The sequence below is a fragment of the Lynx canadensis genome, chromosome D2 (genome assembly GCF_007474595.2).
Source record: "Lynx canadensis isolate LIC74 chromosome D2, mLynCan4.pri.v2, whole genome shotgun sequence".
Classification (NCBI taxonomy): Eukaryota; Metazoa; Chordata; class Mammalia; order Carnivora; family Felidae; genus Lynx; species Lynx canadensis.
This window is the reverse complement of record NC_044313.2, coordinates 14,209,654-14,350,993: the sequence shown is the minus strand read 5'-3', so window position 1 is coordinate 14,350,993 and position 141,340 is coordinate 14,209,654. Positions and strand designations below refer to the sequence as shown.

The 141,340-nt window shown below is 50.3% G+C and overlaps 4 protein-coding genes and 1 long non-coding RNA gene across 6 annotated transcripts; 2 read left to right on the top strand and 3 right to left on the bottom strand.

Moving 5' to 3' along the window:
- Window positions 1–4,393: 4,393 nt before the first annotated feature.
- Window positions 4,394–19,463, top strand: PNLIPRP1 (pancreatic lipase related protein 1). The gene is made up of 13 exons (XM_030335082.1): window positions 4,394–4,479; window positions 4,601–4,649; window positions 5,261–5,415; window positions 5,936–6,061; window positions 7,656–7,790; window positions 9,202–9,310; window positions 10,822–10,941; window positions 11,045–11,164; window positions 12,626–12,744; window positions 13,484–13,613; window positions 15,767–15,875; window positions 16,504–16,671; window positions 19,343–19,463. The coding sequence occupies exons 2-13, from the start codon at window positions 4,601–4,603 to the stop codon at window positions 19,404–19,406; spliced, it is 1,404 nt and encodes a 467-aa protein (XP_030190942.1). The 5' UTR covers window positions 4,394–4,479; the 3' UTR covers window positions 19,407–19,463.
- Window positions 19,464–23,837: 4,374 nt separating this feature from the next.
- On the bottom strand, window positions 23,838–34,732 carry LOC115527531. Its single transcript, XR_003972955.1, has 3 exons — window positions 34,720–34,732; window positions 27,443–27,448; window positions 23,838–23,920 (listed from the first exon to the last, which is right to left on the bottom strand). It is a non-coding gene; the product is annotated as an uncharacterized LOC115527531 (long non-coding RNA).
- On the top strand, window positions 27,464–50,521 carry LOC115527529 (pancreatic lipase-related protein 2-like). 2 transcript variants are annotated; one of them, XM_030335232.1, is made up of 13 exons: window positions 27,464–27,698; window positions 27,944–28,028; window positions 30,439–30,593; window positions 32,278–32,403; window positions 35,112–35,246; window positions 35,922–36,033; window positions 37,501–37,620; window positions 38,841–38,960; window positions 41,651–41,769; window positions 43,696–43,825; window positions 46,224–46,335; window positions 47,223–47,390; window positions 50,405–50,521. In XM_030335232.1, exons 2-13 carry the CDS (start codon window positions 27,980–27,982, stop codon window positions 50,466–50,468), a joined length of 1,410 nt encoding a protein of 469 aa, XP_030191092.1. In that variant the 5' UTR covers window positions 27,464–27,698; window positions 27,944–27,979; the 3' UTR covers window positions 50,469–50,521. The 2 variants fall into 2 exon arrangements, with proteins under 2 accessions (XP_030191092.1, XP_030191091.1); XM_030335231.1 differs by having other exon boundaries at window positions 27,465–27,698; window positions 27,980–28,028.
- Window positions 50,522–63,252: 12,731 nt separating this feature from the next.
- Window positions 63,253–68,708, bottom strand: CD2H10orf82 (chromosome D2 C10orf82 homolog). Its single transcript, XM_030334109.1, has 5 exons — window positions 68,651–68,708; window positions 65,760–65,978; window positions 64,132–64,318; window positions 63,524–63,624; window positions 63,253–63,398 (listed from the first exon to the last, which is right to left on the bottom strand). Exons 1-5 carry the CDS (start codon window positions 68,706–68,708, stop codon window positions 63,253–63,255), a joined length of 711 nt encoding a protein of 236 aa, XP_030189969.1.
- Window positions 68,709–71,515: 2,807 nt separating this feature from the next.
- On the bottom strand, window positions 71,516–141,039 carry HSPA12A (heat shock protein family A (Hsp70) member 12A). The gene is made up of 12 exons (XM_030334123.1): window positions 140,992–141,039; window positions 107,174–107,259; window positions 105,567–105,694; window positions 101,743–101,929; window positions 99,297–99,401; window positions 94,343–94,459; window positions 85,759–85,930; window positions 81,823–81,909; window positions 81,175–81,279; window positions 79,681–79,939; window positions 76,777–76,880; window positions 71,516–75,635 (listed from the first exon to the last, which is right to left on the bottom strand). The coding sequence occupies exons 1-12, from the start codon at window positions 141,032–141,034 to the stop codon at window positions 74,998–75,000; spliced, it is 2,031 nt and encodes a 676-aa protein (XP_030189983.1). The 5' UTR covers window positions 141,035–141,039; the 3' UTR covers window positions 71,516–74,997.
- Between the last annotated feature and the right edge of the window lie 301 nt (window positions 141,040–141,340).

The window sequence follows — 141,340 nt, the reverse complement described above, 5'->3', positions numbered from 1 at the left end:
CATTGCTAATTAATCGAGAGACAGCGTCTGACCTAACCAGGCCAATTGTCTGGTAAATAAAAATTCTTGGCTGAGAAGCACACAGCCTGAAGCTCTATCAGGTCCAAAGCAGAAGGGATCTGAGAACAACCGGCTGAGGTCTCTAGGGTGGTCCCATCTGGGGGACTTCCCTAGGTCTCATGGTTTAACAACTTCATGGATTCCATGAGATGCCCCCAATATTTTTCCAATAAATCCCTCCTTTAAAAAATTTTTTAGGGGCGCCTGGGTGGCGTAGTCGGTTAAGCGTCCGACCTCAGCCAGGTCACGATCTCGCGGTCCGTGAGTTCGAGCCCCGCGTCAGGCTCTGGGCTGATGGCTCGGAGCCTGGAGCCTGTTTCGGATTCTGTGTCTCCTTCTCTCTGCCCCTCCCCGTTCATGCTCTGTCTCTGTCCCAAAAATAAATAAACGTTAAAAAAAAAATTTTTTTTAAAGAAAAAAGAAAAAAGAAAAAAAAATTTTTTTTAGCTAGCCAGAATTGATTTCTGTTGCTTGCAACCAAAAGAATAATTAGCATACCCCTAAAAGTTGCCTGTTGAAATAGCTCATGGTCTGTACTTCACTATTGTTTCAGGATTGGGGTGGGGAGTGTAGCCAACATACACAGGGATTCCGGATAACAGGGCTATCAGAGCATAGAAACCTGGGGCAGCAACCTCTAGCAACATGTGAAATGCATGTATCTTTTAACCCTTAAATTCCACCTGTAGGAATTTATCCCACAGCTACACCATCCATCCAGGTGACTAATGTATAAGAATACTCACTGAGGCATTGTGCTCAGTAAAGACTGAAAACAACCAAATGTTCATCAGAAGAGGACTGATTATGGGCGCCTGGGTGGCGCAGTCAGTTAAAGCGTCCGACTTCAGCCAGGTCACGATCTCGCGGTCCGTGAGTTCGAGCCCCGCGTCGGGCTCTGGGCTGATGGCTCAGAGCCTGGAGCCTGTTTCCCATTCTGTGTCTCCCTCTCTCTCTGCCCCTCCCCTGTTCATGCTCTGTCTCTCTCTGTCCCAAAAGTAAATTAAAAAAACGTTGAAAGAAAAAAAATTTTTTTAAAAAGAAGAGGACTGATTAAGGACATATCCAAATATTAGAATAGTGTGCAGCTGGAAAAAAGATTGGAGTACATCTAGATGCACTGATAAGGAATGATTTTTAAGACTACAGAAAATTTTTCAGAATCAGGTTGCAAAATAGTGTGTAGTATTATATTAACCATTTATATATATTTTTTAAATTTTTTAATGTTTATTTTTGAGGAAGAGAGACAGACAGACAGAGCATGAGCAGGGTAGGGGCAGAGAGAGAGAGGGAGGCACAGAATCCAAAGCAGGCTCCAGGCTCCGAGCTGTCAGCACTGAGCCCGATGCAGGGCTCGAACCCACAAACCGCGAGATCGTGACCTGAGCCAAAGTCAGACGCTTAACCGACTCAGCCACCCAGGTGCCCCATTCATTTATTTTTTTTTTTAATTTTTTTTTCAACGTTTATTTATTTTTGGGACAGAGAGAGACAGAGCATGAACGGGGGAGGGGCAGAGAGAGAGGGAGACACAGAATCGGAAACAGGCTCCAGGCTCCGAGCCATCAGCCCAGAGCCTGACGCGGGGCTCGAACTCACGGACCGCGAGATCGTGACCTGGCTGAAGTCGGACGCTTAACCGACTGCGCCACCCAGGCGCCCCTCATTTATATTTTTAAAAAATATGTAATATGTATATACATAATACATGGAATATCTCTGGATTGACACAAAGATCTGGTAAAGGAAACATTTTTAACTTTGTGCCATATCAGATGTGTAGAAGCATATATTACCTGTATACAAACAGGAGTGAAATAAAGTTTTTTTAAGAAGGAAACCCCCCTGCCCCCGAATGCCCGTGCCCCTATCGTCCAGTGCTGGAGAGCCCGCACTCACTGCCACCACCAGACTCACGTGGCTGCCGCAGACGAAACCTTCCAGTCCTGCCTGGAGGACTCCTAAGTCAACCCTGATCACCCTGAGGCGGTCTCAACCCTCGAACTCTGAAGCAGGGGCCTTTCCCTTGGGGTGAGCATGGCACCCACAGGGGAACTTCCAGTGAGGTAAGCTCAGGGGGAATGGGCTTGGGGGCCCGACCCCCAGGGAAATCGTGGCAGATCACGTGATGGCTATTGTTCCTAAATCTAAGCAGATACATCTTTTCTCCCTGCTTCTCTGAAGACCAACATGTCTGTCTTTCCGCCTCCTTTAAGCGGGGCCCTATCACCTTTCTCCAGCCCTGAAATTCACTCTCAGAATAAGGTAAAATGCCAACCAAGTCCATTCATATGTATATTGGTTCTTTCGTTAATGCATAACCACTTCAGTGGCAGGCATGGTTCTAGAGGCTAGAGGGATAGCAGTGGCCAAAACCGATGAGGTCTCTGTCCTCACAGAATTGCATTCCAAGGTGGGAAAAGTATGATTGCAAAAATAAATAAATAGATAGATAAATAAACAAACAGATAAATAAGATGATTATAACTTGTGATAAGTGATCTAAAGGAAAACACATAAGGTGCTAGGGAACTGGGGTCTGGGGTTGGGTAGGAGGCTGGCAGTGGAGGGGCTCAGGGCTGTTCAACAGTGGCCTCACTGATGAGGTGACATTTAAACTAATTGTTGGTTGACAAGAAGAAGCCAGCCCAGTGGAGGTCTAGGGAGGAGAGTTTCAGGGCATGGGAAAAGTAAGTGTGAAGACCTTACGGTAGGAGAGGCTTTGGCATGTTCAATGGAGGCCAGCGTGGCCACGTGTGGAGGTTAAAGTGAACAGCTGCAAGAGAAGAGGTCCAGGAAGCAGACAAGGTCACCTGACATCCACCAACTAATGTACCTATTCATCCACCTTTAGATTCTCACAAATCTTCTCACCGCAGTGTCAAAGAAAAGCATAAATGCCTTTGACTTCACCACAGTCTGTAAATTGCATCTTTCCAGACCATATGAGCAGACTTCCAAAGTTTAAACATCTCATCACTTAGGCCAGTCGTACAACTCAAGTCTGACATTTTGGGGGACAGTTTATTTTCTATTTCAACTTATTCTCTGTAAGTGTTTCCCTTAGTCTATGTGAATGATGCTCAACAGATTGACAGACAACTTGCTCAGATTCACCAAATATTCAACAACTCCTTATTTTGCTTTGTATGGTCTGAATCCGAATCCCATCTCGTCACTCATTTCCTGTGTGGCTTTATCAGAATGAAGCAATTCATTTATCGCTCCATGCCTCAGTTTCCACACTCATAAAGGCGGGGCGGGGGGTGGGCAAATAATGGTTCCCACTTCATGAGGTTGTTGTAAGGCTTAAATGAGGTAATACACGTAAAAGGCTCTGACTACACGTAGCAAGCCTCAGTAACTATTGGCTCCTATTCTTTATGACCCCAGAGAAAGTCTTTTACATTTCAACAGGAAGGCCCTTCAACCTGTCTTCCAGCATTTTGGCTATTCACAAAGAGCATGAATTTTGACATTGAGGCATATTCGACTCGGGAGTAGAGTAGGGCACCAGTGGTGTTTGCGCTGTGAAGGCTTATCTGCCTCTTGTGTGAACTGGCGGGGCTGTTCACAGATGCACGGGTCTGTGGGTCATTCATGATGGCCTCACAGGGGCCTAGTCTCATAGGACAGGTGTGCAAACTTCGGAGAGTCTGGGGAAACTCTGTAGACATGACACGGTCTGATGACGTGGGCTTTTAGAGGCTCCTGAACCTAGCTCTTCAAAATTTTGTAATAAACTTCTGTTGTTTGAAACCATTATATTTTGCATTGATTCATTACCTAGGACTTGATAGCTGGAACAGGCAGTTAATGCGGGACTGCGTTCATAGGCTACCGTGGAGGGTGCTGAATCCGTCTCCAAAACTCATGCACTCGGGTATTAGACTGCCAGAGACAGGGAGATCAGTAGAGAGAGACAAAGAGACAGGGAGACAGAAAGGGAGTTCTTGATCAGAATTTCCCTTTATTTCAGCTATATGAGGGCGGGAGCGGGGGGAGCATTTCCATTTATTCTAATTGACGAATACTACCCTCCATTATTAGAGTTTGCTGCTGTGTCCTTCCTGGGACTTGTAAACTACTTGGTGATAAAATAGAAAATTGGAAAGTGGGGCCCACTAGGCTCATAATTACATGCACAGGTACGCGGGTACAAAGTGAGGGGAATTTTCACCCCCTTGTAATCAAGCATTCCTTCATCTTCCCAGACTTGTAGGAAGGTTTGACTACTATAATTAATCTTGTTTTGTGTATTTGTGCAGATTAAAATATTAAGTGCACACAGCATGTTCTATTATCACCTGCCGTTTCCTTGAAGCAGGGTCCAAATGATAAGGCTCCGGTATAAAAAAAAAAAAACCAGCCTGGGTACTAGATGGAGAGGGAGGGACGCCTGGAACATCCCACAGGGTAAGTTACCTTGGCCTTCCTCCCGCCGGCTGTTGAAGCAGCCAGACCTGACTTCCTCCAAGTCTGTGCTCGTTGCTCTGGTTAGGTTTGGTGAGGCTGAGAATGTCTGGATTTATTGCAGATGGTGAACATGTGGACAGTCGCACTTTTGCTGCTGGGAGCAGTCACAGGTAGGAAACCATCACACCTGCCCCACGGGAAGGGCTTAAATGCAGCATCTCAGCACCGGCCAGAGAAAGCCTTACCCACGGCAGTGAGTGGTTCCAGACAACTCTGACGGTCCAGAGAGCCGTGGGGTCGGGGGTGGGGGCGGGGTGGGGGTGGAGGTGGTCAACACTCTGCCTGGGAGACAAGGCAGTTTGAGGGGACCCCACTTCAGAGCATCTCTCCACCGGCCTGTCTTCACGTCCAGGTACTTTAGACTAGACTCTCGTAGGTAAAGCATTAAACACCTGCCTGGGTTAACAGATTGACTTATCAGTGCGTGTTATCACGTTAGTCGAATAAGTGTATCTGAAGAGCTGGGGATGGGACACAGAACTTCTAAGTTTTGATGGTGGTTCTAAGCGGCGGCACAGCTGGTGACTCTATGGCTGACCAGAAGGTGGCACTGGGGGTAAGGAGAGAGTGGGTGGGGAGAGGCAGGTGTCTCCATTCTTCAGACTGTCTCCGGGCAGAGCAGTGAGGACCTGAGAAGCTGAAACACCACACCCCCCACCCTCCCACCCCGGAGCCCAGCCTGGGGAGCTAAGCCGTGAGCACATTCGTCCTTTCTCTACAGCAAAGGAAATTTGCTATGAACATATCGGGTGCTTCTCCGACTCGGAGCCCTGGGCCGGGACTGCAGCCAGGCCCCTGAAAGTTCTCCCCTGGAGCCCCGAGAAAATCGGCACCCGCTTCCTGCTCTACACCAATGAGAACCCAAACAGCTTTCAGGTGAGACTTTGTCGTTTCAACATCATTGCGACTGGGAGAGGGGTTGTGCCCACCCCGCAGACTAGAAGGTTCTTGTGTCTGTCCCCTCCTCCTCCACCATGCTCTGTCCCACTTTATCCCTCCAGCTGCCCCCGCCCTCCAGGCCTAGCCAGACCCACACAGAGTAGGTTTTCTGTAAAATGTTGGCTCCAATGAATGAATGGTTCACATTTGCCGGAACCTCTAACTGGTTATGTGATTCTGGTCTGGGGCAAAGCTTCCCGTCTACCAAGAACCCTGTGGAGGTAAGACTGTGGGCTACGATTCAGCCCCAGTGGAGACAGTAATTCCTGACTGGCCGGGGTCGGAGTGATCAGTGCAGGCAGGAAAATGAGAGTCAGGGTGGGCTTCCTGGAAGAGGTGACTTTTGTGCTAAGGTTTGAAAGATTAAGGCATCAGAACAAGCAGAAATGGAGAAGGAGAGGCAGGCCTGAATGGCCAGGCTACAAAAACATGCAACCCCTTTCTGCTTTTGTCACAGACTCTCCTTCCCTCTGACCCGTCAACAATTGAAGCATCAAATTTTCAAACAAACAGGAAGACCCGGTTCATCATCCACGGCTTCATAGACAAGGGAGAAGAGAACTGGCTTCTGGAGATGTGCAAGGTAGGGCCGGCTCCCAGCCCCATGGTCTGCCCTGTCCCCGGCAGCAAGCCTTCCAGAAAGCACAGTAGATAAGCTTGGAGACAGGAAATCCCTACACACAAGTTAACTTCAGGCAATTAAAATACTATCTCTTTAAGATAGTAAGAATTCACGTCCACATTTCCGGACGCCATCTGTAGCCTGGAGCAGTGGCCTTGGCTATGTGGGCAAACACCTGCACCATCTTATTTCTGGCTAAATCAAAGCCAAAGGTCTGCTTCCGTTTTGAGTGAGGGCACTTTGTGTTCCTGCGCATGAGGGATTGTGTTCTTTTTGTCCAAGTCTCTCCCACGTCCCTGCGATGATGTGTTGCTACAACCATTTATTTGGGAAATGGAGAACTAAGGTGCACCAGGAGACCGAATTACAGAATAGAAAGTGTCAAAACTATATGTAACATAGCGTCTATTGGCTAGAAGGACAGACAACAGAAGAACACGCACGTGCACACACACGCACACACACGTGCACAGGCATACACACACAAACACATAATAATACACCGTCACCCTTTCTTTTTACATAGATACTGATTCCATCCATTTTTCTGATGCCTAAGAGTTTACCCGAGCAGCCTGTCCTCCACACACACATTAATAATTCTGACTTATCTTGTCAACGGGAGAAGTTACAAACCTAGAAAATTAAAGTCATTCTGCATTTGGCCTTGATTTGCCAGGCATTTAACTCTTCTGTCCCATCAGAACAACTATAAACTGTATCTTACAGTGTAAGATACAGTTTATACTCCAAATTCCTCAGGGCTGTAAGAGATTCCTCAGGGTTGTTTTAAAAATAAAGGTCCTGAGAAAAAACTCTTGGTATCTCTGTGTGCGTGATCACACATATTAGTATCATAGATGTGACAAATTTGAAGTGGGCTTTAAATTTATAGAACCGTTTTCAACTCAAGCTGGCCTATGTACTACCTGGCAGAACGTCTAAGGCGCCATCCATTTCCTTGACCTCCTAGAAGTTTTCAGAATTCTTCAATCTCTTTTTAAGTCAGCTGCAGTTTTATTTTTCAAATATCTGCGGTGTGTGTTTCCTCCATGAAATACTGTGCTATCCTGACTGTAGACGCTTAGTAAATACCCAGCAGGCAGGGGTGAAGGCAAGTCCGGTTATTGGCAGGGATGTCAAGAGGCCAAGAGGAGGGCTGGAGGTCAAATCCACAAGGTCATTTGGACACTGGCCATCAGAGAGGGCACTGGAGACCTTTCCTCTTCAAAACAGGGCTCTTCTAAGGATGCAGTTGCTCCCCCACATACCTAATCAACTTTACCGAATTTGGTCAAAGAAAACCAGAGAGCGGCCAGCTTTGAATTAACCTGCAAGCTAGAGAGGGAATAGGTTTGCCTTGCCCATCGCCTTTACCCTGAGGGATGACTCCGACTCGACAACAAGGTTCCTAACAAAGCCCAGTTTGTCTCAGCGCCCCAGCGAGGAAAAGACAGAACGACCAGTAGTAACTGTGAGTCACCATTGCGGAGCCCTGGTTAGACGGGGTTTTGCGCGCCCCGATGATAACATCCTGGTGTCTTTCCAACACCAGAACATGTTCGCGGTGGAGGAGGTGAACTGCATCTGCGTGGACTGGAAGAAAGGCTCCCAGACCACGTACACACAGGCCGCCAACAACGTGCGGGTGGTGGGTGCCCAGGTGGCCCAGATGATCAGCGTGCTCTCGGTGAGTCCGCCGGCCGGGCTGCTGGGGAGGCAGGCGGCGCCCCCGGGTCTCTGTCGGCTAAAGATGCAGCTGAGAGTTATAGCTTTTGACAAGAAATAGAAAGAATTGTATTTGTCTCGGAATCTCACTTCTAAAACGCTGAAATTTGCCTTAATAAGGACACGGCAGTGGAAGAAAAATCAGTAATAGCTAACACTTAGGAGGCATCTTCCGTTGACAGATGTGAAAACTAAGGATGTTTATGAACATCTTCCATTGACAGATGTGAAAACTAAGGCCCAGAGAGGTCAAGGAGTTTGTCCCCCAGAATCATAGCACAGGGGAATACAAGAGCTGTCTAGTGCCAGGGGCCCCCCACTACACCGGGTGGTCTCTGTGTGGGGCAAACAAGGCATTCGCAAGGAGCACCAAATGGAACCCGAGGGCAGCAGGTGCGATTGGCAGGTACCAACGCCACGGCCCTGTCGGTGGCCCTGTTGATGGCAGAGAATTTCGTTTGCCACCGTCAATTCAGCTGTTTCTTCCTACCCGGGTCTTTCATTCTGGCTAACTTGGAGTCTTGAATTCTTTCGGTGAAGTCGCTAACTCTTCATGACCCTATATTCTATCCCAGATAAAGGCCCGAGCTGTTTCTGTCTTATAGTGAAAGGGTCCACAAAAGAACCGATCGGTTCTAACTACTTCTGCACCCCTGCAGAAATTAAAACCTGTGATGTTTGTCCTAGAGGTTCTGAAGATCAACGAGTATACATGGGCGAACGTCTCTGAGACCTACACGTGCAAACACTCATAGCTGTATGCCATTTATTCATCCAATATTTGGGGGGCACAGTGTCAGGAACTCTGCTAAGAGGTCAAGAGGACGGTGAGGTCCCAGGCCCTGGAGGAGCTCATGGTGAACACTTGAAACGAGAGTAGAGGATGGTCAGGGTTCTAATGGGGGGACTATAGGGCTTAATTGGGAGCACATGCGGGGGCACCGTTTAATCCGGGCTGGGGGACTGGGGGCGTGATGAAGGATGTCTCCCGGGGAGAGACATCTAAGTTGAGAGCTGGTGGCTAGGCTGTGTCATGTGAGCTGGACAAATGGTTGGGGAGTGGACAGCAACATCATCAGACCCACAGATGAGGGAATATGATGTATCCGAGGGCCCGGAAATCCTGCATAGGGTTTGGCTAGAGAAGAATCTAGAAAAATGGGTGTTGAGTCAGGAAAAGTCTGAAACCCTCGTAATGAATTTGGACTTGATCCTGAGGGCAGTGGGAGCCACAGAAGGTTTTCAACAGAGGGGTAATGACATTAGGTTTACGTGTTACAAAAACCACACATGTAAAACAAAACAAAACAAAACAAACAAAACAAAACACCACCGCACAAAAATGTCCTGAAAATGCACTCTTCCCTCTCCAGACAAACTATAGCTACTCTCCTTCCCAAGTCCACCTCATCGGCCACAGCCTGGGAGCCCACGCGGCGGGAGAGGCTGGGAGCAGGACTCCAGGCCTGGGCAGAATTACAGGTAAGGCCCAAGGGGCAGGGCCCCGGGTTTTGTCCCCAGTGACCCCAGAACGTGGTGCAAGCCTGCCGACCAGCCAGAAGCTGGCCCGAAGTAGTCTGTCCCCAAAATGCTCTGCACAGAACATTTTAGGAAGCCCCCAGGAAGCCCCTAGGAAGCCCCCAGGAAGCCCATCTTTCTGGAAGGGGAGGTGGTGCTTTTGTTCACCCCCCTTTGCTTCCCCTTGCTTCTCTTGTCTGTCTCCATTCCTCCTCCTTAGATCCATGTTTCTTGGCAGTGTGGGTCGTTCAGCAGGACTGGGCAGCCAGGAAAATGGAGACGAAGGCCCATGTGAGCGTGTGCAAATGTAATTAAGAATGCACACTGTTATTCCCTTCCCCCTTCTCTTTGAACTCAAAGGCAGAGTGGAACATGAAAATCATGCTTCCAGAGCCTCTATTGGTAGGAGAAACCCAGCCACCAGTGGTGCAGATCACTCTTGCAAGCCAAGCAAAGCCTTCACTTTGTAACAACAACAACGACAACAACATACATTATATAATAGAATCATAATAATGTAATGCTATGATTACTATTATAGTAAGCATAGATTAAGTGCTTGCTTAGCCCAAATACTATGTAAAGTGCCTTACATTTCTTCACTGAATCCCCAGAACTGAAGAAACAGGCTCAGGAAACTGGATAACTTGCCCTAAATCACGCAATAAATGAGTGGTGGGGCTGAGATTCTAACCCAGTTAGACTGCCGCGTGGCTCGAGAAAGCCTCTGCTGTCTAAGAGCTCTCCCTTTCATTTTCAACAGACAGTTATCCCCGGGGCTTTTCTGGCCAGCTGCTCTGCCCAAACCTTCAAAGAACTATTGACAAATTCAGGAGCCCTGCCAGGAAGGAAGTATAGTCAAGAGGAAATAATAGTAATCAATATTTTACTGATACACTCATGATGGTATGCCAGCCACTGTGCTAAAAGCTATATACATTATCTCATTTCATCTTATTGTAACCATATCATTACCCAGATTTTATAAACGGGGGAACTGAGGCACAAGAAATAGGTTGAGCAACTCGCCCAAGGTCATGCAACTTGCCCAAGAAATAGCTGAGTAGGAATTTAGAGTCAGGCTGCCTAGTTCCAGAATCTGTGTTCATAAATATGATATCATGCTACTCTATCCCTTTTTTCTTCAAACTTGAGAAGAGGAAAAAGAATGTTAAAGAAGAAAGATCTGCCAAGTACATAGGAGAAAATAATGTGAAAAAAAATCCTTGGTCAGACAAATTTAAATCTCTTAGCTTATCTACCCTTCTTTATCCACGCCACTGGAGCCCTTCTCTAATGAGCAACGTTGAAACTCTAGGTCCCCGTATTCAATATGCAGGGCCATGGCACTGCATGACTTCAGAGTATGGCACCCCTCGAGTTGAGCAATGCACAGCCTGAGCAACTGTACGCCTTGGTCCTGCTGGCACCTACAGCCAGGCCTACTATTCTGCAGCACTGATCATCTCTTTTAGGGTTGGATCCTGTAGAAGCAAGCTTCCAGGGTACTCCTGAAGAGGTTCGGCTCGATCCCTCTGATGCTGACTTTGTTGATGTGATCCATACAGATGCAGCACCCCTGATCCCATTCCTGGGTGAGCCCAATGACGCTTTAGCTGCAAGCATGCGCAGTTGTGTTGTAACCAAGATGCATAACCCTGCATTATGAAGAACTCATTGCTATTCCAAACGTTTCAGGTTTTGGAACAAAACAGCTGTTAGGTCACCTCGACTTCTTCCCCAACGGAGGGGAGGAAATGCCAGGATGCAAGAAGAATGCCCTGTCACAGATCGTGGACCTCGATGGCATCTGGGAAGGTAAAGCCAGAGCAGAGCGAGGCATCACTTCCCTGGGGGGAGCAGTATCTTCCCAGAGCAAATCTCAAAAATGAAACTGCTCTTTAAAACAATTTCTCCTTCTAGACCTTATTTCTGAAAAAATATAGCTACAGACTACTTGTCGTATCTCCGCTCTACTGGTTTTGCACTTCCTTAAAACACCGTCGTGGGTGTCCTGGACTGTGCAAGCCACAAAGAACGACAAAATTGCTCAAAGCCATTGGTCAAAACTCCACCAATCAGTTGGCAGCTACCTAACAAAGACAAGACATGCCATGAAAGTAAACATCCTAAGAGAATTTTTCTGCCAGTCCCCCCTTGGGAGTCAATGATACAGCTCCAGTTCACGTACAGTATTGCTCAATACCTTAGCCAAAATGACAACGCTCCCCGATCATTTCCACGGCAGAGCCATTTGCCCAATGAGAGTCACCACCCCTGTATGTTGGGTCAGGATGAGAAACAGTCACTGGTAGGAAAGGTAAAGCAGAGAGAGTGCTATTTGGGGTTCTTCTTCACCACTGATGGAGCACACCTGGGCTGAAGGTCATCCTTCAGCGACAGATTTTGGGTCTGATGAGGTGAAAAGGACAACATAGAAGTGAATTTTTCAGCCCAGCTCATCACTTGGAACCACACAGGTTTAAACTGTTAGTGGTCTGACCAAATCTAACGAGTAAAGATTCTTACTGAATTCGATCAAAATGGCAGGGATGTATGACATCGAAGCAAACATTAAGAATGCAGATGTATGTGTTTGTCTCTTATGAGAGTTTCCATGGAAAGGGTAGCCCAAACTCTCTCTCAGTCATAGCCAAGCAAGTTTGGGTCATATCTAGAAGGTATACTGTGACCTCTGTCACCTGGCAGGAGCTGTGGGGGCCAAGGAAAGTTATTAAGAAAGAAAAAAAAAGAGCCAACTCAAGCGACCCGAGCCTCCTTGTTATTTGCCTAAACACAGCATGAAAATGTCCGTGCTCTGGTTTCATCATGTCTAGGAGGTCACCTCACATCTGGCTGTGTCTTCAAGGACCTCTAGCCTAGTGCCTGGGACACAGGAAGGCACAATGGTTAGCAGCATAGGCTCAAGCACCAGACGGGCTTGGGTTTAATTACCAGTTCTGCCACTTACTGGCTGCAATCCGTACATCTGAGGCTGTAATCTGTGTATCGCCCGTACTTAGAAATGGTCTGGTACCTACCGCCTAGAAAGGCATTGTTCACAGGAACAACGCACGTAAAGGACTCGGAACACTGCCTCGCTCACAGAAAGCAGCCTCTCTGTGTTCACTGGCATTTATTTTGGACTTACCTTAAGTTGGCCCGATCTTACATGTCTCCAAGTATGGCCCCACTTTGGAACCTCTCCCCTTGGAGAGACAGAAGCCGTCAGCTCCCCAGACCACGTATGTAGACTCGGGACTACATTTGTTTCCCCAGGGACTCGGGATTTTGTGGCTTGCAATCACCTGAGAAGTTACAAGTATTACTCGGAGAGCATCCTCAACCCTGATGGGTTCGCTTCCTACCCCTGCGCTTCCTACAAGGCCTTTGAGTCTGTAAGCTATTATCCCTTGAGTCCCTCGGTGGGACGGTTGTCCGCTATGTTTGGGATTTGCAGCACCCTCTCACCAGTTTCTGACCATCTCTTACTTGTTTTGCATGGGCCCTCAGAGTTTATGATCCTGTGAAGCAGAGGGGGAGAAAAGGTTAGGCAGGAGGTGACTAAAATTCTAGATGAGTCATGTGGGTGAGGAAGACGCTGGGAAATCAGAATAATCCTTTCAATGATCTAGAAAACTTTCCTGCAGAAGGTGTTGTTTGAATCTGCATAGCATTTAGGAGGAAGAACAGGGCAGAGCAACGGCGGCAGAACGTAGGAGAGAAGAAGTCCTATGCCAGAGAGAAGGAAAGGCGCACGCTGGAGTTCTAGATGCCAGGCTGGGGGGTTGGGCCTCTGGAATTGGGCACAGCCAGATTTATACCACAGGCAGTGGCAAATGCTACATACAGTCAGGGCTTTTTGTCCCAGAGTTTGGCTGTTAACCACGTAGCAGCACATCACGTGATGGAAGGTGTAATTGACCTATCCTGGAGCCCAGGAATCAGTATTTTCCATCGTGATGTGCAAGAGGCTTGGGAGTCCCAGCCTTGGTGAAGGAAATTTGGAAATCCTCTTTCCCAATCTCCTTCCTGTTACAAGCGAGGAAACTCAGATGGTAGGAGAAGTGCTCCCCCAGATGTGTGGGTCATAAAAAGGCAAATTCACACCTTATGGCTTGATCTGTCTCTTCTTAGAACAAGTGCTTCCCCTGCCCGGATGAAGGCTGCCCACAGATGGGCCACTATGCTGATAAATTTGCTGGCAGGACGAGCGGCGAGCCACAGAAATTCTTCCTGAACACAGGAGACTCCAGCAATTTTGCTCGTGAGTTGTAATTTGACCCTTCTCACCCACGTCGAGAAAGTTTAGCTTCCATTATACAAGAAAGACTTATCTCTCCCCTGGAGTATTTGTGAGCACATCCTGACCATCTTAGCAGAGGGCCACATCTACCAAACTATCCCATTTAAGACTCAGCTGAGGATTTACAAAGAGCCTGCATTTCTTCCTTTCTGTGTCTATGCCATGAAATGAGTGGAATGAATGGGAGCACAATTCATGAGAAATCGTGACTTGCACATCTCTGTGGCAATTTTTACCACTGAACTCTTTCCACTCCACAGTGCACTGTTCTTTTCTTTTTTTAAGGCTGTGTCATGCACACGACTTCTTCTATTCCTTTATCAAACATTTATTTGGTACCAGCTCTTCGCTGGTCTGGGCCCTTTAAGAAGTCCAGTTCCTATCTCCCCACTTCTCCTTCTCTGTGCCTGTGTCCCCGAAGCCCCATGTAGGGGTCCGTCTCTGGTGGAGGGTGGGCGGGAATCAGGAAGGAGTGATTTCTTTCAAAAATCTGCTGACTCGTCTAGGTCATAGGGTAGAGATAGGGCACATTTGGGCCACTCTGTGCCAACCTTCCCTGTGATTGTTCCCTAAGAAGTTGCACTTTAAAAAAAGGCCCTGTGTTGGGGCGGCTGGGCGGCCCAGTCAGTTGGGCATTTGACTTCGGCTCAGGTCACAATCTCATGGTCTGTGGGTTCGAGTCCCGCATCAGGCTCTGTACTGACAGCTCAGAGCCTGGAGCCTGTTTCAGATTCTGTGTCTCCCTCTCTCTCTGGCCCTCCCCTGCTCATGTTCTGCCTCTCTCTCCCTCTCAAAAATAAGTAAACATTAAAAAAAATTTTTTTTAAAAGTCACTGCTTTTATATAAAGACATAAATACAATATATGCCTTATCTAGTTTTTAAAGTCAGGTTTATTGAGGTACAATTTATAGACAGCAAAATCCACCCTTTGTAGTATATAGTTCTATGAGTTTTGATAGATGAATTGTCATGTAACCACCTCCACAATCCAGATATAGAACACCTTCATCACCATATATATATATATCACCATATATATATATATATATACACTCACATACATATTTTAAGACAATGGTTAATCAAGCCTTCCAGTGTTGTGATGCATGAAATGCTGGCCCATATTTTAAAACGACAAATTAAACATTTGAAAGCCACATACTCCTCAACTGACACTTCTGTAGGAACCACAGACTATGTGGACACTAGGGATGCAGGGATGAGCAAGACGCTCTGTGCAGGAAATGCATCACCCAGGGGAGAAGGCGGAAACCGAGCGCGCAGCCCCAGTGTGCTGGGCGTGGCGACTTGCTGCTTGGCAACCTGGGACCGAGGACCTGGCCCTGCCCAGAGGAAGGAACAGGGACAGCATCCCCGGGGATGTGAAGGACGAGTGGGAGCTAGGCAAATGACGTGTGTGTGTTTCAGTACATGCGTGTGTACATGTGTGCGTGCGTGTGGGTGTAGATGTGGATCTGCGCATGTGTGTGTGTGAGTGAGCGTGTGGGTATAGGTGTGCAGGATGTCCTCACGGGCACTGACACGGCACTGCAGGTGTAGATCTGGGTAACAGCTGAGCCCTGCTCTATGACGGACACGGCCTGGGGCGCTGGGGATGTGCAGGTACAGCACAGTCCCTGCTCTTGAGGTTCTCACAGGACTACTTTCTTGAGCTACTTTTCCTACCATGGGAACAAGCCCTTGTCCCTTCTCTTTTCACCTTATCTCATAGTGCGGTCCCTCTCGAGCGGAGTTATACAACACAACTTTCTGCAATGATGGCAATGCTCCCTGTTGCCCAAAACGGTAGCCAGTGGCCACGTGTGGCAATTTAACACTAGAAGTGTGGCTAGTAAGACTCAGGAATTAATTTTTGATCTTCTTTAGTGTGAACTTAAAGCAGCACCTATGGGTAATGTCCCTTTACTGGGCAGTGTAGCTCTGGAGAGGGAATGCCGCTAGGTACGTACCCTCCTTATAGCCTATTTGAGTTGTAGATTAGTAGGATTTCTTATACTTTGATGCCTCGGTGTAAGGGATGACAGGATTCTGAAATTTGGGTCAACTATTTTGCGCATGAATAAATTGAAATCTTTTCTATCCCCTGTGCAGGCTGGAGATATGGAGTTTCTATAACACTGTCTGGAAAAATAGCCACTGGTCAGGTCAAAGTTGCTTTGTTTGGAAATAAGGGAAACACTCACCAATTCGATGTCATCAGGTAAGTTTCCTTTTTTAGCACCGCATCTCACTTGATGATATACACGGACTTCAAATCCACACACTGAAATGTTTATCTTCTCTTTATCAAGTAATTTTAAATTATTTGCTGTATATATTAAAGTGACTTTCAGACTTCTGCTGACAATTTTCTTTTCTCAATTATAAATCCAGGCAATAGTTTTTTTCTCTTTTGATAGGTTTGTTTTAAAAAATAGATTAAATATATATATATATTTAATATATATACATATATATATATATATATATATATATATAATATTACCCCCAGGTGTCATGTTTCCTTATTAGCATAGTAACACATGCATGTTGTGTTAAACTAAGTGGATAACTTATTACTGTACAAATAACTCTTCCAGAAAAAAATATGAAGGAATTGTATAGTTTTCTATGAGAACATTGTGAGCAGAAACTAACTTGAGTTTGAGAAAACAACATTCAAGCAATAGTTTGAGGCTGCTGGCTTCTCCATTTCTCCATCCTTTATTGGAGAACTAATTAAAAAAAAAATAATTTCATTAATCTCAAGTAGAAAAGAGTGGCATGGTCTTATCTGGTGATTAGAACTTGTTTCTATGCATGGAATGTTTCTATTTCTTTATTTCAAGGGGGATTCTCACACCAGGCTCTACCCATTCTAATCAGTTTGATGCAAAGCTTGATATTGGAACCATTGAGAAAGTCAAGTTTCTTTGGAACAACAACGTGATAAACCCAACCTTCCCCAAAGTGGGTGCAGCCAAGATCACCGTCCAAAAGGGAGAGGAGAAAACAGTGTATGTATATGTTTGCTGGCTTGTGCCTCAGGGTGTTGGTAGAGATTGGTGTTCGTAACGGAAACTCACTCCAGAAAGTCAGTCACCGTTCAGCTAGAAAAGCCAAGACAATCTACCCACCTGAGGCCTTTTCTTTGTAGGCAAACAACTGACAGACGAGGTAAAGCATTTCTGTTGGGTGTTCTCAGCCCTATCTGAGAAGAAGAACACAGATGCAGGTCACTGCCTTCGAGAAAAACTAAGGGGGCAAAATGAGAAAGAGAAGAAAGAAATAGTTTCTGAAAGTATCAGGTTATAAGTATGGGCTAGAGAGTAGCTACATTATAAAGAAGGGAAGATCATTGAATTTCAGGATAATAAACAAAAACTAAAGTAGTTTCAGCAAAAGATATAAAATCTGAGTAAGACAAGAGAGAGCTGGGCTAACAATACTTGCGGAATCTTTATCCTGACTTTCGGCGTCACTTGCTGTGGCGGCCAGAGGATGTGGGGGTAGTGACCTGAGTGGGGCAGAGCTAAGGCCAGGACCCTAATTCCGGTCAGCAGAACCCTCCTGCAGTGGTTTTGTGGAAGGGGATCCTGGGAGCTTGGTCACTGATGGTGTTGAGGCTTGGGAGGTTAAGTGAGGTTGCTAAACTCGGGCCTCAGGGAATGTGACTCCCCCAGGCCGGGAGGGCGGGTTGGCAGAGTTCACAGCTGCATCTCAGGCTGGCTGACCCCTGTGAGGTCCTCCATATCCCTGTGAGGGGCTGGCCCAGCCAGGCGGTCAGCAGAATAAGACAGATCTGTCAGCGAGAGCACAGCACTGAGGAAGCCGGGGGGGGAGAACCTTCCGCGGGCCACAGGTGCGGCCAGCACTTCCCTGCCCACCTCCTTCGGAGGACAGTGAGCCTCTAAAGTCAGTTCCCAGAGGGGCACCTGGATGGCTCAGTCGGTTAAGCGTCCCGCTTTGGCTCAGGTCATTATGTCACAGTCCGTGAGTTCGAGCCCCGCGTCAGGCTCTGTGCTGATAGCTCGGAGCCTGAAGCCTGCTTTGGATTCTGTCTCCCTCTCTCTCTGCCCCTCCCCTGCTCATGCTCTGTCTCTGTCTCAAAAATAATTAAAAACATTAAAAAAATTTTAAAGTCAGTTCCCAGGGCCCCGTCAGGAAATGGACCTGTGGCCTGGCTCCTGGGACTGTGTGGTTAAAAATGTGTCAGAAGAAGATGCTATTGCTAGAACCTTAAAAATGCGGAGTGGTCCCGGGAGATGAGACACTCACAGGTAGATTTGAAGAAGGAAAGCACACACAAGACCGAATCAGCCAGAACATTGTGCCTTCCAGGTTTTCTGAGGAAAGGCTGTGACTTTCTGCACTTTCTAGAAATGGAACAGATTGTATTCAAGGCCCCCCCTGAGGCCCTGAGGCCATTAGCTGCCTTCTGAACCCTCCAGTGGCTTGCGTGTCCCTTCTTCCCCTGCGTGTCCCTTCTTCCCCTGTCTGTTGACCCCAGAGGAAATCCACCTTAAGAGAAGCGAGATGTTGGGACATCAGATTTTTAAAAATACAAGAAGATCAAAACCAGCATGGGCGATGGGCTTGGTGTGTGAGGGGCAGACGATCCCAGACTGCAGGTGGCAGGCAGGGCTCGAGGGGCAGAGAACAGGAAATATGATTGCAGATAGAGCTAGGGCAGCAAGACAGGTGAAATACAAAAGAGACCACAGTGAAGACAACAGGTAAAACCAGGCAAAGCCTCAGAGCTCAAAGGCAGCGAGATCCAAGAAGCACTTGGTTCTTGGAACAACAGTAATGATAGTCACTTATATCTACAATTTTTTTTTTATCAATTATAAAGCTTTTTCACATTTATGGTCATAAGATGTTGCATTATTAACATGGGATTCTCAGCGATCATGGGAGGGAACTGTGCCTTCTTCAACAAATGAAGATCCCAACACTCAGAGACTCAAGTAACGAGCCCCGTGTCCCCCCCTAGAAAGGAGGGAGTGGGGAGCCCAAAGGGAAAGAGCCACTGACCGACTTCAGGCGCAGAAGGCAAGTCAAGGGAGATTTGAACTGTGACTCTGCCATGGACAACGTGGGCTATGGCATCAGAGATACCTGTATGTGCCTCTTGGTTCTTCCACTTACTGAGAGTGCTCTGTGCCTCAGTTTCCTCTCCCATAACGCAGGACTCATAGTAATACTTCCTCACACATGTGTTGTGAGGGTGAAGTTTGCACAAGCGAATCAGTCAGTGTCATTGTCTGTAGTAAGAGCTCAGTTTACTGGAGCTGTTACAAGGTTGAATCCAGTCTACAGAGTGGCTCAGTCAAGAGTGAGCCCATCTGGACACCAATGGGCTGTGCTCAAGGAGGACCCATGCTGACTTGTGGAGAAAGAGGCCAGTTAGAGTTCTAGCTGCTGCCTCAATGCCCCCACAGTCCTGTCGGACTGAGGACCCAGAGACCAGGGCCACTCTGAGCAACAGCTGACAGGGGACCTTTTCACAGACACCAGCCACCTGTCTCACGGGAAACCCAAGTTCTCCAGTAACTGGTTGAAGCTACGACCCTAGTGTTTTCCTCATTCCGTGTGAATCCTAAATCGGCAATCATCTTTTCTTAACAACTTAAAACTCCAGGTAAAGCTACCCGATGCTTACAAAGCTTTCATTTCTGTCGGCAGGCACAACTTCTGCAGCGAAAGCACTGTGAGAGAAGACGTTCTCCTCACCCTCACGCCCTGTTAAAGTCCAGGCACAGTCCGGTCACCGCGTTAACACCAATAAAAACCACTGATGCATCTATCTGCTCAGAACGTCTGTCACTGATGTCAGCTGGCTCCCCTGGGGACACTTGGGAATAGGCCATTTAAATAAGCCCTGAGCATTTCCATACATTTGGGTTTCTTGCCACTGACTTCTGACCACACCCCCCCCCCCACCGTTTCCCAGCTTCCTTGGTCCTCACATTCATTCTCTTCTCCTCACCTAAGGAGATGGCATAGAACAGCTGGAGTATGAGGTACAGGGGTCTCAGCAGAGCCTTTAGCTCTGCTCCTCGTCTTACAGATGAGAAAACTGAGGCCTAGAGAGGGGAGGTAGCTGTTTAAGCAAGGAGTGAATCCCTTTAGGGACTGGGGGTCCATTCCCCTGATTTTGGTTCCAGAGCTCATCCCTGACTCCGTCATCACCTTGAAGGAGCGTGGAAAGACCATGCTATGACGTGGCCTCTTTGTGGTAACAGGCAATAGAGCCCTGTCTCCTGGTGAGGTGCCCCAGCAGCCAGAGACGCTGGTGGCATATTTACTGAGCACTGACAGGCTCCCGGCCCCCACTCCTCCTGGACCTCAGCGGGCATCATCTCAGGGCAGAGCTCAGCACTGAGGAGGCATGGCTCCTGAGAGGAGCGCCTGGTGCAGGCCCCCGCTGAGGAAGGACTTTTTGGTCATCCAATCAGCTAGGGCCACCAGGGAGCCCTCAGCCAATCAGGCCTTGCCTCGAATCCCACCCACACAGGTGTTGGTCACCTGGAAGGACAGGGTGTCCTACCCCAATATCATTCCCTGAGGACTTTGCGGGACCAGGAAAGCCACCACCTCCCCTGAGTGGCTCTCCTCTTGGCCACCAGGTCTCACATTCCACCATGACAGTTTCTGTGCCTTGGCCTCTGTTCCTAACCATTGGCGGCACGTCAAGCTGTGACTGAGCTTCAAACTTGAATGTGACTGGACCGCAGATTGTTCCTTGAGAGTAGATGTTGGAGTGACTGTAGTCAGGGTCTCACAGGGGAGGGCACAAGGTGAGCGGTCAAGCCACGGTGGTAATGAGGGGGGTGTTAAAGATGACTCCAGTGGTAGGAGGACCCCCAGGACCTTGGGTGGGGGCACCGAGCACGAGACAACGAAGCCTGGGGCTGAGACCCCTTCGTCACAGTTCTGCCCAGCACTGGCCACAAACCCACGCCCTGAGCAAGGCAGCACCATGTTGGTGGAAGAGTTCAATCTGTGGGATGCAGACTCTACAAATACTCCCAAACGCCAGCTCTGCACCGGGTTCTAGAGCCACAGGAAGCGGAAGACTTTGATTCAGCCTTGGAGGGGTGCACAGTAGCAGGGAGCCCGGCGCCTAAATAAACACCACCATGCCACCTGATAGATTAAAAAGTCGGCACGTCCCAGGACAGGGTGGTCGAGGAGACAGAGGACCAAGACAGGGAGGGCTCCAGAGAGTTGTTGGTTCTAGGCCCAGGCTTGCAGGAAGACGACCCCCTGAGACTGCAGGCTCAACTAGGAGGAGGCAGTCCTGCAGCCATGCAACAGGAAGTGATGAGGACTTTAGGAGGGTGGCGAGTGAAACTCAGGTATAACAGAGTGGGTGGGCTTTGTGGTTGGCCACCAAAGCCCTGCTCCCAGGTCAAGGACAGCCTGCTTCACCTGCTCCCCAGACGGACAGAAATGGCCAAAGACTTGGGGCAAGTAATTTTAAAAACAAAGAGGAAACAGAGGAGTTTGCAGCACAGAGGGAGGAAGCCAGCTCGGGAGAATCCCAAGGCTGTGGGCCACATGGTGAGCTCTCAGCCCAGGCACTGCCCTGAGCCACAGGTGTCCCAGGGTGACCTGGGGTAACCTGGATCCCAACTGCAGGTGCAGTGGTGGCCACATGCTCCAGGGGCCGGGGGGCAGCTAATGGAGACCTGGGCTGGCGTGGGGCCGGGCCCCCGCTCTCTCCTCAATGTCCCTTTGTTGTCAGATACGCAGCTGGAGGAAACTCCCAGGAAGGCAGAGAACAGCGGGTCCCAAGATCACTGCTGTGTATTTTGGCCACTTAATCAGTGTGGCTATGGAGCATCCACTTCCTGACACCATGGGAGAGGCCAAGTTCAGCCCCATAGATCCACAACCCAAACGCTCCACCCTGGGAAGATGAGGAGTTTGGGGCTCTCTGTAGTTACCCGGGGGGGTACACCTGCAGGGTCCACGCGGCCTGGCCAAATCTGGTCCACTCCCCAGATGTCAGGGACTACATGGAACCAGTTTGATGGGGGTTTATTTTTGTTTTATTTTTTAAATAACAAAGGTGGCGCACTGGGGGCAATGAAAACATGCCATATTCACAGTCAGCTTATTAGCATAAAGCTCGGAGGGACAATCAGTCTGGTTGGAAGCAAGGGAAAAGGCCCCGAGCTAGCACTCAGGACCCCAGTCAAGCCAGGCGACCTTGAAAAAGCGGTTTCTGTAGAGACCCCTTTTAGGCAACAGGCTTCAGCAATGGAAATTAAATCCAGGCAAAAGGGCCCAGGGTGACAGCCAAGCTGAATGCAAACAGGCTCATTAAGGGACCCACCCGGAAACAGCCACAGGCCCTCGCTGACCAGTTACAAGCAGACATAGTTCCTGAGATCACCAGAGAAGGGAAAATTCCATAGATCCCCATCATCCCTCACTCTGCCCTATAACCATGGCCCCTCCCCACCACCTCGTGGCAGACAGTCTCTCCCTTGCAATGTATTCAATAAACTTCTCTTTTGTTCTGCCTTGGGTGAATTCTTTCACCGCCTGTGACACCCGACGGGGATGCCCCACATTTGGTGCCTCCCCCCAACCGACCAGAGCGCCCCACAGTTTCTACCTCTCTGGGTCTCAGCTTCCTCATCTGTAAAATGGAGGCCACAGCCCAGCCCTGCCTTCCTCCGATTGTTGTCTTAGGGATCTAACGAGAGAATCCACTGCACCGCGGGAATGAAGGCTCTGACCTGAAGTCAGTGTGATACGAAGTGAGCCAGGCAACCTGCGGAATGTCTGGCCCCGGACTCAGAGCTACCAGAAGGCTGCAGGCACACAGCACTGTCCATTACGCAGGCTCTGTGCCCACACACCGGGCCCTGCATGCACACGCCAAGGTGGGAAGGCTGGCTCTGTCCCCTGGAGCCTCTGAGGACTCCAGGGGTGCCAAGGCCCCCGCCCTCCTGGCTGCAAACCAGACTCACTGGCTTACTCGGGGGCTTAAAAAAAAAAGGAGGGTATGGGGCGCCTGGGTGGCTCAGTCGGTTAAGCGTCCGACTTTGGCTCAGGTCATGATCTCGCGGTGCGTGGGTTCGAGCCCCGCGTCGGGCTCTGTGCTGACAGCTCAGAGCCTGGAGCCTGTTTCAAATTCTGTGTCTCCCTCTGTCTCTGCCCCTCCCCTGCTCCTGCTCAAGCTCTGTCTCTCTCAAGAATAAACATTAAAAAAAATACAAAAAAGGAGCGGGGAGGGTGGTGATCCCAGGCCCTGCCCTAACCGAGAATAATCTCAGGTACAAACCTGTTTTTCAAGCCCTCGGGTGATCCCGGTGCAGCTCCACCCCAGGAGCCCCAGGATAAACAGGAGTCTTTGGCTCCCAAGCCTCCAGGTGTATACTCTTCCCTGAGAATTGATTAATTCTGTATTTTCATTTTGATGATATTCTAGTTTTTAAAGCAGTTACAGAAACAAAGTTGTCTCTTCGTTGTGGTATTTTGCAGCAAGACCTTGGTTTCCTGAGTTGACGTGCAGTAAAATGAGTTAAGGGACTATTCCGGGGGTGTGTGAAGATTTCTAGAGAGGATGGCACCCGTGTATTTATCAACTCCGGTCTGAGAAACGCTGCAGGGTGGTATGATTTGGGTCTGAAAATGTGGGCGAGACATCCAGCTTTGTCCTCAGGCTTCGAGGGCAGAGTTTGTTCTGGTACCTGAGGTGGAACAGCATCTGAGCCCTGAGAGGAGGAGGGAGGGATGGAGGGGGACGGCCCAGGGAGGGGTGCAGAGGGTCTCAGGGAGCCGGGGATGTAGAGCCGTCCCTGACAGGGGTATGGTGGGTGCAGAAGGTCAGAAGAGGAAACAAGCGGGTCCATTCCAGAACTGTGAGGGTGGGAAGGCTCTGGGGGAGCGGCCGAGGCCAAGCTGGGCAGAGGCCGCGTGGCGGCCATATTAGCTCAGGTTGCCCTCACGAAGTGCCGCATGGATACACGACAGAAGCGTCCTCTCTCACGGTTCTGGAGGCTACAGGTCCAACCAAGGTGTTGCAGGGTCAGTTCCTGCCAAGAGCTGTGAGGGGAGATTCTCTCTCCTATTGCTGGCCGCTGGCGGTCTTCGTGTTTCTTGGCTTGCCAAAGCTTCACCCCTATCTCTTCATGTTCACGCAGTGTGCTTCCCAGGTGTCCGTGTCTTTTTGTCCTAATTTCCCCTTTTTTGTAAGGACAGCAGTCATATTGGGTTAGGACTCACCCTAATGACCTCATTTATCTCTATAAGGATTCTGTTTCCAAATAAGATCATATTCCGAGGTCCCAGGGGTTAGGACCCTAACATATCTTTTGGTGGGAGGCACAGTTCAACCCATAACAGTGGCCAACCGTGTATACCAGGCTTTGGAGTCTGGACTCTGCTAAATTCTGACTGCTGTGCACCAAATACCCTCAAGTTATTCTCTTTACATGAAGCCCAAATTACATAACCCGCATACAAGCTCTCCTCAATGTGCTCGTTCTTCTAGGAGTGCCTTTGATCATTTGTAATTATGTATTTATTTGTAGGCGACCGTCAGTCCCATGAGGGCAGGGAAGGAGCTTGTTCTGTCCACCCTGTTGTACCCTCAAGGCTGGATGAGCATTCAGCACCTCGTAGCCACATAAACATGAGAGTGAGCGAGAGAGAGAACACATGAAGCATGCACTGCCGGCAACAAGGAGCCACCCACAGAATCAGAGCTGGGAGGCAGCTGGGGGAGGTGACCTGCAGGGGAGAGGCACTGGCCTAGAGGGAGGCAAGGTCAGGTGCGGCAGGCAGCAGGGGGAATGGAGGGCAGGGACCAGATAAAAGTGGTGTTGAAGGAGAGGAACAAATGAGTTTCAGCAGACCTCAGGGTGTAGGAGAAAGAGGACCCAAGCCATCCCCTTCCCTGGGCAGTCACTGTGCCAGCTGGAGGGCACCCCGCCCCCCACCCGACCCTGCTGCCCACAACCATGTGGCCGGTAAATGTCTTTTCCCACAGGTGCTGGCCTTCCCTTCCTTCCCAGGACACACAGCTGGCAGAACTTCAGAGCCTCAGAACCTCAGGCCCCCCAGAGAGGAGAGGGGTGGCTGAGCTGGCCCTGCCATGTGGACGCAAATGGGAGACAGCCTGGGGCTACGCGCGCCTGCCTTGGGCCACCCTCCCGAAGAGACCAGGCTCTTCAATGCTTGGGAGCACCCACTAAGTTCTGCCCTCAGCCCCTGGTGACTGTGGCAGGGCTGCCTACCCTCCTTCAGGGGCAGCCTGGTGCAGGGACAGTGTCCCTAAATTAAGAGATAAGTGCAGATATTGTCCAACAAGGAGCCTGGGAAGAAATACTCCAACCTCTGTCTCCCCTACCCTCCCATCTCCCAATGGTGCCTCCCATTGGCTCAACCCAACCAGGAGGCCATGGGCATGAGCCCAGGGGAGCAGTCCATGGAGCAGGGCACAGAGCAGGGAGGAGATGGCAGGAGAGATCTGGAAGTTATCCAGCTCAACAACCCAATGAGTCATTAGCCTTCAGTGTCCCATTCTTTCAACCAAGCAATTGTTTATTCATTACCTAGTATCTCCCAGGTAATGTGCTAGACTCTGGAGACAGAAATGACTGTTCAGAACTTGACCCTGCCATCAAGGCAAGGTCCAAACAAATAATCATGGAAAAATAATCACCAACTGAGATACGTTCTATGAAAGAAAAAGTAAGGACAGCGATAGGTATAAAGAATGGTCTGGTTCTGCTTTGGACACTGAAGAGGGCATCTTTAAGGATGTGACATTGAGGTGGAGCCCTGAGGGATAACTTTGACTTAGGCAGGGAAAGGGTGAGGGTCATGTGTTGCAGGAAGAGGAAACAGAATATGCAAAGACCCCAAGATGGGCACTTTCAAGAGACAACACACGACCGGTGTGCCTGGAGTTCAGTGAGCAGGACTCAAGATCTTGTCTTGAAGAAGGGGAGGGGAGAAACATCCACATACTCTAAGGGTAAGGAGTTTGAGTTTTGCCAAGAGCAATGGGCAGCCACTGGCCCCATATCACGGGTCTAGGGTTTCCATTCTGCCTAATGTCATTTCAGGCTCCTCAGTGGGGTCCTTTATGAGCCTTTGACCTGAACTCCTCTCTCAGCTACTGGGCACCTCCAGGGGCAACACTAGGCTTTGGGGTCACTAAGGCACAGGCAACACTTTCAGGCTTCATCACCACTTTACTTGTTCCAAAAAGTTTGACTTTTCTTAAGCCCACTCGAGACTAAGCCCGCTCGAGACAGGGAAGTTTATTCCTCGGCTCCCCTCGGCTGGGCACTGCCCACCTCCCATCTCAAGTGTCCTCAGAAGGGGGTGTCACCAAAAAAAAAGAAGCCATTTTTCTACACTCGAAACCGTCAGGAAACTGCTGGCAACATCATTGCCTCTGGGATTGGTCCAAGGGCAGGAGTAGAATGTGGAGTAATGAGAAGTCTCACCCAATGCCAGTGGGACTTTACAGGTGCAGTCACTTTGGGAGAGCATCTCCTAGAGCTAAGCATTCATGCGTGGCAGGACTTGGCAGTTCTATTCCTGGATGTAAACCTTAGAGAAATGAGTGTATGTGTCCACCTAAGAACTTGTACCAAACTAGAACGTTCCTAGCAGCATAATATTTCATAATCGTCCCAAACTAGAAAGAACCCACACGTCCACCAATGCAGAAGGGATAAACCAACGGCGATATATTCACACAGAGATAAATCAATATGACACAGTAATAAAAAGCTAATAAAAAATAATAAAGTAAGCAATTATTACATATGTAACAATTGTGGGAAAGAAGCAAGACCTTAAGGTGCCCATACTGTATTAATCTATTTATACGCAATTCTAGAACAGCCCAAACGAATCCATGGTGATAGAAATCAAAGCATTGCTTGGGCGGGATGGTAAAAGATCATGAGAGAAACTTCTGGCTGCTGGAAATGTCTTATATGTTGATCTGGGGCACACACATTTGTCAAAACTCATTACACTGTGCTTGAAACCTAAGATTTACGCACTTTGGCATATCTAAGTTATACATCAATTTCAAAATCGGCAGGGTGGCACCTGGCTGTTCACCCAGGTCCTCCTCTCAGCAGTGAAAGGGAGAAAACACCTTCGCCTTCTTATCTCCAGGACAAGGTACAGGTGATATAGTTCAGAAATGCTCTTAAAATAGACTATGTGGATTCCACCCCCCCCACACCAAACAAAGCTATAGTGGAACAGTGTTCATTTTATTCTTTTGAGCTTCTTGGTCAGCAGAATTGCCTGCATTTTTATTCTCTATCCAGGTTCTCTGGAGGGCTGCTCCCCGCCTACCCTAGCCCCGAGTAAATGAGACTGTGTCTTCATAAACAGGCATTTCCACTGAACAGCAAGGGTTCAGTCCGCCCGTCCACACCGCTCGGCAAGAACTGCAGAGCCACAAGATGGGCTTGGGGTTTGTGGTTCCAAGCTTGGTGTTTCTCTGTGGCTTGGGGAACGCAGGTGTTGGCAACTGAATCTGTCAAGTGAGATCACAGAGTCCTTTCCTGCCCCCAGTTCTGGTCTTCCTTTCCTCAAATCCCACGTCATTATTTTTTTTTTAATGTTTTCTTTTTGAGAGAGAGAGAGAGAGAGCACGCATAGCTTGGAAAGGGCAGAGAGAGCCAGGAGAACAGAGGATCTGACGTGGGCTCCAGGCTGACAGCAGAGAGCCTGATGCGGGGCTCGAACTCACAGATCATGAGATCGTGACAGGAGCTGAAGTCGGACACTTAACTGACTGAGCCACCCAGGTGCCCCCCTCCTTGAATCCCACTTTATAAACAGGCCTGCGCTCTGGGCAGGGCGGCGGTATGTGTTTACGATAACCTGAGTTCCAAGCACGCATGTGCGGAGCACTATCTCCGGCGGAGCACTATCTCGCCTCCCCTATTCTCTCCTCTAAGGAGTCCAAAGGATACAACCTGGGTATAAAAGCCACCGGCCGACCTGTTGGGCTGTAAGAGGAAGCTCTGGTTGCCACATAGTAAGTCACGGCCCCTGCGTGGGCAGGGGGCTCGGGGGGCTGGGGCTGCCAGAGGGACATGGCCCAGAAGGGGGGACAGTCGCTGCGGTGGGAACACCCTGAGACGCGGACTTAGAGCATTGCTGCCCAACGCCCTGGGTGCGGGGAGGCGTCAGCCTCAGGGTGAGAGTCATGGGCCCCGGCTGTGCCCCAGGCTTCCTCCCCTGTCCGGGCTCTGGGACTGCCAGCCTCATCCCTGGGCGCAGGGGTGTCTCTGCGTGTCTATGTTTTTGTCTACCTAGATGCTGCCTTCTTGGACCATCGGACTTCTCCTGCTGGCCACAGTCAGAGGTGAGGATGCTGTCACCGTCCCTTTGGGGAGAAAGCGACTGTGGCTGGGTTGGCCTCTGGGGTGAGGCTGCTGGAGACGTTGCCATCATTGTTACCATCGCTGTAAATAATAGCATTATCATTATTGCAAGACAAGCAACATGGCCATCATTCGGGGAGTGTTGACTCTGTGGCCATGTGCCTGACACAGATGACCCCGGGCAGTCAGGCTGCTTGGTCCTGTTCCCTGCAAAGGCTCCAGTGGCTGAGAGGCGTGCGGCAGAGGGAGCAGGTGGAGGGTGAGACGATATCGGCTGGCCTCTCACACCCTCGGTTCCTCGAGTGGACAAGTGCATGTCTGCAGACGAAAGCTACATGGATGTGTCCCCCTGAGAGCTTCTGTGCTGCCAGGCCTACCCCGATGAGCCCGTCTTCTTGCCCAGGGCCCCCACGTTCTCTCCTTACTGGGTCTCTGTCGCCCCAGCTCCGATCAGCCCCTCTCCTGTGGCCTCTGTCCAGATTCAGATACGGATTCCAGGATCCACGCCTCCTAAAACAGAAACAACCTCCCTGGCCACCAGAGCCCCGGGGACCTCCAGCCTGCTTACTGCCCATCACCCCCACCTCCTCACAGGTGTGCCTCACAGGTGCACTCCGGGGCCTCCCTCTCTGCCTCACTTCCTCCCATCAGGCAGAACCCCTCACTGCCTGGCGTGGCCCCTCGAGCATGCTTCTCGCAAGAGCCGTCTCCTGGCATCCCTGCTGAGGTTTTCTTCTGCATCCAGACTCCTCCCCCTTGCCCCCAGCCCCCCACTCTGGGACTTCCCTTCCATCCTAGCCTTGGAGTGAGACCGGGCTCCCGACAACAGAGTCTGGGGTCGGTGGGGCTGCTCCTCTGATCTCCTTTGCTGATCTGTTGCCTCCTCCTGCCCCAGACTTGGGCATCCCCCAAAAGTCACTCCCGGGCACCCCCCTTTGTTCTTGGCCTCGGAGTTTCCCCTTTGCCCAGCCTCTGGTTCCCCACCCTCCTGAGCTCCAGGGCCTCCCACCATGCCTCAAACTCACTTGTCCTAAACCAGGCTCAGACACGACCTCCTACTCCCATCTTCCCACCTTTGCCTTAATTTCCACCCCTCCCTCAGGCTCTCCCTCCTCAGAGCCGCCTACACTAGTCCCCGCCAAACACCTTCATGAAGCGTAGCCCCCAAGCCACTCACCAGCTCAGTGCCCCCCAGCACTTCCCCACCCTGCCCCTAACAGCCCCAGTGTCCTAACCTGGCCCCCACGCTCGTGCATTTACCACCTGCAGCCAGGCCAGCTTTAGTCTCCTGCCACCCTTCCTCCAGGGCTGTTTCGGCTTCCCAGAGTGAACTCCACTCCATCATTAATTACTCCTTCTCCGTTAGATTTCCTCTCTCTCAGGGCAGGGTTTGAACCTGATCTGTCTCTGTCTCCTCAGCACCTAGCTTTAATTCCCAATTAAACTTCGCAGGTTCAAACCCTGGCTCCACCGCCGGCTGTGACCTTGGGCAGCTTACTCTGTCTCTCTGTGCTCTGGTTTCCTCGTCTGTAAAACGGATGTAATAATACAAATTCCCTAACTCACAGAGCTGTCTTGAGTCTTAAATGGGATAATACTGGTAAAGTGCTAGTGTGGTCTCTGGCACCCAAGAGGGAGACCCACTGTAGTCCTCTGGGTTTCATTAGGTCACCCTCAGTGACAATTTCTTGGGCAAGTGTTTGTGTTGTAGGCTGGAGAATGGACCCTCAGATTTTGATGTGGTTATCTGGGTCATCAGTTGCATGTATTAAGCCTCTACTGTGTACACAATGATGCAAAAAGCTACCTTTCCAAGGAACAATAGGGAAAATCTGAAATGGCAGAGAATAATTTGGGGCAAAGCTGTGTGTAAAAGGATAGCATGAAGTCATGTGAATTGGACAAGTACCCACAAATGTCTACCGTATGCACGGGCTGGTGCTGGATGTAGTGGAGACGTCCAGGTGAATTAAGAAGCATTAACAGCTTCACACTTGAGAAATAGCTGATGCTTGATGCATACATGTCAAGGGCCATCTGGGAGTTTCCTGGAAGAAGTAGTTTTAAGGCAGAAGGTTCCCGGGAATTCTCAGTGATTCCCCAACTGGCCTCATGATAAGGGTTAAATAGCATTAAACATGTTGTTTCCAGCAGCCCACCCCAGACCCTCTAAATCAGAATCTCTGAGGGAGGGGCCTGGGATTGTGTATATGTGACACACGTAGTCACTCCCGGTTCCCCGGTGATTCTTATCACCACAAAAGTTTGGGCAACAATGACTGGCAAAGGTAAAGACCAACACTGGCCATAACCAGGCCTGGGTTCTCCCTGAAGAGTCCTCTTGTGTAGCTGAGATGACATTGCTACTGTTCACTGCTCTTCCTGCCCCAGGAAAAGAGATCTGTTATGGACATCTTGGCTGCTTTTCTGATGGAAAACCATGGACGGGGATCCTTCAGAGGCCTTTAAAGTTATTTCCCTGGGCTCCCAAGGACATTGACACCCGCTTTCTTCTGTACACCAATGAAAATCCGAACAACTTCCAAGTAAGAGTGGGCGTGGAAACACTGCCCGGTGGGTGGATTTGGGTGCCCACAGTGGAGCCTTCACATGGTGGTCTAAGGAAAAATGCACCGCTTTGGAACTTTCCAGATGATGTTTCCGCACCAATGTTTGACCTAGAGCCATCTCAGCTCTCAGGATCATAACCCCCTATGCATATCTAATGACATCTACGGACACCCAGTCTGGAAACTAACATATTCACAAACATTTGTGCATAGGGCTTGAGGGGCTTCCTGGCATCAGCAGCCTGTCCCTGGGAGGGAATGAGCGGCATTTGTAGAGAAGCCCAGGCCCGGTGTACCCGTGGGAGAGTCTGTCTTCCTCCTGCACCAGGCAGTGGAGGGAGAGAGGCCCCTCAATGGAGTACAAGTAGGGAAGTATAAATCCTTCCTGAGGAGCTGGAAGACCGATGGGGAAAAAGGGATACTTAACCACAAAGGACAAAAGGTGGGGACCCTCAGAGCACCCGTTAGTTCCCAGGAGGCCTGCCAGGTGGAAGCAGGACAGGCTTCCTTCGGGTGATTACCAGTGATCAGGAAGAACCTGCTGACAATCCAAGCAGCTGACAGCCCCAGTCCCTGGCAGAGTTTAAAGAGCCAGGTGTCTATCTATAGGTCCCTGAGGTCACCCACTGTGGGAGCCTAGGGGACTCAGCGCTCCCAGCTGGGAGTCTGCTTGCACGTGGCTATTGTGCTGTTTTTATTTTGGGATCCTTCTTCAGGCCTCTTGCCTATGGGGTCCGGTAGAAAGGGGCTTGAGGGCATTTGGAAATCTGTTCTTAAGTCTCAGGACCTTGAGATGCCCCCGAAGGCTCCATTTGAGCTGAATCTCCCCCTTTAAGCCTGGTATTTCTGGCCCACGAGTTTTTCATCTTTTCCAGGCCAGAGATCTCTTCCGTATCTGGGGAAGCCTAAGGGCCCCTTCTCAGGATGATGTTTTTAAATGCATAAAGTGAAATGCGTTGGATTACAAAAGACACCAACTCTATTGAAAAACAGTTACCAGAACATGCTCGATAAATATGTGCTGCTTTATTATCTCACTAAATAACAAGATCTAGCAGCTCATCTAATAACTACTGTAATTTAAAATAGTAATGAGTCTAGGGGCGCCTGGGTGGCTCAATTAAGTGTCTGACTTTGGCTCTGGTCACGATCTCACAGTTTGTGGGTTCGAGCCCCACATCAGGCTCTGGGCTGACAGCTCACAGCCTGGAGCCCGCTTCAGATTCTGTGTCCCCCTCTCTCTCCGCTCCTCCCCTGCTTGCACTCTGGCTCTCAAAGGTGAATAAATAATAAATAAAAAGTAAAAAAAATAGCAATGAGGATAAATTATTCTAAGGTACCTGTAACGATTGTAAATGTGACATGAAAATATCTATGACTTCTACTGGGGACAGAGTACGTCAATACTACTACAGTTTGTTGCCTGACTTCATAATGAACAGAAATGCTAGATGTCAATTAGGGGTTAATGAAAACAGAAAGTCCATGAACTTGGACTTTCTGAATTCTGTACTCCAACCCCAGGTCAGGAAGACCTGTTCTAGCCTGACCCAACCTCATGGGAGTGGAACCCATGACCTCAGTCTTATTGGAACTGACTCTAACAGCTCCGTGGGTTGGAAAGGCCAACATTCAAACTCCTCTTTTGTAATTAAACCAGCTGATCACTGCCACTGATCTAGACACTGTCGAGGCTTCAAACTTCCAACTGGAACGCAAGACACGCTTCATCATCCATGGCTTCATAGACAAGGGGGAAGAGAGCTGGCTGCCGGACATGTGCAAGGTAGGTGCCCACCCTCCTCACCTGGCCACTCCATAAGGAGATGAGCACCCAGCAGCTAGGTTCAAACACTGCAGCTCCAACATCCCTGAGACTGGGAAAGGAAATACTCAGGGAGAGAATTGTCCTTTCTAAAACCACCAAGGAAAATCTGGGTTCTCAGGACATCCATTGTCAAGTTCTCCCAACTCAACAACTTCTAGACAACCAGCTCCTCTTGAGGCTGAAAAGAGCCACAGTCTAATCAGAAAGTACCAGAGGTAGAGACTACAGCAAATTACCTGACATTTGTCTTTGATGGTTTATAGAAAATCCCTGTGTGACATAAAACCACTTAACTTTACCTTCTAGAGCTTTGCTATTCAATAGAACATTCTGTGCTGATGGAAATATCCAAATCAAGAGCCACTAGCTACCTGTGCTTATGGAGCATTTGAAATGTGGCTAGCAGGACCACAGAGCTGAATTTTAAAGTCATTGGATTTCAATTAATTTGGGGGGGATTTTAATGGATTTTAAATAGCCACATGTGGCTAGTGGCTATAATACTAGACAGCACAGCTCTAAAGTTATCATGAATATTAATAATGAATTATTATTCATAACATCCATTTCCTGAGCATTTACTATGAGCCTGACACTGTGCAGGTATAATCATTTCACAGTGTTTGTCCCATTTAATCCTCCCAGCAACACTGTGAGGAAGATATAATTATTGTTCCCATTTTGTAGATGAGCAAATTAAGGCACAAAGAAGTTCAATACTTGCCCAAAGTTGCATCCAGACTTGGAAAAGCAAAACCAGATCTCCTGTCCTTAAAACACCAAAATCCTGTGTATCTAGAGATTTAGCCCGCAGAAGGTGCCCGGGCCATGGTTCTCTGGGGCTTAGTCTACACTGAGACCAACTTCACCAGCTTCTGTCCAAGGGCTCTCTTCTTCTCTTGGAATTGGGGTGGTTCACACATGCCCCTGGAGTCCCAGAAGGACATTGTGTAGACCTGGAGATGCAAGAGTCAGGTAGACGCAATCTGTGGGGGATCAGCTTAGGAATCCCCAGGGTCTACACCAATGGGTTAACAAGGCACAAAGAAACACAAAGTCATAAAATGCTCACACCCGACTTTGGGTAACCAGATTGGCACTCCAAGAAAAGGGAGGCACAAAGGTGCCAAGAATAGTGAGGCACAAAGGTGCCAAGAATAGGGAGATGCAAAGGTGCCAAGAATAGGGAGGTACAAAGGCACCTCCATATAGGGAGGGGGTGCTGAAACCTCCAAAATATTTGGAGAGAGGCAAAGGCCTGAAATAGAAACGGCGCAAAGGTGCCCAATACATAGGAGTGACAAGATTAGATATTCAGGGTGAAAGCACCCCAAGTTTAGTACTACAGCAGAAAGCCGCTTTCAGAGGAGAATAGAGCCAGGGCAGGTAAATTGGTGAACTGGACTTTGGATGACTGCGCTTCAGGCAAAGCAGCCCAGAGCGGAGACGGTTAACAAAAGAAAAGGTGTCTTGTTAACCCTGAGGTTATTCCCCCCCCCACCCCCGTCTGTCTCATCCCCTAGGCTGGCAAAGATTAAACAGGCAGGGTGCCTCCTGTCTGCTGTTAACAACCATCTACCCATCTGCCCGGCGCCTGCAATTTGTTTTATATTGACCCAAACCCCAAACACTGTATATCTTCAAAATCCCCTTTTCCCCCTCACATCCTCAAATTAATGTTCACAGTTTCTTTGCCTCGTTGTGCAGGCCCATCACGTTTGTAAGCCTTCTGATCTGAATAAATAGGAGGCAAGGACCCTTATTCATGGCTCTTGTCTTTTTCCCGGACATTAGCCTTCTCTCTTTTTAATCCTGTGTCCGCTCTTTTGCTAAGACAAAAGAGAACATTAGACTTAGAGTCTACGACAGCAATCCACCATGATGCCCCAGTCTCCAGCCAACTCCTCCCCACCTCAAACCAAGTTCCAGTCCAGGGCACCCCAAAATGAACAAAGTATATGGAGTGGCCCTTTCTGACGTTTATTTTTCCCCCTCAAGGGACCAGTATCCGTGCTTGGGCAAATAGACTGTGGTCATAGCACATGATATAAAAGATGCATATATCCGAGACAGCTGTATCCTACCTCAGTCTAAATTTTCTTATTAAACTTGTCCTTCAGTACCTTAGATCTCCCATCAAAGCATTGTCGGGAACATACAAGCATCACACCCATGGCTTCAACTCTCTGGTGTAGGGGTCCACAAACTTCCTGTGGAGAACTAGGGAGCAATTACTTTTGCATTTGTGTTCAATTTGGGTTATATGGTTTTAACTCACCTCTTTTAGCTCAGAAGCAGAGATAAACAATAAGTAAACAAAGTATGTGGCTGTGTTCCAATAAAACTTTATTTATAAAAGCAGGTGAATTTGGCCCTGGGATAATAGTTCACTAATCCCTGATCTAGAAAGTGATCTTTTTGATCTGGCTGTGTCACTAAGTATCTATGAGACCTTATAAGTCATTTAATCCATTCCAGGCCTCAGTTTCCACATCTGTTAAAGTGGGGATAAGTATACCCATTTGATAGCGATGTGGTGAAAAGACAAGTGTCAGGAATATTAAGGCTCTGGCACAAGTAGGTACTTGACGGGTATGAATTCCTATCTCTGGAGTGTACAACTGGTGGCTGTTAATAAACTGGTTTCTCCTTCTTGTCTTCCCCAGAAAATGTTTCAAGTGGAGAAGGTGAACTGCATCTGCGTGGACTGGAGACGTGGGGCAAAGACACAATATACCCAAGCGGTGCACAACATTCGGGTTGTGGGAGCAGAGATAGCTTTCTTAATACAACGGCTGTCGGTAAAACCCTGCCTGGGCCACATCCCGTGGGTGGCGGGCAGAGAGGGGACAGGCTAGCACCGCCTTGACCTAAGAGGCAGCCTAAGGACCCCTGGGCCGGGGGCAGGCCTGGAAGCCCAAAAAGGGCGTTTTCTAAGGTGAAGCTACAGCTTTCCTCTCTCCTGGATTGTCCTGAAGACTCCTACTTAGGGGGCCCGAGGCAAACTAACCTCTCTGAGCCTCAGTTTCCCCTTCGGAAATAAAGCCTGTTTATTTCACGCAGGCTGTTCTGGGAATTCCCAGCGCACACTGGGTCGCCCAGCGACTCTCAGCTTAGATGTGTGTTCAAAATCACCCCAGGAGGGAAGGCCTCTTACAGCCTTTTGGAAAGTGTATTCCGGAGAATCCCAGAGCCAGGCCCACCAGCCACGCTCTCCCAGACAGGCGGATCTCCTGCAGGAGACCAGGGGAGGGCGCCCAGCGGTGGGGCCTGGGTGGGAGCAGCCCCCCGCACCTCCGGTCCCCGCCAGGGCCGCCTGCAGTTAACGCGGTGGCCACTGGTCAGCACTGTTGCACCGCTGGGGCCGAATCGCGCGGGGGTGGCTCCTCCGGAGTTTCCAGCCCGGGTCCTGCCCCCCCCCCCCCCCCGTCCCGGTGCCGGGCGCCGGCGGGACGTGACTCGGCATCCGTCCGCAGACCGAGCTGGGCTACGGCCCCGAGGACGTGCACCTGATCGGCCACAGCCTGGGCGCGCACGCGGCGGCCGAAGCGGGCAGGAGGCTCGGCGGCCGCGTGGGCAGGATCACAGGTGCGGAGCGCGCGGCCCCGACGGGGTGCGGGCGGCTGGGGCGAGACCAGAGCGCGTTCACGCACGGCCCCGCGCGCCCCGACTGGCCGAACCCGAACGGACTGTCGGTGGAGCCCCGACTTGAATCAAAAAATAACTGACCATGTTTTCACGTGTATTAGAAAACACCCGATTGTAAATAAAAATACACTTATATTTTTTTAAAAAGAAAAAGGAATTCGCATATTGAACCCATGACTTCAAGGTTATTATTGCTAGAATAATATAATAATAATAAGTGATTTTTTAAACGTTGACTCAGCAGTTCCACAAGTATGTATGCTGTGCCATGCACGGGCAAAAAATGAAAGGGACTATCTGAAACTTGCCATGTTGGAGGTGCTCAGTAAATACTGAATGAATGAATGAATGAATGAATGAATCATTTAGCAAAAGTAATGCACACAAGACAGACACAGCCGGCTATTTATTTTGTGCGAGCAAATCAGTGTGTGACTTTGGCAAACAGTTGCATTCAACATTTAATGAATGGCTCCTTAGCTCAGGACGCTGCTGGCATCGGATAAGAAATAAGGGGATTATACAGTTTGTGTTTCTGTAGAATTTTTCAGTTTGCAAAGTCCTTTCTCTTACATCATTTCAAGGGGTTTTCACAATAACCCTGTAAGAGATGTTGTTGTGATTCCTGCTTTCCAGATGAGGAAACTGAAGTTCAGAGAGGACAGGTATTTGCTCTTGAGCAGAACCAGGGCTAAAGACGGGTCACTGAGTCCTGGGTGCCCAGCAGCTTCCACCCTGCCTCTCTTCAAAGATGAACTGGGCACAGCCTACTTCAGGAAACCCACAGTCTAGTCCGAGAGGCAGACGATTCAGTAGGCAAGTAAAATTCAGAGCAGAATTAAAGAACACAAAATAATCCTACACAATGTGGATGGTGTGTGCTGAGAAACGAGGGGCTAAGTTTTCAGAGCGGAGGTGGTATTTGAGCCTGGTCTTGAAGAGAACAGATTTATCAGGGGAGAATGGGGCGGGGGGAGGGTGAGCAGTAGGCTGGGGCTAGTGTAGGCAGCCACAGAGGACTAGACAGTGTGGGGCTGGGGGATCCCGGCCTGGGTGGAGGTGGGCAAGGCCAGGAGCTTGCAGTCTTGCAGAGCAGTGACCAAACAGTAACAAGTGAGGGTAAAAAGGGTAAAGGTGATGAGGGAACAAGGGGGCCACCTAGATCCTGCTTGGAGCCGGGCACCAGAGACTTCTGGATGTTCTTTGATGGTCAGTGACCCCACTGTTAGCCTTTCTGTCTCAACTTCTCTCTCCTAAGCAGACCAAGAGCTACAGACCCAATTGCCCACATCATGGCTACTGAGGTCTGGGACTCTGCCCAGGAATCCCCATGGATTTTGTGGGTACAGGATTTAGATCTTGGTTTGTCCTAGAGTGTGGCCTCACTGCCCACCTCCCCCATTTCAGGACTGGATCCAGCAGAGCCATGCTTCCAGGGCACGCCTGAGGAGGTTCGGCTGGACGCATCGGATGCCATGTTTGTGGATGTGATTCACACGGACTCTGCTCCCATGATCCCTTTCCTAGGTGAGTTCCTCATTGAACCTCTTGGTGACCAGCCATCCCTGATGAGAGTAAGTCCAGGCGCCCCTGCATACACATACCGCAGGGGTGGCATTCAAAATGGTTAACTGCAGGAACGTCTCGGGCACGAGCTGTCGAAATGGGTGCCAGCCACGAGTAAACAGCCAGTACATTGCCAGTGGGTTCAGCTTGCCACCCCAGGTCAAACAAAAGATACTTCTGCAGCCTAGAAGGCTATCACTTAGCCTTCAAACCTTGTGTCCTTTCCGATCTGCCACTATCCAGAGTGACAGATGTATTTCCTATTGACGTTTGACCTGTACCTGCAACATGCAAAGGTTGTTTTTTTTTTTGTTTTTGTTTTTTCACTTCTTTTGTCAAAGCTTTGGTTGCAGTGTGTTTTGTTAGAGATTAAATATATCCTTTTATCTAATCCTTCACAAGTCCTTGTTCTTTTTTCATTACTTTCGTATGTAACCACTTATGAAACGTGCCAACAGAAGTATGTTTTCAAGGATAACTATATCGCTTATTGAGTACCATATACTGCATTGAACATTTTATACACATTAGCTCATTAATCATAACAACGTAAAAAGTGAGTATTACTATTTACAATTTCGTTGCTGAGGAAACTGAGGTTCGACACAGTCAGGTAATTGCCCAACCTTACAGAGTCTAGAAGTACAATCAGGCTGTGATCGCAGGTCTGCGTGCTTCAAAAACCAAAACTCCTAGCCATTGGGCTGGGCTCTCAAGATGGCAATATAATGTCATGTGGTCTCAATAGAACAATATAACATAGAAGTCAAAAGTTTTAAATGAATATAGTAATAAAAATGCACCAGTCTTGATATGTATCTGCTGGTACATAGTGGTGCCAGGGCATGTCAGTATTGTTCAGGGTCTCCCCAAGACAGACAGACAGACAGACACACGCACACACACACGCACACACACACACACACACACACGTGAGCACGCTCACCCAGAGCCTAGCTTCCCTCTCATCTCTCTTCCCATATGCTCTCCTCCCTTCTTGTCTTACCAAGTGCCCATCTCTGAGCACTTTCTGGAGAGCCACAGACAGGATGGCTACACCCAGGAGAGAATTTTCCAAGAAGGTTCTGGCTGCAGTTGGAAGGAATTGAACCCTGTCTGTGTCCACAGCCTAACGTTGGGGCCACTTACCTCCCTGGTCACCTCTGCTTCCAACATTTCAGGTTTTGGAATGAGCCAAAAGGTGGGCCATCTGGATTTCTATCCAAATGGAGGAAAGCAAATGCCTGGATGTCAGAAAAATGCCCTTTCAACCATCGTTGACATAAATGGACTATGGGAAGGTACGTGAGTGAGGAAAGCAAGACAGCAGCTGTTCCTGGTGGGGAGAAACGGTGCGTAGTCTGGGCCAGGCATTTGCACAACCATGTCATGAGGTCTTTACTCTGATTAGCCCCATTTTACAGACAAGGAAACTGAGTCAGTAAAGTTATAAAGCTTGCCCAAGACCACCCTGGATTTAAGCCCAATTTCTGGCTGCAAAGCCCGGACCTCCTGCCCCGTCCTGGACCATCTCCCCCTTGTCAGGATGCTGAGACTTGGAGGGACCCGCATGCTGCCTAATACCCAGCTCGGGCTCTGGCCTCCGTGCCTGTTCCTTGAAGAAGCTGGGTGTACGCAAAGGTCTGAAGGGCTTAGGCTTCCTTGCCATGTGCTGTGGTCAGGTTCTAGGCCCAGAAAAGAGCTAGCAGGAAGACAAAGCAGGGGCTTGTAGCGTGAGGCCCAGGGCCTGGGGGAAGAGCCTTGCGTGGGTTTCCGTTCATCTGAGAGGACAGGCTCAGGACCCTTAACATTAGGTGGCCTAAGGCATCATCTGTGTTAGCTGCCCTTGTTCTGGCCTTTGGCTATTCCTGTCACCCACCCCTGAGGCCAGGCTTTACTGGCCTCCTGAGACTGGAGGCTCTGAGTCTGTGGTCACTTCATTTTAGTATCTGTTTGTCTGAGCTGGGAGTTCCTGGGGCCAGGACGCCAGGGACTGTGTCAGGGGCATCCCTGACCCACCAGGATGTAGCCGAAAGCAAGCACCCAGCGCTATCTGTTCTGCTGAGCTCAGTGACCTTCGGTGGCGTTTTTATAATCCTCGACCTGATTGCTGAAGCCACAGCCAGCATCCACTGCCAGTAAACGGTGCTTTAACTCCCTCTCGGCTCTGCACCGGCCAACTCTAGGGACAGCCTCCCGGAGAGTCACAGTAAGGGCTGCCCCCTCCCAGAAGTGACTAAGGGCTGCTCGCTCCCAGAAGTGACCAGCAGGCCACACATAATAGGAGCTCAGGCTTAATGAAAGAGGCAATTTCGAGTGAATAAGGCCAGGAACACTGGAGCGCGTGTCTATTGTATGGAACCCTGAGTCCCCCAGGCGCAGGGCGGAGGAACAGTTAAGTCTGCTTGTTCCCCTCTGATGGGATCCCAGGGCAACAGTTTGGGGTGAAAGAAGCAATGAAGTCTGAAACAGGGTCTGTTGTCTGGTAATGAGTGTTGTGGGCCACACTGAACCAGCTTCTGCAGAAAGTTTCTGGGCATGGAGAGCCCAGAGCTGTTGGGGGGCTAACCCCGTCACTGCTTCCCAGACACAAAGGGGAGATGTGCCTTTCTCCAGGAGCGGTGGGGGAAGCCCCACCAGACCCCCCCCCAAAGTGACCCCCAGCTATGTCTGGTGTCTCTGTTCATCAAAAGTTTTGGAGAAGTGAAAAAACGATTTTCCAAACAAGAAGACTTTGGTTGAAAGGAAAAGATGATAAATAAAACGCAGTGAGGGGCGCCTGGGTGGCTCCGTCGGTTAAGCATCTGACTCTTGATTTCAGCTCAGGTCATGATCTTAGGGTCATGAGAGTGAGCCCCACGTTGGGCCTGCTTAAAATATTCTCTCTCTCTCTCTCTCTTTCTCCCTCTACTGCTTGTTCTCTCTCTAATAAATAAAGTAAAATAAAATAAAATAAAATAGGTAGAAGAGTGGCCAGAGGCCCCAATAATCTTACTGTCCACTGCTTTTACCTTGTGCCTGGAATTGTAAGAAAGAAGAATTTCTCAACCTGGGACCAAAGGCACAAATAAGCTTGCTTCACACGAGAGGCCTGCCCAGGGTGTCCAGAGTTCAAAAATTACAGCCTGGCCAGCGGGCAGAATGCAACCCACAGCAGCATGTGATTGGTCCTCACAGTGACTATTTAAAATTTTTTTTAACGTTTGTCTATTTTTGAGAGAGACAGAGTACGAGCAGGGAAGGGGCAGAGAGAGAGGGAGACACAGAATCCGAAGCAGGCTCCAGGCCCTGAGCTGTCAGCCCAGGGCCCAACGCAGGGCTCGAACTCCCCGACTATGAGATCATGACCTGAGCTGAAGTCGGACGCTTAACCCACCGCTGAGCCACCCAGGTGCCCCCACAGTGACGATTTTAAAACTGGGAATATACTGCTATCATTTAAGCATAGAAAGGTTTCCATGTAAAAGTCAGGATGCTGGCTTCTCATGAAAAATCGGAACAAGTAGTCTGGGCCTTTACCATACAACTGGCCGGGCTGTGTAGGATCCCTTTAAAGACCGTTGCTATTCTCTCTGTCTCTGTCTCTGTCTCTGTCTCTGCATATACATTTCTCACTGCCCCCCTGCATGACCCCCAGCCCTCATCATTTCTTTATGTTCCCTGCCCAGGCCCCCAGAAGATTTAACAAATGTGCTCATTAGCACCTGTCACTCCCCAACACTTGCTGGCCCTTGAGTAGGACCTTCTTGGCAAATGGACACAGGGGTGAGGAGAGGAAAGCCACTCTGGCCAACCACCATTCCTAAACAAGTCCCCAGATTTCCTACTTGCCCCTAAGTATGGCAAAGTCAGTGATAAAAACTTCACAAAGTCAGGGCGCCCTGACACCCATCTGTGAAATGTGGAAGGAGGGGTTTCTGCTCAGTCGGAACAGTTCAGGCTTCAAAAGTGAAATGTCTCCTGTGGGCTCCCATGGCCTTTGCTTCCTCAGGAACCCGAGACTTTGTGGCGTGCAATCACCTAAGAAGCTATAAGTATTACTCAAGCAGCATCACCAGCCCCGACGGCTTCCTGGGCTACCCATGTGCCTCCTACAATGACTTTCAGGAGGTAGGTCATCCCCGGGGCTGGGGGGAGGGCAGGTTTTGTCCCTGTGACTTGGAACAGAGCGGAACTGCAACCTCATGACTAATGGGAGGAGGTTCTGGAATGCTGAACCTCACAGAATCTTCCTCTCCCGGGGACAGGGTGGGCAGGAGGGGACCTGCCTGCTGGGTCTTCCCTAGATCCCAGCTTTTTATTCTGGAAAATTCCCAAACTACACAGAAGTCAAAAGAAGAGTACATGAATACCCGTACACCCATCACCTACATGCACTGATTGTTAACTCTTTCTATGTATGTATACGTATACTTTTTTTTCTAAATTATGTAAGAGCAAACTCAAGACATTAGGACTCTGCTCAGAAATACTTCAACATCCATCTCCTGAGAACAAGATCATTCTCCTACAGAACAACATTCAAGAAATTGTTAAATTGATACACTAATATTTTCTAAAATATGGCCCATATTCGAATTCCAAATATCCAAATCATGTCCTCCAGAGCTGTCTTTTTCTTTCTTTCACTCTCCCCCCTGCCCTGCCTCCCTCACTTTCTTCTCCTCCCTGCCCCCCTCCTTCCCTTCCTTTCTTCCCTTCTTTTTCTTCCATTGCATTTATTTATTTATTTTTGAGTCTCCTTTAATCCAGAAAAGCTCTACATCTTTCACTGGTCTTTCAAGACATTGACCATCATGAAGATTCCAGGCTGAGTGTTTGGCAGAATATCCCACAATCTCGACTCATCTGGTTATGTCTTCGTGCTTCACTGAGTGCTCTCGACTCCTCAGTGTGTCACAACCGGAGGCACTGGCATTTATTTAGTGGCACTTCGTCTCATTATTTGAGGACTGACAGTTTGATTACTTGTTTAAGGTTTAAAAAAAAAAAAAATCTGCCAGATTTCCCCATTATAGAAGTACCGTGTCCCCAAGTGCTCTGTGAGGTGATATTAATTCTGCAGCAGCAAGCCGGCGTGAAGGCGTGCGCTGCTTCCCTGAATCAGTTAGTATTCTGCGGTTGCAAAAGTTGGAGGTTTCAAAATGCTTTTTTCTCCCAAGTAAATGTAAAAATGTATTTACACTCACATGCGTTCCTGTCAAAGTTAATTTTGAAAAATTAACCGTCTTGGGTTGAACTAACGTCAGAAGGACTGTGTGAGGATCTACTATGCAGCTCTGGCTGTGCTGGTTCTTGTTAGGACATGGGTAATAGTATCCACCCCCTCCAGCACTTGTCTTAATGCTTTCCAAAGTGCGGGATAGCTCTGCACACCATGGACGATGGATGTGGCGAGGGCAAAGAACAAGGACCGGTGACACTGTAGCAGAAAACGTTAGTCTGGCCTGAACAGAGCAAACCACCTCCTCCAGGCCCAACTGATGAGCTACCATGTGGGGAACGTCAAACAGGGATCGGTTAACGTAACGCGCATTCGAATGAAGATGGTCACAGATCTTCTCTTCCTCTGCTCTTTTGAATAACTTATTTGTCCCGTTTACTCCTCCTGGAAGATGTCTTGCAGTTCCCGTCCATATTTTAACATTATTGCTTCATGGATATGACTTGTCTTCCCAACTCTACTCCGGGTTTTCTGGGTACTTGTTTGGGTGCACAGCAGGGCTTCACACAGTTCTGTGCGTGGCTCGGAGGATGAATGCATGGATGTATGAGTAGATGGATGCATGTGTGTTGGTGGAGGAGTGGAAGGATGGGCGGATGGGTAGGTGAATGGGTGGATAGATGAGAGGATGGAGGGGAAATGAATGGGTTGATGGATGGTTGGATGGGTAGGTGAGAGGATGGATGGGGGATGGATGTGTGCGTGTAGATAAATACAAGGATGGATTGGAAGATGGATTACTTGCTTGCTAGAGTGAGTGAGTGAGTGAGTCAAAGCCCAGCATGAACAAACAAATTATGTCTTTTCACTAGGGTAACTGTTTCCCTTGTCCACCTGAAGGATGCCCCCAAATGGGGCACTATGCTGACCAATTTCAGGGGAAAACCAGAGCTGTGGGACAGACCTTTTTCCTGAACACAGGAGACAGTGGTAACTTTACGCGTAAGTTTCCATTTTACTCTTTTAAAACTCTTGCAAATAATTTGGAAAGGTGGAGTAGCCTAATTAGTCAGGACCCCTGCTAGCAACGGCCAGAAACTCAACTCCAGCCAGCTTAGCTGTAACAGAAGGACAGTAGAATGGCATTGTCTCTCCTCATGTTTACCCCCATAGCCAATAATTCTGATCAATGGAATGAAGTGCAATGATTGGCACAGGCTGGTCATGTGCTCACCCACCCTGGTGGCAAAAAGCATGAATCAATTAACAGAAGATGATCGTATGGGGCAAAATCACCGTAAGTCAAGAGGTCACGCCAGTGATGATCTGTCATAGGAGTACCCGACACAATCATGCATGCATATGCACACACACACACACACACACACACATGCTGTGTTTGTGTTGTTATTTTGCCCAGCTTCTCACCAAAAAAAAAGTACAAGATGGTGAAATCGTCAAGATTCATTTGTTATAAGTAATAACACAAGGTGGCTGAATAGCAGTTGCTTTCCAAGGGAGTTATAAATTAAAAAATAATTATACAGCACTTTACAAAACACTTTCCACATGTAGCATCTCATGTAATCCTCACAAAACTTAGGAAAGATAACAGCTTGGCAGTACCTATAAAGTCTCATGTGCATATCCTTCAACCCAGTCATTCTCCTTCTCAGGCGTACCCTAGGAAAACACTTGCATAAGAAGGTGTGCTCAGAGATGTTCACTGCAGCATTGTATTTAATGCTAAAAGTTTAGTGATGAGAAACCTAGATGCCCACCAACTGGTAAACAACCAAGTACTATATTTAACCATGAGAAGCAAAAAGAGGGGCGCCTGAGTAGATCAGTCATTTGAGCGTCCAACTCTTGATATCCGCTCAGGTCATGTTCTCATGGTTCATGAGATGGAACCCCAAGTTGGGTTCTCTGCGCTGACCGCATGGAGCCCGCTTGAGATTCTTCTGTCTTTCTTTCTGCTCTTCCCCTGCCCATGCTCTCTCTCTCTCAAAATGAATTAAAAATAAACATTTAAAATAAATAAATAAAAGCAAGGAGAGAGCTCTATGTACCGAAGAGAGAGATCCTCTAAAGCATAGTAAGTGAAAAATGCGAGTGGCAAATGACACGTATCAATACAACAAATGCAATATAACATGAGTCAGCCAGGGTCCCAACAGGAGAGAGAACTCATCAAAGTGGTTCAGATGAAGAGACTTGTTTGAAGGACCCACTCTGAGAGGTGTGGGCAGGGTTAAAGGAACAAACAAGGGGTGCTGAGGCGCCCAGAATCTGGTGGCTGTGGGGTCCTGGAATCGGGCTATCACAGAGACAGGGAGTTACCACCGGACATCTGGTATACAGTAGGAGGCCGCAGGGGAGCATGAGAGATGGTTCCACCCTTTCCTCCTGCTTCCTGATCTCCTGAACAAGTCTCTTATTGGCTGAACTCAATAGAAAGCCAGTAGCAGAGATCCCTGGTAGGGGTGGCCTTCCAGAACACAGAGCAGGACAGAAGAGGGTGGTAAATCTGTCTGGGGTGAAGACGGGTGGAGACAATAGAGAATAACTGTGCATCCTATTTGTGGAAGGGGAAAAAAGCCTAGATATTCTTTTATAAACTTACCCATGTATGTATGAATGCTCAGGGAAAGCTCCAGATTAGGGTTTGTCTACCTCAGCAGTACTGACATTTTGGGCTGGATCATTTGTCGGTGTGGGGGTGGGGGCTGTAATGCATTACAAGATATTTAGCAGATCCTTGGCCGCTAGATGCCATCAGCAGCCCCCTCTCCCGGTGTGACAACTCATAGTGTGTCCAGACATTGCCAAACGTCCCCAGAGGTGCAAAATCACCTCTGATTGAGAACCCCTGGACTTGATTAAGTATAGACATCAACATGGTTATCTCAAGGACAAACTTGAGATGGAAGGCAGGTAGATGGGGTCCTGATGAAGATTTGGGGATTTTTGTTAAATTTTCAAAAAATTAAAATAGTTCATTGCGTGTGAAAATAGTGAATAACTAGAGGAGAGGAGCCGGTGATTTATCCCAATGGTGCAAACATCTCCCTGTCCGGATGGCCTTTCTGTGTGATGATGTGAACTTCGGGCACACACGTGCAGTAAGAGGCTGTCTCTCATCCATCAGGGCGTGTGCCTTGCTGTATTGGCAGGAGATTGTGCTGAACAATAATATTTTCTTCCCCCTGCATCGCTCACCTCCACCTAGAATCTGAGTTTCTGGGACTCCAACTTCAATGAAAGAAACCACTGTCACCTTCCCCCCCTTACCTCGCATCCTGGGGGAGATTCAGAGCTTGGAGCAAGAAGGCTTCCATGGGGTGATTTTTTTCCTAACAAGATGAATTCATTGAACTGATTGTATGTCTTTGGACAGGTTGGAGACATAGGGTATTGGTCACACTGGCTGGAAAACGGAAAACAAGCGGGTACTTCAGGATTGCTTTGTATGGAAGTAACGGGAACTCAAAACAATATGAAATTTTCAAGTAAGTTCGACAGTAAAGTGAAGTGGTCCTACTTTTCATAAAAGACTATTCCTAAGATATTGGGTATAAACTTTGTAAATCTGGCCATCTATTATACAGAACCAGTGAATCCTAGGGTGTCGTTACTGAAGGAAAATATTAGCATCTAATCCAATCATCCCATTTTACAGATGAGAAAAGTGAGGCCCAGAGAGAGGGAATTCACTCTTTAAAAGGAGATATGTGCTAACTGCTTTTGCAGTGTCAGTCATTGCTTTCTGACTTAGGTCTAATGGATATCAAATTCTTCAAAGGCCCATTTATGTGGCGACTCCTCCCAACACATACCCTCTCCACCCCCCACACATACATACATATCAAGCTTCTTGTTGCTATGGTAACCTCAGCACCTAGCTTCTGCTGGGCATAGGAGGTGCTTGGTAACTAGGTGTTGTATGAATGTGTAACTGTGCTACAAAATCACGTTCTGGTTTTTGTACTGACTTTTACATAACACTTTTCATGTGAAGTGAAAGTTCTTCGACAACTTTCTCTGCTCCATATGAAATCCTAACAGAAGACCTCTGTGGAACCACGTACATCTTTAAACATATGACGTTGGATTAGTTAGTCCTGTAGTGTAATCATAGGGTAAATGTGCTTCCCCAAATGCTTGATTTCCCCTAAGGACAAATTAAGACAGTACAAATCTCTGGTCCTGTATTTTCTGAAGATGTGTTCGTCACAAATACAGTTGTGTTTTAGCAGCCGCTGGATGTACACGAAGTCATTCAAGGTATTCGCAGAAAACCAACAACAGCAGCCATCGTTTGGAGAAATGAGAGATTGCCATCATCCTATGTATTCGTATATCCAGCTGATGCAACGTTTTATGTCTGTGCTTTCAGAGGATCCCTCCAACCACATGCAAGTCATATGCGTGACATTGACGTGGACATCAATGTTGGAAAAATCCAGAAGGTTAAGTTCCTCTGGAACAACCATGTGATCAATCTGATCCGGCCCAAGCTGGGGGCTTCGCAAATCACGGTGCAAAGCGGTGAAAATGGGACTGAGTGCGTATCTCTTATTCCACATACATTGTATTATCTATATTTACTTGTCAATCTATCCATCCGTCCATCCAGTGACCCACCTACCCATCTAAATAACCATCCACCTATCTGTTCATCCCTTTCTGTCCATCTGCTTAACCATTCACCCATCCATTTATCCAACGGCCATCTATCTAGTCATCTGTTTCTTTATCCTTCTGACAAGCCATCCAGCCATCCATCCATTATCTACCCAACTATTCATCTCAACTCCCCCATCTATCCATCTGATTCACTTTGAAAACTCAAATATCATTTTCCTCAGGCCAAATTCAACTTGGCAGGAGCAAGGCATCAGTTAGGTATAAGGCATAGATTTGAGAAACAGGCCAATATGAAACTGTTTTATCTCAAACAAGGAGAAAAACGCCTGGGCAGAACTTGTAAGAAATCACTAATTCCAGTTGGGGTGCTGTTCACAACGTGAATTGGTTTGCTTGGAGACTGTGGCATGGAAAGGATAGGGAGTGGGTTAGGATCTAGATCACAGTAGCAATCTCTCCTTATTCAAGGGAACAGAATCTTATTTGGTATGGGGTGCTGGGAGAGGACCTAACTGTGTTTAAAATATCGAAAGGGGCGCCTGAGTAGCTCAGTCGGTTAAGCGATGTACTCTTGATTTCAGCTCGGGTCATGATCTCACAATCGATCCATGCATTGGGCTCCACACGGACAGTCCACACAGAGCCTAATTTAGATTCTCTCTCTCCCGCTCTCTCTGCCCCTCCCCCACTCATGCTCACTCTCAAAACAAATAAACTTAAAAATATTTTTAAAAATTTTTTATGTTTATTTTTGAGAGAGAGAGAGACAGAGAGAGAGAGAGCGCGCGCAAGACAGAGACAGAGAATCTGAACAGGCTCCAGGCTCTGAGCTGTCAGCACAGAGCCCGACACGGGGCTCAAACTCACAAACCGTGAGATCATGACTGGAGCCAAAGTCCAATGCTCTACCGACTGAGCCACCCAGGCGCCCCTAAAAAACATTTAAATACAGAATGAAAGAAAGCCATCTTCAGAGAAAAGCATCATAAAATAGTAGGATGTTAGAGTCTGAAGGAAGCTTAGATACCACCTCTCAACTGCTCTCATTTTGAGATGAGGAGAGTAGATACAGAGATTCACAGAACTCGTTTGAGACCATATAGGGAAGCTGGAGGGAAGAATGCTGGACCACAAAATGTTTCCAAAAACACACACCAAGACCTTACTCAGCTGCACCACTTAACTGTGCTAGCCGTAAACCTTAGTATTCTAGATTCCTCCACGTGTTGTTGGAAGGACCAGCTGTCACTGTGGCTGTGCCAGTATTTTCTATGCTCCAGAGCAGAGCAAGACCATCACGCACAGCACAGACTTAGACCCAGGTCTTCTGACAGCGGGTCCCGTCCGGCTCACACAGCCAGACGTGGCACTGAGGATCTGTCAGGCCAGGTGTTAGAATGCATGGTGGAACTGTCTGGATTTCACCGTAGTGAGGTGGGGGGTGGGTAGAGTTACTGTTGTCAGGTACGCTACAGCCCACACACTATATATTGCAAGTACCAAAGTCACCACCTCACACAAGGGATCCCTTGTCGAAGAGCTACATTCTGAAGGTGAGCCCTGAGGGAAGGCTGGTGTGGTCAACCATCCTACGTTAGCCAGAGACACCTCAAGGGCCAGAGGACCCACGGAGTGCCCTGCATCTCATGGCTGCGTGGCTGCCCCAACCTGACCAGGCTTCACCCCTCAGGAGTGACAACCCTTCACAATCATTTTTTTTTAATATCTTTATTGAGATACCATTCCCATACCGTACAATTCACCCTTGAGAAGTATATAATTTAATGACTTAAAAAACATTTTTTTAATGTTTATTTATTTTTGAGACAGAGAGAGACAGAGCATGAGCAGGGAAGGGGCAGAGAGAGAGGGAGACACAGAATGTGAAGCAGGCTCCAGGCTCTGAGCTGTCAGCACAGAGCCAGACGCGGGGCTTCAACTCACCAACTGTGAGATCATGACCTGAGCCGAAGTCGGACGCTTAACCGATGGAGCCACCCAGGCGCCCCTTTAATGACTTTTTTGACATATTCACAGAGTTGTACAATCATCATGTGACCAATTTTAGAATATTTCATTACCCCAAAAGGAAACCCCATACCCATTAGCCGTCACCCGCTAATCTCCCTGTCCCTTTGCCTGGCCCTAGGCAGCCACCAGTCTCCTTTCTATCTCTATTGATTTTCCTGCTCTGGACATTTCGTAGAAATAGAATCATATAATACGTAGTCCTTTGTGACTGGCTTCTTTCACTCAGCATCATGTTTTCAAGACCCATCTATGTTGTCACATGTGTCTGTACTTCATTCCTTTTTATTTCTAAATAATATTATATCACCACATTTTGTTTATCCTTTAATCAGTTGATGGACATTTGGGTTATTTCCACCTTGGGGCTATTATGAATAATGCTGCTTGTATACAAGTTTTCATGTGGACACACACTTTCATTTCTCTTGGGTATATAGGAGCGGAATTGCTAGGTCATGTGATAACTTTAGGTTTAACTTTTAGAGAAACTGCCAGACCCTTTTTCTGGAGAGGCTGCCACATTTTATATTCCCAGAAGCCGCATATGAAGAACCTCCATGATCTTGACTTTACAGGGAAAGTCCTCTCTGGGCAGGCTAGGGTGCCCCTGGGAATGCATTGCCAGGCCCATCAGAGACTCTCTTGATTTCAACAAAAAATGAAAAAAAAAATCCTGGGTCTGATGCAGCTGATTCACTCTCAGCTCAAGAAGCCACAGGGGTGGAGGATGTTCTCTGAGTGGTTTTGCTTAGAAAGAATCCCCTGAACTCACCTTGGTAGAGCAGACCCTTCCAGTCAAGGGATCTGAATTTCAGGGGGCTGGCTAGCTGCTGTTTACTCATCTGGGGTCACGTTTCCACCAGCAAATGACCCTCATGCTGAAAATGTTTTCCTCCGCAGGTATAATTTTTGTAGCAACGACACAGTGTCAGAAGATGTTTTACAGTCTCTTTACGCTTGTTAAAAACGTGGTACTCTCTTATATCTTTGCGGAAATAAATTCTTTAACGCCCTCGGTTTGGTGTTGAGGTGTTCATTTGACACCCGCCGTATTCCAGGGTCATATTTCGGAAATGATTTGTGGGACGGGAGGGAACGCCTGAAAAGTCCCCCCTGGCCCCCCTCTGCCACCATCTCTGTCTTTCAGGGCACTTTGTGTGGCCTGTTCTAATGTATTTCCTTTGCTTCGACAATGAATTTCTGTCCCATTTGATAAGGTCATCATTGTTCCCACGTGGTGCCCACCCAGCTTTTAACATCCCACGGTAGGAAGCAGACCCCAGGCAGGAGTGGCTATAGCAGGAGTAACTCAGGGCAATTATTATCTAGATTAAAGCCTGGTGGGAAAGGGGCTTAAAATAAATACGTGCACATGGTACAAAATGCAAAAGATCTAGAAGAGTATTCTTACACAAGCTATGTCTCTGTCCACCCTCACCCGCCAAATCTCTGGTTCCCCTTCCCAGAGACAAGCACAGTCTTTTTCCAGAAATATTCTACATGTACCCACGTGTGCCTCCCCTCACATAGGCAGCCCCAGCCCCACCCCCACCCTTTGTGTTTCAAACAACTGGTTGGATACAATAGACACCATTCTAACTTTGCTTTTTGCATTATCAATAAATTAGATATTATTCTCTAATGATGCAGAAAGAACCTCTTCATTCTTACAGCTTCCTAGATTCCACTGAGGGGTGCATGTGGTGTGATTGTCTCTGCTAATGGACATAGGAGTGTTTTCCAAAAATTTCCCAGGATGGATATTCATGCAATCACTATCCTCTGTGGTTGCTTTACATTACAAAAATCTGTCCAGCAAATATTTAGGATGGATTTCTTTTGGTCAGGATTGCCAAATTGCCCAATGTTAGCAAATGTACCAGCTCACAGTCCGGTCAACACCGCAGTCGGCTGAACCATATGAAATTGCCACCCTTCTGGGCCAAGAAGGTCAAATATTGGTCGTTTCATTCGGTTCCTTCTAACGGGAGGGCGCTTCGCACCCTTACCAACATGGTGAATCGTCCAACCTTTTCTGCATTCGGTAGGTTGAAGTGCTTTTCCTTAAATTGCAATTGGTGTTTGTTTTATTATGAACCAGGGTGAACATCTTGTTCCTGTTGAATGGCCCTTTGCGTTTCTTTCTCTGTAAACTGTCCAAGGTGTTTGCCAATTCTAGGCATCTTTTTCATATCATTTTTACTTTTATTTTTTTTAATGTTTATTTTTGAGAGAGAAAGAGAGAGAGAGCATGCGCGCAAGTCGGGGAGGGGCAGAGAGAGGAAGACACAGAATCTGAAGCAGGCTCCAGGCTCTGAGCTGTCAGCCCAGACAGAGCCTGATGTGGGGCTTGAACTCATGGACCACAAGATCTTGACCTGAGCCAAAGGCAGACGCTTAACTGACTGAGCCACCCAGGCGACCCCATATCATTTTTACTTTAAAGAGCACTTTAAAATGAAGAAAATTGGAATATTCTGTGAAATGCAAATATTTCCCCCAAGTTATCCTTCTCCTTGGGAGGAAAGGGTAAGTCAGTTGAAGGGCCTGGGCGTCTCCTCACAGGGCTAGCACCCAGCCAGTCACGACGCAGCTCCTACACGGAAGGTTCTGCAGGTGCCGTAATCCAAGGGGCTGCCCATTGAGCAGGCAGAGCCTGTGCCTAGATCTTGGGGGACTCAATGCCACCCCAGGCACAGCAGTGGGGGCCTTTGTGGACTGCGGCCCTTCCAGCCTGGCCTTCTGCCCACACACGGCCTCCCACACCCCCCGGCCAGCCTGCCCACTTGTTCCTGGAACCCCGGTGAGTGGAAGGCCGGTGACACATAGTGGATGTTACTTTTGAGGCATAGGATGCGGTGGTATGGGGTGCACCAGCTGGGCCAGAGTTGGGGTATTTCCTGTTCAATTCTTAGAATCCAGAAACAGCTTCATTTAGCAATTCTGGGAAGGGCATCGTGACAGAGCATTTCAGGTGATTCATCCTGAGATTCCAAGAACAAGAGCCTAGGAGCTCCCGCGCCCCTTCACGGGGATGCCTGGGATTTGTAGCAGAGCAGAAGTGCTTGAGCTCAACACCCTGGGGTTTTTCTTTTATTAGCCTGTTCTCTTTGTATTTTCTATATTATTTTCTTGAAACCCAATAGAGCATTTAAAATCTGGGCCTGGAGCAGTGAAATCGGTCCATATCTGAGAACTATGAGACTCCCCAGATCTCAGTAAAACTACAAATGATAGAACAGAGGTTCTCAGCCCTGGCCACACATCAGAATCAACTGGGTAACTTTATTTATTTTTTTAAGTTAATTTATTTTGAGGGAGAGAGAGAGAGAGAGAACATGTGCGTGCGCGGGGGAGAGGCAAAGAGGGAAGGAGAGAGAATCTCAAGCAGGCTCCGTTCTGTCAGCACAAGCCCGACGTGGGGGTCTCGATCCCATGAACCATGCATGACCTGAGCTGAAATCAAGAGCCTGACGCCCAACCGACTGAGCCACTCAGGTGCCTCTAAATTGGGTAGCTTTAAAAGAAAATTCCATGTCCCAACCACACCCTGGCCCAGTCAGAATTTCTGGGTTGGAGCCCAGCACCAGTGTTGTTAAAGTTCCCTGCCAGGGTTGAGAACTACGTATGTTTCCTTCTAAGAGTTTGTTAGGACATTTGCTAATCTTTTACCTCTTCTCACCCTGTGAGATTTGGTTCTCCAGGAGGGCGGAGCTGGCTTTGAATCTCAGCATCCTTTCTGCCTGAACTACCTGGGCTGGTTACGTCACATCTCCAACCTCAACGCCTTCCCGGGAATGACAGTAATCCTCCCGCACACGGTGGCTCTGACAAGAAAAAAACATGCAGGGCACCTAGGTGGCTCAGTTAAGTGTCCAACTTCGGCTCAGGTCATGATCTCACAGTTTTATGAGATCCCCGTGTTGGGTTCTGTGCACTCACCATGGGGAGCTACTTAGGACTCTTTCTTTCTCTTTCTTTCTCTTTCTCTCTCTCTCTCTCTCTCTCACTCTCTCTCTCTGCCCCTTCCCTGCTCACATTCTCTTTGTCTCCCTCAAATAAATAATTTTTTAAAACGTTAAAAAAAAGGATAAAAGGTGCAAAGGACTTAGTGCAGTACCTGACACATGATAAACAGCCAATAAATGAAGCAGGAAAAGCAGGCAGGCCCGAGTTATTCTTTAAGAGTCACAGAGACACCATGACCAAGATTAAAGACAAGTGTAGCCTCAGGGAAAGTATTTGAAGTGGACACAACAGGGAATTAGTATCCAGCATACATAATGGAAAGCACAGTCCGATAGAAAAGTGGACAAAGGGACGTGAGCAGACAATGCACAAGGAGGGGTCTGAATAATAAATGTTTGAGAGTTACCTTCGCCGGAAAGGAGTGGAATATAAATGAAATTAACAACATGACATTTACAACCATCAGAATGTCCAAAATACAACGTTAGCAACAAAAAGTAATGAAGGGTCCATATATGTCCACATGGATAGATCCCCCAAATGTCCTCTTGAGGACAAAAACAAGGGTTAGTAAGATACCATTTAGATACAGAAATTACCATTTACATACATTTTTTTAATTTAAATTTTTTTAATTTATTTTTGAGACAGGGAGAAACAGAGCACAATTGGGGGAGGGGCAGACAGAGAGAGGCACAGAATCTGAAGGAGGCTCCAGAATCTGAGCTGTCAGCACATAGCCTGACGTGGGGCTCGAACCCACAAACCGTGAGATCACGACCTGAGCCTAAGTCAGACCTGAGCTTAACCGACTGAGCCACCCAGGCATCCCTTATGTACATTTTTATTCACCAAACACTGCGACCCACTGTACATGTGGTACAAAATATCAAAACATGAACAAATTAGAATCCTTCCTTATCAGTAATGTCATTTATCTTTCGTCACAATCGGACATCAAGCGAACATGACAAAAAGTTCGTCTTTGCTAATTCCACATGGTGGTTATAGTGGTGTGTTTGTCCATGTTATTTATTTTTTTTTTTTGTAGTTTTCATTTGGATCCAATTTTAAAAGAAAAAAATACAAAATCAGAGGTTTACAATATTTTGGAGTTCAGAACATGTGGCTGGTAGGAGGGGCTGCTGGGGAATGGTGACTGAGTAGTTTCTGTGACCCCAGTCCCTCGTCTGTATTTGTGTTCAGATCCTGGTTCATCTGTCACTATCCCCAAGAGACACAAGAGGCTCCCTCCTCTTTATGTTGGGAGCCTGCACCTGTCACATCAAAACCCTCCATCTTCAGGCTCTGACAGTCTTGCCACTTGTCCCCAGTGTCATGCTGTCATGCTTACGCCATATAGCACTACAGATGAGGACAAAACCCAGGACCTGGGCAGACAGAGCCAGCAGACCACGGTTGTAAAGACAGCTTTATTTCTTAGCATTTACCTGCCCAGGCACAAACCACGTAATTCCTGCAAAGATCTCACTGAATCAGGATTTAATGGTAACAGAGGGGCACCTGGGCAGTTAGTCGGTTAAGCGTCCGACTTCAGCTCAGGTCATGATCTCACGGTCTGTGAGTTCGAGCCCCGCGTCGGGCTCTGTGCTGACAGCTCGGAGCCTGGAGCTGCTTCAGATTCTGTGTCTCCCTCTTTCTCTCTGCCACTCCCCCGCTCTCACTCTGTCTCTCTCTCTCTCTCAAAAATAAATAATAAATATTAAAAAAAAATGGTCGGGGCGCCTGGGTGGCGCAGTCGGTTGGGCGTCCGACTTCAGCCAGGTCACGATCTCGCAGTCTGGGAGTTCGAGCCCCGCGTCAGGCTCTGGGCTGATGGCTCGGAGCCTGGAGCCTGTTTCCGATTCTGTGCCTCCCTCTCTCTCTGCTCCTCCCCTGTTCATGCTCTGTCTCTCTCTGTCCCAAAAATAAATAAAAAACGTTGAAGAAAAAAAAAATGGTAACAGAGGTGTGATACAAAGCCTTCCGTTAAGAACCAGGTGTCTTCATCTTGTCTCCTCAGCTTCCATAGGGGAAAAATAATGAGCACTTTACAAAGCTGTTTCGTAAAATGTTATGTTAAATGAACAACAAATTACTTTTTCTTTTACTAGCTTTTAATGCTAATAGTGCCATTTATTCCTGACCTTCAGAAATAGGAGATATTTTAAATGACAACATAAAAAGAGTTCTTGTTTGAAAACGCAAGCTGCTTTAGACTGCATATTATTACTTATGAGTACAGCAGGTGCCAGCATCATGCATTTCAGCATCCCATTTATATCTAACTGGTATATATTTCAGCTGACATTTATTGTTCTTTGGCTTATGTGTCAAATTTCTTAATGATGACTCTGACAAAAGCATAGAGCTCGGTATATATAAATTACATTCGCTACCATATAATCAGCCTTATCTATTAGGACGCTATTTGTGACAAATCATGTTCAAAATAAAAATTGATTTTTCTGTTATTTTAATATTGCGCCGCTCACAGCAAGCCTTTGATTGAATCTTAAACACTTTAATGTTCTATTTTTGTTTCAGGCAGATCAGAAATGGGGTCTGAACTATTTACAGAGCTAAAACAATTTGTGAAACCACAAAATCAAATTTCAAAAAACATCTTTATTTTCCAGCCACAGGAGTAAATTTGGTGAAGCTATCATTACAGGGCACACAAGTTAGCGACGAAAACCTCACACGCACATTTAATTTCTGTGCATCTATTTTCATCTAAATTAGATTTTAACTGTAATGCAGGGTATGAAAAGCGTCTGGCAGGCCTTTGTCTCTATCTTTTGACCAGTCGCAGGCTTTCTTCCAGCTGATCTGAGCTCCACATCACCCTGTCCTGCTCCCTTTTGGAGGTGGGTTTGGACTATGTTCTGTGTTCTGGATGCATGGAGGTTCTGTTTCCCAAAGGGGTCTCTCTTAAGAGGGCACCTGCTTCAGGGGAGCCTGGGTGGCTCAGTCGGTTAAGTGTCCGACTTCAGCTCGGGTCACGATCTTGTGGTCCGTGAGTTCGAGCCCGGCGTCGGGCTCTGGGCTGACAGCTCGGAGCCTGGAGCCTGCTTCCGATTCTGTGTCTCCCTCTCTCTCTGCCCCTCCCCCGTTCATGCTCTGTCTCTCTCTGTCTCAAAAATAAAACGTTAAAAAAAAAAATTTTAAGAGGGCACCTGCTTCAGTGCCTGGGTGGCTCAGTCAGGTAAGCATCCGACCGTTAATTTTGGCTCAGGTCATGATCTCAAGGTTGTGAGATCAAGCCCCTTGCTGAGCCTGGAGCCTGCTTAAGATTCTCTCTGCCCTTCCCTTGCTTTCTGTCTCTCTCGCACGCGCGCGTGCGCGCTCAAAATAAATAAATAAATAAAAGAGGGCACCTGCATGACCCAAATTACTTACAAAACGCATCACTTATGATTAGATCCTGGCTAGCATCATAGCATCACACCCTTGGGTTAAAGTGTTGTTGAGGGCAGGGGTCGGCAAATGAGGGTCCGCGGGCCGCCTGTGTATGAATGGCCCTCCAGCTAAGAATAGTTTTCACGTTTTTAAATAATTTTTCACAAAACTCAAAAGAAAAATACTATTTCGTGATACATGAAAATGATATGAAATTAAAATTTCAGTGTCTATAAATAAAGTTTTATGGGAACACAGCCACACTTGTTCATTTACATATTATCTAAAGCTGCTTTCCTGCTAAAACTGCAGAATTGAGTATTTGCAACAGGGACCAGATGGCCCAGGAAGCATTAAAAAAAAAAAAAAAAAAGACTATCTGGCCTTTAGAGAGAAAGTTTTCAAACCTTGCTTTAGAAGGAAAGGCCTCAGTGATTTATGGCTTATTAAAAGGATTGGCACCTTCAGGGCAGGGAGCTGAGGTAGCACTCAAATAAAATGCCACGTTCGTGACAATAAGTTTCACAGAAAGCTTTATAGACACATTGGCTAAAAGGTCCTCAAAGTGTTCATAAGTAGAAAAAATGAGGGGAAAAGACAACTAAGGGAACTAAAACCTCAACTTTCACAAAGCTGCACATGTGATTAATGTGTATGCCAATTATAAAATGAGTCAAAAATGCCATTTAGACAAATGGGTTGAAAAATAAGCGATCGCCAAAATTGTGTTGAGCTTAAGCCAACGGAAGCGGCTTTAGGTAAAATGGCATTGAGCCGGAGGTCTGTTAGCAGCTGCGGCCCCCAAACCCTGAAGCGGGGGTCTGGGACTGTGGGAGGCGGGGGGGGGGGGGTGTGCCTCAGCAGCCTGATGGAGAGGCCTGGCCACAGTTGCCCTTGGCATGACCTTCGGGAGAACACACACCAGAAATGAGGCCTAAAGGACCTTGAGGCTGGCTGTTCAGCTCCTTCGGGCCATGGAATGCCTGGTGGCCCTTCCTGACGGTACCCCAGGCTGGTCGGGAAAGGTAGGGGTACATGTTCCCCCTCAGCCTTTGGAGAATCCAAACAAATCTGGTTTGAATCCAAATATGAATGTGGATTGTTGTTGGGGACACATTAGCCTCCTTTGTGGGGCCTACTTTTGGAAGACTGATGGAGGCTGGTAGACCCGACTCTCCCCACCAAGTCCTCCCCCTCGGCTGAAAAACAGAAGCTTTCAAGGAGGGGGCAGTTGGGGACTCTCCCTGCTGGGTCGTCTCACCTGATGATGGCTCACGCTTGTGGAGCACTGGTTCTGGGCTGAGCACCAGGGGAAACTTCAGGGAATTTGTTGGGGAAGAGGCCAGGGGGCGGTGGGGTGGGGGGCAATAAGCTTGAGGAACTCAGGGGCCTTTTGGGAAATGAGCCAAGACCCCGGCTCTTGAAACTCTTGGGGTGGGAGAGGGGCTGATGAGCAAGGCCTAGGAGCAGGGCAGGGAGATCAGGGCCTCCAGTCTCTGGCCTTAAATAAACCTTTTAACTTCCGCCTTTTTGTTTTTCCTATTTTTTTTTTTTTTGGAAAGTTTATTTATTTTGAGAGAGAGAAAGAGTGGGGGAGGGGCGCAGAGAGAGAGAGAGGGTGTTAGAGAGAGAATCCCAAGCAGGCTCTGCACTGTCAGCTCAGAGCCTGAGGCGGGGCCCGATCTCACGAACCGTGAGATGAGGACCTGCGCTGAAATCGTTCGGCGCTTAACGGACTGAGCCACCCAGGGGCCCTGATTTGTCGCTTTTCTTTTCTAGAGCCTCCAGCTTGGTCAAGGTTAGCCCGTGAGTCTTGTGCCTGCAAAACGCCCTGCCATGCCCTTTGTGTGCCTGATTCCATTTCATCCTCTCAACCTCATGAAGAAGGAAGCATCACTTTATAACAGAACACTGAGGCTGGGAGTGGTCGAGTTTCTCCCTCCAGATCACCCAGTAGTCACATGGCACAAACCCACGTGAAGTCCCCCACCCCCCCCAACCCCCGCCCAGAGCCCGGCTCTCAACATCCTGAGCCCCGTTATACTGGCTCTATCACATTCTTAAACTTCCGCGTTTCTCGTTTATCCTCTCATCTCATTTCTTTCTGGATCGATTCGATGTTGAAACCACGGCTCATTTAGCAGTGGTTCACGTTACTGTGACAGTGGCCACGGAGGACATGCCAATGTGACATGAAGGTTAGGTGGGCAGACTCTGGCCTCAGACGGCCTGGGTTCAAGTTCTGGCTCTGCCGTTTACTGTCTGTGTGCTTCTGAGCAAATTGCCTCAGTTTATTCATCTCCAAGAGCAAAAGGGTTATAATAATATTCCTTAAATAAGTTATTCCCGGCAAATGACTTAGGCCAGAGCCTGACATAGGTAAGGACATTAGCAGCCGCTTCTGTTTTTATTATTGGCCAATCATGCGTGCCCTGCCTCCCTCCTGGGGTAGAGTCCCTGGAAGAAATGTACAGCAGGGAAGAGAGCATTTTATTAGTGGCCAGGAGCCCGGGTTCTGAACCGTTTTCTGTTAATAATTCTCTGGGTGGGCTCAAAGACAGAACACCCCCATCCCCAACCTATGTCCGCAATGTTCCCGGGTCCCTTTACCTTAATGGTAATTGACAATAACAATACTGAGCACGTGTGGACCAGATGTACCTGCCTAATCTCTTCATCTTCATAACCAATCGCGCTACTGACTGGCCTGTTTTGTTGTCTTCATTTTACACAGTAGGAATTTGAGGCTCAGAGAGGTTAAGGAAAGTGTTCAGAGTCACACAGCCAGGAAAAAAACACAGACTTGAGATCTACCTCCTGGCCACAGGCCTCATGGCTGGGCTGGAGCAAAGTTAAAGCTGTGACCGAGATCCTGTTTGGGGCCAGCCTGTCACTACTCTGTGGAATGGGGGAGTGAGGTCAAGAAACCTGGCCATCTCCTCCCGGTATCTGGCCTCTGGGGGCATTCTCACACAGGAAGATAAAGAAGTGACCACAAAGGAGCACTTTAATGCTAGAGAAGTCAAACTATCCCACAAAAGGCCCACCCATTGTTAAAAGCAACCATGCAAACCCTCACCCTCAGTTTCTTCAGTGTCTCCAGCCCCACGGAAATTTGTCTTATCAGGTAATGGAATTGTTTTTAGTGGCAAGAATGAGCTCATTACGGATGCAGCTTGTGCTAATAATGATAATTTGCAGCGCGGTAAAATCACCTCCCTACCTCCCCCGACAGATGACGCTCCAGAAATTATAGGCTAGAGAGAAACAGCAAGGACAAAGATTAAGGAAAAGAATTGCAGTGTGGAACTGCTTCTACAAAAGGAGTTACAGATTTGCACATTGAACTTGGTGATCTGAATCACGAAGTTGGAGAAGAATTAGATACTATGAAACAATTCTTGATTGCCTTTATCCGATTCCATTACCTCTGTCACTGGGTTGTTGTTTTTTGCTTTTGTTTCACACTTCAAGCCCATTTTTAAAGGTGGTACCAAATGGATTAGTCAGTGACTTAAATACTGATGTGCTATATGATACCGCAGATAAGATCAAGATTAGGGCTCCTTGCAAGGAATCATTTCAATCCTGGCACCCCTTAATTTCAAGGGAAAAGAGCTAAATAACTTTGAGTCCAGAGCAATCATCTGCAAATTCTGTGGGTTTGGAAGAGGTGACCAGAAAGACACCTCTTTGGCGTCGCTCTCTTCTGAGTGCCGCAGAGGCGTGGCAGGCTGGACCACCTGCCCCAGGTAGGTGAGGATCTATCTCCTGCTTTCCTTTCTGGATAGTGGGGTCCCAGGGTTTCAAGAAAGTTGGAAAAAAATCTTATCAATAGTCTCTTCCAGCCCTTTGAACAAGATGCCAGCTACCGTCTACTGAGATATGGCTTTTTGCCTCTAAACATACGATCTCAAGAAGATGAAAACAGCCGAGATCTTTAAAAATAACATTTTTGGGGCGCCTGGGTGGCGCAGTCGGTTAAGCGTCCGACTTCAGCCAGGTCACGGTCTCGCGGTCCGGGAGTTCGAGCCCCGCGTCAGGCTCTGGGCTGATGGCTCAGAGCCTGGAGCCTGTTTCCGATTCTGTGTCTCCCTCTCTCTCTGCCCCTCCCCCGTTCATGCTCTGTCTCTCTCTGTCTGAAAAATAAATAAACGTTGAAAAAAAAATTAAAAAAAAAAATAACATTTTTTCCTGATTATGAAAACAATACCTGTTGGCTGTGAAAAATTGGAAAGCACGCACACAAGACAATAAAAATAACTAGTGATATATCATCATTCAAATAACCATTTGGTAGCACCATGGGTTAGCATTCTCTCCCCTCCCACAACTGTTTTTAAAATAAAAAACAAGATCACAGTGTGTGTGTGTGTGCGTGTGCGCGCGCGTGGGCTCGCTGTTATTACACATTTTATGTCGTTTTTCATGTCCTGTATTATAAATATTTGTCCATAGCAGTACTCTTCTCTCACATTATTTTTTAATAAAGGGATATATTGTAATCCCAAGTCTTACGGGGTTTGGGTTGTTGTTTTGTTTTGTTTTTTTAATTTTTTTTTCAACGTTTATTTATTTTTTTGGGGGACAGAGAGAGACAGAGCATGAACGGGGGAGGGACAGAGAGAGAGGGAGACACAGAATCGGAAACAGGCTCCAGGCTCTGAGCCATCAGCCCAGAGCCTGACGCGGGGCTCGAACTCACGGACCGCGAGATCGTGACCTGGCTGAAGTCGGACGCTTAACCGACTGCGCCACCCAGGCGCCCCTGTTTTGTATGACAATCACCCTGTACACACATCCTCGGTTGTTTCCCTGGACAAGGAAAAATTTCGGTGCCAGGGCCCCTCTGGCTTTCTGGTGAAAGCTGTGAGCGTCTTCTCGCAACGCTTTTAGATGCAGAAAGTCAAATACGTGAGATTATGTGAAATATGGTCAAAATATTAAATAGGACAAATTTGTGAGCTCGCCGTGTGTTTCTTCATATATAGATTGAATAACAATATACTAGAGGGTAGATAAAATAGCTTGAACAACTACATAATTATAAAGTGGTGATCCGCACTGACATTATTTTAAGCTGTTTGCAACAAACGTCAGATGATAGGAACAGATCTGTGGTTTCCATTAGGACGAGGTGACGGTGATAGGTACGGCTATTAGGGTTTGTTGCATAAGAGAAGAGAACACTGAGTCCCACTAGGAGGTTCATAAAAACAAATAGGTAACTTTTTTCTCATCAAAGCTCTTTCGACTCATCAGAGGTAAAGATCTGACACCTGATTTCTGCCCAGGGAACCCTGGTGAAAATTCCCACCCTGGGCAAAACCCCCAACGGTACAGTACTGTGTCCTTTGGCTCTGCCCATTTCTGAGCCTTTTGATGCCTGCAGTGGTCTCACTGCACCAGGAGCTGCATTTGAGGCCTTCTGAGTGCCAGCGGATGCCGAGCGAGGTCAGAGAGAGTGCCTGTTAGCGGCAGAAGGAGGCAAGCCCGTGCTGTGGGTTGAACTGTGTCCCCGCCAAACGATATATCGAGGTCCTAACCCCCAGCACGCAAGACTATGACTCATTTGGAAATAGGCTCTTTGTAGGTGTCCTTCAAGAAGACTGCCACGCAAAGACAGAGAGACACAGAGGGATGCTGCGGGACGATAAAGACAGACATGATAGTTACGTACCAAGGAAGCCCAAAGATTGCCAGCAAACCACCACCAGGAGCTGGAAAGAGGCAAGGAAGGGTTCGCCCTTAAGGTTGCAGAGGTAGTGTGGTCTTATTCACTCCTTGAACTTGGATTTCTAGCTTCCAGAACTACGAGGCAATAAACTTCCGTCATCTTTTGGTGCCTCTCTGAGGCAGTGTCACAGAAGCCCGATGAAATGATTACACCTCGTGCCTGCCACCGGGTCGCCTGGGGACTGGGATTCTGAGACAGCAGGGTTGGCTGGGCATGGCATCTGTGCCACTGGTGGGAACTGCCATGTCAGGACCCAAGATGGCTGACGGGGACTGATGGTGAGAGGCTGGGCTAGGGCTTCAGGAAGAGTCTGATCCAGGTGCACACGGTCACCTCAAGGTAAGGATGAGATGGGCCTCTCCCTAGCTCGTCTGAACGTCAACGTAACCTGCAACCCCCCTCGCCATAGAAACCTCCAGCATGCTGAGAAGCATCCTCTTTATTCCCACACAATAAAAGGCCTTTATCATTAATGACTTGCTATTGCCAAACAGGATGCAGGTGGCAGTCGAAAGGATTCTTAGGTTTTGAAAGTTCCGTAGTGCCTGTTGGGTGTGGGTCAGGGCCTGGTTCTCACGTAAGAATGGTGAGCTTTTGAGGCCCGCCTTGAAGTTCACCTCTCCTTGAGAGGCCGTCTGCATCAGCCTTCTGCATACTTTGCTGAGGACAGAGGCTCTAGATAAATCTTCCCGTTGCAGGACACGGTTGATCTCTGAGCACAGCCACACGTCACTGGAGGCCTGGGGTCCTCTGTCAGGGGTCTTCCGTGGGCAGGACAGCTACCACCTGGAAGAGAAACCGTCCCCACCAGGTGCAGGCAGATGGCCCAGCTAAGCAGGGAGGCTCCGCAAACATTTCATCCCCCTTTTAAAAGGAGTAGGAAGGCAAGAAGGACTCCCCTCCCCCCTTACCTGGGATAGAAAACTCCGGATATTTTGGCAATAGCCCTTGGTGCTGCAAAACCTTTGGAGAAGGAGCAGAAGGAGGCTGTGTGGACCCGACTCCATATATTCTGAAGAACAGAAGTCATAGACTTACTCGTTTGTTTTTTTTTAATAATAGAAAAAATACCATCTCTGCACGTCTTGCGTGAGCACAGCGTGTTTCTTTCTAGTCCTTACGATTCATCCTAAAATGAAAGGATTATCGTATCTCCATTTTGCAGAAGGGAAAACTGAGGCCAAAGAGCTGCCCTATGCGGTGCCACACCATGTCCTTCCCCCGGTGTCCTTGGGCCGTAGGTGGCTGCCAGGACACGTGGCCCTGTTGGTTTTTCCTCCCGGCCTCTGCCCTGCAAACCAGCCAGGACCGCAAGCAGGGCTTCTGGAAAATGGCGGGTGGGGTGGGGAGTGGAGGGGAGCGGCCCACCTTGAAGGCCCCCGTTACAAACGAGGCCCCTTCTGTAAAACAAATCAAAGGCCCCCTAGAGCTGGGATGGGGCATCCGGGAACGCCCCAGCCCGACAACTGCTCTCGCCCCGGTTCCTGTCACCCGCGGCCACGGCCCAAGCCAGACTTACTCCTCATATGGCTTCAGGTGTGCCTTCCTGGCCTGCTCTACGAGGTCCAGGAAGTCTCTGTAGCAGTTTCTGGCCATCACAGTGTACCTCGTGGCACAGCCTAATTCCGTGACCCTGGCTCTCGGGAGGTAGCCAGCCCAGCCGGGGATTGGAGGCTCCTGGAGAGGTTTCTTTACGTGTTTGCGTTCTGTAAAGACACCGTGCTTTCTGAGGGCTTTGAGAAGCCACACAGTGAGCTGGCACCCCAACAGCTACGCTGGCGAACCCCGAGAGGCCCCCAGACGTGCTAAGGGCAGCTATCGCGGGTCGGTCGACACCGAGTAGCAGGCACCTTGGCAGGGGCCTTGCAAATACCCTCCCATTTCATTCTCTCACGAACTGTAAGAACTTGACGCCGTAATTACCTACACCTCACAGAGGAAGAACCGAGACCTTAAAGAAGTGAAGAGCGTCTTGGCCAAGGTCACGCGGCAAGGGAGTGGTAGGGCCAGGCTTCAAGCCTGCGTCTGTCTGATTCTCTAGTTCTTTCTCCCCCTTCAACGGATCCTGCTCCTCTCTCAGATTAATCAGGAAGCTTCCCACGTTGCGCTCTGACCGTGCGCGTAAAGGAATCAGGAGAAGCAACCGGGTCAGAAGGAAGCATACCAGGCTGAGCACCAGGAAAGTGCCTTCAGGTCACGAGTGACTCTGGCGCTGACCCTGAGCGACCTCACATCCGCGAGATGAAAGGTAACTGCCCGCCTGCCTCTTCCAGCTGCTGTCAGAATAGAATTAGGCCACCGAGTCCCAGAACCTCAGAGCGGGAGCGCACCGTAGGGAGCCTCTAGGCCATCCTTCCCCGCACTGGATGAAGGAGCTGTAGTCCAGAGAGGGGAAGCAATGTGCCCTACGTCACTCAGCAGACAGTCACAGAACTGGGCTAAATCCTAAACTCCGAAGGCAGATGTTACGGCTTGGAAAACTTTAAAGCACAACACGCATGTGAGTCTGCCACCCCAAGCAATTAGAGTAATAATAATAATAAAGGCAGTTCTGGAGTTTGATACTTTTCCTATAGGCCTTTAGACCTTAAAAATGGTCTATGGCAAATCATGGCTGTGATTAGCGTTACACGTGATCACGTCGTCAGTTGTTTCTGTCATCGCTTTTGTGGTTGTTGTTCAGGGCCAACCCCTTCCCACCCAGCTAGCACCTGGAAGAGCCGGGTTCGAGCCGAGGTCTGACCTCAGACAAGGGTCGCCACCACCTCTGCAGACTCACTTTCCCCGTCTCTAAAGTGGGAATCGTAGTCTCGCCGTCACAGCACTGACGTCGCGGTTCATGAAACAACGGTGCCCAGCACAAAGCAGCTAACACGTGTACGTACGTACTGAGAGGGCAGGTGAGGTCCCAACACTCCTGGTGACTTGCCCGGGGTCTCAGTTCCCAGCACCCTCTTGCCCGACCGGGACCGTGTCCCTCTGCCCCCCCAAGAAACGTTTCTTTCTCATCTTATGAGACCAAGCCTTTCCATCCCGCACCACCACCTGGGGATTTGGCTCGGGTGCTGGATTCTGTGTCCCCTGGGGCCTGCTGGACCCTGCACTTGTGTCCAGGGGGGAAGGGGGCAGGTTTCCGGGAACCAGTACCCAAACTCAGGGGGTGATACTGCCGATAATACTGATGCAGCTCCCGCAGGACCGTCTCCTCCGAGCAAACGGGCTTCAGCTTCCGGGCAGTGGCCACTGAGCAGCGAAACTCCTCCAGCTGGTGTTTATATCGCCGTGTGCTTTCCTGGAAGGTTTTCAGGCAGTGGGACATGTTGTCCTTGCTGGTGGATTCTTGGCAGCTAAGGTAGGGCACGAAGCCTGCAAGAGCCGATGCATCAGGGCCTTCAGCGAGGCAATTAGAACCTGCAGAAACTCCCCGGAACCCCAGCCCGCCACTTGGCATTTCTTCCTGGGCCAACGACACTGCGTTTTCCCAAAGGCCATTAACACAAGCGGGGCTGTTTGCGCTGCGCCGGGCCCTCCCCAGGCCACAAAAAAAAAAAAAATGACCTCGGAGCTGGGGAGGGACGGCCCGTTTCGACAAAGACGATGACAGTCATATTCTTTGATAGCAAAGCCCCTGATGTCAGTCTGAACAGCAAATGGGGAAAGCATTTAATGGGCCAAAATGATAGTCTGAGGAGTAATTGAAATTATTTCATCTTTTTAGAGAGAAAGCTTATTTTCCTTGACACGTCCCAAATGCAATTTGGGATCTTTTTTGTCGGACTGTCGAGGGAAATTGCGGGCTTATTAAAAGCTGAGACCTATTACACAAAAAGGTAAATTCATTATCTGTGAGGCCCACCCCCTGGAACAATTTTTTGCCATTTCCCACAAAATAACATGTAATCATTACTATTAGTATGGGTAAAACACAAGTGTTTATTTAAACTAGATGCTGAATCCTAGGGACTATAATATTGTCACAATAAAACTCTTTTTTTGTTTTTTTTTTTTTTTAAAGAATGGATGAGGGAAAACTGGTTAAGAATTTGGTTTTAAATGGCTAGATAAATAAATACATAAATACCCCTCACTCGTTCCCGGGGCCCGGACATTTTGCCTTTGTCCCTAAAGAAAACCTGACCACGGAGTTAAAAGCAGAAACCCTGCCTCCTACGCCCTGCGAGAAGCTGCTTCTGGAAGAATCTAATTTCTAAACTGATCTTGAAGTTCTCCACCCACCAGCCAGTGTCCCCAACCCTGCGGCAGTCAAAAGATACCCCAGTGTGGTGGGGGAGAGACCATAGAAACCAAGGGGCCCTGCCACCAGGGCTTCCCCTGCTCTGCAGAGATTTTATGTACTTGTATATGTGCACACACACGGGGGACCACAAGCTACGCTCGCCGAGTCTTACTAAGGGCCGGGACGTCTTAAATAGCCTGTGCGCTGGCTCCTTCCAACCTCACAATGATCTGATGAGAAATCTATCATTATCCTGTGTAGAGGTCTGACTTGTGTCTCCCAAATAGCTGTGCCCAAGTCCTAACCCCTGGGACCTGCGAATGGGACCTTACCTGACAGGTCTTTGCAGCCGTAATGAAAGACTGGGAAATGAGATTATCCTTGGCTGAGGATGCGCCCTAAATTCATCTGTCTCTGCCTTAGTCCACTGTCTATGTCTGGCCAACTGACTCGCCAGGACAGACACTTTAGCTTCTTAGGATACTTGTCGAAAGCACTCCATTATAAGAGAAGGGAGAGGGGGTTGAGAAAGAGACTCCGAGATGCAGGGCAGCGTGAAGATGGGGGTCGAGATTGGAGCTGTGATGCTACAAGCCAAGGAACAGCGGGGGCCACCAGAAACTGGAAGCAAAGAAGGGCCCTCCTCTAGAGCCTTCGGAGAGAACATGATCCAACCAAACCTGGATTTCAGACTGCTAGCCTCCAGAGCTGTGAGAGAATAAATATCTGTTGTTTCACACACAGCCCTAAGAGGGGCGCCTGGGTGGCTCAGTCGGTTAAGTGTCCGACTTTGGCTTGGGTCATGATCTCGTGGTCCACAAGTTCTAGCCCCACGTCGGGCTCTGTGCTGACAGCTCAGAGCCTGGAGCCTGTTTCAGATTCTGTGTCTCTCTCTCTCTGCCCCTCCCCCACTCATACTCTGTCACTCTCAAAAATAAATAAGGTATTTTTAAAAAATTAAAAAAAAATAAACAGAGCCCTAAGAAACGAATATACCCATTTAATAGACACTTATACTTACCACAGAAAGTACTCTTACAATCACACACACGGTGGCCACGCAGGGACTGAAACTTCAGTTTGTTAGAACTCAAAGCCTGTTCCCTTAACCAGCCAGTGGGATAAGGGGTGAGGCTGGGCACCTTGGAATATTCCCCGTGCATCTCCTCTCCTAAGAACACCTATCTGTGAGAGCGGAGTGCCCATGAGGACCACTGCATCTGTCACAGGGACGTGAGTTAGTAAGTCCCCCGTAGCCCAGAAGCCTGAGGAGAAGCACTATTGGGTAGAATGACCAATTATCCCCGTTTGACAAGGACTTAGGGGTTTCCTGGGACACAGGACTTTCAGTGCTGAAACCAGGGCCATTCCAGACAAACCGGGGCACTTGACCACTCTCCCTCTGGGGGACACAGGAAGGGATGGGCCCATAAGAACAACCTTCGTGCAACACTTGAGAAAGTTCGACTTGGGAAAAAGGACAGGGCCTCAGCTTATTCATTGTGTCTGTCCCCTTAGCAGTGTGTCTATCCTGGTCCAAATGCACTCAAGGGACATTCGGTGCTTCCCGCGTACGAGGCCATGTCCTGGGAGATCTGGCCTACGTTGTATCTCTCCATTCATCAGAACCCCGTTATCAGCCATCTTGGGCAAAGGAGTGCTTTCTGCAAGGGTCCTAAAGAAGCCAACGTGTCTGTACTGGCCCAACTGGCCAGAAAGACACGGACAGCGGACCAAGGCAGGGACGGTGAGCAGGACCACGGTTCTGCCAGGCACATCGGCAGGGCACGTCACCACTTACCACTGTAGCCTGGTGTGACTGGCAGGTGTCTCATGAAGGTCTTGGAGGAAGACTCCATGATTTCACTCTCTGTTAACGAAGGGCAGAGGGAATGAAATGATCTAATCGAATGTCCCGGCCTCAAGAACTCACACGTGTGCTAGAGTCCTTGGGAGGAGAATGACCCCGCCGGGGGGGTTGGGAAAGGGAGGCAGCACCACCATCTTAACACAGAACCAGCAGATAAAACCAGTGGCCTACTACCAAGGGGCGTTCACCTTTTACATGTCCCCCAGTGTCTCCCCCAGTGTCTCCCCTCCTGGGACCTCCTCCATCCACCCAACCTCCTATCCATCCATCCATCCATCCATCCATCCAGCAATCGTGAACTGTACGCTCACTGTGGCCAACAACTGTCACGAGGTTAGAAATACGAAGATGAGCAGGACCCAGAAGCCCCCACGTGCAACTCCGGAACCTCAGAAAAGGGAAGAGAAGAAGCACCCCCAGCCCCAGGGCCTTTGTGGTTCCAGGTGGAAAAGATGGCAGTGGTGACTTGGGCTGTCCCCCAACGCCACCTCAGGACACCTGGCAGTGTCTGGAGACATTTCTGGTGGTCACAACTGGGGTATGCGGTCGGTGCTACTGGCATCTAGTGAGTTAGAGGCCAAGGATGTTGCTAAACAATGAAGAATTCGAATAAGGTCTGGCTGGAAGGGCTCAGAAGTCCCCAAAGATGGGCACAGAGTCCAATATGGGTGAGCAGAGGTAGGGCGGGGGGCACCGCAGCATGTTGATGGGATGCAGTCAGAAGTCCCCAAAGATGGGCACAGAGTCCAATATGGGTGAGCAGAGGTAGGGCGGGGGGCACCGCAGCATGTTGATGGGATGCTGCCTCCCCAGCCAGACCCCCGCCCTCTTCCAGGATGGCCTGGGTCCCCTCAAAAGGGACAGCTCCTGCATCTGGGCATCCGTTGATGTTGCCCAGGGCTACAATGCCAAGCAGGTCTCTTCTCAAAAGTGAGGCCTTCACCGCCAGGACACGTGGTCTCGGGGGGAGGGCCACAGTCAGGGTTTAGTCAGCAGTGATGGGAATTTCGAACACACTCGGACATTTGCAGAACACTGGCTGTGACACAGCGCACCCGGGACGGTATTCTTGCCAAATCCTCACAGCTGCCCTAAGGGTGAGTTCCCATGGGAGTGCCCCATTTACAGATGAGAAAAATAAGGCGCGGAGAAGCTAAGTAACTTGTCTGAGGGTTGTCCCGCCCGAGGACGGACATCTAAACCCTGAGGGCCTATATAGCGTAACTGTTACCCAAAGCGTGGCCCTGGCCTGTGGGCCGCACCTGGCGCAGGTGGGTGGTGGCCTGGGCGGCTTCCTCTGAGCCGTGAAATCCGAGAGGAGGCGCGTGGGGAGGAGGTGTGCTGGGGGTGGGGGCCCGGGAAGGGGTCGGAAAGCGAGGTCACAGCCCCCCCCACTTCCTCTTTCCGGCCCACTCCACGTCCTCACCTGGGCGGGCCTGGATCGCCCACCGGCCAACAGCGCTCCTGGCCTTCGCCTTCCCTCTGGCCTTTGTGCGCTCACCGCCCCCCGCCCCGCCCCACCCCTGAAGGTGGGGGAGGAGGGGCCGGACTCCTGGATGCCCCTCCCCCTTGCTCCACCCTCCTGCCCACGACCTCACCTCGGGCCCACGGGCCAGGGGGCGCGGATGAACACGAGCGGATGCGGCGGATGCCTCCCCCGCTCCAGGTCGGCCCCCGGCATGAAATCCAGGGCTTGGCGCAGTAAATATTTCCTCTCGGAAGCTGTTCTCCTTTCTCGTTCTCGGTACGTGATCTCCCCCCAGCTGAGTCCCTCTGGGCTTTGTAACTGGGGAGAGCGCTACGTGTGGGGACCTAGGTCAAAGCTGCCTTTACTGCTGGAAACAGTGGCACCGTCTGGGTTGGGGCCGGGTGGTCCCAATGGGGACTTCCTCCAGGAGTCAGGGCTGTGTGAGGGACTGGCGGGGGGGACGGGAAGCAGCCCGGGAGGGGAGGAGAAGCCTACGTGGCTGGAGATTTCCCTTGACACCCTGCCCCCCTGGGACAGGTTGGGCTGCAGAAAGGGGCAATGCACCAAAATGAAGGGGGAATGGTGACAGGGAAGTGGGGGCCACACTCCTTTCTAATCGTCCTTATTTTATGGGAACTAAAGGGTCCTGAGCCTTCATCTCATTGGATGGAAACCAAGATGCCCACTGTGTGACCCAGACAGAGGGAATGAGGACCTTTACAGACTGCCTGAGAAAACCGAAACGTGGCCACCGAAAACACCACTTTCCGGTAAGTTGGTTTGTTGTACAGCATCCCCCAGCCTTCCCTGCCTCTGCTTCCTGGGAGGTGAACTTTAGATGAGGTACCACTTAAGAAGAATCCACGTAGACCTCCCTCAGCATCCTAGGAGTCCACCGCAGACTCTCCAGAAGCTTCTAGAGCCAACTCTAGAGGGCGACCCAGACATAGAGCCTGGAATAAACTCGAGGCTCTAGACACAGCAGCCAGCTTGGCATGCCTGCTAGGATACCAGAGGGCAAGGCACCAGTTCTAGACATTTCTGCTTCTTTTTCAACACCCTTCATTTGGGTGTGGTGGAGATGTCAGAGGCCCCCCTGGCTCATCTGCCTTCTGTCTGGCTAGACCACTTTCTCTAGGGGCCCACGAACATGGATGGAGCCAGTCTAGTTGGAATGAAAGTTAATTCAAAAAAAGCTAAAAAGCTTGCAACATTGAGGACAAGATCTGAAAACCAGTCTCCACTGGAGATGGGGTGGAGGGGGAAGTCAGCGATGATGCATCTATAATTCCATTCACAAATTCAGTGGAAAAAAAAAAACCAATTTGGGCCACACGAGATCCAGAGTTTGGCTTTATTAGACATCCGTGAAGACAGAGTTTGCAGGTACAATCTCGTCAAGTTTGAACAGCTGCAAGGTTCTGTGGAGTGTGAATTTATCCTGTAGTGAATGAATGAGACCCCGGTGGCTGATATTTTAGAATGAAATTCCATAGTCCAAGCAGATGAGAGATGTGACCTAACGGACAACGACATTTATACTAGTCATCCGCTTAAGTCATTTCCCAGCATAAATATGCAGCTTGACCACAGCGACGTCATCTCTACAACTGTGAAATTCGATCTTCAACTAATTATGCATTTTGACTCCCGTTTATATTGAGGCATGCGATTCTTTGCCACCCTGGCAATTAACCAGACCTAGACTCTAGAAGCTAAACTTGATCTAAATAACATCCTAGGGGTAGGACAGGCTCTGTAATCTGGACTCAGTCTCAGTCATCACTCTGCAAAAGTGCCTGTATGTCTCCTGTCTTGCCTATCTTCTATGTCTGTCACTGGTCTGTCATTCAGCATTTATTAATGCCTGCTGTGTACAGAAAGAGCAGTTATAAAGGAAATCTCTGACAGTTTTGCTTCCAAAACATGATCAGATACCAGGGACAGGGACATCTGAGTGACGGTCATGACAACAGGCCTTTTAGAAACTCTCTGAGATTAGAAAACGTGTCCAAGCGTATTCATCCAGTGTTCTTATTCTAGAATATGTCATTCCACGGGCAGGAGGGAGAGGGGGGATGGATTTGGGGATTCCCTTTAATCGGGTCGACTGCTGGGGCCAGAAGAAAGTCCAGTAAAGTTATCACCCCCCCCCATCACCTATTTGCCAAGAGTGCAAATTTCAACCAACTCACTAAAGAGAAATCATAGACAAGGAGACATGCCTGATGCAAAGGTGGGAAGGCCTTACAGTGGCCAAAAAGGAAGACTCAACTAAATTACTTTCACACTTAATCCAGCAGAAAGGCTGGATTTGCGCACCACTCGATTCCTTGCGTGTAACCCTGTCATCCTGACGGTGCTGCACACGGACCCCACTTTGCCCTCAGAGTGACCGCCCTGCCCCACGAGAAGCTGATAAGCCCTGCAGGGACGCAAAGAGGTTTCCTTGGTTTTTCTGCACAGTCCTGTTGCTCATAGAACCAGAATGTCCAGCTCTCAAAGACCGGACAGGAGCATCGATACATTATTATGCTCCTTTAAACATAAACTGTGAGCCTTTGGGAAGGATGTAAGTGAGGCAAGGTCTGACGAAGCTGTTGATCCAGCCGTTGTCCCTTTTTCCAGAGTATTCTGACCCTTGGCACCTCTGACTATTGCTTGGCCTTGCATACACGGTCCATAGCTTAGCATCGGTACAGATCGATAAGCGCAATTAAAAAATAAAGCCATGGAAATGAAAAGGCAGCAATGTCATCAATAAAATTCAAAGAGCATTTTCCTTTCTTTTTTTTTTTGACAAGAAAAGCACATTGTAGAAATAAAGATTCTGTACAATATTCTAATATTGTATGTACATAAAATTATATTACTTATAACTAAATCAAAAAGTCATATTTGTAGAGTATGGCTGGCAACATCAAAGAAAGACCCAGAACATGTAGCTTTTGAAGCAGAGCAGGCAGAAGAGAAGCCTAGCAAACACACCTTGATGCCTGGACACGAGATCCCGCTACTAAGTTATGTGACCACCGTTCCCCAGTTCGGTGCTTTGTTCGAGTTTCACATTCGAGCAGGGAATTCTGCAGCAGGCCACGTGAACAAGAAGACGTGTTCAAATGACATTGGAAAAGCGGCGTCAAATCTGCATATTGGCGACGGAATGGGTGGGTGAATCCAGCTTGCATTCAAAGTTAGTCCCTTAGCTCATCTTCCGTTCATTCGTTATGCATGCCTCCGGTGATTTAAGATCAGAATGAGTCCCAGCAGACAAGCCAGTGGGTCCCTCGGGCCATTCGCAGGGTGCCTTCCTTCCAACATTCTTCCCTCGCAGGCCCTTCTTGTGAGCGCCAAGAGCGCCACCCCCAAGCCAGGGGGAGCCCCCGCCTCGCTCACAAAGGGCAAAGTGTGAGACCCCAATTCTTCACTTGTCTGTCTGTCAGGGAGCCCCAGACTGGAAGACTGCAGGTGCTGGTGGTCAGGATTTCAGCTTGCAACAAAACCTAAAGTCAGGAGTTCCCGGACTCCCCTGGAACCACAGTCCCCGTGGTATCCACTGAAAACGCAGGCGCTGGTCCCCCTCCTCAAGACCCAGCTTCCATTTGTAAAAGGAATAGGCTCCAGGAACCCACTTTTAAGAAGCGGCCAGGCACGAGGGCAATCCACAGGTCAATCTGCTTTGAAAAAGACCTGACTGACTTCATCAAGGACAGATCTAGGAATTCCTTGTAGATACACTTAAAAAAAAACTGAAGATTCCAGGGAAACGTTTCATAATGCAGATTCTCTACCCATGTATCACGAGTGTATTCCTCCTGAAATGTGGGACTACGTGGCTGAAACGCTCTGGGAGATGACGGTGAGGAGGGAGTTAGTTTAAAACATGTACGCTTGTCGAGGTGTGGAGCCGTTCCAGATCCTGGGCTTGCTGATGTGAACAGCGCAGACTGCAGGCTCCTTTCCTGACACCTGAAGTCTACTAAGGTTAACTCGAATCACTTATGAACCCAGGAGTCAGGATCTGGCATGCGGGGAACGATGTCGCAGCATATGACTCAGGAGAAGTCAGCAGTGCCTTAATGTCCATTTCCCTTAAAGCAAGTCTTCACCTGCTGAAAAGTTAAGGTGTCTGTCCTCCCACTCACTCAAATCCTAGCTGATTAGCTGGCTATCGTTACTCCTCACTGAACCTATTCAGAATTCAAATTACGAGAACCTAAAATAGTGCCCCGCGTGGGCAGTCTTCTCCTACCAGCTAAAAATGCTCCAAGCTCCTGCTGAATCACCACATTCAATCACATGGTGATGACAAGAAATTAACTGCAGATGGGTGGCATTTTATATTGACTGCCATCCCCCAAGAAACGTACAAAGAAACGTCTCAAATAGATGAAGAATCTCCTCCTGACGCAGAGATCTCACGTCCAACCTAGAAAGACAGCGACAAGGCATCCTGAGTCCTGCTTACCGGAGATGCGTTCAAAGCAAGCTGAGTCGCAGCTGCAGAAGTGGACCGATTCCCTTGGCGGGTGCGGGTTTCACCACTTTGTACCTATAAAAACGAGCTGCTCTCCCAGGATCCTCGGATTTCTTATTCCCAAACCTCAGTCTCGATTTCCGACAGTTGTTCTGACTCCAGTGTGCCCTCGAAAACCCCTGATTATTTCCAGCCCTGGTGGTTCCCATCTTCCCTGCTGAAATCCAGGTGGGCGATGCTGAGGGTCAAGGACAGGGAAAGAACAGTCAGGGTTGAGGTCAGCAGATGCAGGTGAGCCGGGTCCAAGGGCGGGGCAGGCGGCGGGAGGGCCCGTTAGTAATTTAAGAAGTCAATCCCAACCTTGACACTCTTCGAGGTGGCTATATCGATGGCTGTGGCCTTGATCTCTGTGTCCCCGAACTGCATGAGGGTCTGGATCTCCCTCCGGGGGGGCACGGCTGTGCCGCTGGTCCCTGTGAGATCCAGGCGGAGGGTACCGCACTTCTTTACCCCCGGGTCGGTGATGAAGCTCACGTCGTCGTGCTCGGAGCTATAGATGTTGATGACGATGACCAGCTGGGAAGGCTTGGCCGGGGTGTAGCTACGCTTGACAAGCTCCCCCAGGGCCACCGACTGGTCGGCGGAGATGAACTTGTCGAAGACATCGGTGCACCAGCGAGTGCCGTCCTTCACCAGCAGCTTCTCGGGGGGGTGCTTGCCTTCCACGTAGCGGTTCAGCACGCCCACCCCGTAGGTGAGGGGCGACCGGCGCACCTTGATGACGGCAGGGTCCAGGCCGAAGAGAACGGCGCCCTTGAGGATGGTGAGGCCTACGTCCTGGGGGATGATGATGCGACACTTGTCCCCGAAGGCAGCCTGCACCGCCTGCTGCAGCAGGGGCGCCTCCGCAAAGCCTCCCACCAGGAAGAGGAACTTGACCGTGGACACTTCGGGCTTCTGAAACAGGTCCCCTGAAAGCAAAGAGGAAGGGGCAGCACTCTATCACCAAAAGCCAGCTGCTGAGGGGGACTGGTGGCCTAAGAATGCGGCAAATAGACAAAACCGTGTGGCCCCACTGGGGGACAGACAGGTCTGAGCTGGCTGGACAGAATTTTTCTTGAGCTGGCCTTTATTTTATTTTTTTATTATTTTTTAAATTTTAAGAATTTTTTAATGTTTATTTTTGAGAGAGAGAGAGAGAGAGAGAGAGAGAGAGAGAGAGTGGGGGCGGGGCAGAGAGGGGACAGAGGATCTGAGGCAGGCTCTGAGCTGATAGCAGAGAGCCCAACACGGGGCTCGAACCCACGAAACCTGAGATCATGACCCGAGCCAAAGTTGGATGTTTAACCAACTGGGCCACCCAGGTGTCCCTGTAGAGATGGTCTTCAGAAGGGGGTTTGCACACCTATATGCTCAGAGATAAAAACCAAAGCTATTGCTAAGTGGAAACATTTTAACAGCTAGGTGGTGATCGTTTCAAGGAATAATTTGTTAAGCATAAATAAATACTCCTGACATTCTCCAAACCTGTGGTCCTGCTAACTAAGTCAAGGCAGGCTGTTATAAAAAGTAGTCTTTGGTTTTCAAAGAGGTTCTGATTGAGTCAGTGTGGGGTGGGAAGTGAAGGGGGAGCCTGGATACTGAAAAAGGTCCCCGGGGAGTCTACTGTGTGTCCCTGAGGGAGGGCCCCTGAGGGCTAGATTCTGTTTGCTCCCTCCCAGGAGACCTTTCTTTGGTCCACGTAAGTGTGCCCCCTCCCCAGCAAAGATTTTGGTTCCCCATGCATCCTGATAAAGCAAAGACTGTGCATTCCCTAAGGCCCTGTCACTCCAGGATAATACTGCTGCAGAGTTCCCGGCTCCCTGACTTTCGAAGCCAAACTCAAGGCCCAGATGAAGACAGGCTCTGGGCTGCTGTGCGGTACCTGAGGGGAGGGATCTGGAGAGCCTATGCCCAGCAACCTCCCGCATACATGCCCAGGCCCCGGCCTGTGGCTCCCAGCCCCAGACCCCCTGCCAGTGTGACTTCACATGCTCTAGCTGGTCATGCCAGAAAAGTCAGTCCCCATTCAGCTCTGCCCCACTGAGTGGCCGAGCCCTGGCTCATACTTACGGAGATGCTCAATGATGCTGTCAATGGTTGGCTTGAAAAGGGCATTCATGGCATCCGGACTCATCCTCAGCATCCCCTGCGAGGACCACTTCACAAAATCCACGCTGTGGGGGTGTGGCACAGAGAGAAATGAGAAGTGAGAGTATAGAGGAGACCCAGGCTACTATGCGCAGAGATGGCCCCTGACAGAACAGAACAGCTGTCACATTTAAGGGAACCGAAGGGTTTGAAAGTCCTTGGAAATACCTTCGACTGCCACAACCCAGACCCTTAGATGCTCAAAAGCTAAGACATAGCCTCTTGGTTTTCTCTTTGCTTTGTGTTGTGGCCAGCCTTCCCTTGGGATAGTGGAAGCCGAAATCTAGTGCAAAAGACAGGGAAAGAAGTGAAGGGGTCTGTCTCGTTTGAAGGACCACATTTTATAGTCAAGCGATAGTCGGATTCAAGTCCATTGAAGGCTCATATGATGTGTCCACGGTGCTGCTGCATCTGGCCACAGACCTGTGTGCTCAAGTGCATTTCCTCACCTGTCCCCTGACAGTGAGAAGCCCCGTCCTACCAGGATGCCCCTTTCTCTGTCAAAGGTGCAGCACATCCAGAGCAGAAAGAACACCAGACAAGGAGCCAGGACTGCTGGGCTCCGGGACGGCCTCCACCACTCAGAGGCTGCGGGACTTTGGGACAAGCTGGCCTGCATTTTGTCTGAGCCCCAGTCTCGTGTCTGGAAATCAAGGATAACACAACTCGTCTTACCTTTCTCACAGTGGTTGTCAAGATCAAGTTCAATACCACATCTGTGAAAACACTTTGGAAATTTTCTGGCACTAAAGGAATGCCAGGGACTGCATGTGCCCCACCCATCCTCAAGTTCAAAGAAGCCAAGCAAATGGCATCTCTGTCCCTGAAGCAAAGTACACACCAGCCACTTCCTAGCCTCACATTCTAGGTGCTGCCAGGTCTCCCTGACGAGGCATCTTTCTGTGGCCTCGGCCACAGGACAATGAGGTGTGGCATGGAATGACTCCGTGGCTGGCTGTGGCCAGTCTCCCCAGGAGAGCTGACAGGCCGCAGAACTGTGGAGAAGGACTTGGGGTTAGACTCGGAACAGGTACCTGTGGGTAGGGGGCCAGTGGACAGAGAGAACATGAGCCTAGTCAGAGTCTGGCTAGGGACCTGCTCCAAGGTCAAGAAGACCTACAATCCTATCCACTTCATTTCCCACTAAATGGAACCTGGGCTTCTTAGAGAAATGGCCGATTGCAGGTCTGGGATGGGGAATATACAAGATGAGCCAGAAGTCAGATCAAAATATCACATCAACGGGACTCAGGAGCCAACTTAAAGAGGCTCCTACTGGACAAGATGGGACATTTTGACCATCACTAAGGATATAACTGCCTTGGTTTAAAATACGTCAAACATGCCTAAATCCACGAAGCCTTAATAATACCCCCTTCTGCCCCCACAAAAGAAAAAAATGCATTTGTCACTTAGGAGAATGCTAGGAAATCAACAATATTTAACAAGAAATTCATAAACGAAAAGAAAGAACCAAAAATTTGTCCTGTCTTTCCTATGTGAAATGTATTTCAGTGCAATCAAACCATTGAGAAGAGTTTCTCTCTCCAGAAATAGGCTAGCTGACAAATCAAGACAGAGTGAGAGACTAAGGGGCTATCCCTTAACATAAGGGACCTAGGCAACTCCCCTCCGTGGCTGCTGACATCACAAAAGAAGCAACAAGCAAATAGCATGTGTTCCCTGACTTGATGTGAGAGGAGGACACACTACCACCCATGAGGCAGGTTTGCCAAAAACTCAAACTTGAACCTGACCAGATCTCTAGCTCCGTCTGCCAATTTGTCAAAAATACCAGGGGACCAAACACGTTACGTGAGCGTACGATAAACAAAAAACCCGGACTGCGGGAAACTCTATGGGACGATCAGCTTTGTCATCTAATAATAACTGTAAAGAAAACGCAGGAGAGGGAACCCATATAGTAAGCGGGACTTAGGGGCCTATCAGATAACCGCTATGGAGAGCCATCTTTTGGATATCAGTGCAAACTGAAAAACATATATAAGGCAGTTGGAAAAATTGTAATGTTAGCTGGGAATTTGAGGATATTGAAGAACTCGTGTCAAGCGTGATCGTGATAACAGCATTATGGTAATGATTTTAAATTTATCTTAGCGATACCTACTGACATATTCATGGATGAGATGATGATCAGATTTGCTTTAAAATATTTGGGAGAGCGTGCACGAGGATTTAGACTGGCCAGGAGGTGACAGCTGTTGAAGTTGTGTCATGAGGTTCATTTTGCACAGTGAATGTTTGAAATCTTCTGCTATAAAAAGATTTTTAGAAGCCTGTGATTTTTGTCTATCAATTTTGTCATTCAGCTCTCACACAGCTTCCAAATGTCCATTTTGCAACAAGCTGAGCTACGAACACTTGCCTGTAGCCAAGAGACTCCGAGCCCCATGGGATTTTGCTCCACAGATATTTACTGAGCACCCCTACGTTGTACCAGGTTCTGTTGTGATGCTGGGGATACAGCAGAGGCCAAAAACACAAAATTCCCTGCTTTCACAAAGCTTATGGTTATTGGCACATAATAAAAGCTAACACAGAAACAGGAGTTTTCGGGTCCCAGGCATTGGGCTAAGTGTCTAACTTTTGAACTCACTTTATCCTCACAACCACCCTTTGAGGTAAGTGCAATGATCGCTGCCATTTTCCAGACGAAAAACTGAGGAACAGAGAAGGTGAGTCACTTGGCCAAGGTCACACAGCTTGTGTGTAGTATTGGAACTCAGAATCCACACCCCCTTCCTCCCTCCCCTCGGTAGGATCCACCCCCTAGAATGGCCTAAGCCAAAGGTGAATCCCACTCACTTGCTCTTCCTCAAGGCGTGCTCCACGCTGTGGCCACGGAACTTCTTGTAGTAGTCGATGAAGGAGAAGGGCAGGGTGATGTTCAGTGGGTTAGTTCGGTCTGGGGCAGCCGCCCTCTTACGAGACTCAAATGCAATCATTAAGTCGACCCAGGCCGCGGGACGCTTGATTTTGAATTGTTCGATAAAATCCTCTCCAAATATTTTACACAGAAGTTTTTCAAATTCATAATCTACTCCTAAGGATCCGTAGGGTCCACCTGAGTCAAGCACAAAATGAGAGCCCGCCGTGTGAAAACTGAATTCAGACTCCGAGAGACATCCTGCCCTGCGTTCTTCTCTGAAACACAAAGTCGCACGAACTTGGGCCCAGTGAGCCAAACAGACAGCAGCTACGGTTTTTACTTAAGCTTGAAAACCCTCCAGTTCTCATTCCAGGTGGAGAGACTTTCCCCTACAGAATCACTCATCAACAAGCTTGTTAAAATCAATTATATTCTTTTTTAATTTTTTTTTTCAACGTTTATTTATTTTTGGGACAGAGAGAGACAGAGCATGAACGGGGGAGGGGCAGAGAGAGAGGGAGACACAGAATCGGAAACAGGCTCCAGGCTCTGAGCTGTCAGCACAGAGCCCGACGCGGGGCTCAAACTCACATACCGCGAGATCATGACCTGAAGTCGGACGCTTAACCGACTGCGCCACCCAGGCACCCCAAAATCAATTATATTTTAAATAAAATTGATACACATAAGTAACTAGGAGCATCGCGGTACTCCTACCCAAGAAATCCAGGGACAGGGTCTGGAAAATCAGCAGGCCCAATTAGGAGACCCTGTGATCTATTACTTATTCATCATCCCACCCACATCAAGGGAGAGAGCCTGTTGCTTGCTTTGGCAACTTTGATCCAAGACCGGGTGTCCCGAGACCTCCCTAGAAAGCTTAACCGTGGCACTAAAACACAGGTGACAAATCAGATGACAATCATATCCTTCCAGAACTTCCAGCAAGAAACTCCCTTGGCCAGGATCTAAAACAGGCTCATTGTATGCCAAAACCCAAGTTACGGTGGTTTGTGTCTTAAAACTTTTTTTTTTTAATGTGTATTTACTTTTGAGACAGAGAGAGACAGAGCATGAGTGGGGGACGGGCAGAGAGAGAGGGAGACCCAGAATCGGAAGCAGACTCCAGGCTCTGAGCGGTCAGCACAGAGCCTGACGCGGGGCTCGAACCCATAGACCGTGAGATCATGACCTGAGCCGAAGTCGGATGCTCAACCGACTGAGCCCCCCAGGCGCCCCTACGGTGGTTTGTGTTTTGAAGAGCATTTAACTGCATCTTGCTCTCCGGCCCCACACGGGCATCTGGGTATCGTACCCCTCGGGGCCTGGAATCCCACGTGCAGACAGCAGTGAGAGAAGGAAATAGCAAGAGAAATCGGACAGGAGAGAAACAGCTCAGGAAGGAGAAAATTGGTCATGCGGGGGCTCACCTGTTGCTTTATACAGTTCTTTAAGGTGTCCCTCCGGTAGCCGTATCTGATGGACAGTCAGGTCGACGGTGCCACCGCCACTGTCCACAACCACGTACTTGTCACCTGGTTAAAAACATCCACCCTTTACATCGGCCGCTGGTCGGCCCCATCCTGAAACAAGCTGGGGGGTGATGACTCGGTACACCCAGCTAAACTCCCGGCAACGCTTCTCATTAATACAGCGGTGTCGCTGATTAGCCGCTCGGCAAGTTATTCCCGACGGAAGAGACCGGGGTAGTGTCTGCCCAGGAGTGCTCATCGCCGGTGAGCATGGCGATAAAGAACCCAGACGAGCGAATCTTTAAAGCTGCTGCAGACCTGGCAGGCACGAGTGGACAATGTCCTGCCATCGCATGACCTGCTGTTTAACCCAAGACTTACTCTGGAACTGGGGAGCTCCAGTTCCTGCTTTTCTTCGGAAGAGTCTGTATGGTTTTGTAACATGCAAACTTATAGGCCCCAAAAAGTTCTCCTTGGCGCAGTGGTCTTTAAAACCAACCAATTTTGAACATTTTCCAGAAATGCAAAAGGAGCAAACAGGAATGCATTTTTGCCAGCAGCACAAAACGCATCCAGCAAGGGGCAAAGGACGTTCAAGGACGCTACCTTCCTCCAGCTCGGACCAGATCTCTCCTATGACATTCTCCACCAAAAAGGTCCGACTCTGCCGGTTACGCCGTATGTGCTCCTTAGCTAGTGGCCGACAGAAAGAAAAGGACGGGTGAGAAAGCATGAAAAGGCTGGCAGTCGTCTGCAGTCAGCGGAGGCAACAGCGTGAGGTTTAGGGAGGGAACGTGTAGCGATACTTGACCAAAATGATTACATAAACACAACACTGGGAACCTCAGAGCCAGACCATTTTCACCAGCGTCTGTCTATTCACTGCATGGCAGCTGGGCCTGTACCCTGCTGGAAGGCTCACCCTGGAGAAGCCCTTCCCCCCTGGTGACACTTTTTGGGGTAAAGGGTTAATAAATCAACCAAATTCCTGGCTTTGCTGTCCCAGGGAGGAACTTGTCTGCCAAGAAGCTTGCAGTGCACTTGGTTAAATAATTTCACCTCAAGGAACTCTGTCTGCTGCAAGGAATGTCGGGTATGTTTTCCTAATCTGGATGCTGGATAAGCTGCATGGAAGCCATTTCCCCGACCTGGGTGAAGCCAACATGCTCTTCTGCCACCAGGTGGCGCTTCAGCCACAGGTGGCCCATCCAAACCTAGCAAAGCCCTGGCCACCTTTTTCCTAACACTGGGGAACAACATGGCTGTGGCCCCGGGGCGCTGAGGGGCTGTGACGCCTTGGGTGGGGCGCCCCCGACAGCTCTGTGAGGTAGACAAGGCACAAATCATCATCCTTCTGTTCAGAGGAGGAAACCAGGTCAGACAAGGTGAAGGGACTTGGCAGTTCCCACGACTCTGTCTTGCAGCTCAAAATCAACCCTTGGGCCATGGACCCTCATGCCTTTGAGATTTAACGATTTACACTGAAATCTGAAAAAGCAGAATACGAATGTTAGGAGGTGGGAAAGGTGCCGCGAGAGGGTAGCTGGGAACCAGCAGGGCACAGCCGAGGTGGGAAGTGGGGCAAATCATTTAACCCCTCTGGGCCTCACCTTCCCCATCCATAAAATGGGGATAATAACACTTGGCCTCAGTTCCTCACTAGCAGAGCAGGGACTGGTTCTCTGATTTTTCCTCAGCACCCAGTGTGACACCCAGCACACAGTAGGTGATAAGGAAGGCAAAGCACCAAGTATGAGACCTGCTACCCAAGAAATGGCCACTACAGTGAACAACTTAGAGCAACCCCCAACTTTGCAGATAAAGTCTCTGTCCACTGCTCTGCTGCCCCATCCCACAACCTCGCCCCCCACCAATTTTTCCCGTCCCTAAACTGGTGCTGCTGACTTGGAAGTGCCTTATAAATCCGTCTGTTGTTAGTTATCCAATTAAGGACCCTTGACCCTCTAGCCTCTTCTAGCAAGGAGCACTGTGTTTGCAAAACAGTGTCTTCCCTGGGGATTAGAATGGCAAGTGCCTGTCAGCTCTGAATTCCTTGGGCCTTGGAGTACAGTGGTGAGGCCCTCGGATCAAAGAGTCCCTGCAGAGCTGGGAGGGATCCCCAAACTCCTGTTCCCAGCACTGGCTCCCCCATGAACTTCTATCACGGACCCTGTTGGGGGCATTTGGTTTGCTGAAACAATCTAGACGGCTAACAAATGGCAGTCCTAAAAAATGACCAAGCAAGGGGCACCTGGGTGGCTCAGTCGGTTAAGCGTCCGATTTCGGCTCAGGTCATGATCTCACGGTTTGTGAGTTCAAGCCCTGCGTCGGGCTCTGTGCTGACAGCTCAGAGCCTGGAGCCTGTTTCAGATTCTGTGCCTCCCTCTCTCTCTGCCCCTCCCCTGCTCACATTCTGTTTCTCTCTCTCTCTCAAAAATAAACAGTAAAAAAAAAAAAAAAAAAGACCAAGCAAGACTAATAAAACATATTCTGAGCTCTCAAACAAATTATCACACTTTGGGGCAAATTAAGCCCAACATTAAGAAAAATGTATCTTTTACTGATCTCATGAAACCCTTTTGGCGCAAAATAATGCTAACAGCAACCCTGCGGTGCTGGGGGCACAGTGGCATTCCCATTCCCGTCAGTAGTGTCCACGGGGCACCCATCACGGAGGAGCATCTGAGAGCAGAGAACAGCCCAGAAGGGCTCAGGGCCTTGATGCCATCCAGGGTACTCCTGATTAAGTGCTCTGCCAGGCCTCCCCAGGCAGCACCCCTTCCTTCTGGGAGACAGATCAACTGTAAAACAAGGCTGAGAGAGAACCCCTGTGTCACTGCCCCTCTGAGGGGTGGTGGCCAACAATTTGAGGATTTCAAAAACCAAAAAGACCCTCTGAGCACAAGACAAGAGCAAATCCCACAAGGCACAGGACACAGACACAGTGTGGGGTGGACAGGCCATGTTAAAGGAAAGGGAACCAAAACCTGAGCCCTCGGGGGAGGCAAGCATTCAAACCCAGTTTCCCCTTCCATGCGAATGTTACACTTCAGAAGCATTAGGAGCCGCACTACAACTAGCTAATTCTGACATGAATTTTTGTTTATGAACCGGCAGGAAGTAGCATGTAAGATATGAAGCCCAGTCAGTCATGCGTCTCTTTTCCAATTACAACGATGAAGACGAAAGTTTAATTAAATAGGCTGTGCTGAGTATGTAACATGTTAACACATTTGACTTAGTTAGCAGTGAGGCCAGCCGCGGCATGCCTCGGTGGAGGCTGAGCATTGCCCAGAAAAAGCAAATCGAGCCCTCCGAGTCAAAGGAGAGCCTGCTTGCTTCTGTTCCGGGTGAATCAGGTCTTGAGGTGTTAGCACTTAGCCCCGGCAGCCTGAGACAGCAGCCTGGGGGCCAAGGGAATGCCTGGCCCTTGTCTCGTGGCTGAGGTTCACAGACTCCTCCATCTTGGGTTGAAAATGCAGAAAGGTGGCCTCTGGGGCAGAGTGGCCCCCATGAAGAGGAAGAGGAGAGTTCTGGAGGAGAGGACCCAGGGCCTGGGCAGGAATGCACACCTGCAAAGGCTGAGCCAGGGCCCCAGTGCCTTGGGCAGTACAGAGACAGGCTTTGGGTGTGGGGAGCAAGGAAAACTTGGAACCAGGCTGTAGGGGGACAAGGGCTGCAGTTCTAGCTAACGTTCTCCCTCTCCTCCTCCCTTCCAGGGCCTTCCAGGATGGGGTGGGCATGGGTGATGGGTGGGTTTCTGCCCTCGAGGCCCTGACCTGGAAACGGCACTCACAGCGCTCTGATTAGTGCCTAAACTCGCTCACGTCGGTGGCTCTGACCCTGACCTAGGATGTCTGAAAACTCTGTGGCCCTGGACAGACTCACAGAGCCCTGGAGACCAGGGAAAATGGTTCTTAGGACCAAGAATGTGACCAACTGGCACACAAGTAACTACTAAAGAGAAAAAGTTCCTTAATACCCATCCTGGATCTCCCTAGGTGGTACTCCTTCCCACAGCTACGTGAGCACCAGTGGGGTCAGGAAGCCTCCGCCCCTTTCATCCGTATTTTAAACTCTCACCAGGTTCACGGTCAAGACACATAATGAGCTCATCACACACGAAGCGGCCCCAGGGAGTGAGTCAGCAATAAATCAACAGCCTTAATGGGGGAATTAATAACAGGCCAAGTGGGATTAGATTAAGAATCAGTTAATAAACAAGAAAAATTAAAAGCCTAGTAAAATGTAAAACCAGGAGCTGCTCTGGGGCCATCTCTCCAGTTCTTGGAGAGAAGCACCCTTCCCACACCTGAGGCACACGTGTGGGAGGTGATGAACCCAGGTGACCACTGCGGAGTTTACAAGGGGCCCTGGAGGGGTCCCGGAGGGGGCGCTGAGAACAGACGTGATCACAGCCGACCCCTCTGGGAACATCTCGGTTCTTCATTACCGCGCTAAATGCCTTAAATAATCAGGGCCCAAAACATGCAGGGTTGGGATGGGAGAGAGCGGGGAGGGGAGAGAGAGAGCAGGAGGTACCCTGTGCAAACCCAGCTCCCACTGTGTCACTGGAGCTGTACCCGTTGACCGCGGCCTTGCTGCTCAGCTCGATCATCTGGTGCAGCCGCAGCTTCCGGCAGTAGATGGAGGCCGCCTCAGGCTCCAAGGCAATGATGAGCTGCTCCGAGTTGTCCGGGGAGGCCAGGCCTGCCTGGAAGACAGAGGCAGAGGCTGGGACCCAGGCTCCCCAGGCAGTATCGCTCTGAGGACACTCACCTTGCACCTACACCCCCAAGGAAGGGACAGCCATGCTCTGCTTGCTTAATTCCCTCCATAGATCTCTGCAGTGCTATCGATCAGGGGTGACTGGGTGCTGGGCCCCAAGCCAGGCACCCTGTAAACACTGCGGAGTGGACAAAGAAAACGTATGAGTGCTTCTGGGAAAGGCAGGGCCCTCCGGGTCATGGGGCCTCTTACATTTGGGACTTGCTTGGCCCAGAACTGAGTTGCATGAAGGGGGAAAGGCCCCAAAGCTCTGTAAACCACCAGAAGATGGAAGGCAGGTAGTCTGTTTCTGGGTACAATGGGCCAGGTGGTCTAAGAGCAAACCCCGATATTTGGTGGCCTAGGAAACAATGGACCATGGTTGGGCCTCAGCCATGCACGCATTTGATTTGGCTGTATGGGAATCAGACATGACTTCAGCACGCTAGGACTCCAGGGCTCTGGGAGAAAGCCCTCCTGAAATCCCACGTAGTCTCACGTTTTCTAGAATATGGGTCAAAAGGCAGCTGGCAGTTATTTTACTCAAAGCCTTTACCCCTTTAATAGCTGAAATGCTTTTGCTCTGTGACATCTGGCTTGTTCCAGTCACAGACCCTTACAAGAGCCAGCCAGGAGGCTCCAGGAGCACTCTTCTGAGGCCACTCAGAGAAATGAGCCTGGCGTGGCCTGTGACATGTTCCTGCCCACCTCCTGTGGCCTTGAACTGGAGCAGGAGGCCTCACTTGCTTGTTGGAGCTGTTCAGGCCCAAGGGGTCCTGGTTACCAGCAAGACGGACCAGAGAAGCGCTCTTCGGCCGTTACCACTGTTTGCTCTCTGTGTTGCCGTTTCCTAGGGAACCTCGGGATGCTGCCCTTGTGCCCTAGCCACTTTGGAGAAGACCCCAGGTCTACACCAGACCATAAGGTTTAGTGACTCAACCTGTAGATCAGGGATGGAAGGTCTAATGCCACATATGCATAGTGACCTCTCACCAGGAGGAGCCAGCCGGCCTAGACTCACAGAGGGAAGGGGCTTAGGAGGTTCAATTATTGTGCAAGGAGATGGGGGGCGGGGTCAGGTTAGAATATCAGAAATGCTAAAAGGGCCGTCTTGGCCTTTTGTCCAATGTCTTCACTTTATTTTTTTTAACTTTTTTTTTTTAACGTTTATTTATTTTTGAGAGAGAGAAGGAGAAACAGCGTGAGCAAGGAAGGGGCAGAGAGAGAGGGAGACACAGAATCCGAAGCAGGCTCCAGGCTCCGAGCTGTCAGCACAGAGCCCTACACGAGGCTCAAACTCACGAACCACACATGAAATCATGACCTGAGCTGAAGTCGGAGGCTTAACCAACTGAGCCACCCAGGCGCCCCTAACGTCTTCACTTTATGCAGAAAGAAACCAAGGCTCAGAGAAGTGGAATGATCGACTGTCCCGGGTTTCCCGGGACATGAAACCTGCCAGGCGGTCTTAGGCTCAAATGCAGCCGAGCAGGCCTAGGCCCACTCTTGGGCCTTGCAGACCGGCTCCTTTAATTGGTTCTTGGCTCTCCTGCTCTCGGTAACTCCAGGTACTGGTGTGGGATGCAGGACTTTGGCCTTGAACAAAACTTCCCAGGTGTCTCTACTGCTCCTCCTTCAACTGGTTTAAAGGCACAATCTCTTGACCCATTTACTCCGGAACAGCACTACGTGGCATGTTACCTCTACTCACGTGCAGTCGATTCTCCATAATAACCATACCCCAAATGAACCAATTAATTGTGTCCTAATGAGACACCATTGGCAGGCAGGTGACTTAAATCTCCCCCCTCCCGATAGCAAATGCCTCACGAGTGGTAGAACCCCTTCTGGCAGACCGACTCTACAAAACCTACACCATCCACAGAAAAACTGCCTCTTTACTGCCCTGTGCCCTCGGCTGTGGCCAACCACACCGGGGGCATCTGCGCCCATCAGTTTGGTCCCTTGGGTTGAAGAAGCCCAGTGTGCCCATCAGTCAACAGGCCACTGACCCGGCTGCATCACAAGGTTTCCCACTGCTCCCTACTCAAGGGACTAGAAGTCCCACCCCCCAGCCTCACTTTCCCTCAGGGTCACATTAGGCACCCTTCACACCAAGACAGCTGAAGGCTGCAGTGCCCAGTGACAGAGGACAAGGGCTACACACCTAAGTGTCACCAGGAAAATTGCAACCTCCGCACCTCAATCCCCAGGGTCCCAGAAGAAATCCAAAATAAAACCAAGAGGAGCCCCCTTCTAAAGGACCGCTCTCGAAGACTGACTTCACCACCTGGCTGGGTTTGTAAAGTCGAGGGCCTCCTAGAACAGAAGCGGACAGGTCCAGCCTCCACAAAACGGGATGAAGAAGGGAAAACTAACTACAAAGAAACAACGAGGCCTAAATGTTTAAGGCACTCTTTCAAAGTTCAGAAGGGAAAACAGCCTGGAAGAAGGGGTGGGGGGAAGGGAGCACCAGCGCCCTGCCCAAGGGTGGCGGCAAGGAGGAAAGTCTCGCTAGGGCCATGTGTCCCACTGGGATGTCAAGCCGCCAGGCGGTCTCCATGGGGCCAAGAAGAGCTGCGGGAGCCTGGGCTTGGCAGTGGGGGGACGGTGGGGAAAATAAGAAAAACGAGATGCCTTCATTCCTCTCCACACCTTCCTTGAAACTGTGAGCGGCCCCTGTGATTTACAGTGAAGTATCCATACAGAAAACCGAATCAAAAAGTCCAGGGGGGAGGGGCGCCCGGGCGGCTCAGTCGGTTAAGCGTCCGACTTCGGCTCGGGTCACGATCTCGCGGCCCGTGGGTTCGAGCCCCGCCTCGGGCTCTGTGCTGACAGCTCGGAGCCTGGAGCCTGCTTCGGATTCTGCGTCTCCCTCTCTCTCTCTTTCAAATATAAGTAAACGTTGAAGGAAAAAAAAAAAAAAAAAGAGTCATCCAGGGGAACAAAGAGCCTAGAGTCTAGTCATGCAACTTGAGGTGCCCGAGTGTAGCCGGTGTGTGACTTACACAATCCAGGTTCCCCCTGGGATGATGCTCCCACATCCTGAACACACGGAAGACACGCAGCCCGCCCCACACTTCCCAGAACAGCATAGCCCCACCCCTCAGGGGAGGCCTTTCATCTGTCCCTCCCCAGCCGGGCTGGCCTCGGCTCTACAGCAAAAGCTTTGACCCATTTCCGCAGAAGGTTCCCCCACGGCACCCAGGAGAGGACACAGGCGGGAAGCAGAAGTGCAGAGGACCCCAAAGCAGAGCGAGAGGAAAAGGTAATATTGGCAAGAGGCCCAGGACAAGTAACCACACTCCTGTGCTCAAGCTCAGTGCCCATCCTGCTCCCCAGAGAGAGTGAGAGGCCGTGTCCCCACCAGCAACCCCCACGGGGGCCACAGTGGCAAGCTGCAGGGTTGAGGCAACAGGAGGCGGCTGGCTCTGCCAGGTGCCATCTCCCCAGGAGGGGTCCCCGAGCGGCCTGTGGACTCCGAGAAAAAGAAGAGATACAAAAGGATCTTCCAGATTCTGAAAAACCTGGATGTCTTTATCTCCCGGCAGGACGCCTGGAGGGTGGGCTTCAGTTTCTGGGGTTTATATAAATCCCTGCAGTCATTCTCAGCAGCAGCCCTCAACCTGGCACCTGTCAGGAGACCTGGGCTCAGGCCCAGGTCAACCAGAGCAGGGGAAACGCTCGCTGCCTTTGCTACTTCTGCCTCTGGAGCTGGTCCCTGGCAGCTGCTGTTCCAGCAGAACTCTCTCTCCACTGGGCCCCGGCTGGCCTAGCATCTAGCATATTCGGTCTCCAACTGCAGATCATGCAGAGATAGCGAGCCTCTCCTGCAAGATGCTACGTTTTCTAAGGGCAGCAGCAAGGCCTTCTTGCCCCACCGCACACAGTAGGCGCTCAGGGGGTAGTTGCTGCTGAATGAATGAATGTATGTCCCGCCAGCCAGGCTTCATTCTGTGATCTCCTGGCCCTTGTCTCCAGATAAGTGAATGGGAGCCTTCTGCTGATGTGACCCGGGATTCTAGAAACAGAAAGTGTCTGAGCCAAGAGTGCACCCTCCCATTTGACTCCCGCACGAATCTGGGGCGGCAGGACCGCTGCTGTAGTCGTTCTTAGAGCACTGCTTCCCGGTCGTGAGCCCTACCTGGGAGGAACAGGTGTGTGAAAAAACCATGCACGAGGGGGGCCCAGGACATGGGTGTTTGCACTGACTGCTCTCCCCTTCAGCCCCGCCGTGAGCCAGGACAACCCGCCAGGGACTGACCATGTGCACGGCCGTGGAGGATGGCCAGACCAGGCGGGTGCCCTGCTGGGCTCACGTCAAGCTGCACGGGCTCCAGCCGCACCCCTTCCAGGTGTCATGGGCTGTCGCTGTTGGTTTTTTTCCCCGATGTGATTATTTTTCACCGCAGTTTGTTCAAGGAAAGGAAGCCAGCACAAGCTGTAACTCCGTGTTAGGTGAGCTCATCGTACGTAAGGGACCGCCTTTTATTTGACAGGCTGCTGGAACCCACTAGCGTCATGCATTTTTCAGGCAAAATGCCTCTAGAAATCAGCTGGACTATTTCCTATGCGTGATGACTATCCCTCAAGACTCAGTGAACTCTCTCCTATTCTAGGTCTTTTCTGAAGGCCTCAGCAGAGGAATCAGCTGTTCCTCCTGTTACCATCTGTTCACAGAATGCTCTTAGAGAGTCTAAAGGTGTCCTGAGGCTGCGAATTATAAAAGATAGAGATTTAACCCACTTTTTCGGCAAGCATTTGATACAAGAGGAGTTTTGGGCGTTTCACGGATAAAACGGTATCCATAGAGTGCTCTGCGGTCCCCCACCAACCCCAGCACTGAATCACAGACTTCTGAGCGGAGGCCCCAGAACCGTCCATCCACGATGCTGCGCAGAGCCTCATCACCTGCTCTGCATCCGGGCCTCTTACCCCTCCGCCCAGGCCAGTGGAGGGGTGAAGCACAGCCCCCACGGGACTGTGCCATGAACTTGGGCTCAGCATGAAGGAGGGACTCCGATTCCTGCATGCAAGCAGGGTAGATGTGACCAGTTGTCCAGCTGCCCTACGGAGTACCATTCTGCCTCATCCCTCCAGCCCTCCACCTGCAGCCAGGCTGGTGGGCAGCACTTTGGCTAAAAGGTTGGGTGGGCATTCTCAGATCTCAGAAGCTGGGTGGCCAAGAACTGTGGTGTTTGCTCATGTTCTGTATTAGCGTTCTCCAGAGAAACAGAACCAGTAGGATCTTTGTAAGCATAGAAAGAGATTTTTCATAAAGAATTGGCTCACACAATTATGGAGACTGACAAGCCCCAAGGTCTACAGTCAGCAAGCTGGAGAACCATGGGAGCTGATGACATAGTTCCCTTGCCAGGAGGCTGAAGACCCAGGAAGAGCTGATGTTTCAGTTTGAGTCCAAAGGCGGGGGAAAAAAAACAAAAAACAAAAAACAAAACAAAAAAACAGCGGGGGGGGGAACAAAAAACAAAAAACAAAACAAAAAAACAGTGTTCCAATCTGAAGGCAGGCAGGCAGGCAGGAGGGTTTCCTTCTTATTCTAGGGAGTTTTTGTTTTAGTCAGGTCTTCAACTGATTGGATGAGGCCCACCCATCCTACAAAGGGCAATCTACTTTATTTAGTCAGTCAATTTAAATGTTAATCTCATTCAAAAATACCCTCGCAGCAACAGTCAGAATGATGTCTGACCAAACGTGGCAGTTTACATATCTGGTCAAGTTTACACATAAAATTAACTATCATAGGTACACATTTTTCTTATTCTGTAAAATTAATGGAGGATAAGAAGAGAGAACTGGAGAGATGCCAATTTTGGCCACACTTCATTTCCATTTTGTCATGGGGACTCTTCCAGAAGACAGGCTAAAGACACCATAGACTAGTTGGCAAAGCAGTTGTGCCCCTTTAACACCCTCTGCCCCGCTTGCCAAAGTACAAAAGGCTTCACTGACCCACTCAGCTGTGAGCCGCTTGACAGCGGGGCCTTTATCCTGGTCATACAGGATATGACTCCAGTGTCGACCACGTCCCATCACACAGAAGTCCTCCAGTATGGATTTAATGAATAAATGAATGAGTTAACAAAGAATGATTGAATGGCCCCTGCCGTCTTGAAATCCATTCAGTGACTTTAAACTGTAATTCTTTAAATTTTTCTTTTAATGTTTATTTTTTGAGAGAGAGAGAGAGAGAGAGAGAGAGAGAGAGAGAGACACAGCACAGGCAGGGAAGGGGCAGAGAGAGAGGGAGACACAGAATCCAAAGCAGGCTCCAGGCTCCGAGCTGTCAGCACAGAGCCCGACGCGGGTCGAACTCATGGACCGTGAGATCATGACCTGAGCCGAAGTCGGACACATACCTGACTGAGCCACCCAGGTGCCCCTAAACTGTCATTCTTTAATCAGAATTACACAGAGCCAAAGATTAAGCTGCACACACGCTGCACCAGACAGAAGTTAGCCAGCATCCAAAGGATAGGCCTGTCTACAGTGGGTCTCTGGGCTTCAGAAAGAAGATGCCCCACGTCCATAAACCCGGTCACATTCCCCTCTGAGGAGCTGCTGATCTATCATCTACCCTCTGAGGTGCCATTTTGATTCGGCCAAACCCTGGAGGGCACCGCACCCCCCAAGTGCCTGGTTTCCTTCCCGCTGGGCATGCAAGGGGCTTCCCCGCCAGGCCTCACTGCCCAGAGAGGCAGGAGCCAGCCCAAGGCTCCAACAGCCCTGAGAAGTCTGCAGTCCTTGTACCTCTTTCTTTTTCAGGCTAAAAATAAGAACTGACCCTTTTCCGGGTCACATGTTTGTTGTTGAAGTTTTCCTGTGGGAAAACGAGAGTCAAAGTCACGAATCCTGAGTACCCTCCCTGTGAAAACTGAGAACATAGGGCTGTGCCTTTGTGCGACAGCTGTGTCCCCGCGTCCTGTCTCCGGACACGGCCTGACGGCTGACGCTGTGGAAAAGCTCCAGGGTGCCCAGGGTTTCTGTGGACAGCTAAACCTCATTTGTTTTCTTCCTTTTTAAAGAAGTTGCCTCTTTCTGCCACTTCCACCCTCTTCCTTCATCCCTATAAAAACAAATCTATTTTTGGAAGATACATAGGCTGGGCCAGATTCTCACGCTGAAGGGGAGGGCAGAGGGGAGAGCCTACAGCGAGGAGGGAAGAAAGAGAAGTGGGGAGACTGAGGAATGGGGACATTGCTCTCCCTTGATCTCTGTCCGGCACCTGGAGTAAAGCTCCAAGTGTTGAGTACAATCTATGGCCCCAGTGAAGGTGTCATGGTACCCACGACCATTCTGCTACATTCGGTGCTCAAGGTTGATCCAGTGGGTTACTTGGAAGGAAAGGTTCCTACTTATGGCCACAAACTCAACATCAGAGATCTATCCCCTGGGGAAGGTGGCTGATCCCTGGGAGGTATTGGCCGGGCCGGGGAAGGGGCATCTATTCCCTTCGTGATTTTCCCCAGCCCAGCTCCAATCGAAGGTTCTGAAATGGACTCTCACTGCACAGAGTGGGCCCAGGCCCCAGGGTGGGCTTGCATTAACCCAGGGGATTAAGTACAGCTGGAGCCAGCTCTGACCTGTGGGTCAGCACAGCGGGTCAGCACGGCCAGCCACTCCTGGCATGAAGTCAGACCCTGGTGGCAGCCCCGTCATGGCACAGGTTGCCTGCAAACAGGTCCACGGCACCAGTGATGCCCCAGCGCCCAGGAGGGACAGGCTGGCCACTGACACTGGAGTGCTCTGTCCACGGCGCCGTGGTGCTGACTGGCACCGTGCTCAGCCGTGCCGCCCCCTCATCCACGTGCCTGCCACCACGCAGGTGTGGCGACCTCACCACCCCCTGACCCCCTGTGTGTGCTCCTGTGTTGCTCCCAAGGTGAAACGTGCAGAACACAATCATGTTTCCCTTATTTCCCAGCCACGGATGTGCAGCTTTCAACCTCCACAGCAGCCCTGATGTGCCTGGTTCATGGCCATTGGCCTTGTCTTTATTCTTTTCTTCTTCAAACATTCTTGCTGCCCAAGCCTCTTCCTTGAGGTTCTCACTTCCATTCACCCACAGAGAAATGTCTCAGCACCCCACTTTGAAATCCTAGCCCTGGGGAGTCTGCAGTACAGAAGGTATAAAACGAGAAAGAAAACCGAGCCCAGACCAACCCCTGTGGATATGACCCCCGTTCCTCCCCCAGGAGAAAGGCTCTATGTCCCCTCACCAGCGGGAGACCCCTCACTACCTCCCAGGGAGGCCTACGAGTGCTGGGGACACCTGAGTGGGGTGACAGTCACCACTGTGGGCATCCTGGGCCCCCACCGGCCCCACCCCCACACTCACCTGATAGGCAGCTTGTCTCATGAACTGCTTGGCGGGCTGTTTCCAAATGGCGGGCACTGTGATGACCCATCTGACGTCAGAATTCTCAAACTCCGATCCCGCTTGGTCACTCAGCTCCTAAAACCAAGGGAAATGCAGCAGGTCAAGTGGACACAGCTGGTCCTCCTACAGCTTCACCAAGAATTCCAAGCTTCCTGGCCATGAGCTCTTGGGGTAACTACCGGGCCACCTCCTGAACTTTCCAGTGTCAGGACGAAAGGGTCTGTTTCCCGAATATTCCACAAGCAGGGAGCTCAGCTCCTTTTACTCACTGAACGTGACTGCAGGCAGGAGGTGGGGAGATCAGAAGCCTTTGGCCACTTCTGAATCATGTGACAGGGAAAGTGACAGTCTCCCAGGCCTCAGTTTCTTTATCTGCACAATGGGGATAATAATCCCTAGCTTATACTAGTATTGGAAGGGGTGATAGTTTTCTGAGAGCTCCATTTCCTGGGAACTTACTCTGTGGCAACCTTGTTAAGCACTTTGCATAACTCATCTCCATTAATCCAAGAATCCCATTAGGAAGGGATTATAACTGTGCCTTTTCTACAGATGGGAACCTTAGGCTTAGAGATGTCCAGAACCTTTTGATGACCACACAGCTAGGAAATGGCAGAACCAAAATCTGGACCCAGACCCAGGTATATCCTGACTCTTAAAGGCCAAGGTCTTAACTAAATTGTTACATGTAGTCTCGCGTCTAGAACAGGGCCTGGCCCACTTGTCGAAGGAGTGGTCACTGTCCTCTACCTTATCACAAGGCCAGCACATCGGGGGAGTTCTCCTTGCAGGAAAGGAAGGATATGAACATGACCTAAGCAAGAACCAGGCTACCCTTAACTTCTGGTCAAGGTTAAACCACACCAGCAGAAACCACGTGGATAAATGGGATGGGCAGAAGCATCAGAGGTTTGCACCAAGTCCCTGCAGACAAAATACGTCTCTAGAATACTTCTCAGACTCAGTATTCTCATCCGTAAAATGGGGACAATAAAACTAACGTACAGTGTTTCTGGCAAGAACAACTGAGAACACACGAGGAACATCTCGCCCGGAGAAGACCTCTGATAAAGCTAGTTCCTTCCTATCCCTTGGCTCCTGTTGCCACAGTCACCAGACAAATCTGAAATCAAACCTAAACACACACTACTGCCCTCCTATATCAGAGTCGGTTCTGGGGACGTGTTTCAGAAGAGTAACAGGCTGGCCATTTGTTTTTTCTTTTGGGTGTCTCATTTCCTCTACTGTTTCAGTAGTTATCTGGGGACCGACCCACCCTCTCACCGAACTAACTTCCTGTTGGATGGTCAGTTCCTTTTATTTTTTTCCTTTTAAAAAAGTTTTTTCATTTTTAATTGTGACAAGAACACATAATATAAAATCTACCCTGTGAGCCTTTTGTAAGCATACAGGTCAGCAGTGTTAAGTAGGTTTAGTAAACTCTTTCTTAAAACATGTTTTTAGAAACATCTCTGCATTACGCTCGTGTGAAACAGCAGGGTTGTTTGTTTGTTTCATTGTGTTTTATTTCCTCGCAGGTCTGCCTTGGGCTTTAGAGGCACGTGAATGATGATGGGTTAGGAAGGGTTCTAAGTATGCTGCCGATCACCATCCAGTCTGTTTTAGACTTTTCTGGGTTTTTTTGTTTGTTTGTTTTAAGGCTTCAGGCCCAGGAAAGAGTCCAATCCGCGAAGCCCGGTGTGGGGCTTGAACTCATGACCCTGAGATCAGGACCTGAGCCGAGCAAGAGTCAGACGCTTAACCGACTGAGCCATCCAGGCGCCCCTATTTTAAACTCTTCAAACAGGAAAAGGCTCAAAACATGAATGATGGGCTTTCCTGGCCGGAGGGAAGGTTGTTTAGACAAGCTGTTTGTTCACCAGTGGATGGAGTACAGCTTGGAAGCGAAAGGGCCCTGCCGTTAATTAAACTCCTCATTATGTCAGGACTTTCACTTGCTGTCCTCCATGAAAGATGAGCCTGCTTCATGCACGTGATTCCTCAGATATGCTGCTTTAGTAGATATTCTCCTGTGCTTATCCTGGGCCAGCAAGCAACAACCCCTCCTCTGACTCCATCTGTCCTTTAAATACCAGCCAGCCCTCTCGTGAAGGGCCCGGTCCTTATAAATCTCCTCAAAAAGCTGTTCTTCATGGAATTTCTTGACAGCATGTGCCCCGCTGGGAGAAGGTGCTAGCAGGTTCCAGCTGAGCTGACATATTCGAAACCACACACCCCCTCCTGCACCCCTGCTTGATCTCTGCCCCCTCCACCTCTTCCCTCCCCTTCTGAGACGGGCTGTTCACCCTTTTCCCTTTAACCGACTTGAAACACAATTCAATGTCAAGGACTTTCTCAAGTCCTAAATTTTCCCCGAGTCCCCTGGCTCCTCCTTCGAACCCAAGGGCCCCCGGAGCACTCGGCCTCCCTCTGCTCCTTCACCTGTCTCGGGGTGTCCACATCCGCTACAGGCAGACAGTCCTTCACTTGGCTGTCTGGGCTCCCAGGTGCTGCGCCCATCCCCCTGGGATCTCGGCTGTTCAGGCTGACACAGGTCCACCTCTCTGGGCCCTCCTGGTCTGCTTGGCTGTCCCCAGGAATGATGGTGCTCTCCCCTTACTACCTCCTCCCTCTTACTCCTTCTTCTGTCCTCTCCCCTCTCCCCTTCTGGTGGAAGAATTATTTCCCAGGATCCACTTCTTCCCTCGCCGCCCCCCGTCTTTCTTCTTGGTCTTCACGCTCCCTAAATGACCTGCCACTCTGTCTCAGAGTCTCAGAGCCTTCAGACACACCTGCTTTAGGATCGGAGTCAGCTGCCTCCACATGGCTTTCCTCCGCCCTGCAGGCCCTGGGATGCTGTGGTCTCCCTCCTTCTAATGCTATCTCTGTGGCCATGACATTCCCGTATTAGAAATCCTTTGATGGCTCTCCATTACCCAAGAAGTTCCTTAGCTTGGCATTCGAGGCTCTGCACAGCCTCGACCCGAGCTCACTGTTCCCATTCTATTCTACAGCTGTGCCCTTCTCCCACTCAAAACTGCTTGCTTTCCACAGCTGTTGGCTGTGTTCTTCCCCTGTGCTGTTCTTGAAACACCCACCCTTCCAGCTGCTGCCAGTGAGAGGCCCCCAGTGCCCCTCGTCCAGGGAGTCTTTCCTGATGCTGCACTTTGGGCAGAATCTCTACCTTCACCAAACACCCAGTTAGTTACCCCCTCACAACACTGACCCATTGACTACATGCTCCTTCGCACTGTGTTTATTTTGACACTCCTTCGGATCTGGCACACAGGAAGGAAGGAAGGAAGGAAGGAAGGAAGGAAGGAAGGAAGGAAGGAAGGGGGAGGGAGAAAGAGAGAGACAGGGAGGGAGGGAGGGAGGAAGGAAGAGAGAGGAAGAAAGAAAGAAAAAAGAAAGAAAGAAAGAAAGAAAGAAAAATGAAGAAGGTACTTGAATGAATGAAAGCAGTATCACGTTCTCACATCTTTGTTTCCCTTGAGCCCTATTTCTAGAACTCTATTTCCAGAATTCACTAAATTTCTACTAGTGATCACATAATACCAAATGCTTCTAAAGTTCCCAATTCTTTGTGGATAAAGCTCAGTACACACATCTGATTTACACCCACTCATCACCACGCCCATGGGAGGACACTGAGTGGACAGCTGTATTCCACTTAGAAGTTAGCCATTCTCCCACATCCAGGACCATCACTGCACAAACCTTTGCAACAGTCATCCCAGGGGTTCACTCATATACCAGCAGCTTCCGTGGGGTCTGGGAGGGACAGCAGCAACCATTTGCCAATAGTTTACTGTGCGCAGCCCGGAGGAAGGTTTAACATCAACCCACGAGGTACACAACCTGCCCCACTCTTCAGGTTAGGGAGGTGGGTGTTGGAGAAATTAAGCGCCTTGCCCGAGATCACACAGCTGCTACGTGTGTCTTCTGCCCGTCTTTCTGTTTTTTGTTTGTTTGTTTACGGAGATATAATTCACATACCATAAAATTCTCCTTTATAAAAAAAAGTTTATTTATTTTGAGGGGGGGAGTGGGAGGGGTAGAGACAGAGGGAGAGACAGAATCCCAAGCAGGCTCGGTGCTATCAGTATGGAGCCTGATGCGCAACTAGAACTCATGAACCGTGAGGTCATGATCTGAGCCAAAATCAAGAGTTGGACGCTTAACCAACCGAGCCACCCAGGTGCTCCCTAAAATTCTCCTTCTTAGACTGTACAGTTCAGTGGGTTGTAGCAGATTCACAAGGTTGTGCAACCATCACACTATCTGAGTCCATCACCCCGCAGAGAAACCCCGTTCCTATTAGCTGTCACTCCTCCCCCCTCCCCCCTCCCCCAGCCCCTGGCAACCTCGAATCTGCTTCCTGTCTCTGTGGACTTGCCTCCTCTGGCCATTGCATACAAATGGAATCCTCCAGTATCGTCTGGCTTCTACTCCTTAGCAGAACGTGTTCAGGGTTCACCCATGTTGTCCCGGGAATCAGTGCTCTATTCCTTTTTATGGCTGAATAATATCCCATTGTAGGGACAGACCCCACTTCGTAACCTGCTCGCTGACGGACGTTCGCGCTGTTTTGCTTTTCTGTTATCACAGAGAGCGCCGCTATAAACACTCACATGCGAGTTTTTGTGTGAATACATGTTTTCATTGTTCTTAGGTGTCTGAGGAGTAGAATCGCTGGGTCATGGGGTAGCTCTGTGTTCAACCTTGAGAATCTGCCAGACTTTTCCACGGCAGCTGTGCCATTTTCCATTCCCGCCAGCAGTGCACGAGGGTGCATCCTGCTTTCTGAATGCCAGTCCTACCTGTCCTCCCTCAGGGCGTTACCGCGCCGCCCCCCCCCCCGACTGGCAGGTGCATCTCCCCCGCCACAGGGCGCTGGCGCGTGCCCTACCTTCAGCGCCTGCTCCTTGAAGTACTGCAGGGCGTAAGCGAAGATTTCAAGGGCTTTGACTTTCTTGCCGTTTGCTGCCGTTAAGTCTGTATCCATGGTGAGGTCCTGGTGGAGGAGAGGAAGGAATAGTAAGGCCAGGGAGGAGAAACACACCTTGTAGCTTCGGGAACTGCTACCTGGGGATCTGGGGAGCCCGGTGAGCCATATTTCTGTTTCTTGATATTTGGGAGACCAGGATAGTGTGTCCCCCAAAATGAGACTGGCAGCATTGTCCCCTTACTCTGTCGGGGGCCCTTGCTGTCCCCTTCAGCCCCTCCCTCCACTTCTCCCTATTTTTCTCCCTCCCTCTTGTTCTCTCTCTCCTGGATCCTCACAGAGCAGAGGTCTCGGCACAGTGACAGAGCCCAGGAAGGGGGAAAAGTCAGCAGGCACCACTGCTGATGCCATTTACATACTATTTCCACACTTGGACACACATGGTCACCCTCAGGAGCCCCCCTGGCGGAGGCCTAAATAATCACACCAACTCGCTGACGTGCACGATGCTTAAACAGACATGAAGCTTTCATTTCCCAATAGGCTGCCAACCAAGTCTCCAAAATAGAAGAGCTCCTATTTTAAGGCTTGTGCTTAATCCTCTTGGGAGCACAGCATCACTGCCTCCCTCCCTCTGCCAGACGCCAAAGCAGTCCGGTCCTTGGGTAGAGGATGCTCTGGGAGACGCTGGCTGGACTGGCGTCATAAAAAAAAACGACAGGAAAAGTGCTCACAGGGTGGAGATGGGCAGAGAACGGGAGCGAACATCAGGAGGACGCTCCCAAGTCAGCCCGAAACCAACAGGCTCATTACTGCCGGGGCGAAAAATCAGTGGGGCCTCCGGATCGATCCCGGCTGGATAACTAGGCTTTGCCTTTAGAGCATGAAGGGGCACGAGGCTACTAAACCGGCCTCGTGGAGCCCGTCAGCCGTCCTGAGCCATGGACGGAAACTCACTCCTCCCAACCAGCCACCTCCCACCCCTGGTGCTCAGCAGAGACGCTCCGGATTTGGGGAGGCGACTCCCAGGCTCAGAGAGGTGGCCGAGCACCTGGAAGCCATAGGCTCAGAACTGAAAACATTCGAAACTGAAAAAATTCCTGTGCTTTCCACCTGCACAAGATTGCTGTTCAGCACTGAATCCCATCAGGTGAACCGGGAAGGATGTATTTCTAGCAGAAGTCTGTCTGCTTCACAGAGATAGAACCACACCAAGCAGCACGCAGCCTTGGAGACCGGGTGCTGGCAGCTGGGTTTCCATTAACATTTGTCTTGTCATCTGCAAGCACTTAAGAGCCCACAAGGAAAGCAATAATGGGAGCTAGCAATTAACTAGAACTTACTAAGTACCAGGCTGGCTCTAAGAGCTTTGCGTATTTTGATTCCGTTAATCCTTACAACATCCCCATGAAGAAGGCACTGTCAGTGTCTCTATTTTACAGGAGGCGCAGAGAGGTTAAGTAACTTGGATTAAGTATCTTGAAGGTGGCAGAGGCAGGATTTAAATCGAGGCCGTCTGGTCCCGGGGTCTTAAACACCATTGCCATCCTGAATCTCTAAGTACCAAGAATTAAGGAAAATTTATGGGATAAAGTGCTCAAACTGAGGAGAACCTATCCTGTGGCTCAAATGTCTCCATGAAGCTTGGGAGACGGGCCTAACTGATGGAGACAACTTCTAGAACTGGCACACTGGGAACAGAACTGCTTTGGGAGTTGAGCCTCTAACAATCGGGCACTTGATTTCCTGAGCTGCCTGCTTCCCCACACAGATAGGAATGGGCCAGTTGTTATTTTTTTTTTTTTTAATTGATTGATTGATTGAGAGAGAGAGAGAGATTGAGAGGGAGACTATCCCGGGCAGGTACCACACTCAGCTCAGAGCCCGACGTGGGGCCTGATCTCACAAACCGTGAGATCATGACCTGAGCCAAAATCAAGAGTCAGACGTTTAACTGACTGAGCCACCCAGGTGCCCTGCCAGTTGTTACTCCTAAACTAGTTAGTTAATAGCTACTGTCCTAGGTCCCCCAAATGCCCCGAGCCCCCAAGTCCCTCCTTCAGAATTCCTGATCTCCCAACAACCCAGGAACCGAAGGGGGATCTCCTGGCGTGGCATGTCCCCCACCCCTATGCCTCCAGCCAGCATCCACTCTGGTCAGTTTCCAAGGCAAACAAGTTGTTAAATATTCTGAATATCTCTCTGCCCACGTGTGTAAAAGGAAGCGCTGTCTACTCCACAAAAGTGTTGAGTGCGCCAGGTCATCTCTAAGATCAAGGTAAATGGATGTTAATTTCTGCTTGGGAGAAACTTAAGGGTTTCCTGAGTTGGAAAGACCTCCCCCACCCAGGCTGCAGGAACCCTGTCCCTCCAATGCGGAGGACCCCGGGCCAGGGAGAGTATAGCTTACCCCAGTGGTATGCAACTTCATCTTGAACTTCTCCAGGTACAGCCACTGCTTGGCCTCGTTGGGATCCAGGTCATGGTAAAAGTCCCTGGCGGCATATCCAAAGCTGTGGAATTTCCTCTCGGGAGTCAACAAGATGGTGGTCGGGGTCTTCTGGTTGGACACCCCAGGGTCGCCTCCTTCCCATCGCCTGACACCAAGGAAAGGCAGAGGTTATGGGACCTTCTTTCATAAGCCCAGTTCGGACAGCAGTGATTCGAGCACCTACACGTGCATGATTCTTATAGATGTGGGTGCTCATAATAGCTGCTACAGATGCTCTCTGGTTCAGCTGGCTGAGCAGTGATCACTGATATGACATCGCTTAGAAAGCAATACAAAAGGGGCAAGCACCAGGTTCTTGCTGAATAATAAGGTCTGCTTTGACCTTCCACTCAGTGTTTACTGAGGATCTACTCTGTGAAGGTGCCAGTGACAAGGAGACGAAACATCTCTCTGCCTTCCAACAACTCACAACCTAGTACGTTATGTCTTTTGGGGGGAGATAAGGGGTCTGTGTTTTTTAATTTGCAAGCACCCCAAGCAAATGTATAGCTGGTTTGTGTCCTCTCTAAAACAAGGTAGGGTATAAACAAACACATAAATACCAGGCTTATCGCATGGAAACAAGGGGCCCAGGGAAATGCCCTGGGGGTCAGAGAAGGCAGAGGTGCCAGGTGGTGGGGCAGGGGAAGAATGCAGGTCTCAGGAGAGACTCAAAGGACTGTCAGAGAGCTAGATCTTGAAGGATGGAAGGGCACTGCAGGCTGCTCAGAGGTGGGTGAACACAGGACATTTACCGGGACGCAAGCGACCGTGTGGGGTAGAGAAGGAGTATGTAAATGGAAAGTGTGAGAAACGAGATTGGGAAGGTGTTTGGAAGCAGGTGGAAGAGACCCCTGGGGAGAGAGAGACTTAACCAGTGAGTAACAGGGAGCCACTAAAGGTTTTAGGGCAGGGGTACGGCAGAATCCGAGTTGGGACTGAACAGAGCAAACTGAACCAGACAGGAAGCCAGGAGGCTGAGGAGGCTCAGGCCTGTTCTGGGAGCAGAGACAATGGGGCTCCAACCAGAGTAGAGGAAAGCGGTGGAGGAGGAGGGGCCATCCCAAGTGAGAGCCCGGCTAAATGGCAACGGAGGTGAGCAGGCGCTCACCTCCCAGATGTTCCAACTTCAGAGCCTAGAGGAGAAAGCGCCCTTCACAGAAACCGGGAGCCCTGACCAAGGAAAGTGGGAAACTCCAGGTGAGCCCGCTGGCGTTGAACTCCCAGGACGGGGTTGAAGATGTAAGCCTGGCGTTCACAGGAGAGACCCAGGAGGAAACAGACTTGGGTGCCTCCATACCAGCGTGACAGCCACCGTGACGAGGTGGCAGGAGAGCCCTGATGGGAGCAGTGAGGTGGGAAGGGACTATGTCCCGCAAGTCTGTGTGCTGAAGAGGCGAGAGGTGAGGACAGACAGACAGGCAGAGGCTGTGGGATTACATCCTGGAACTGATGGGAGGGGAAGGGAGTGGGGAAGGGGGTCAGTGGAGCCCCAGAGAAGCTTCCTTCCTTCCCTCAGATAGAAAGAAGGAGAACACGAAGAAGAGTAGAGAAAGCAGGCGACTCGAAGCTTCTCCCTCCTGCTCTGGGGCCACGGCAGAGAAGCCACGGCTGCCACGGTGGCCAGGAGGCTCTCTTCTGGACCAGGTCCCGGCTCTGCAGCTGGCTCCCATCCTGCCACTAGCCACATGACCACTACGAGGAGCATCTGGTGGTGACACAGGATAGGAGGGGAAGCACGCCTCTCCCCCCTCCCTCCCCCCCCACCCCCCCGCCTGCCAGGAAGGTGGCAGAGCACCTGGCTGAGCTCACACCTGCTCCTGACACGGCACCATGAGGCTTTGGTGGCACCATCACAGTCCAGGTGGAGAGTCGACCTAGATTTGCCATGCAGATGGGCCTGGAACCGTCCCTGGCAGGTGCCCCAGTCAAGCTCCATCAAGATGCAGGCTTCTACCCAGGGAGACGTCCCCGTGGTGACCCCACTGCGACACAGGGATGATCATCACCCAGGCGGACACTGGGCACCTGAGCCAGGGTGACATTCCAATGTTTCAACGAATGGACTTCCTGTTACCATCAACACTGCCATTTTCAGTAGGCAAGGAACCTCCTGAGTTTTTCCCCTTCCAATTTTTATTCCTCCCTTCCTAGTAACATACAAAAAATTAAGCTTTCTCAGTCATAATTTTGTCAGTCTGTATCATGGTTATGTTAACCTGTTCTGATTGAAGTAAAATTCAGGTAGAACCTCTCTCCAAAATCTTCTCTACAAGAACTGAGATAATGTCTCTAGAGAACCTGAACGCTGCAGCTACTGGGTGAGAATTCCTTCCAAGCAATTGCAATGTGTTTTCTGCTCTTGGTTTTTTTTTTTTTTTTTTTTTTTTTCCAATTTTCATTACAAGGCTATCCCTTTGAAAAAACATTTCTTAAAACAACTATGTAGAAGCTAATAAACACTGGTTCTAGCTTTTCCTAGCATGCTCTTGTCTCTTTGGGGTTTCCCTCTCTGGGGATGACAGAGCAGACCCCACGGCAGGTGTCTGGCTAACCAGAGGCAGAATCCTGCTGACGACTGGACACAGAGGGTTATGCTGTCATCAGGCTTCTCTACTAGAACCGGCTTTTCATTATTTCCTGATGACAGGACACCCCGGGGTCTCTGCAGCCTCTTAGGATATCTAAACCAAGATTGGGGCAGGGGTCACTTTTGCTTCATGACTTATGTTTTAAGCAGCATGCTATAAAAACGCATAAGCTCTTACTCCAGGAGCGATACCGAAATTCCACAATTACCAGCTAAAGGAGTTGTTGCAAAGCCAATCACAATGCATCTTGAGAGCCATCCTTGGGTTTGGAAAATCGGAGTGATCGACTCCTGGCTCCCAAAGCTTTGGGGGGCCACAGACTCTGCAGGAGGGCCATGCGCCAGACCGGAGGAGCCGGTGTGGATGCCGGGATCGACCAGAAACCTCGCAGACAATTGGTCACGCGTGCGGATGGGGTGGACGAGAGGGCGTGCCAGGCTGCTGTGTGCCTGGTGGGGCGGGGGTGGAGGGAGGGGCGTCCTGAGCACAGAGTGTGTCCCAAGAGACCCTGGGCAACTTCAGGGTCACCCTTCAGGTTCATGTGGCTGAAATCCACCCCTCTGTTTTTTCTTAGGCATGGTGCTTTCTGCTTCTGGTCACCGTCATGTAAGAAATAGCACCTTGCCTCCTTACATTTCAGTCCATGCTAAGCCCTTGACGGGAAATCTCATTTCATTTGTGCACACTCGGTGAGGCAGACAGTCAGTATCCCCATTTCACAGATGAGGAAATTGAGGGTTCGAAGGCCCAGCGCTTGTGTAAGCTCACACAGTATGTGGCCGAGCTGATGCCTGGACCTCCTCCATCACAGATACCCTGAGCCAGCACCTCTTGCCCGAGCTGCATGCTGGAATAACCTGGGCCAGATTTCAAACGCGCTGTCCAGGCCCTTCCTCAGACCAACTGAGTCAGAATTAAGTCAACACTTTTATAGACCAGGAACCTGGAGCCCAGAGATAAGAGTGGTTTACCCAAAGGGGCACAGGGGTTTTGGGCTGAGCTGGGCCACAATCCAGGACCCGCCTACTAAGTGCCACTCACCTGCTCCTTAAACTAACTCCCTTCCCCTCCCCCAGGTCCGCCCCCAAGTGTCCACAGGTGCACGGACAGGTGCCTGCACTTGGCCCTCCCCACCCATACCACAGCACTCACCTCATCACGTGGATACATTCTGGCTCCTTGGTGAAGCTATAGGCATAGCCACTGGACGTGGTTCCAAAGTCAACGGCCACCACCACGAGAAATGTCTGCTGCTCTGAGACATTCGGGTCAGCGTCATTCTGCAGATACACCAAGTTAAGGTGTGGGGGTTGGGAGTGGCGGTGGCCCAGCCTGGCTTTCAGGAGGATACGCCGGGGTTGGGGGGGGGGTTGTGCCCAGTTGTGCCCCCCACTACAGACAGAATTCTGGCTCAAGTGTGCCGCACGGTGAGCCCTATGGAGAAGGCAGGCCAGCCTCAGCCCCCCACCCGGGTAGGTCAGGGAGGAATGGAGCTGTCCCTGAGTGGAGGGCCAAGCTGACAGGGTGAAGTCACTCGCCTAGAGCTTGCCCCCACCCCCTTTATCGACTGCTTATGACCATGACAAATTATGGAAGTTTCGCCATCCAGTCCGGAAGCCCAGGGGTTCCTTGACTGACACAATCTTCCCCTCACTGCCCTCCCCTCATTCCTGTGCAGACCTCCAGACGCTGCCCGCCCAGAATATTCTCTGCCAGCTGTGGCCTGGGCACACCCAGGCGAGCACTCCATCTGCTCAGGTGTGTTGTGAGTGGGAATAAATTTTGCATGCCAGGGCCCCTCGCCATGTGATCCTGGCAAGTCCTGTCCCCTCGGGGACCAGAGACGTTCCTCAACATTAAGCAAGCGGGTCAGGCCACTCCAGCTTTCCAAAACATTTTTTTTTTTTTGAGCATGTAGACTTTTTTATATGTCCACAGAGCTCCACATTAGAAACCAATACATTTGGGATTTGAAGTATATTGTTTAGAGCAGGGGGTGATATCCCCACCCCTCTGCCCCTCTGGCCTCTCCCCACTGACCCCCATCCCCACATACCCCAAGGTGACCCTGAGCTCTTACAGGAGCCCTCAGGGTGCAGAGTTTGCAAACCTGCCGTACGAGGGCCCAGCCATAGGTGGCCAGCTTCCCCGGGTCCCCCAGGACCGAGGGAGTTCCAGGACGCTGAATAAGGTAACCAGGACAGGCTGGTACCCAGGAAGCTACCCCTCCCCTGGTACTTTTCTCTGGTCGGCTACGTGTGGGCCCCTTGAAGAGGTGCCTCACAATATCCATCTTTTCAGTGAGGGGTCAGGTGGGAGCAAATGCCCAGTCTCCAGCCCCCTCGCTGTTCAGGTCTTCTCTCTGGGGCCGGCTGTGCGAGAAGCAAGCCCAGCCACACGCGTGTGGACACGGCAGTGAACTGTAGCAACTGCATTTCACTGGAGCACCGGCCAGATGCGGCTGCTCCCTTCCAGAAGGACGCCTCACCACCTCTGGGCCCTCGATCTTTAAAGGGTTGCTCCCGCCCTGCCTGGTACCCACCCAGGCCAAGAGCTCCAGAAGCACCAGTCACACTATGGAAAGCCTTTCCAGGCCCAGGGTGGGGAAGGGGCTGGGTGGGCTCCCGAGGCTGGTACCAGGACAATGTAATCTCCACCCATGAATGTGAGGGGCTGCCTAGCAGCCTGTCTCATGAGGGCACATCCAGAAACCAAAGATAATCAGCACATATCCCCACACATACATACGCATTTCTTACCACAATATGGGAAGGGGACAATGGCGTTATTCCCGTGTCCCCCAGACTCCGGGCCGGAGATGAATATGCAGACGTGGGGGCTGTTTCTGAAAGGAAAGACAAATGTGCTTAGGAGTGGCACGGGCTGACCCAGGGGGCAGAAGCGAGCTGCCTGGCTTTGCTGCTACAGATGCTACTGCCCCCCAGAAAGCCAGCTAACGTCGTAGGCCAGGCTGAACCCGGCCATGAACGCAGAGTGTCTGTTCCGGCACCCCCTCGTATGTGGTATTTAAAACTTGGCCAGATGAAACGTTCTTCTTCTCCCAGTGGCCACCAGGCCTCTCGCTGCGTGCCGCCCCCAACCCCCACTTAGCAGAGATGCTGCCCAATCCCCACGTGGCCTCAGCGCCAGGCTTGTGCCCTCTGAAGAACTGGTTCTTAAGCCAGGCACCATGACAGGCCAAACCTGCAGCCACCTGTGCAAACTTCTGTGTGCCATGTTTTTTGAAAGAGTATCCACAACCCTCAGGTTCCCTACCCAACCCCACAGACCAACAAGCCCCCTTATAGGAACATAGGACAGGACTGCAGCTTCCGGAAGGAACTTCCTTGCTTGGTGGACACGTCCCCTCCTCCCGCCCTCCAGCATGAGGCCGCATCACAACATGGGGAACTCATCTCTCTTCGGCGATACTGAAGGTCTTTGACATTCAATAAGAAAAACCACAGGGGCGCCCGGGTGGCTCAGTCGGTTATGTGTCCGACTTCGGCTCAGGTCACGATCTCGCGGTCCGTGAGTTTGAGCCCCGCGTGGGGCTCTGTGCTGACAGCTCGGAGCCTGGAGCCTGTTTCGGCTTCTGTGTCTCCCTCTCTCTCTGCCCCTGGCCTGCTCACGCTCTGTCTCTCTCTGTCTCTCAAAAATGAATAAACATTAACAAATTAAAAAAGAAAAAAGAAGAACCACAGCAGAATGACAGGTGGACCAGCATACCTAGACCCTGCACGTGGGGCCCCATAAGGTCAAACCAGAGAAGAGCCCAGAGCAAAGCAGACGAACGTCGTTTTGTTGCTGGCCCTGCTCCTCTCGCAATTATGCCGGCGCTGACGTTTGTCCTGACACCTTGCGAGAGCCCAGTGGCTCTCCCCCAGGAATGAGCACCCAGGGAGAAGTCACACTGTCCCCGCTGGAAGCCCCACACTGCTCTCCCTGCCCGCCACCGAGGACCCACAGGGCCAGCAGCGGAGCAGGGACGGTAGGCTCCCACCCTGGTGACAACGGCCGACCCTGAGCGCCTTCCAATACCAGGTGTTACCTGGGGTGCTCTGCGAATACTCCCCATCTAGCAGCACACAGCCTGATACCGGCAGGAAAAAAAAAATGGGTACTTGGCTAAAACAATACTTGTGGTCAAGGAAACCCAGAGGGTGTGAGGTGTCTGACAGAGCCTAAATGCTTCTACGGGAGGACAGGCGTGGTTCCATCTGCTTCTGCTGCCAAGTCACTTGGGTTAATCCCACACACTCACTGATTTTTGGTTTTTTTCCTGCTTGGTGAGAGCTCAAATAGCATCACTACAGCAGGTGCCAAATGGGCTGAGGGAATAAAACGAATCATGCAAGAGTGAATGTGAGGCTTCAGATCTGCACAGCCACCTCCGCTCGCTGCAGGCATACGGTCCCCCTCCTCCTGAGGAGCCTCCAATTCCAACCCCTGGGAGACACGTGCAGAAGCCAGTAAGGACAGAGGCCGAAAGAGCTGGTGGGCGAAAGGGCTTCACCAGCCATTTCTCCAAAGAAGACAAATGGTCAAGAAGCGCGCGAAAAGATGCTTCGCATCACCGGTTCGTGGAGACACGCGAATCCAAACCACCATGCGCTAACTGCTTCACGCCCACCAAGATGGCTGCGATAAAAAAAAGAAAAAAAAGAAAAAAAAGAAAGGAATAACAAAGGTTGGCAAGAAACTGGGGCCCTTGTAGCTACCTGGGAGTGCAAAATGGTACAGCTGCTCCGGAAAACAGCATAGCGGATCCTCAGAAAGTCAAATATAGGAATTGCCGTATGACGCAGCAATCCTACTCCTGGGTGCCTACCCCAAAGATCTGAAAACAGGGGTTCAAGCTGGTATGTGCATGTTCACTGTGATGTTACTCACAATCGCCAGAAAGTGGAAACAAGCCAAGTACCCGTGAACAGATGAGTCAACAAAATGTGACATGGCCATGCCATGAAATATTATGCGGCTGTAAAAAGGAATGGAATTCCTGTACACGTTGTAACATGGATGGACCAAGAAAACACTGCGCCGAGTAAAATACGCTGGACGCAAGAGGACAAATATTGTGTAATTCTACTTGCATGAAATATCTAGAGCAGGCAAGTTCATAGAGACAAACAGTAGATCGGAAGTTGCCAGGGGTTGGCGGTGGGGAGGAGGAAGGAATGGGGAGTGCAGAGTTTCCATTTTGAGTGATGAGCAAGGTTTGAAAATAGTGGCGATGGTGGTTGCACAACACTGTGGATGCAATTAATTCCTTTGATGGGTACGCTTAAGAAATGTTAAAATGGCAAATTTTATGTTCTATGTACTTTATCACAATAAACATGTTCTCATTAAAAAAAAAAAAAAAAAAACAAATGCAACTTGCTCATCTTAGAAAGCAATTTCTGATTCCTGTTAGCACCCATGGGTTGGTGCTCTTGAAAAGAGAAGGGAGACATAAGCCAGGCTCCTGGCCCAGCCTGCGAAAGTCCACCTGCTCTGCTAATCTCCCGGCCAAGGGCACCCCCTTCCATAAAACAGGGGGGAACCCTGCCTCTGCGCCAGGGAGCCCAGCCAGATGGGCCTTCCCGCCTGTCGGCGAGAAGTCTGCCCTGCCCGTGGCCCCTTGGGCAGCCTACAGAGATGCCATCCAGCACTGGGAGCCACCTTCTCTCCACCTGCTACCTGCAAAGCCCGCGGCCATGTGTCCACATTTGCACAGAAGGTCTTAGAAGATACCAAATGTCTAATTGCCCAGTAAATCTGGTGTTGGCAATTAGCAAACAAGCTATTATCTACAGACAAACCATCCACCCCGCTGTCTGCTTGGTTCTAATTATCCCATCACTCAGCTCTTCCCAGCGCATGTCCCACTGACTTGCAAAAGAGCATGTGTTGGGCCACACGTTGAACACATGCCTTGGGCCCCCAGAGGACTCCAGGATACGTGAGGACAAGACACAAGGATTTTTTTGGTTCTCCCTGTCCCTCCCCCACCCAATTCCTTGCAGGTTACTCAGCCGGGCCTCAGGGCAATTGAATTTCATGGACTTTCTCCATCAGAAATGAAATCGCAGCTGTACCATGTGATGATGTAAAACTGATTTGCATAGAAGGCATGGAGAAGTAACATTTTTATAGATGCATCCATATCATGCACGCCCACGTCTATAGCTTTCAATAACCCAAACCAAAGATTATGCACCAGTTAAGGTGTACCAATCCAGCACAGGAGTACGCAAAGCCTGCAGTGACATTACTGTCTTATTTTTTAGGATGTCCAAGTGGTGCTCAAAAATTCGTGGGGAAAAGAATATGGAAAAGCCTACTGCAGGTCCTGAGGGGTATGGGGAATTTCCAGCGTGTTAATGATCTTAACCAAGCTGGAAAGCTCTTGTTCAATGGGTAAGTAATTAGGAATAAACAGAATGGGGTCAATGGAATATTATTTTTTTTTAAATTTTTTTATTACATTTCTTGATCTTTGAGAGGCAGAGAAAGGCAGAGCATGAGTGGGGGAGGGGTGGGGGGGGGACACAGAATCTGAAGCAGGCTCCAGGCTCCGAGCTGTCAGGACAGAGCCCGACGTGGGGCTTGAACTCGCGAGCCATGAGATCATGACCTGAACCGAAGTCGGATGCACAACAGACTGAGCCACCCAGGTGCCCCAATGGAATATTATTGATCAATGGGTATGTGACAGATCTGAGATAAAAGTTGATATATGGAATATCTATATGCACAAGGCACCTGCTGAGCGTCCTGGCTACTGCTTATACATAGGCCATAATCCACAGCAGGAAACGCCAACCATCACTAATTATGGACCTGTTTGTGCTTCTCCATAAAGCCACAACAATAACACCTGCCCCGTGAATATGCCCACCTACATAATAGTCCAGCACGGTACACACAGAAGGCCTTGAGCCCATTGGGAACAGAAAAGCAAGGCAGAGCTAAATGGAGATTTTCAGAGTGCAGCCTTGGGGGGACAGAAAGGAAGCTGATGGAAACAGAATTGACACCCATCTGTGGAGGCAGGGAGAAGAAACTGGCAAACCAGAGATTAAAGAAGAATACTCCACCAGGAAGTGTCATCAAGGGCAGAGCTGAGGGACCTGAGACATTAAAGACACACTCCACCGTGGCAGCTACATTAAATAGACACTCGCAGTATCTTCCACTCCAAGCACTAAGTCACCCTGAAATGCGGTAACACAGAGGGAGTTGATGACTTCACATCACAGAATCAGCGAAACACTGAATACTGCAAGAATGCAGGCAATCAGCCACAGACCTATGGTAAGCTGAGGGCGAAGAGACCCTGAAGCTTTCCAGCAGAGCAAGAGAAGTTGCCGGGTTTCCTTTGCTATTAGTTTCAAACAATTTAATGTCACTTCTGTCTTGTGTATTTGCTATGCAATTTTTTTTTTTAGTTTGTGTGAATACAAAAATAAGTTGATAAGGGTGTTTCTAGGTTCACTCAAGCTGGGACTCATCTCCCAACACATTCTTCAACCAAGTCACTTTTAAGATAATGTTTATGGCAAAGAGGTATAGATAAAGAAATGAAAATATCTTTGCAGCAAAGTAGAGGCTATAAATAAGTTAAAGTATGGCTCAACCCACAAGTCTCCCGCCACAGGATTTTCCTAGAACCCCAAACCAGACAGTGGAAGAGAAACTAATCGAATTTACTAGGTTAATACTAATCACTTGCCTTAAGGGTGTGAGAATTAAGTCACAGATTTCATCGGGGTTCCTCCTATAAGATGCCAGACATGTAAAATTCAGACACATTTTTATTTGCTCCTGGCTCTAATGGCTTTAATCAAAGCAGATGTTCTTAAAATAAAAAATAGTCTGGATAAGAAAATGTCAAAGCCAGCCATAATTCATGAACTTGCTTGTCGTTTTTCCCTGCTGGAGACATTAGTCAGCAAATGGCCGTGAGCAGAATTGTAGACTTTCTGAGATACATAAAATCAATGCTGCTCCATAAATACAACATTAAAAAAAAAAAAAAAAAAGACAGAACCCTAGGGCTGACTTTATTCTATAAGGCTGTAGGCTCGTATGTGAAATGACAGGTGGTCTCAACAATGGTGACTCCCCAGCTTTTCCAAATAGACCTTCTTTCTAGTTTTCAGATTCATATATCTATCAAATGAATGTCAGTTTCAAGAGGATTTTTAAGGTCTAGTCCTTACAATTTACAAAATGCAATAAATATTTTCATTTCTTTCCCCTCCTAGCTGTGAGATAACAGGTATTTGCTGACAATTGCCTAAAACCGGGCTATTTGTAAAAAGCTCTCCCTTTCTCTCTCTCCTTATATGCCTTCCCTGCACTGTCATCTTTGAAAATTGATCAGCTCAAGGTCATGGGTAGGTGACGGAAAAAAATCTTTTAAGAAGGAAAATAAAAAAAAATTTATTACCCTATAACAGGCTCCATGGCTAGCTGAACTAATGCATTATTACTGTAAGCTGAACTTCCATTTCAGTAAATAATTTATGGGGTTTCTTTTTTAATCACCATGGTTGATGTCCAGAGTAAATGGAAATTTTATTGGCATGAACTGGGAGACCCTCCTGGCTACAAAGAACACTGAGTGTAAAACAGCTGCTCTCCAAACACTAAATAATAATTATGGAAATGAGTATTTACAGTGGCAGAAACCACAACACTGGGCACAGCCGAGAGAAGCAGGCTACACCAGGCCCATCCTGACACTGGGCACATCCTCCAATTATCTACCCCTTGGGATGGTTTAGGAGATGAGGTGCCCCAGTGAGAGAGAACTGGAGGAACTGGATTTCCCCACAGGCAGTGAGCCCCCCAAGTCCCTGCGACCCCAGACCATGAGCAGGATGGTTCACATGCACATACGCATCTAGGTCACCACCGGGGGAGGTGAGGAAATGGTTCCTAGACCAACAGGTCTTCCTATTAACTTTCATGAATTATATCCAGCAACCTCACAGCCCTGACCCCTGGAACCTGACATTTGGAGGGGCTCCATCAGATCACCCCCTACATGGTATTAAGATATTTCTGCTCACCTGGCTTCAGTTCCACAGACCTTGGGCTCATCTGAGCAGGGCCATGTTTCAATTCATCTCTGATTCTGCAGTTCTTTACACGTCACGGGCACTCAATATGTTGAGTAGGTGGATAGATGGATGGGTAGATGGGTGGGTGGATGGATGGATGGATGGAGAAATGGGTGGGTGGATGGCTAGACAGATGAACAGTTGGGTGGATGGATGGATATATGGAGGTATAAAAGGATGGGTAGTTAGATGGACAGATGGATGGGTGGATGGAAGAGAATGTTTATACCCGTGGATGGATGTTCATATGTATGCCCATAAGTGGACTCAGTTACTATCCACAGATTTGGAGGGATACAGAGGTCTTTTCCAAATGAGGCATTGACCCCCCCTCCCCAAGTCATAATATTAATAATACATGCGTTGAGTTACTTCCAACAATGTGGAATCAGCTCTCAAAGCACCCGGACCTGCCTCTCTCCTCAGACGTTCCCTTTGGTCATTGGAACCACCATAGTTTCCAGATAGGTTTCCTAGACTCCTGCCTCTTGTCTTACTGCATTCCCAAGCTGAGTCATTCCTGTGAGAGATTCTTAGCATCTTTCACATTCCCTTCCTCCTCTGCAGCCACAACCTTGGTCCAGATCCTGCTGACACTCACCAGGGCTCCCGCCCAGCATCTCTCAGACTCCCTGCTCCAGGTCTGCCCCTTCAAAGTCATGCTCCCCTACAGGCAGAGCCATCCGGTCAAACTGAGGTCTGCCCATAGAACTCCACCACTGTCAGGTTCTTCAATTCCCAGACTCCACAAGATGGAAGTCTAGCACACTGCCGGCACCGGGCCCTTGGAAGTCTACCCCACCTCCCTCTGTGGCCTCTCCTCCTTCCATCCCCCCACCCCCTTCCCAGCCATATCAAACCTTGTCACAGAGCCTGGATTATCTGTGCTTGGTCCTGCCTCCATACTGTGCCCAGAGGACACCCTACTTCTGCAGTATCCTCCAAAAGTCAGCCCCCTCTGTTTGAGGGAGGAGAGTCTTCCTAGCGTTCTCAGCCAGGAGGAGAAAGGAACTTGTTCATCGGAACCTGGGGACCAACTGACAAAACCCGGACTGCTACGGGACAAATGTCAGGTTTCTCCAAGAAGCGAATTACAAGGCAAACATACAGGAAAAGAGGGGAAACCTACAGATCAGAGAATCTCAGACTCGTGCATCAGAATCACCAAGAATGCTTGTCAAACAGATGGCCGGCCCGACCCCCGCCCCAAAGTTTCCACTCTGACAGGTCTGGGACAGCTGAGAACTTGCACTTCTTTTTTTTTTTTTTTATTTTTTTATTTTTTTTTTAAGTTTTTTTTTTTCAACGTTTACTTATTTTTGGGACAGAGAGAGACAGAGCATGAACGGGGGAGGGGCAGAGAGAGAGGGAGACACAGAATCGGAAACAGGCTCCAGGCTCCGAGCCATCAGCCCAGAGCCTGACGCGGGGCTCGAACTCACGGACCGCGAGATCGTGACCTGGCTGAAGTCGGACGCTTAACCGACTGCGCCACCCAGGCGCCCCAGAACTTGCACTTCTAATGAGTTTCACATCAACCTGATCAGCCTCAGAGACTGACTCCCATAGCTTAAAAGATGCTTAAGAGACGTAGTAACTCCAGACACTGCAATGCGTGAACCTTTATTGGATCATGATTCAAACGAACAACAACAAAAAAGAGCAAGTAGAGGGAACAGACACATCACCAGCTCGGGCTGCGGGGCCAAGGGGCATGTCTCCTCAGAACCAAGACAGCTTAGGAACAGGAACAGCAAAGCCAGAGTTGGCTCTGTTGTTCACAGGAGAGCATTTGTAAGGGACACGAACGACTCCCGAGGGCGATACAGAATATGCGTAAGCGGGCGGCTGGAGAATGCAGAGGCACGTTGGCTCACCTCCCTCTGGACACACCTTCTCCCTCCGTGAAGTGGGGCTCCTCAGGGCCTCTATCACTACGTTTCGATAAACAAAGGACATAATTCAGGAGAAACCCTCTGAAATAACAGCCGCCACTTGCCATCTGCTGAATTCCTTAATGGGGTCATACGTGCATGTACAGTTTCGACTCTAGGCTCTTGTATGAGTTTGTTCAAACTCACATTATGCATTGGAAATTATTAGAAATGAACAGACCCAGAAACCTATCAGGAAAGCCATCACGTTACTCACGGGATGTGAATTTCATGCCAAGCTAAGAGCTTTATAGGTGTAGCTCATGAAACCCTGCTGTGCGAGTGGGGGCTGTGAGGCACTGTCATTATTCCCATTCCGAGGATGAGAAAAGTAAGGCCCAGAACGCTAAGGAGCCCACACTGTCAGGATGCCACGCAGCTCGACAGAGCTCTCCAGCTCTTACCCTGCCTGCCTGCACTACGCCCGATGTCAGGTCTCCGACAGGTGTCACTGCTCACGACAGGTGAAGCTACAAGGGAGATGTTAACATAAATCCCCATTTCACCGGTGAGCAGACAGTGAGGGGGAGGTCAGGAGGTCACGATCACAGGGCACTTCCGAGCCCTAGCTGGCGAGCTCTGCCTCCAGGCTCAGAAGACTGTGGGGCTCATGCTTCCTTGGGCTCTGAGGCCCGACAGTGCTCTCCATTTTTGAAAGCCGTTATTCTTCCAATCCAAAGATCATGGCGTGGGAGGGGCTGCTGACAATGTGGAAGTTAAACGTACAAGCTCAGGGTCAGGAAAGCTTGAGTTCAAATCCTAGTATGGCCACTCCCAAATGCACGATGTTGGGTGAGCTACTTAATTTCTCAAGAGCCTCAGTTTTCTCTCCTGGAAACTGGGGGGTGGGGGGTTCATGATGATGGCGATATATTTTATAGGGTCGCTACAAGGACGAAATGAAATAATCCCCGTAAGCCCCGGTGCATGGCAAGCATTCAATAAATTATAGATGGGGGCGCCTGGGTGGCGCAGTCGGTTAAGCGTCCGACTTCAGCCAGGTCACGATCTCGCGGTCCGTGAGTTCGAGCCCCGCGTCGGGCTCTGGGCTGATGGCTCAGAGCCTGGAGCCTGTTTCCGATTCTGTGTCTCCCTCTCTCTCTCTGCCCCTTGCCCGTTCATGCTCTGTCTCTCTCTGTCCCAAAAATAAATAAACGTTGAAAAAAAAAATTTTAAAAAAATAAAAAATAAATTATAGATGTCATTTATTATCACTACCATCATCATCATCATCATCATCATCATCAAATAGGTCCAATTGCTGTTGAGTAACGGGCCATGTGCCTCCACCAGGGGACAGGCGAGCGCCCACATACACAACGCACAAAGTCAGCGAACACTTTTGCTTCCAGTGGTGTCTCTCCAGGCTTGTTAATCAAGGATAAAAAGACCCACCGGACAGACGCTCGGCACATGGAAGCTTCAGGAAACCTCTTAGTGATGGGAAACAGTGCTGGTGCTGCCACGGGTGAGAGACTGTGTGGCCCCGGCTTCATTGCTCAGCCCATCTGCTCCCCCCAGGGGCACTTTCAGAAGGATGGGGGAGAATCTGGGAAGCCACATGCCCCACTCCCATCAGGGAATTCAATGCGAGTTTTCCTGTTCTCCACGATGAAGCACATTTCAAAACTGAACAGGTAAATGAAGAAGCTCTCCCACCCCAAGGAAAAGATTCCACGTGCCTGGGTCCCCGGAAGACCCCGGATTAGACTTCCCCAAGTTCTATCATGAACAGCCTTGGGACAGCTCAGTCTGCAGAGGCCACAGCACAGGGGTGCCGACTGCACCAAAGGGAAAGACAGAGGCAGTGCCATTCTGGCCCGTTGGTCTCACACCGAGTGGAATATCTCCCCTCCTAAGCATTCACCATCTGTGCCTGGGGAGGGGGAAGGGAGGGGGGAGACTGGGAGGTGAGGGTGGGGGGAGACAGACAGCTGGCTCTCCCCGCCCCCCCTTCAGCTGAACCTTTGTCCATCTTCAGGCAGGAAGGGCTGCCCTTAGCGCATGTGCGCCCCCAGTTGGGGAACCTGAGCACAAACTTCCCATGCTCTGCCAGTGCCCTGAGAGCTGAGGCTTATGCTCATACATTACAGACCCCTCTGAAGAGTGCCTTAATAGAAGAGACAGTTTGCACGCTGCACAAAGGCACCTGCCTTGGGGGAGGGATGTCTCCCAAGCAGGGCTGCACCCATCCGTAGGTAGGGGTGCCATGTTCTTACCACAAAGGTGCCATCCCAAGCCATGAAATGAAGGGCTTTTTCCAATTTTCACACCCAGAGCAGATCTTTTACTAATTCATCTCAAAGTACTATAAAAGTACTTAATAGTCAAACAAGAAAGGAAATACCTCATAAGGTACTGAGCTCCCCATCACGAGAGGGGTTCAAGCTAAGGTCAAGAACCACTTACTAGCAGAAGAATAACAAAGGGTCAAAAAACTGGGAGCGCGTAGGAATAGACTGTATAGATTCACGCATGCCCTCACTATCCATCAGGAGCTAAGAAGCTGTGTTGCAGTGTGGTTAAGTACGGGGGGGGGGGACTGGTCTAAATCACAGCTGGGTTACTTACTGGTCTTGGTGGAGCCAGCTGTGTCCACCCAAAATCCATTTCTCTCTTCTTAACTAACCCCCAATTCTACATGACTAGCCAGGGGGTGGAGGAATGGGGACCTTTCCCCAGCCCCAGGGTTGATCCTGAGTAATCTAAATCAATCATGGCAAACCTCTTCCCCTTGCCAATGACAGAAGTGGAAATGGGTTTGTGACCCATAGTTTTGGCTCATGGAACACGAAGGAAAGTCAGCTGGGGGGGGGGGGCCTCTGGGAAAAAAAAAATTCTTACTCTAAAGACAGCGCCCAGGAGAAGAGTCATGGGCATGTAGAAACAAAAAACCAACACCTGTGGGTACCGTCTTGCCACCACCACCAAAATAACCCCCATCCGTTCTTGAGGGGGTCCATGAGCTGCCAAATCAGCCTGCCTTGGAGCTTGCTGGACTTCCGGACTTTCCATTCTGAGTCATAATTAATTTCCTTTTTTCTGGAGACAAGATAAAGGCAGGTCTTTCATGCCTTGCAGCTAAAAACCGATGCATAGCTGTGCAACCTTAAACAAGTTACTAACCTCCTCCGTGGCTTCGTTTTCCCTCTGTATTAAATAGGATAATAATAACCCTTACCTCTCAGGATTAATGAGGATTAAATGGGAATAATGCAGGCAAAGGTTTTAACAAATGTAACTATTATTATTTATACAGTGTCTCATTTTATCACCACAAACAACCCAGTGAGGTACAAAACAGGTTGCTGTTAGCCCCATTTAACGGCCGAGGAAACCATGGCACAGAGAGGTTAAGCATCTTCCTGAAAGCACACAGCAGTAAGTGCCTGTCTCCAATGCCCGAGATCCTTCCCTCCATGACATTCCAGCCTCGATGAGGTTCCAGGACTCTGTGATCGGCCAGAGTCTGTGCCCTGGGCAGCTAGGGGCACGGCACCGCGAACACTGAGAGCCGTGGAGGGAGTAGAAATGAGGGGGGACTGCAAATGGGCATGAGTTTCTTTTCAGGGCAATGAAAACACTCCAGGATTTGACAGAGGCGACAGTTGTACAACCGTGGGGATATACTAACAGCCACTGAACTGTATACTTTAAAATGGTGAACTTTATGACAGGTTCATTTTTGTATGATGTGGATCTCAAAAAAAAAAAAAATCAAAGAGCTGGTGGAAAGCACTCTGTAAGGAAAATCATCCCCTGTCCCGCCTGTACTCAGGAGCACAGCCTTCCTCCCTGGAAGCAGACATCAGTCACTCCCACCCACCCTGGCCGCCGCTCCCTCCCGCCCTCCCTCCGACCCTGGGCAGCCGCCAACCTCTCTGCCTGGCAGTTTCTGGCAATTCTCTCGGAACTTGTCCAGTGGCAAAGCTGGCTGCCAGTCTCGGACTCTCCGAGCAGGCCGGGGCCAACAGCTGGCTCTGGCCTGTCCCCAGGCACCCTGAGCTCTGGCAACATGTGAACAGAGGCACAGAGCAGGGACGGTAGCCCAGTCACCAGCTGTATTTTCACTTTTCCCCTAGATGCTCTGTAGCCGCCGGCTGGCCAGAGCTGAATGCCAAGCTCCTTCCTGACGGAGGGCTGCAGACACAGGACCTGGCAGTGCTTCCCCCCACAGACAGGCAGTTTCAAGGCATTCTAGAATGAATGCCAGAAGACGCCCAATACTCTGCAGCCGTAACCAGCCCTCTGCAGGAGTCACTGCCCCATCTTGTCGGGAGGGCAAGCTGCATCAGCATTAGAACATTCTTCTGTGTAATGACTTGTATGTACCACTGCCACTGAGCCAGGGTCCTGGGGCTGGCAGGTGTTCAGGAGCCTGCCTGAGAAATGGCTGCTTCCAGAAGATAAAGAAAAAGAGAAGGCAAATGCCACAAGGGGCTCCAAAGAGCACCTGGGGAGGCCAAGTATGGACCATCCACTGCGGCCTGGACGGGGGCTTCCAAGGGGGTGACACATGGGAGGGAGCATCCCTGGATGCTGGACACCCTCAGGAACCAAATACCCTCTCAGCACCGGTGGCCCTGGCATCTGGACACAGAACATTCCTCACACGGTGGACAAACACTGCCATGTTAGCAGGCAGGAGAGAAAATCCTTTCAGAGACTTTTAAAGACGTTTTAAGTTTCGAATCCCTCATTCTTACTTTTTTTTTTCATACAAAACCTTCAATGACGGATTGACATTCTTACAAAGAAAGAATTAGTGAACTGAGTTAAGATATTGATTAACTTGAGACTTTGCAAAGCTAAGCATGCATGGCAAAATTTCAACAGAAATTACTCGTGCAAGGATTTAAAATAGAGTACCTACTTCCAGGGTGGTAAAGGCAGGAAAAAAACAAAGAAAGAAAACCAACGAATAATTCCCCAAGGACCAGATGTGCTCAAAATCTTTTCCCAAGGAATAGAGAGGCCACGTAAAGGTACTTTCCAGGGAATGAGGTTTACTTCCTCAGGCTACTCCACAGAGCAGGGGGGGAGCCCCGAGCCACAGGACCCAAGGTGTCTCCCAAAGCGTCTCACGGCCCACCTAACACCAAGCAGCTTTGATGAGCTGGGCGGAGCCTTAATATACTACATAAAGTACTTTATAGAATACGTGAATATACAACATGAATCCCCAGGAAACAATGCACGTTCTGTGTTTAGGGGCCACAGCGAGGCCACACAGATGGTCCTAGCTGCCCACACACCCTGGGGCATGCATGTTGTATGAGCACGAGTGGGCTTGAGGGCACTCGGCCTCCAGGACCCCTGGTCTAGCCGCTGCAGTGCCTGGGAGGCAAGAACCAAGGTCCAGGGAATGGGAATGGGACTTTGCACGCGTACACACACACACACACATACACACACACACCCCACCAACCACAGATGACCAACTGCCCAAGCTGGGGCTTAGGAAGGACTTCCAGGGCATCCATAAGCCCAGGTGGTCTGTCTGTGGCTTTTTATTACTGTTGTCCCACAGGCCTGTCCCTCCCAGGATGCGGGCCTGCCTGCTTCATTAAGCCCAACCCTGTGCATGGGCAGTCTCTCTGACTGCATTGTTATCTTTAACAGCTCCTTCTGGAACTCAATTAATCAACAGCCATCTCCTCTGCAGAGCAGAATGCTCCAGACACAGAGTGACCAGCCTGATTCCCCACAGGCACACCCCCACTGAGCCGGGAACGTCTGAGAGCAGGGCAGTGACCTGCCCTCTGGGGGGTGACCTCCAGGAGGAGCCCACAGGAATGCCTCAAACTGGGAAAAGTGGGAGCCGGTGAGAGGGACACCTGCACAGGTCTGTTCTCCTCTCCCTCATCTCCCTGCCTCTCTCTCTCCACAGACGTAGTCCAGAAGGTCTTGATGATGTGGACCCAATTCTGAGGGCATTCTGGGTTAGCGAACAAGAAGACTTCCAGAAGCTAAATACACGGTGGGGAATTTCTACCCAAGCTGAACACATCCCTGTCCTGGGACCCAGAAGTGAGTGCACATACGAGCCCACGACAAGATCTGTTCCAGAATGTTCACAGTAGTATTTTTCATCATCACCCAAAACAGGAAACAATCCAGAAGTCCATCGGTAGGAGAATGGCTGAACCAAGTGTGGGATAGACGTACGATGAAACTACTCCACAGCGCAATCACTTCAGCATTACCTGGGAAGTTCATCAACTAGGGCCCACGTGAAACAGTCCCCTTCCCCCGTCAAGGCCTGTGTGTGTGTGCCCATGCCGTCCTCTGCCCCATCCCCATCGGGCTGCCGTTGATCTTGTCTAGGGGACATCCATCATATGGGTATTTAATTCAGGAGACTCCAACTACAAGTTATCAGGCCAAAACAGGGTGAATGATTTCAATTTAAAAATTGTAATTAATAAAACTGTAAAATTCCATTTTTCACTCTTTATTAGACACCGTGCTAAAGTGCCACACGGGGATTGGGGTAAGGGAGGCAGCCCCAGGGTGGTGATGCTTGACTGGCATCTTCAAGGTCAAGTTTGCTGAGTGCACAAGATAGGGAGAGAATACCAGGCAAAGGGAACAGCGTGAGCAAAGGCAGAGAGGTGAGGAGGGCTTCCCAGAGGGCCCTACCCTCTGCCTCCAGGCTGTTCCCCTGGATCAAGTCTATCCACCAATTTCATCAGGTTTACTCCAAGCCTCAAGCACCGACTGTGGCTCTCTATTGCCCTACATATCAGATCTAGCTTGTTAACCCATCAGATGCCTCCATCAGCCCCTCCCCACCGCTGCACAATCATTACTGTCCCCATAACCCCCTGCACCAGCTGGACTGTTGTTGGACATCTGGGAAGCCATCTGCCATCCTGCAGGCCTGGCTCACGCACCCGTCTGCAGGGAGAAAAGGCCCCGCTGCCCTTGCCCCACTCTGCCCCTGCTGTCCTTGCCACAGGAAGAGCTGACTCTCGTGGCTGCTCTCCAACCAGGCACAGCCCCGGGCTACTCTTCTGGGGTTGGGGATGGGATCCAACACCTCACGTTGGCCGGGCCTGGGAACACACCTGGTTCCACCTTCACCAGCTCTGCCACAGACACAGCTGTCCGGGGCCTCAGTTTCCATGGCTGCAAAGCGGGTAATGACTATTCCCCCCTCACAGGGCTGTGTGAAGACTATAAGGGAAGACCTAGAAAAAAGTTCCAGCACTGAGCCGGAGACAGAGCAGGTGCTCAAGAAGCACAGGCTTGCCTGCTGTCTCAAGACCCAGAACACACACGTGCTGGCTGAGGTTTTCCACCTGAATCTCTACCTGAGGGCCACTAAGCCCCTTCCCTGGACCAGAGAAGGTCCACAGCATCACGTATGCGCCCCAGAAATCACTGCGGGCCAGCAGGGTGACCGTCAGCCTCCCCTCCCCGAGGCTGGCCAGGCTAACTCCTGCTGTGTGTCCAGCCCCAGAATTTCCACCCAAGCTGAACGCATCCCTGCCCTGGGACCCAGTGAATCCGTGACGAGGATTCTACTCACGAGAAGTGAGTGCGGATATGTGCCCACAAAAAGATCTGTTCCGGAATGTTCACAGCAGTTTTATTTTCCATAATCTTCAAAAACTGGAAACAATGCAAACATCCATCAACGGGAGGATGGGTGAACCAAGTGTGGGGCAGCCATACAAAGAGAGTACTCAGCAATAAAAAGGGAACAAAGTATCAATACACCCAACAATGCGAATGAACCTCAAAAGCACGATTTTGGATAAAAACCCTGGACATGAAGGAGGATTCCATTCACATGAAGTTCAAGAACAAGTACATCTAAAGTGAGGGGCGCCTGGGTGGCTCAGTCAGTTGAGCGTCTGACTTCGGCTTCGGTTGATGGGTTCAAGCCCGCATAGGGCTCTATGCTGACAGCTCAGAGCCTGGAGCCTGCTTCGGATTCTGTATCTCCCTCTCTCTCTCTCCCTCTCTCTCTCTCTCTCTACCCTTCCCCCCTCATGCTCTGTCTCTCTCTCCAAAATAAATAAACATTTAAAAAAATTTTTTTTAAGTACACCTAAAGTGAAAGATGTCAGAACAATGGTTCCTCACCGGGTGGGTAGAGACTGCCTGAGACAAGGCACAAGGGAATGTTCTAGAGGGATGAAAATATCCTGTATCCTGCCCGGTGGGGTGGTTACACAGTGTCTCACCTTCCTATGACTGCTGTGATAAATCTTTATTAACCTAGTGACCGAAAACCAGAGAGTTTTCTATGGTTTATTCACATTGTGAATGGTTCATTTTCTATGGTTCATTCACATTGTTGGGTTTATTGTTGGGTGTGTGTTTTCTATGGCTGCTGTAATACATCTTTATTAACCTAGTGACCAAAAACCAGAGAGTTCTGGAGGTCTCAAGTCTGAAACGGGTCTCACTGGGCTAAAATCAAGGTCCTGGAGGCTCCAGAAAAAAAGCCATCTCCTTGCCTTTGCCAGCCTCTCGAGGACATCTGCATTCCTTGGCTTGTGTCCCCTTCCTCCGTCTTCAAAGCCCGGAGCAAAGCATCTTCCAATCTCTGTCTCTGACCCTCCGGCCTCCCTCTTTCACTTTTAAGGACCCTTGGGATTACACTGGGCCCACCCAGATAATCCAGGATAGCCTCCTCTCCTCGGGACCCTGGATTGAATCACACCTGCCCCGCAAGGTAACATGCGGTGAGTGTTGTGGGAAAGTGGGACACGCACATCCCTGGAGGGCACCCTTCAGCCTCCACACACATGCTGCACATGCACGTAAAGCTGTGCACTTAGCAGTCCAAAGCTTCACGGTATTGCCGATTACACCACCAATCACAACACTAAGGAGCAAACAAGGACGGCTCCGGGTGTCCTGTCCCAAGAACGACTTTGCAGGTACCCCTTCCCTTAATCCCACACCACCCTGCACCGGTGCCCAGCTTTACAGGAACTGAGGCGTGGCTGAGAGCAAACCTCTCTTGCAGCTGGCAGGAGACAAAGCTAATTGGAACCCGAGTCTGAGGACTCCAGAGCCCTGCTCCTTGAGGTCACCAAAGACCCCTGCTACGGGGGTCAGGAAGGCGGCACAAAGGAGAAAGGGTTTCCTTCCAGGCCCGCTTTTACTGCGATGTGGGTACAAGAATTTCCCCTAACTCTGACCTGGGACCAGGGGGGATGAGAAAAGAAAAGTCAAAGCAGAGTCGTGGAGCGATAGACGCTGCAAACTGGGAACCCCCCACCCAGAGGGGCAAAGACCGGACTTTTATGTGGAATCTCTCATTCCTTTCAATCATAGGCCAGGCGTTGAAACGGATGAGCAAACATTTGTCCACAGGCCCCCAGCCTGCCACTGGCAGAGCGCAGACTGCCCCTCCCCTGCTCCTCCAGGCCGCCAGCAAGCAGCAGCCTCACCCCTGCAGGGCCTGTGGCACTTGTGCTGAACCTTCTGGAAGGAAGCCAAGGGGCTCCTGGGAGAAGGGACCCGTGGGCCCCTGGGGAAGACCACAGAGGCAGCTGTAATGAGGGTTCCTGACACCAGTGTGGCTTCCAGATGGGACAGGGGCCCTGCCCCCCAGTGAGCTTCTTCCCCTGCCCCCCGCCCAGGCACCTGCAAAGGAGAAGGGGCCAGGCCTATGTCCACCTGGGGGCCCCTGACCCCACACCAATATCTGGGTCCCGGGTCACCTTTATCCAGAATCTAGTCTAGCTATGTGGAGCCAGTCGCGGCTAAGAGCGCCTCGGCCAAGCGAGTCAGGACTCTAGAAGGAGAGAGTGAGGGTTACCGTCCAGCACCTCACCATGCCTGCACGGAGCCCACACGGGGGGCCGCCCGGCCCATCCTGCTGCCAGGTGTTTGCTGCATGAGGAAGCAAAGCATCTTGGGGGTGGGGGCGAGGGATGTGAGGGAGCATGACAGAAACGATCCAGAACAAACATTTTTGAAGAACCCACACTTTGGGCTCAGAAACCAGCAGGCCCACCACTCTCTCCCTCCCACTCCTTAACCAAGGACCATAAACTTTGGAGACTCTGTGTCCTTGTTCATAAAGGGAGGACACTACCCACTGCCTCACGGTACTAGGTTCCATGAAGGCCCATCGACCAGCTTTGTCTCGCTATGCCTGGCAGTTCTGGAAATCTGAGCACCAAGGGGGTTAATGGGGCTGACTCGACGTGGTTTCCTCTTTTCTTCCCTTGGATTACATTTTCCTTTTTTTTTTTTTTTTTTTAATGTTTATTTATTTTTGAGACAGAGAGAGACAGAGCATGAACAGGGAGGGGCAGAGAGAGAGGGAGACACGGAATCAGAAGCAGGCTCCAGGCTCTGAGCTGTCAGCACAGAGCCCGACGCGGGGCTCGAACTCACAGACCGTGAGATCATGACCTGAGCCGAAGTCGGACGCTTAACCCACTGAGCCACCCAGGCGCCCCCTTGGATTACATTTTCCTTGATGGACATGTGATGATCTTGTCACGAGAAACAAAGTTACCTTTCGCTCACTCAGTACCTGCCCAGGACAGCAGCTGGGGACAGAGGAGAGGGTTGGGCAGGGTGGGGTGAGCAGAGTGTGGGGCTGGCTTGCAGGCATCACTTCTTGCACCCCCGCCCCGGGGTGCCCCTGCCTGCTCCTCTCTTTCCTACACCAGAACCCCAACCTCCACCAGCTCCCCGTGATCACCGGGCTCCCACCTCCAGTGGGGGGGGGGGGCAGCTCTCCCCCTGGCAAATCTCTCCGGCAGCCCCATGGGGTAGGCTTTATTTCTCAGCTCCATCCCAGAGAGTTGGAAACAGAAGCTCAGGGACATTTCCAAGGCTGCCCAAGGCCTCCGCAGAGCTGAGACTGGAACCCGAACCTAAACTCACCCTGCAGTTCTACACGGACCCCCAGACGGAAGCGCAGGGACCTGGCCTGGAATGGGGGTCTTGAACTGCCTTGGCCTTGGCCTCCTCCAGGCCTGGGAGTGAAGCTACACTTAATGGGGGTCACCTCTGGCTTCAATACTCAACACCGCCCAATGTCCCCAAATGTGCCCTGCCTGAAGTGGGCCATCCTGGTGCTGAGGCAGGAATCCTGCAGGGTTGGGGGGGAAGAGGGGGGGGTCTCTGTTTGGCTCCCAGGCCTCACCCTGGGCTCTGATGACCTGGCTCTACCGCTGGGCTCTGACCTTTCCAACCAGCACGGCCCGAGGCTTTAATCATTTACATCTGGTCAGAGTCCCGGTGTTCAGTTGCCAAATCTGAGCACAAGCCTGGAGCTGGCAGTGTCCAGGAGATGACCACACGCCCCCCTGTGGGTTCTGAGCCCTGAGGCTTTGGGGGAAGCGGGCAGGGAGGGTCACCTTGAGTTCTAAGCACAGTCACAGATGGAAACCAATTTGCAAATTCTGAGAGGGACACTGGTTGTAAGCTGGGGCTGGGGAGCAGCGTGAGGGAGGAGCTCTTCGGGCAGAAGGAGGTGAAGGTCTGGGGACGGGAAATCCCAGACTGCTCCTCAATGAGGCACAGGATGAGCGGGGGGCCATCCCTCTGCCGCCATCATCGTATTTTGGGCTTCTGTGTTTGCTTTGGAGTTTATAGCAATCTCATTGCTATTTTTCATTAGAAACTGTCCCTGCCCCCCAACCCCCACAGTAAGATTTTCGAGGAGCAATTTTAACAGGACCCCAGCTGCATTCTTCAGCGCGTCTGTATTCTCACGAGGCCTTACTCTACAGGAAGACATGTCCATTACATAACTCAGTGAGGAAGTCTGTGTTGCCATATGAATATGCATTCAATGCACGAGGTATAGATACAAATAACAAGTGGGCCACAGTGCATTCCTACTGCTCCGCGATAAATCCCATCCTGCTGGCTTCTCTTCCTTCCAAAGTAGCCCAGGCTCCGTCCCCCAGCATGTGGTGCTTTGGAATTTCACAAGCAAACGTTCAGGAAGACCCAAGGAGTACAGCATTAGGGCAGAATCAGTGTCTCTGACCAGCCAGATTCTTGCGGGTTCATGTCTGAATGAACCATATGAACCACAAGAGACAACCTACCAGAAGCTTCTAACATCTCTTAGTCTTTATCTTCCCCTGTCTCTGTCTCCCTTCCTCTCCACCTCTGTTACTCCCTCTCTCACCATGCATACGCATACATGAATACTTATACATGCATATGTACGTACACACACACACACACACACACACACACACACACACACACCAGCCTCTCCCGAGATGAATCTAACAGGACCTGGCAAGGCTCCAGCAGTGTCAGGTCTCCGCTGGGTCTACAGCACCTCTGACTGCTATCCTCCTTATGACTGGCCCCTAGAAGCCTGGTGCCCTAGGTCAGACCACCCCCTGCTTCCCAAACCCTTCCCCGGGTATCCCTGCCACCGTCACGCACAAGCTAGGTACTGCCACCCCAGTAGCCGTATCCTCAGCCTCCCCCCGTCCCCAGTATCCCAGCCCAGACAAGCAGAGTTTTAGTTTGCTCTAAGGGACAGCATGACCCTATTCTGCCACTAGGTCGCTGTGTGCTATTGAGGTCACTGCCACTTTCTAGGAGGCTGGCTCACAGAATGCTGAAAGCCTCTACTCGCACCCATTTCTGTCTCTGATCACGAAGCCACAGTGATACTTTTTTTTAAAGTATTATTTAGTTATTTTGAGAGAGAGAGAGAGCGAGCAAGTGGACAGGGGCAGAGAGACAGGGAGAGAGAGAATCCCACGCAAGCTCCACACGGTCAGTGCAGAGCCCAATGCGGGGCTCAAACCCACAAGCCCCACGAACCACAAACCCACAAGATCATGACCTGAGCCAAAGTCAGACGTGTAACTACCTGAGCCACCCGTGCGCCCCTGAAATGCTTTTTATTAAACCTGTTATCTGCTATTATATTTGAGTCATAAAAGAAAGGAAAATAGGACCTCATCGGTTATCTGTTGCTATTAAGAATGAGAAAGTTTCCCATAGGCCGTTCATCTACTCTCTGCATGCACAGCCCTCACCTAGGAACCACCTACTGTGGATGACTTACTCGGTTACTAGCACCATAACTGTCTGTAAGAGGCAATTACTCCTTGACCACAGGACAGTGCTCTCCCCAGCTCCTCCCCTCTCCCAGCAAGTGACCCCAGCCCCTGGCCCGGGGTAACAGTTCCAGGGACAGGTCATAATCATGCCTGGACCTAGGGGCCTCCCCTGGGAATCTGGACTGGCGCGAGAAAGACTGGGGCACCCATAAACTGGGCCTGCAGGGAGGGAGGGACAGGCCACAGCAGAGTAAAGCAGAAGAGATCGGGGTGGGGAGGGGGGAGAACCCCAAGCTCCCGGTGCTTTCCCTCCTAGAGCCGGCACGGAGGGAGTTCCAGGAGCCATCCTGCGATCCTGTACAAAATCTCCTTTTGGCTTCCTCTAACTAGAAAACGTACAGTTACCTGAAACTAAAAGCCCTACTGAACACTGGCACAAAAAATAGGCAACCACCAGTGTCGGTGGAGGAACTATGCAAGCGAACAGAGAAGGCGGTGCCTGGGGCTCGACCTACCGTTCAGGACTCTCACTCAGGGCACTCTGAGGGCACACTTTAGTCCTCTACCTTAAACGTTACCTCTTCAAACACTGAAATGTAACTCCTGCAGGGAGGGACAAGTCTTTAAGTTACGGATGGCAAAGCGGTGTAGACCCCGTGCTGTCTCCGATTGGGAGGGGCTGGCTGGACTGACGGGTTAAGAAGGATTCTGAGACCACCCTGGGTTCAGTTGGGAAGTGTGCAGAGGGAGCCAGCCGACCTGGATTCTTACGCTGGCCTCGCCCAGTATCTGGGAGCAGTCTCCTCACCCCTCCCTGACCTCAGTTTCCCCATCTGTAAAGCGAGAGGGCAGGCCCAGCCCCGACATGTGGCCGACCAGCTCCCACTTGGCTGTCAATGCCACCGACGGGCTCTGTTTCCTCAACAACTTCCATCTCCGCTTTGGGAACAGGACTTCTGACGTTTGTGCTGTAAACAGTTTCTTATCCCAACCGGCAGAGATGGCCCCTCAGGGACAAGGAGAAAAGGAAAATAAGGGAAGGAAGTGACCAGAGGAATTTAGCCTTTAGCCCATGGAAACCTGGGGACAAACAAAGAGGCCGGCCTGTGGCCTCCGAGGCCGCAGACCCGCGCACTAGCACCCACATCATCCGTGTCCCACGCCGGAACCGGGAATGTGTGCCCAGTCACAGGGAAACCCACAAGACCGCAGGGCCTTTTGTTTTTATGTTTGTTTACTTTTGACAGACAAAGGGAGCATGAGCGGGAGAGGTGCGGAGAGAGTGGGAGGGAGGGGATCCAAAGCGGGCTCTGCCCTGACAGCACAGAGCCCGACGCGGGGCTCGAACCCACGAACCGTGAAATCATGACCTGGGCCGAAGTCGGCCACTCAACCGACTGAGCCCCCCAGGCGCCCCCACGGGGTCTTATTTACGAAACACGGAAGGCAACAAGGAGGATCCCTTTAGTGCCAGTTTATGGGGAACAACTGACACAGGCAAAACCCACTTCCCGCTGAGATGTCAGGGTGCTCAGTGGTTCCACCCGACAGAACTCACTACCTTCCCAGAGCCTCTGGGTCCTGACGGCAAAAATGGAACACAGTAAGCAAAACTGCTCGAAAAACATACCAAACATCTGAGAAGCAAAACAGTCACAAAAGTCCAGCTAGTATATACTCCAAAACGAGGTGCAGACACGAGAGGGACCTCTTCCAGTGGGCCGAACCATTTGAGGCCCCGCTCTGCAACAGGGCAAATATATATATTTTTACGTTTATTTATTTATTTTAAGAGAAAGAAAGCGTGAGTGGAGGAGGGGCAGAGAGAAAAAAAAAAAAGAGAAAGAATCCCAAGTAGGCCCCGTGCTTTCTGCACAGAGCCCAACACGGGGCTCGATCCCACAAGGAGATAGTGGCCTGAGCTGAAATCACGAGTCAGATGCTTAACTGACTGAGCCACCCAGGAGCCCCTGGGGCAGATAATTTTAAGCGGGCACTCATCCTGCAGCAAACAGACATACGAGCGTTTCTGCCACAATGTGGCGTGTTTTCCCGGAAATCTTCACCTTCTGCAAAATCGCACGCTAAAAATAATAGGATTCATGGGAAAGACGGGGTGGTGCAGGTCGCTCAAGACTTACAGGACCTTGTCACTTGAGGCTTTCCCAAAATAGTCATGGCTCTAGCAATACCCTAGCAGAGTAACCCGCACCAGCCCCTGGACCCAAAGCCCCAGTGGGTCAGTCGTTGACTGGTGCTTCTCCTTTGAGATGATGGGCCTCAGGGTCACTCACTTCTTTTTTTTTTTTTTTTTTAATTTTTTTTAACATTTATTTTTTGAGAGACAGAGAGAGACGAAGCGTGAGCAGGCAAGGGGCAGAGAGAGAGGGAGACACAGAATCCAAAGCAGACCCCAGGCTGCGAGCTGTCAGCACAGAGCCCGCCGTGGGGCTCGAACCCACCAACCGCGAGATCATGACTGAGTCAGAGTCAGGTGCTTAACCGACTGAGCCACCCAGGTGGCCCAGGGTCACTCACTTCCTACAGAGACCATTCTCACCCCAATCAAAAACCCTACCCAGGGTGTCACCTGTATACACTGTGTTCTCACAACGCAATGCCTTCCAGTCCCTTCCCTGGCCCTCTCAGCTTCTCCCTTCAGCCTGAGGGGGGTGGGGGCCGAAAGATACTAAAACAGCCACAACTTGCACTAAAGGAAGGTGCACCTGTAGACTTTTAGCATTTTTTTTTAATTCCTGTCCTATTTCTCTTCCTTCATGAGAAAGCCCATCCCCATCTATCGAAACACAAACACGCTGGGAAAAACTGTCAGTGAGCCAACACAACTTCCCCGCACAACATCCTTTCCCCGTTCGTCAATCATGGAGACACGAGCTGTATAGACCAACAACCAAGTAATTGCAAGTGTAAGATAACCGGGAGTTGCTTTCCAGATAATTCGACCGTGAGTCACATCTGATTTACAAACGGTCGGACTTCTGGACGCTACACATTCACAGAAAGTTGTAACAAGTGAGCGGATCCAGCCTGCGAGCTGCTTTCACACATAATGCCATTCTTTACAGTGTGTACTTTTGTCATTTTACTCAAACTGACTCGGAGGCAAAGTAGCCACCAATTCTTGGCAGCCCGTCCCACGAAGGGGTGGACCTCGTTCTCCACCCCTTGTATCTGGTGGGCCTCGAGACCTGCTTTGACCACTAGAAGGAGTCAGCACACAACTTCTCAAGAGGCCTTCCTTGCAACCTCCTGTTCTTCATCCTCTTGTTGTCCTGAGACCACCATGTAACGAACCAAGCCAGCTCCTTGAGAATAAAAGACCAAGTGCAGGAAGAAGTCCAGCCGACAGCCAGCACCAACCCCTATGCTCATGAGTGAGACCCTCTCAGACCCTGCAGCCCAGTGGAGGCGGCAGATGGCTGCAGTCACGAGTGACCCCAGGCAAGACCAGCAAAAGGAGCATATAGCACAGAACCATGAGCAAATAAAATGGCTACCGTTTTGACCCACTAAATTCTGGGGTGCTTTGTTACGTAGCAAACACAAATGCAATGTGACGCTCTGTAGACATTTCACTTATTTTTAATATTTTAATCATTTTCCCACTGGGGAACCAGTAAATCTTTTTACTGAGGTCTCAGTGATTTCACAGGCCCCCGAGAAGGGGGTAAACCAATCCTCAAAGTGGCAGTGTGCCCAAGGACCCTACCAGGATTGATTAAAAGCCAAGGGAGGGGAGGTGTCTGGGTGGCTCAGTCGATTAAGTGTCTGACTTCAGCTCAGGTCATGATCTCACCTTCATGAGTTCAAGCCCCATGTCTGGCTCTCTGTTGACAGCTCAGAGCCTGGAGTCTGCTTCAGATTCTGTGTCTCCCTCTCTCACTGTCCCTCCCCCACTTGCACTCTGTGTGTGTCTCTCTCTCTCTCTCTCTCAAAAATAAAGACATTTAAAAAAAATTCTTTCAAATAAAAGCCAAGGGCTACCCAACAACCCAAACTCCAGAAAGTTATCACACAGGAGGCAAGAGGAACCCAACCGATATAAAACACCAAGAAAGGGCAGTTCCTAACATTTAGACCATCCCTGAGGGAGACTGGAGGCTCCCTAACTAATATTCCTAAATGTAGGCAAGACCCCAATCTTTCTGGATGTCGTAGACGGAATAATAAATAGCACTCCACCAAATACATCGGTAGCCTAATCCTCAGAACCTATGAATGTGTTACCTTACATGACAAAAGGGATTTTGCAGATGTGATTACACTGAGGCTCTCGAGATGGGGAGACAGTTCTGGTTACTCAGGTGGGCCGCAAAAGAGGCCTTCACACAAGAGTCCTTATGAGAGGGAGGCAGGAGGGGCAGAGGCAGACAGCAGATGTGACAATGGAGGCAGAGGTTGGAGTGATGTTTTTGGTGGCAAAAGGGGCCAGGAGCCAAGGGATGCAGGTGGCCTCTAGAAGCCGGAAAAGACCAGGAAGTGGAGTCTCACCCAGAGCCTCTAAGGAACACACCTCTGCCAACACCTTGACTCTAGCTCAGTTAGACCCACTTTGGACTCACTGCCACCCTCTAGACTAGAAGATAGTAAATTTATGCCACTAATTTTCACAATAGCAATAGGAAACTAAAACAGTGGATAATTCCTCCTGCCTACAAGAATGTAACTTTTCACTATTATTCATAATAACGATAACAGCTAATAACAGCAGTTAAGATTAATTTAGTGTCTACTTTATGACGGGCCTTGTTCTAAGTGCTCGTCTGATACAAACTCATTTAATCCTCACCAAAAGCACACAAAGAAGACGATTACAACCCATATCTTACAGATGAAAAACTGAGCCTGCCAGAGGTTTAGTAACTTACCAGGGCCACGGAGCGGGTAAATGACACGGCCCAGGGTGGCACCCAGGCAGTCTGGCTCCAGACCCCACGTCTCACCCCGGCAACTCCCAAAGCAAACCGTCATTGGCAACAATCAACGACAGCGTAGGGAGCGCCTGCCGTGCACCAGGCGCGTGCTTAGCCTTAACTTGATCTTCTCTCATTCGATTCTCACAGCACCCACTGGAGCTCAGGGCAGGCTCCCAAGCCACCCTTGTTTACAGAAGGAGAAATGGAGGTGCAGCCGCATCACACCCAGGAGTGAAACACGGCTGAACCCGGTTTGGCCCCACATCCTCCTGCCTCTCCCGTCCCACTTGAGGCCCACGTGGCTGGGGAAAGGACAGGGCTCAGTAGCACGACCACATAATTTATCTTCCAAACGGGGAGACTCAGAAAGTGAAAGGAGTCACTATTAAGAATTTCACTTCTCATAACTGCCCAAGAGGTACCCACCAGGACACGTGGCCACCCTCAAGATAAAACCCAGGCCCATATGCTGCCCCACCTGACATCCCTAGCTGCCAGGTCATGGTCAAGGCTGGAAGAGGAGGGGTGGTCCCGGCAGAGCTCAGAACGGTCTCTGCAAAGCTCCAGGCCTGGAGTCGCAGCACACAGACAGAGCCCGTCCAACGGCAGACTGGGAGTCCACCTGAGGGCAGAGGTCGGCAGCCCTGGGTAGAGTCCAGGGATACAAAAAGACTACTGAACCCCACTACTGCCCCAAACAAGAAGCGCAGCAGGGAGCTCAGAGCCATGGCAAGGGGCCACATGGTCATTAAATGTGGCCCACAGCCTGAGACACCCAGCTCATCTCCAAAGTTCTAGGCCTGCCGGACAAGAAGCCATGTGGCCTGAGGCTCCAGCTGAGCTCTGCCCCTCCTAGCTGTGGGATCTCGGGCCAGCCCTTTTCCCCTCTGGGCCTTCTGGAGAAAATGCAGCCACTGATAAATGCCCTACCTGTGTCTACAGGATTCATAATACTACATAATAACAGACAACAGCAAATGAGCCACAAACTTAGCAGAGGTTGTGGGAATAGATAAAATCCTCTCTGAAATGGGTGCTATTGATTATTCCCACTTTACAGATGAAGAAACTGAGGTGGGGTGGGAGAGGGGCTAAGTCTCTTGCCCAGAATCCCAAGGCTGCTAAGTGGTAAAGTCAGAATTGGAATCCAAGCCGACTGTTTCCGTAAAATCACACCGAATCATTCTCTCTCCCGGACTCGGACAATGTAAAGCAGCACATTCTAGTTCAGAGTCCCTGAGGGAGTGGCTTAGTCCCTAGTCCCCCCCCCCCCCCAATTATAAGTCTTATTGGCAGGCTTTGCAAATCCATTCCCAGGGCCCCTTTCCCTGGAAAGTCTAATTCCAGAAGGTCGGGGACTGAAAATCCTAAGGACCTCCCTCCCAGGTGATTCCTAAAACACTTCTCTTCCCATTCAAGTCCCTCTGGAGACTGATTTCCAGAAAACAGAATGTCTCACTCTGGTGCTCCTGTATCCTTGACCTCCTGTAAAACTCTCTGGTCTCCCTCTTACCCAGAGTGCAGCCTCAGCACAAAGCTTTCCAAAGAAAAACACATGTGGCTAAAGGGTTCTGCCCGTGTTTGGGTTTCCATACATTTTCGCCACGGTTACCTTCTGTTTGTGGCAAGTGACACAGGTGTCCCAGGTATGGAATCTACATAAATAAGACTCTTAAATCCTGTTAAAAAAACAGCAGGTGAGGGGCGCCTGGGTGGCGCAGTCGGTTAAGCCTCCGACTTCAGCCAGGTCACGATCTCGCGGTCCGGGTCACGATCTCGGGGTCCGTGAGTTCGAGCCCCGCGTCAGGCTCTGGGCTGATGGCTCGGAGCCTGGAGCCTGTTTCCGATTCTGTGCCTCCCTCTCTCTCTGCCCCTCCCCCGTTCATGCTCTGTCTCTCTCTGTCCCAAAAATAAATAAAAACGTTGAAAAAAAAATTAAAAAAAAAACCAGCAGGTGAATTTTAAAAGTAATCAATAAATCACAGTTTAGGTGGCCAGAACATACAGTGGAATCAGGAAAGTGAATCTCAAATGACCGAAGATTGAGAAAAAGTTCCCTAAGGATAAGCTGTGCCCATGGAGGTTTTGCTGATGGCCCTGACCTCTGTTCTAACATCACCCCTTCCTGCCCCCAGCTCTCTCACCCTGGGGAATGTACCCAATTCCTCTGAGCCTCAGTTTCCCCTTGTGTAAAACCTCCCACCTCATGGAGTGTTCTTGAAGATTAAATGAGACAACACAAGCGAAGCATTTAACACAGAGCTGGTGCTTACAAACCCTGCAGACACAGACGGGGAGTGAAAGGTGTCGGATGGTCCTGCCCTCTACCCCCTTCATGCTGAGGTCCCAAGTCTGAAATCCAGATATGTGGGAACTCAAACTCGGCTGTCCACTCAAAGAAGTCCTGATACAACAGTTCCGGGAGGAGACCCAGACATCAAGGCTTTTACAAAGCTCCCCCAGGTGATTCTAACAGGCAGCTGGGATCGAGAACTAACCCCAGGGCATGTCCAGGAGCCAAAGAGGGTAGCCTCCAATACTACATGCTCCAGAATCAGCCTTCAGCTGCCTTCATTCTTGCTTCCCACCAGTGGAATCTGCAGAGATGGGGGAAAGGCGTCCAAGGCGTTGTGTTTGCCGGCAAAGAGGTGTTCGTCGCGTCAGAGTGGAGCACTGAAGGTCCGAAGGCATCGGGAACCTGAACATGTTCTCCACACAGCCTCACATCAGAAAAACTGAAGCGGAATCTGCCCACCTTCCCTAGCCTCTAAAGAAAGCAGAGCGGCTGGACCCCGTGCCACACCACACAAGGCAATGCAATCCCCGTGGACATCTGGGAGACAGAGGCAAGAAAGCCGTCTCTCCCTTCCTCTTACGGGGCAAAAAACTTGGTAAATCCCTGCCCCTCTGATACCTGCACTAGCCCCACAACAGATGGAGGCAGGCGTCACGTGCTCCTTACACAGACCAGGAAAGGAATGCTTAGCTGGAGTTGACACGCACTTTGGGCCCCAAAGCCACTTGGCTCCCTTACTCCTGTGCACCTGTCACCGTCCGTCTCGGAGCCATGGATCGGGAGTCATTTCCAATAAAAGGAAGGCAGCAAGGATTTGCAGAGTCCACTGTGGTGGGGCCAGTGTCGGTTCTGGGCAGTGCCCGCGCGTCTTGGTCCCCTCCTTGGCTCTCCCTGCTCTCCATGCCCAGACATGCCTGCAGGTGGAAGGCGCTCCCTCCCTGCCAAATGCTGCTCATTCATTAAAGCCCCTGGTTCCTCCCTGCCATTCTAATTATGCACAGCAATAATAAAGAAGCTTCCTCCCCTACCAGAGGCCTATTTATGTGATGAGAGAGCATTTCGCCCCCAGGGTATTGACTCGTCACTCAAACCCTTGTTGGAATCAAAGTCTCATCTCTTTCAGGATTGACTGAGCCCTGCCTACTCTTTAGCTTCCACCCACTCCTGCGCATCCAAGTTTCTAGAAGCACCATTTCGCCGAGGAGTGGGCAGGATGCAGATGCCATTCCCCACCGCTGTGTTCCCTTGGGGATTACTGGCTGATATTCATTCGACACACAGTAGGATATTTTTTGAGCACCTACTATGTGCCCTTACTAAGATTGCGGAAATGAGAGACATAATCCCTCTCCCCCCTTTGCTGGGAGAAAAGGCATTAAGAGAAAAGCACACGCTTTTAGGGTCTGTGACTGATTCATATCCCATCTCAAGCATTCATTGGCTGGGTGATTTGATTCCTCGACTGGGAAAATTACCATATTTCTCAAAAGCCTCAACCGCCTCATCGGCAAAATGGGGTCATAATAACACAACCTCATAGGGTTGTTGGAAGAGTCAACGGGATATACAGAATTGGAACGTCTTGAGCACTCCATCTACACTTGCTGAGATTATCAACAGCCAGTACCGAAGACTTTGGAACCACATAGCCGAAGACTTTGGAACCACCAAGATGGATAAGCCTAGGAAGGCTTCCCAAGAAGTGATACCTGAGCTGGGTTTTGAAGGATAAGTAGGAGTTTTCTAGGGAAAGAGAGGATGTGCCTGGCGGGGGGAACTGCCTGAGGGCTAAAGGCGATCCCGGGCTCTGAGACACACAGGACACGGTGCGGGAAGCGTGCACAGGGAGTACAGAGGGACAGTGGACAGAGCTTCAAATGCAAGTACAGACACAGAAGTGGATCCATGGTCAGAGTCCTCGCCAGTGAAACCCAGAGCACCATTTCAACTCTTTCCTTAGCTTCTCGAGAGCCACGACCAGTGCCCTTCCACTTCCGTCTGTAGTTTGGCGGCCACGGGAAAGTGGGGCAGTCACACTCTACTGGTCGTGTGCTCATTCATTCGGACACTCAGTAGGATTCCCTAAGGGCCTATGACAGGCCAGGCATGTGCTAAGAGGGGCTGGACAGCTTGGTCACTTCCTAACCTTCACTCAAACCCATTCCCAGCTGTGCCAGGCTGGCCCGGCAGCTCTCTCCAGAAGTGAAATGGGGGTAACGGGGACTCTCTCCTAGCCAGCCATTCAATAACAAAGGTGATTTGGCCAGGGCCACATGAAATCATTTGGTGTTTTCAGATTGCAGCATAAACGAAGTCCTCGATAAATGTCAGTGTTTAAAATGTTTATTTTTATGATGCTTAACTGCTAGGGCGTTAGAATCCCATCTCCAAAGTCCAACGCAATGCCTCCAGAGGGACCCCCCGGGACACAGGCAACCCCCCTGCCTGCTGTTCCTCTGCCTAACCCCATCCCCACCCTGGAGCATATGACGAGGTGTCCACTGCCCATGCCTATCCCTGCCTGGGTCACCACAGGAGCTAGCTCAGCCTGAACCACCCCACACCCCCCCCCCCCCGTTCATCTCATCCTTCTAGGGCTCCCTGGATCCACCAACCTAGGTCTTGGTGGGGGCAGGATTGAAGGTCTAAAGATAAAGGGGTGGCCCTTCTGGTTTTGTAAATTAATTTAAATGTTCTATTAAGGAAATCTGCGCACATATACAAAGGGCATAGTAATGAACCACCATGTACCCATGACCCAGCTTCCACAACTACCAACATTCTCGTTTCGCAGGCAACTCCGCCCACACCCCACCCCCACTTGCTTTGTTGGGAAAAATGTTATGGCCAGCCTTTCTGGCCATACCGCCCAGGGCTCCCACTGCTCCCAAGAGCCAACACGGTCTGATCGCTCTGGTATTTATCCTTTTGCACCAAAAGCATCCTCGAAATGATCCCCTGAAGAACACCATTTTTCTGTCCCTAACAGAGTAGTAATCACTGGCCACACCCACAGGGCTTACACAGGATGGCAGTGAAGGGCGAGAGCCCTATTATCAGATGGCCCAAGTCCAAATCAATACTTCCTAGATATGTGACCTTGCATAGGTCGCTCAACCTATGTTTAGATTTCCTGCCTGGCGGAAAGGGGAATGCTGGTAACAGATCTGATGAGGCTTGAACAAACAAAATAAGGTATGCTCTTTGCCCAGCACAGAATACTCAGTGAGGAAACCTTAGAAATAGACGTGTTAGCTGGTGGGTGAGCTCTGCTCCTATGAGATACTATTAATATCTCCCATTTTAGAGATGAAGGGATGAGAACCAAGAGAGAAGCAGCAAGTTGCCAGGGACAGCCTGCCGTGTGTCCCAAGTCCATGTGTCGGATGTTCTCACTGGCTGCCTTGAACTGCAGATCACTGGAAGTGAAGAAACACTCCAGAATAGACACGGGCGAACGGTGCCAGGTGGCCCGGGACACCCAGCATGTGTTTCCCCGTCCTGGATGGGGAGCTCTCCCAGCCTGAGGAGAGACAACCACACAGTGCCTGTGTGTGTGTGCATGCGTGTAGGGGAGGGGTGCTGAATTCGATTTTACAAGACAAAATGACGCGGGAGGGGGCCGGGGGGAGCAAGTCCCTGCTCACTCTTTCTGATTGCACACACCCTACGGCCAACCTTGCATTTGATACAGCCATTCACTATTTATCGAAGCACGAGAGGCAAGAAACTGGTTCACTAACTTACGCTTTAGCAATTCTTGGCAATTCCGATGTCCCTCCCTATCATCCTTTTTTTTTTTTTTTCCAATTTAAAGGAAAAGGGTGGGGGGGGGGAATAAATCAGTCCAGTTGCTGAGTGATATCCAGACAAAGCCACCAGCCCAACAACTGCATTTGCCAGCTGGGGAAGAGCAGGGGCGGGGGAGATTTGGATGTGTGTTTGGGCCCCGCCTGGGCGCTCCCAGGCTGCTCCCCAGAGTGAGCCCTGTCAGGATGTCCCCCTCCCCCCGCACTCCCCCACTACTGCAGTGCCGTGTAGGGAGGCACCTCCCAGATCTGCAGGAACAATGGGCTGGGGAGGGGGCAGGTGCCGCTCGGAGCGCAGCAAAGGGCGGGGGGCCGAGGCCACAGACAGCAAGACCGCCAGCACCCCGCCCATGGTGTCTGCGCCGCCACCTGACTCAGTTTCCCCAGCTTTGAGGTCCCCGCAGAGCCTTTCCTGGATGAATTTCCCTTACTTCCGAGACATTTTAATTTCATCCTCGCCAGGCGGTTTACCCTGCAGCTCCCCTCCAGCGGCTGCTACTGCCAAAGCCCCTCCGGTCAGGGACGCGCGGCGTCTCCGTGCGCCCAACTTTCCCCACTTGGGACCCACGATCCTGGCCAGGCCGTCCCCTCGGCTGGCGAAACCATGATTTACAGCCCTGGGCTCCAAAAGCTGTTCCTCCTCTTCCCTCCGTTCCCCGGTCCTCTCTCGCTCCTTACCCGGCACCCCCGCCCCACGTGAGCCCTAACCTCGCTCCCCAAAGAAAGCAGCCACGGCACATTTGCAAAATGCGGGCGTTCGTCCTCGGCGCTGGGCGCCACCTTCCTCCCCCCCGGCCCGGGCAACCAGGGGACGAGCCCCCGCCGCTTCGCCCCTCCACAGCCCGCAGAATCCCTGGGGATGGGCGGGGCGGGCTGTGCGCTGCAGTTCAGCCTGGAGCTGCAGCCCCCACTCCGGGCTTGTTAAGTCCGACCTCCGAGGGGCGAGGGGACAGCTCCAAATCCTCGATTTGCCCCAGGCTCCCACCCCCGCCTCGCTGAGTCACGGAAATGAGCCGCTGGGGATTCGGGGCCACCCGGCGGCCGGCCCTTTACTCCGCAAGCGCGGGCGTCCCCGCACGGCGCGCAAGGGATGGACACGGTGGGGAGGTTCTCACCCGGACTCGCAAAGAGCCCCGCAGGAGGCGCCCCCCACCCCCGCCCGCCACGACGGGGATGGTCAGAGAGCCCGGGCGGGGGCTGCGGTCCCCGCCGCAGTGTCCGCACCCCGGCCGGGAGCGCAGCACGTGACCGGCGGGCCGGAGGCGGCCCCCAGGACCCCCTGCCCCGCCGCGGCGCTGACCCCGGCCCTCCCCGCTGGGGCAAGATGTTGCGGGGTGCGCGCCCACTTTCCCGCGGCCCGAGAGGGAGCTTCGGGGCCCCGGGCCGAGCGCGCCTCATGCCTCCCCCGCCCGGCCCGCCCGGCCCGCCCCGCCGCAGCCGCAGGACCCGCGCCCTGCGCTCACCTCGGGGCCCTGAGTCGCCGCCGCCGGCCTCCTTGTCCGCCATGGTCGCGCCGCCACGGCCCGCGAGAGGAACCTCCGGCGCAGCCCCTGTTTCCGTGCGGGTCCCGGTCCGCGTCCTCGGCGGCACTCGGGCCGGGTCTGAGCCGCGGGGCAGCGGGAGCACTGCTGTGACGCGGCCGCCGCCGCAGCCCGGACTCCTCCCCGCGCTCCTCCCGGGCCCGCCCCGCGCCCCGCCCCGCCGAGCCCGGCAGGCTGGGGAAGGCCGGCGAAAGCAGGCGCGGGGCCCGGCTCGGCGTCTGCCCGCCCCCGGGACCCGTCGCTCCAGGCCCGGCCCCTCCTCTCCGGGACT

What these genes read in the sequence shown, in the direction of transcription:
- PNLIPRP1 (XM_030335082.1), top strand. Translation starts at nt 4,601, where the DNA reads ATGGTGAACATGTGGACAGTCGCACTTTTGCTGCTGGGAGCAGTCACA. An exon ending in ACCCCTGATCCCATTCCTGG is followed by an intron (nt 10,942 to 11,044) that starts GTGAGCCCAATG and finishes CAAACGTTTCAG; the next exon opens with GTTTTGGAACAAAACAGCTG. An exon ending in CCTCGATGGCATCTGGGAAG is followed by an intron (nt 11,165 to 12,625) that starts GTAAAGCCAGAG and finishes TTGTTTCCCCAG; the next exon opens with GGACTCGGGATTTTGTGGCT.
- LOC115527529 (XM_030335232.1), top strand. Translation starts at nt 27,980, where the DNA reads ATGCTGCCTTCTTGGACCATCGGACTTCTCCTGCTGGCCACAGTCAGA. An exon ending in TCTTAATACAACGGCTGTCG is followed by an intron (nt 35,247 to 35,921) that starts GTAAAACCCTGC and finishes ATCCGTCCGCAG; the next exon opens with ACCGAGCTGGGCTACGGCCC. An exon ending in AGACAGTGGTAACTTTACGC is followed by an intron (nt 43,826 to 46,223) that starts GTAAGTTTCCAT and finishes GTCTTTGGACAG; the next exon opens with GTTGGAGACATAGGGTATTG.
- CD2H10orf82 (XM_030334109.1), bottom strand. Translation starts at nt 68,708, where the DNA reads ATGGAGTCTTCCTCCAAGACCTTCATGAGACACCTGCCAGTCACACCA. An exon ending in GTATCACCCCCTGAGTTTGG is followed by an intron (nt 64,319 to 65,759) that starts GTACTGGTTCCC and finishes GTGTCTTTACAG; the next exon opens with AACGCAAACACGTAAAGAAA. An exon ending in TCCGGAGTTTTCTATCCCAG is followed by an intron (nt 63,399 to 63,523) that starts GTAAGGGGGGAG and finishes TTTCTCTTCCAG; the next exon opens with GTGGTAGCTGTCCTGCCCAC.
- HSPA12A (XM_030334123.1), bottom strand. Translation starts at nt 141,034, where the DNA reads ATGGCGGACAAGGAGGCCGGCGGCGGCGACTCAGGGCCCCGAG. An exon ending in CGGCGACTCAGGGCCCCGAG is followed by an intron (nt 107,260 to 140,991) that starts GTGAGCGCAGGG and finishes CTTTCCTTTCAG; the next exon opens with AAACAGCCCCCACGTCTGCA. An exon ending in AGAACTGTATAAAGCAACAG is followed by an intron (nt 79,940 to 81,174) that starts GTGAGCCCCCGC and finishes TGCTTGACTCAG; the next exon opens with GTGGACCCTACGGATCCTTA.